Source organism: Spermophilus citellus (genome assembly GCF_964194105.1).
Source record: "Spermophilus citellus genome assembly, chromosome: 18".
Lineage (NCBI taxonomy): Eukaryota > Metazoa > Chordata > Mammalia > Rodentia > Sciuridae > Spermophilus > Spermophilus citellus.
Window position 1 is genome coordinate 57580551 of NC_138200.1, and position 126273 is coordinate 57706823.

The 126273-nt window shown below is 43.9% G+C and overlaps 4 protein-coding genes and 1 long non-coding RNA gene across 10 annotated transcripts; 2 read left to right on the forward strand and 3 right to left on the reverse strand.

The window, feature by feature from the left end:
- Positions 1–9739: 9739 nt before the first annotated feature.
- LOC308638317 (reactive oxygen species modulator 1-like) lies at positions 9740–10015 on the forward strand (the record flags this gene model as incomplete). Its single annotated transcript, XM_081275657.1, has 1 exon — positions 9740–10015. The coding sequence occupies one exon, from the start codon at positions 9740–9742 to the stop codon at positions 9971–9973; it is 234 nt and encodes a 77-aa protein (XP_081131783.1). The 3' UTR covers positions 9974–10015.
- Positions 10016–12045: 2030 nt separating this feature from the next.
- Positions 12046–63651, forward strand: ST3GAL2 (ST3 beta-galactoside alpha-2,3-sialyltransferase 2). 2 transcript variants are annotated; one of them, XM_081275041.1, is made up of 8 exons: positions 12046–12326; positions 45664–45783; positions 49848–51184; positions 54159–54352; positions 58576–58755; positions 60992–61037; positions 61274–61393; positions 62840–63651. In XM_081275041.1, the coding sequence occupies exons 3-8, from the start codon at positions 50846–50848 to the stop codon at positions 63011–63013; spliced, it is 1053 nt and encodes a 350-aa protein (XP_081131167.1). In that variant the 5' UTR covers positions 12046–12326; positions 45664–45783; positions 49848–50845; the 3' UTR covers positions 63014–63651. The 2 variants fall into 2 exon arrangements, with proteins under 2 accessions (XP_081131167.1, XP_081131166.1); XM_081275040.1 differs by lacking the exon at positions 45664–45783.
- On the reverse strand, positions 19858–21032 carry LOC308638058. The gene is made up of 3 exons (XR_014019735.1): positions 20601–21032; positions 20287–20369; positions 19858–19976 (listed from the first exon to the last, which is right to left on the reverse strand). It is a non-coding gene; the product is annotated as an uncharacterized lncRNA (long non-coding RNA).
- A 3605-nt stretch (positions 63652–67256) lies between the features above and the next one.
- On the reverse strand, positions 67257–92515 carry LOC308638054 (ATP-dependent RNA helicase DDX19A). Of its 3 annotated transcripts, XM_081275037.1 has the most exons (12): positions 92346–92515; positions 88950–88998; positions 87301–87351; positions 85818–85953; positions 81868–81960; positions 79559–79661; positions 79092–79206; positions 74867–75044; positions 74224–74461; positions 71755–71917; positions 71098–71289; positions 67257–70667 (listed from the first exon to the last, which is right to left on the reverse strand). In XM_081275037.1, exons 1-12 carry the CDS (start codon positions 92400–92402, stop codon positions 70606–70608), a joined length of 1437 nt encoding a protein of 478 aa, XP_081131163.1. In that variant the 5' UTR covers positions 92403–92515; the 3' UTR covers positions 67257–70605. The 3 variants fall into 3 exon arrangements, with proteins under 3 accessions (XP_081131163.1, XP_081131164.1, XP_081131165.1); XM_081275038.1 differs by lacking the exons at positions 87301–87351; positions 88950–88998; positions 92346–92515 and adding an exon at positions 85349–85409 and having other exon boundaries at positions 85818–85892; XM_081275039.1 differs by lacking the exons at positions 79092–79206; positions 79559–79661; positions 81868–81960; ... (2 more) ...; positions 88950–88998; positions 92346–92515 and adding an exon at positions 76880–76934.
- Positions 92516–99997: 7482 nt separating this feature from the next.
- Positions 99998–125476, reverse strand: LOC308638053 (ATP-dependent RNA helicase DDX19B). 3 transcript variants are annotated; one of them, XM_081275034.1, is made up of 12 exons: positions 125329–125476; positions 114544–114592; positions 113503–113556; positions 112176–112311; positions 111755–111847; positions 107672–107774; positions 106749–106863; positions 104406–104583; positions 103847–104084; positions 102951–103113; positions 102292–102483; positions 99998–101861 (listed from the first exon to the last, which is right to left on the reverse strand). In XM_081275034.1, the coding sequence occupies exons 1-12, from the start codon at positions 125383–125385 to the stop codon at positions 101800–101802; spliced, it is 1440 nt and encodes a 479-aa protein (XP_081131160.1). In that variant the 5' UTR covers positions 125386–125476; the 3' UTR covers positions 99998–101799. The 3 variants fall into 3 exon arrangements, with proteins under 3 accessions (XP_081131160.1, XP_081131161.1, XP_081131162.1); XM_081275035.1 differs by lacking the exon at positions 114544–114592 and having other exon boundaries at positions 125329–125460; XM_081275036.1 differs by lacking the exons at positions 113503–113556; positions 114544–114592 and having other exon boundaries at positions 125329–125475.
- Between the last annotated feature and the right edge of the window lie 797 nt (positions 125477–126273).

The following is a 126273-nucleotide window of genomic DNA, read 5'->3' on the forward strand; positions in this document are numbered from 1 at the left end:
CTGCTAAGTTGGGGATGGGCAAGGAGAACTTGAGCTTTATCTGTATTACTTTGCTTTCCAAATCTGGTGCCCTTAATAAATAGCCTGTGGGCTGGGGTTGTAGTTTCAGTAGTAGAGCACTGCCTAGCATGCCTGTGTCCCTGAATTCCAGCCGCCGCACCCCCGAATTAAAAAAAAAAAAAAAGTAGCCCAAGAGGCTCCTGAGGTCTATATTTTTTGTACTGGGGATTGAGTTTAGGGCACTCCCACTGAGCCACATTCCCAGTCCTATTTTGAATTTTATTTAGAGACAGGGCCTCAATTGTGGGGAGCCATCCTGACACGTGACTGGGCGGCTCCTGTTAAGGGTCTGAGGCGTTCTGGCTGTGTCAGAACTTTCCTGGCCCTTTCCTGATGAGAGAACCCGTCTGTGTGGGGGTGTGCCTGACCACTGACCCCGGGGGCCCAATCACTGACCCTGACCTTGGAGTGCAGTCCCCCCTCAACCTTCATTGGATGGAATTCTCCCCTGAATCTCTTGTTCCCCAATAAAAAGCTACTCCCAGGCATGTTCACTCTCTCTCTCCTGCTAGCCCTGAGTAATCCTTGCTGCCCTGCTGGGCAGTTAGAGGAGGGAACCAGAGAGGGGAGCCATCTGGGACCTGGCAATAGAAATAAGGTAACTGAGTCTGTGTGTTTTATTTCGATCTCTTCTAGCTAACTTTTATGCCAAGAACTTCATTAATGAAACCATTGCGCAGGCCGCATGGTGGACTCAATGAGTTGCTTAGCGCCTCAATTTTGCTGAGGCTGGCTTTGAACTCCATCCTCCTATCTCAGCCCCCTCCCCAACCACTGGGATTACAGGACGAGGTCAGTTTTGTTTTTTTGTTTTATTTTGTTTTTTGTATCAGGGATTGAATTCAGGGGGACTGGACCACTGAGCCATATTCCCAGATCCTTTTTGAATTTTATTTAGAGTCAGGATCTCACTGAGTTGCTAAGCGCCTTTCTGTTGCTGAGGCTGGCTTTGAATTGAAGGATCCTCCTGTCCCAGCCTCTCAGTCGCTGGGATTATAGGCATGGGCCACCATGCCGGGCCTGGCCTGAGGTCAGTCTTAATGGAAGTAGAGAACCCTGCTGTCACTCAATGTAACTTTGGCCAGTCACTTAGCTACTGTATCTCCCTGTCTCCATTTGTAAAATGAGTTAAACAGTATCAAATGACTGCAATTCTTGTGTTTGCTTTACTCCATACTAAATACTACCAAAATTTTTAAAATTATTTCTGCCATCATTATACCCATCCTGCTCCATTAACACAGAATTTTTGGTTTGTTCACTATTGTATCCTCAAGCCCTAAGATAGTGCCTAGGATGTTATAGTTAGAAACAATTTGTTTACTGAAGAGCAGACTTGAGTTTAGTTCCACCTTGAGTCATGTCCCCTTTTTTCTTGGCCCAGGCCTCATATCATTCCCTGACTTCAGTGCCTGCTCACTCTTCTGTGAATCCAAGAGGCCTCCAGGAAGCAAAGTGCTACCTCCCTAGTTACTGTTCTCAGCAATGCAGATCCCCAGCTCTGCAGCAGAGCGGCAGGCAGAGATGCCTGCTGCTGCAGCTTTGGCAGCACCTCAAGAACACAGATTGTGTCCCCAAGGAGCTCAGAAGCAAAGGGCTTCACTTCATCTCCAAGGGCAGACCTAGGTGTGGGGGAGGGACAGCTCCAGGGCTGTTCTAGCACTTCCTCACCTGAGAAACAAAGATATAAGGAAGGTTTATTTAAATGAAGTCCCCCTACTCTGGGTCTGGGTGGGTAGCTCAGTAGGTTTATCCCCAAACACTGCAGAAACAAAAAAAGAAGAAGCAAGATTCAATCCCCAGTGCCAAGAAAATAAAATGAAGCCCTCAGTGCAATCTGTAACCAGTAGACAGACTCAAAAACATGTAACTTTTTGTATGTGGTCTCACTGTCCGGGGTCTACAGAGTGCAAAAGTACACTCTTCTGGGCTGAGGATGTAGGTGGAATCTGTTCATTAAATCCGAGGGTGTGGGGCTGGGGATGTGGCTCAAGCGGTAGCGTGCTCGCCTGGAATGCGTGCGACCCGAGTTCGATCCTCAGCACCACATACCAACAAAGATGTTGTGTCTGCCGAGAACTAAAAAAATCTCTCTCTCTCTCTCTCTCTCTCTCTCTCTCTCTCTCTCTCTCTCCTCTCTCACTCTCTCTTTAAAAAAAAAAAATAAATAAATAAATAAATAAAAATAAATCCGAGGGTGTGAAGTTGAGAATCTTCAGAGTTTCCAATCCTTCCTTCCTCTTGAGTGCTCAAGTCACTCAACCTCTTCGAGCCTCAGTTTCTTTGTCTGTAAGATTCTGGCACACAGTAGGTATTATGGTTTAGATGTGAAGCTTAGGTGAGACCACGCAAGAAAGTTCAGAGGTGAAGTGATTAGATTAGGAGAGTTGTAACATAATCAGTGGATAGTCCTATGATATGCATGAATTTGTCAGTAACTGTAGGCAGGTAGGGTGTGGTTGGAAGAAGTAGGCCACTGGGGGCTTGCCTTTGGGTCTTCTCAGCCCCAGGGCAATGAAGGGGATTGGACTTAGACCTCTGAAACCCTGAGTGCCAAATAAACTTTCCCCTCCTCTAAAATAATTCTTGTAAAGTCTTTTGGTCTCAGCAGTGAAAAGGCTGACTAAAACAATAGGTATCCAACTCCTATTTATTTTTATTTCTTTATTTTCTTTTATTTATTTAGTTTTGACACAGTTCTCCCAGGGCAACTCTCCCACTGTGCCATACCCCAGATTTTTTTTTCTTTTGTGACAGGATCTCATTAAGTTGCTGAGGCTAGCCTCAAACTTGTGATTCTCCTGCCTCAGCCTCCTGAATTACTGGGATAACAAATATCTCAACCTCACCCACACTCCTTAATCTTTTTTTTTTTTGGGGGGGGTGGTGTACCAGGAATTGAATTCAGAGAAACTCAACTACTGAGCCACATCCCCAGCCCTATTTTATATTTTATTTAGAGAGAGGGTCGTCCTGAGTTGCTTAGCACCTCACTGTTACTGAGGCTGGCTTTGAACTCACAATCCTCCTGCCTCAGCCTCCCAAGACACTGGGATTACAGGCTCACACTCATTAATCTTAAGCAAACAAGCTTCCTGTGTGACAGAGTCCAGTAGCAGGAAATCTTTCTGAAAGCCACAAGTGCCAACAGAGGTATCTTAGGTTGAGGTCCTAGATGAGGGTCAGAGACAGAGATTCTTATGCAAGTGACTTATTGAGCCAGGGAGAATGCGGGACAGGGCAGAGGAAGAAACCAGCAAAGATACCAGTTCACCCAGGTCTAGCCCCAGTCTGATCTTCAAGGCTAATCTCTCTCAAAAGCAAGGAGATAGACTTTGTACCCCACATCAGCCATTCATGGACCTAGGGCCACTGGGGAGTAGGGGAAGAAAGCATACTTCCCAGGCATCTCTGGGCAAAGCAGCTCATGTAGGCTGAAAACAGTTCCCCAGAGGAGGGTGAAGCTGTGACAAGCACTGAGGATGGGAGGCCACTGGCGTGAAGGGTTGACCCTGGGAGAGACACCAGAAGCACTTACACCTGGGGGACCAGTGAAGAGATGGAAACAGAGAGAAGAAAATGAGAAGATACTCAACTCTTCTAGGTTTTTTTTTTAAAAGATCACTTTAATATATATATATTAGTTGTATTTGTACACAACATCTTTATTTTATTTTTATGTAGTACTGAGGATCGAACCCCAGGGTCTCGAATGTTCTAGGCGAATGCTCTACCACTGAGCCACAATCCCAGACCTCTTTTAGCTCTTTCAAGGAGAGAATGAAAAAAAAAATGGTATAGATTTTGTCTTTTTTTTTTTTTAAGAAAGAGTGAGAGAGGGGAGAGAGAGAGAGAGAATTTTTTTTTTTAATATTTATTTTTTAGTTCTCGGCGGACACAACATCTTTGTTGGTATGTGGTGCTGAGGATCGAACCCGGGTCACACGCACGCCAGGCGAGCGTGCTACCACTTGAGCCACATCCCCAGCCCTAGATTTTGTCTTTTTATTGTGGTTATAATAACACCTAACGTGAGATCTTCCCTTTTAGCAGGTTTTTAAGTGTATGCTATAGCACAATGTTGTACAGCCTGATGTGGTTTCAAGTAATTGAAACTCAGACTTGAAAGAATAACCAATCATCCAGCCTTTCCTGAGAGCTATTAAATGTACTTCATCATTAAGTGGTCCCTTTCCCCAAGGCCTGGGCATTGCCAATGCCAAACATCCTGTGCAGTATTTTCCAGAGGGATATTCTGTGGGATGTTAATAAGTGTTGCCACAGAAGTGCTGCCAATGAGCGGGGTGTAGTGACGCACAACTGTAATCCCAGCAGCTCCGGAGGCTGAAGCAGGAGGACCGCAAGTTCAAAGCCAGCCTCAGCAATAGCAAGGCATTAAGCAACTCAGTGAGACCCTGTCTCTAAATAAAATACAAAATAGATCTGGGGATGTGGCTCAGTAGTTGAGTACCCCTGAGTTCAATCCCTGGTTTAAAAAAAAAAAAGTTCTGCTGATCCACTCAAGCCAAGGTAGGCATGTTTAGTTTCTTCTTCTACCTTTTATAAATCAATATGTTAAATAAATAAAATGTGAGATATTCATACAATGGAATGTTATTCAGTCATTTAAAAAAATACCAGTGTATGCTACAACGTGAGTGAATCTGAGAAACTTGCTCAGGCTGGGCATGGTGGTACCCCCCCAAAAAATAATTTTTTAAAATATTTTATTTACATTTTAGTTTTCGGCAGACACAACATCTTTGTTTGTATGTGGTACTGAGGATCGAACCCGGACCGCAACTATGCCAGGGGAGCGCGCTACCGCTTGAGCCACATCCCTAGCTCCAATAATTTTAAATTTAAAAATGCAAATGCAAATGAACACATGTCATGTGACTCCATTTCTATGAAATATCTGGAACAGGTAAATCCATTAGAGACAGAAAGCAAATTTGTGGTTGCCCTGGGCTGAGGGTAGAGAGAAGGGAAATAATGCTTAATGAGTACAAGGTTTTCTTTTAGGGATAATAAAAATGTTTGGGAACTAGATAGAGGTATTGGTTGCAAAACAGTGTGCACTGTGAATATATTAAATTCACTGAACTGTATGCTTTTAAGTGGTTACTATTATGTTGTGTGAATTTCACCTCAATTAAAAAAAAAAAAGATCGAGGTACTAGTTGTGGTTATTACTAATGGGATGTCATTGTTTTCAGGCCTTCTCTGCGGACAGAATTAGGGGAAAAAATACCAATATGCATGGGGAGCCATCAGGCTAACATAAAACATTTCACAAATGTGTGAAGTTAGGAACCCTTCTCTTCCTTCTTTCTTTCTTTCCTTCCATCCTTCCTCTTTCTTTCTTTTAGAAAAGGCATAAAGGAGGGCTGGAGTGGTGGCTTAGTGGTAGAGTGCACACCTAGCATGCATGAGGCACTAGGTTCGATCCTTGGCACCACATAAAAACAAACTAATGTTAAAGACACATAAATAAATAAATATTAAAAAAAAAAAAGAAAAGGCATAAATGGGGCTGGGACTGTAGTTCAGTGGTAGAGCACTTGCCTCACATGTGTGAGGCACTGGGTTCGATTCTCAGCACTACATATAAATAAAAAAATAAAGGTCCATTGACAACTAAAGAAAAAAAATTTTTTAAGAAGAAAGGAAAGGCATAAAGGTTTATTTAGTGAAATCAAAGCACATTCAGGGTATGTGGAACACCTAGGCCATCCTAAGAGAGCAAGTGGCTTAGAATCCATTTTTTTTTTTTTTTTTAGAGAGAATTTATTTATTTATTTATTTTAGTTCTCCGCGGACACAACATCTTTGTTGGTATGCGGTGCTGAGGATCGAACCCGGGCCGCACGCATGCCAGGCAAGCGCGCTACCGCTTGAGCCACATCCCCAGCCCCTAGAATCCATTTTTAAGAATAGCAGAGAGGGGGGCTGGGGATGTGGCTCAAGCGGTAGCGCGCTCACCTCGCATGCGTGCGGCCCGGGTTCGATCCTCAGCACCACATACCAACAAAGATGTTGTGTCCGACGAGAACTAGAAAAAAAAAATAATAAATATTTAAAAAATTCTCACTCTCTCTTTAAAAAAAAAAAAAAAAAAAGAATGGCAGAGAGGGCTGGGGATGTGGCTCAAGTGGTAGCGCGCTCGCCTGGCATGCGTGTGGCCCGGGTTCGATTCTCAGCACCACATACCAACAAAGATGTTGTGTCTGCCGAAAACTAAAAAATAAAGATTAAAAAATTCTCTCTCTCAAAAAAAAAAAAAGAAAAAAAAAAAAAAAGAATGGCAGAGAGTCCATAATATAATGCACTTTGTCAAATGCTAATCCAGTGCAAGTAACATGAATGAGAAATGGGTCTCTTGAATTGAGGCCTCCAAGCTAGAGGCTATGGCTCATACATGCAATCCTAGCGAAGTGATGTAGGAGGCTAAAGCAGGAGGATCACAAATTTGAGGTCAGCCTCAGCGATTTGGCAAGACCCTATCTCAAAAAGGAGGCAGATCTGGGAATGTAGCTTAAAAGGTAAAGTGCCTCAGCCAAGTGCCTGAAACAGTCAGTTCCCTAATTTCTAATCCTTTAATGATTAACAAAAGACACCAGCAATTGAAGCTTTCCCAATCCAGTCATTTTCATTTTTATTCTTCCTTCCTTCCTTCTTTATTTTTATGGTGCTAGGCTACCACTGAGTGATAGACCCAAACCTCATTTCATTTTTCATTTGAATCTTCAATGTTTAGGGTTTTTGTTTGTTTGTTTGTTTTTGTACTGGCAATTGAACACAGAAAGTGCTTTACCACTGAGCTACATTCCCAGTCCTTATTTTTATTTTTAAGACAGGGTCTCACCAAATTGCCCAGGCTGGCCTTGAATTCGCAATTGTCCTGCCTTAGACTCCTGAGTCTCTTGGATGCCGGGTGTGTGCCATAACACCCAGCAACACTGAGATCATTTTAAATATTCTCTCACAGTTGCAACAAAATCATCCTTTATATGTAACTTTGAACACATGCACATAGGGTACTTTGTTAAAAGAGGAATCACTAAATCAAATGGTTTACACATTTGTAATTTTGAAGAGATTATCAAGTCATTCTTCCTAGAGTTTGCACAGATTCCCAGTTACACTGGCAGCATACTCCCCACATTGCTGCCAAGATAGTTATCAAGCTTTTTGCTCTTTGCCAATCTGATAGGTGAAAAATGATATTTGAGTGTGGTTTTAATTTCCATTTCTTTTATTAAGAGTGAAGCTGTCTGGGCTGGGGTTGTGGCTCAGTGGTAGAGCACATGCCTCGCACATGTGAGGCACTGGGTTCTATCCTCAGCACCATATAAAAATAAACAAAGTAAATATATTGTGTCCATGTATAACTAAAAAATATATATATATTAAAAAAAAAAGAGTGAAGCTCTAGGGGCTGGGGATATAGTCAGTGACAGAGCGCTTGCCTGGCTTGTGCAAGGCCCTGGGTTCAATCCCCAGCACTAAGGGGTGGGGGGAAGTGAAGCTCTGAGAAATTAATAAACGGATTTAGATAAATTAGAGCACTTGTGCATCATTAATGAGAATATAAAATGGTGCAGCAACTATGGAAAACACTAGGGCAGTTCCTCAATAATTAAAAATAGAATTACCACATGATCCAGCAATTCTACTTCTGAGTACACAATCAAATGAATCGAAAGCAGGAACTCAAAGAGATGTTTGTACACCCATGTTCATAGCAGTATTACTCACAATAGCCAAGAGGTGGAAGCAACCCATCATTGACAGATGAATGGATAAAGAAAATGTAGTATGCACTAGATACAATAGGGCATTATTCAGCCTTAAAAAGGAAGGAAATTCTGGCATATGCTGCAACATGGATGAAGCTTGAGGACATTATGCCAGTCATGAAAGAGCAAATACTGTATAATCCTACTTAAATGAGGCATTCAGAACAGTTAAATTCGTAGAAACAGAAAGTAGAATAGTGGTTGTCAGGGGCTGGGGAGAGGACAGAATGGGAGTTAATGTTTCACAGATACAATGGTGTACAATGGTTTGCAAGATGACAAGAGTTACAGAGATGCATGGTGCTACTCTTCCATTGAGCCTTATCCTCAGCCTTCTGGACCCAAGCAATACTCCTAGGCCTCCCTAGTAGCTCAGACTATGGTTGTGTACCACCATGCCTGCCTTTAGCTAGTCTTCCAAATGAGTGACTAAAATAGTAGTGCCACACAGGGGCAATGTTCACAGGGGGCGGAGGCAGCCAGGGAGAACCCTCTGAAAGGAAACTCAAAATGGACTTGGGACTGCCAGGCAGAATTAAGATGAGTGGATAAGACTGGGTGGAAAGCACAACTGGCAAGCGGAAGTTGGTGAACCAAGTCAATGTAATTGGGAGGTGGTGAGGGTGGTGATCGGGGGCTCTTTTTAAAAATATTTTAATATTTATTTTTTTTTTTTTAGTTTTTGGCGGACACAACATCTTTGTACGTGGTGCTGAGGATCGAACCCAGGCCGCACACATGCCAGGCGAGGGCGCTACCACTTGAGCCACATCCCCAGCCCCAGCTCTTGTGACTGAAGGATAGAGGGTCTCTGTCTTGCCTAGGAAAAAGCATTTACATTTATCCTGAATGGCAGGCACACTGTCCCATGCCTGTGGTCCCAGCCACATAGGAGGTGAGCTGGGAGACTCTTTTGAGCCTAGGAGTTTCAGGCCAGCCTGGGCAACATAATGAGACCCCCATCTCATCCATCAGTCAATCAATTCTCCCTGAATAATCTGCTAGCAGAAATTTGAGAGATGGATACAAACTTAACAAGATTCATTTATTTCTTTTTTCTTCAACAGTGCTTCAACCCAGTGGTCCCTTTACCATTGAGCTACATCCCCAGCCCTTTTTAATTTAATTAATTTATTTATTTATTTTGGTACCAGTGATGGAACCCAGGGGTGCTTAACCACTGAGCCACGTCCCCAGCCCTTTTTATTTATATTTTATTTTGAGACAAGGTCTTGTTAAGGTGCTTAGGACCTCACTAAGTTGCTGAGGCTGGCCTTGAACTTATGATCCTCTGAGATTACAGATGTGCACCACCATGCCTGGCTTTAATTTTATCTCAGACAGGCACTTGAAGGTTTAGAGTCCTTCCAGGGTTGTGCCCTTGGGCAGTTAGAAACTGTAAGTGTTTAAGGCTTTTAATGTGAAGGGAGGAGGAAGCCAAAATAATTTATATCAAGAGTCTGATCATTTTTATAGGACAAGGCTGAGATCTAGTTGAGAAGAGGGTTCAGTGGAAGCTCCCAAAAATATGGTGGAGGAGAGGATCTTGGTCGTTTTAGAGCTGGAAGAATCTAGAATTGGCTGGGGATGCAGTTACGTGATAGAGGGCTTGCCTAGCATGAGTGAGGCCCTGGATTCCACCCCCAGCACTACCTGGGGGGGCGGAAAAAAGAGTCTAAGATTATGCATGGGGGTGGTGTTCCAGAGGCTTCCCCTTCAGCAGCATGCAGCTCCAGGAACAGCAAGATAAAATAGGTGGTGAACTCTTGCCCAGTAGCACCATTGCATGCCTGTAATTCCAGCAACTTGGGAGGCTGAAGGAGGAGGATGGAAAGTTTGAGGACATGTAGAGCCGAGAGACAAAGGCCACAAATGAGATGCCGTTGGCCGTGGGTCCCTACGGGCAGTCCCAGCCAAGCTGCTTCGTGAAGATGGGCTTTGTCATGGGTTGTGCTGTGGGCATGGCGGCTGGAGCGCTCTTTGGCACCTTTTCCTGTCTCAGGATCAGAATGCGGAGTCGGGAGCTGATGGGCAGCATTGGGAAAACTATGATGCAGAGTGGCGGCACATTTAGCACATACATGGCCATCGGAATGGACATACGATGCTAACCAGGACAGTGGTTGCCCACTCCATCTACATCTTCCTATCCACCCAGGGGCCTTGTACCATAATAAAACAAAGTCTTTTCTCCAAAAAAAAAAAAAACAAAAAAAACAAAAAAAAAAAACAAAAAAAAAAAAACAAAGAAAAAAGAAAAGAAAAGAAAAAGAAAGAAAAGAAAAGGAAAAGGAAAAGAAAAAAAGAAAGTTTGAGGACAGCCTAGTCAATTTAGTCAAAAGGAGCACCTCTGCTGCCCCTTGTGCAACAGAAAAACCTTCTCAGCTTTAAGAGCAATATCAAGGGGCTGGGGATATGGCTCAAGCGGTAGCGCGCTCACCTGGCATGCGTGCGGCCCGGGTTCGATCCTCAGCACCGCATACCAACAAAGATGTTGTGTCCACCGACACAAAAATTCTCTCTCTCTCCTCTCTCACTCTCTCTTAAAAAAAAAAAAAAAAAAAGAGCAATATCAAAGACTGGAACACATTTCAGATGGATGGCTCACATGGTATCTTCTTTCTTTCTTTTTTATTTTAAGACAGGGTCTATTTGCCCAGGCTGGCCTAGAACTCATGATCTTTCCTGCTTCAGTCTCTCAAGTAGCTGGGGATTATAGGCCTGTGCCACTACACTGTCCTCCTTTTTTTGTAATTAAAAAGAATATTCCAGCAGGGTACCGAGATGCACACTTAGTGACTGTGGAAGCTGAGGCAGGAGGATCGCAAGTCCTAGGCAATTTAGTGAGACCCTGTCTCAAAATGAATGAGCCCTTTAAGAAAAAAGGGCTGGGGGTGTAACTCAGTGGTCCAGCGCCCCTGGGTTCAATGTCCAGTATAGGATGGAAGACACATTCCAGTCATGCTCACCGGCTGTAATCCTAGCCAGTAGGAGGCTAAGTCAGAAGGATTGCAAATTGGAAGCCAGTCTTGGCAATTTAGCAAGACCCTAAGATTAAAAAAAAAAAAAGTAAGTGAAAAAGGGCTGGGGATGTATGTAGCTCAGTGGTAGTATCCCTGGGGGTGGGAACAGGGAGCCTTCCTGTGGACCAGTACCCTGCCTTCCCTGGCCTGGCTTTCCAGATGTTATTACTATCTCTTAAAAAACAGTGCCAGAACTGTAGTCATCAAACACCAACAGCAAGGTTCTCAAAGTAGTTCCCCAGGCCGGCAGGATCAGCATCCCCTGAAACTTATCAGAACTGCATATTCTGGAAATTGCCCTAGAACTAATAAACCAGAAACTGCGAGTGGGGCCCAGTAATCTGTGTTTGAACAGGCTCTCCAGGGGGATCCCATACACATCAAAAATTGAAAATCACTGATCTAGCAGTTTTCCTTCGGAAAGAAGCTTTGGAGGGCGAAACTGGGGTCAATTAGGAGCTTCATAAAGGTTTGGAGCTAGGTTTGAAAGTTGCGGAAAGCTAAGAAAAGACAGGGGAAAAGGCGTGTACTTAACCCTAAACAGTAGGAAGCACAGGGCATCTAAGATAATGAGAAAGAAATGAGGAGGTGCCCCAGCGAGAGGGCTCTAGGGAACCCACACCCTGTTTGCAGGTGGGGAACACGAAGTCTGGAGATTTCGTCCTCATCATTGCCAGGGGCCTTCTCTCCCCTGGCCTGGGCGCAGCGGCCCTACTCAACTCCCACTCGCAGGGCCAGGGCATGAACCCAGGCGTCTCAGGTCGTGGCTCTTAGCCAGAGCAAGTGGGCACAGTTCCCTCCAGCCAGAGTCGGCCTCAGCTCAAGATAGCCGCGTCTGAGAGTATCCTCGGCTAGTTTGCACCCCTCTGAGCACCCAGGTATGCAACCCGAGCCCGGAGCACCGCAGACTCGACAGCCTCTGCTTTAGTCGCTGGGAGCCCGGCCTTTGGGGAACCGAGACACCCCGACTCCTGCGCTGTAGCCCCCTGAGCCCCGACCGAACTACAAAGCCCACAATCCCTGGGGCGGGCGCGCGCTGCCTTCTAGGAGCGGTAGTCCAGCATGCGGGGCGCCCCTGGCGGCTGGACGCCCGCAGGACTGCATATCCCAGAATGCTCGCGCGCATAAGGGAGGGGGCGGGAGGGGAGAGCCCCAGAGGATGTGAATGGGGAGGGGGCACCCGCCCCCTTCCCCCACCCTTCCCTTCTGCTGGGCAGGGGTGGGGGGAGGGGCCGGGCTGAGGCGGCGGCGGCGGCGCTCCGGGAGGGCAGGGCCGGGCAAGGGCGGGACTGGCCCGCGATCGGCGGACGGGAGAGCCGCGGAGGTAACGGGTCCGGACGCGGGCGGCGGCGGCGGCGGCGGCAGCAGCGGCTTTCTGCATGGGCGGAGGCGGCGGCAGGAGCGGCGAGCATGGCCCGCGCAGCGCCCAGCGCTGATTGAGGTGCGCGGGCGGGATGAGGGCGGGCGGGATGCGGGGCGCACGGGGCCCCTAGCTGCCCCAGGCCACCTCTTTGCAGGCAACGGGCTTGGCTCAGCGGCCCAGATCGGCCCGATCCACCCCGGCAACTTCCCCCCGGGTCGGGGCGCCGTGTGGGCGGGGGTCCCCTTGCCTTGGCCTCGATCCCTGTCCCCGCCTTCTGCTTCTGCACATCCAGCCGCTCCCAGCCTTCCAGTCACTCCTGTTCCACTCCTTGCCGGCTTCCCCCAGCCCCAGCCCTTGAAGAGCTGCCTGCCCCAGTCTCCACTTTCAGTCCACTTATACCCCCAGCCCCCCACGTGCTGGCCATTGCTCCATCTGGAGGTCCCTGCCTCATTCCTTTGGGCCACAGATTGTCTGCACCATCAGCCTTTCCCCTACCTGGCACAGACCCCCAGCCCTACGCTCTGTGGCCCAGTTCTCTTAGATAAGACTTGGCAGCTTGACCTCCTTCCTACTTTGGAGGAATTGAGGCATGGGTGCAAGCCAGAAAGTTGACCCACCTGCCAGACCTGTGGACTCTGGCCTGAACCCGTCTTTTGTCTCTTCTGACCATTCTATGACTTGAAATGGAAGATTAATTTCTTCTCTCCAGTCATTCCCCTGTGACTGGACCAAACTTCCTGACCCTGCTGCAGGTCTGGGCTGAGCTCACTTTAGTCTCCCCTGTAGCTCTTCTACCACTTCTGTTGCCCCCGCCCACCCCTTTCTTTGCATAGCCCACTCTGGCCCTCTCTGCCTGAAGGGAGGCATTACTGCTTCTTTTCGGTTTGTATCTCTTGCCAACTGCACCCATCTAGCTTTTTGCTTTCCAGTTGCCTTCAAAAGGACTGGAGAACAGAGTTTTAAGGTGGTGTTGGGAGAAAGGAGAGAGGTGCGGGTGGCTGAAAGAGATCTGCAGGCTCTTTTAGCCAGAGCTGCGGAGGGGAGTTCCGGGCGCCCTGGGGAACAGTCATTCCTAGCCAGCAACCCACACTTCTGATGTCTAGAATCTCGTTGGTCGTCCCTTTCTTTTCTTATGCCTGATGGACTTGGAAGTCCCTCTGAGATGGAAGGGACTGCTACTTTTACGGAGATGGTGGCATAAGATGACTCTGGGAGACCACACCTCACAGCCTTCTCTGGCTTCTGCTGCTAACTTTGGAGGGGGTTGCCCTTTCAGGAACGGATTCCTGCTAGGTGGAGGAAGGCATGGTGTCTGGATGTGGGGATCAGAAGTTTAGTCCTGGTGTTCAGAATTTGAAGGGAAGAGGGAACAAGGGTTCAGAGAGGCGCCACAGACTTGTTTGTACAATTCAGTTTTTTGTTTTTTTTTTCTGGCAAATTTTCCTCTGGGTCTTCCCTTTCTACTCCAATCCCCAGTTTCCCAGCAGGAAGAAGGGAAAGGAGGGTGGGAAACCTGTGAGCCATCAGGAAAGGTGGGGATGCTCTGGGTGTTTGGAGGGGTCCTGAGTGAGCAGTCTTGATCTGAACCAGATGGTTCCCTGCTTCAGCACCCCCTCCTCCTATGCTTCCCCACTTGGCTGTGAATAGGATGCTTTTAACCTTGTAACTTGAGAATGGAGGAAGAGAGGCCAGGGGGCCAACTGTCTGTGCAGTGTTTATGTCTGCATCTGTACACACCAACAGACTTGCCCCGGGCCTGTGGGAGTGACCCTGCCTGGGAGTATTTTGCTGTAAAGTGCTGTAATGTGCTGTGGCATGCTTTAGGCCCCTAGGCAAGTTCTGAGCCCAAGCCTCAGGTACAGCCAATTTTGAAGTCCCTAAGAACCACTAGGTGTGGCCTCATAGGAGCATTTTCCTCAAGCCGAGCCTCAGGTTGAAGACCCCTGTTCTTGAGAAGGCTGGCTGGGATTAGGGACATTGAAACAGCAGGATTGGCAGAGTCAGGAGGTCAGGCAGTCCTGGAACTGGTTTCTCTTCATGGCATGAGAAAACCTGGGGTATTAAGGTCTGGAGTGAGGGGAAGGAAACAAATTTCTTTGCATTGTTCTATTCCACATTTTGCTTTGTTTTGATGATATCTGCGTACTTGATTTTTGGTCCCCAGTAGACAGATGTTCTTCAAATGTGTCCTCATTCCTGAAATACCCTTACCTAGTCAGTCCTTGGCACATAATAGGTGCTCAGTAAATGTTTGAGTCAAAGTAGAGGGTCTCAGGAATCTGGACTACACTTCCAGAATTTTCTGACCCAGTTCGTTTGTGTGGGTCTAAAATTTGCATCTCTACCCAGTTTTGGGGGGGCTAATATTTTGAAAACAAATGTTTGGGGGCCTTAAAGTTGTGTGGCAAATTAATCTAGGCAAGTGTAAAGTCTTTTTTATGTAAATTTTATTTTTTAGTTGTACACAATACCTTCATTTTGTTTATTTGTTTTTATGTAGTGCTGAGGATTGAACCCAGGGCCTCACAGGGCCTCACACTTGCTAGGCTAGGCGAGCGCTCTCCAGCTGAGCCACAACCTCAGCCTTAAAAGAGACTTCCTTCCTCTTCCCCACCTCGCCTTGTTTTGGCAGCTGCATTCTTTCATTCTAATGACCTAGGGTTGGCTAGGTTAATGAGAGGGGTGACTTGTGGTGCCTGAACTGCCAGTCCTACTCTAACCATAGCCCTATTGTCATTTGAAAGCAAGTCCCATGACCAACCAGGACATTTAGGACTTGGGGCATTGTAAAAGGGTGGCTTTATGGTCACAGTGAAGTGACACAGAAGCTGAGCCAGGCCCTCATGTGCTTTATGCCCATCTCCCAGAACAAGTGCATCCATGTACCTGCCAGGTGAGGTACTGCCACAGCTGCACACTGGTCAGAATGCTGGGAATCTGAAATTTATTTATTTAATTTATTTTTTCATATTGGGGATTGAACCCAGGAGCACTTAACCACTGAGCCACATCCACAGTTCTCTATCTTTTTTATTTCGAGACAGAGTCTCGCTAAGTTGCTTAGGCCATACTAAATTGCTAAGGCTGGTCTTGAACTTGTGGTCTTCCTTTCTCAGCCTCCCAAATCGCTGGGATTACAGACATGTGCCACCATGCCCGGTGAAATCTGAAATTTACACAAGCAGGAAGAATCACATGGTGATTTGTAAAACATTTTATATCTGCTGTTCACAGGACAGTGAGAGGTAGACATAGATAGAAGGCAGCTATAGATCTAGATAGGATTACAGAGGAACAGAGAAATATACTGTGGATCACACAGCAGTCAAGACTCCTGGTTCTGACCCTCTGTCTGAATATTTGCTAGACCAGTTTCTACTAATAGCTCCAACAATGGGCTGCTGTTCATTGAGCACTTCCGCTAGCTAGGCATTGTGCTAGATGTGCTCATGTGTTAGTGAATCCTCCCAGTTAACATTGTGTGCAACTGGCATCATTGTCACTGTTCCATAGGTGAAGGACTGAGATTTACACATCGTTGTGAGACTTATTCAAATATAGACAGCTAGGAGCAGGATCTGGGATTCAAACTTACGACTTTCTGACAGCACATCCCATACTTTTAGTCACTTAGCTATCGTGGTCAGCAAACCTGTAATTGTCCTTTGAGGTTGTCTGTCCCAAAAAGTCTGATGCATTTTTGGGGACCTGGAACTGTGTTGGGCATGATGAGAGAGACAACAACGATCAAGTCACGGTGGGAGGAGGATAAGACAAGAATACAAGTATGTCTACAGTGGAAGGCAGATGGTAGAGCCAGTGGCTTGTGAGAGATAGAAGTGATTCATATAGAGGGCTCAGAAGAAGCACTGGGGACAGTCCTTGATGTGTAGAGTTCCTGCAGCGCCTATGGGCTGGAGAGGTATGTAGGCTACCAGGTGCAGAGAGGTCATCACAGGGCACATTTAGAGAGTTGTCCCTTCCTACTAGAGCATAGGGAAGGTTTTCTTTGTTATTTGCAGATGTAAGGGCAAGAAAGGGGATGATCTCCTTCCTGCCCATTAAAAAGGCTCTTGGCACCCTTTGCCAAAAAGTTCATAAACTATGCTAAAAAGTTAACAAGATAAAAACATAATTTATTTGACCATAATTTTATATGACATGGGAGCCTGCAGATTGAAGACCCAAAGACCCTGGGAACTATCTATCTATTCTTATGCTTAGGTTGAATGAAGCTTGGACAGGCATATAGAAGTATGTTTGCACAAGTTGAATGTGGTGGTGCACGCCTGTAATTCCAGCAACTCAGGAGGCTGAGGCAGGAGAATCACACAAGTTTGAGGTCAGTCTGGACAACTAGTAAGACCCTGTCTCAAGATTTTAAAAAGGAGTCAGATGCAGTGGTGCATGCCTGTAATCCCAGAGGTTGTAGTTTCCTCCTATAGGCTCAGGAGTTAAGCCGGGAGAAAAGAGTTCAAAACCAGCCTCAGCAATTTAGTGAGGACTTAAGCAACTCAGCAAGACCCTGTCTCTAATATATATATATATATATATATAGAGAGAGAGAGAGAGAGAGAGAGAGAGAGACAGAGAGAGAGAGAGAGAGAGAGAGAGAGCGCGCGCGCAAGAGCACTGAAAAGCTGGGCGTGGTGGGACATGCTTATAATTTTAGCAGCTCAGGAGGCTGAGGCAGGAGGATCTTGAGTTTAAAGCCAGCCTCTGCTTAAGCGCCCCTGGGTTCAATCCCCGGTACAAAAAAAGATTTAAAAAAGGGCTGGGGGGCTGGGGTTGTGGCTCAGCAGTAGAGCGCTTGCCTAGCATGGACCAGGCCCTGGGTTCAATCCTCAGCACCACATAAAAATAAATAAGTAAAATAAAGGTATTGTGTCCAACTACAGCTAAAAAATAATATTAAAACAATTTAAAAAGGGCTGGGGATGTAACTCAATGGTTAAAGAACTTGCCTGGCAGGTATGAGGCCCTGGGTTTGATCCCCAAAGCTGGAAAAAAGAAGAAGAAGAAATATGATTAAACAAAAGGATGTGACTAATGCTAATATACTGAGTGTAAAAACCTAGCAGGACTTGTCCATTCAGATGCTTCTTGGCCTCTCTGTGTAGGGTTCCTTCCTCCTGGGCATGGGGCAAGACCCCTTTGGAAATGGAGGTATTATGATCTACTATCAGACAAGATAGGTCAGAGAATTTCTTTATGGCCAACTCAGTTTCAGAAAAGCAGGCAGGGGAAGGTTAAAATAATATTTTTAGGCTTTATGACTTGCTTTGGAGAAAAGGGGATCTAGTTTCTATGACCTGCTTTGGGGATGAGAAATTCTGATTTTTATGGCTTGCCTTGGGGGTAGACAGGGAAACAGGAGAGATCAGAGAGAAACTTTTCTTCTGAGGCCTTTGGGGTATTTCTGAGCCCCAGCACAGCACAGGAAAAGTGTTAGGGCTCAGACTTTAGCAGGAAAGGGCTTCCCTGGAAGGCTGTGAGAACTACCAGAATTAGTAGGATGACTAATCAACCCTCATCCCCTTCAGGGTCTCAGAGTGGGTGTGGCAGGAAGCAATGACTAGTTTTGTGAGGGTACCACTGCTGCCAGGAAAAAAAAAAAAAATCTGTTGTATTGTTTTTACCAGGATAAATCTGTACCAGCTGTGCCCAGTAATTTTATCACCACAGCTTGAGTTTCACATTCCAGAGAGGAAATGTTTGGTTGGCCCAGCGCAGGCCTTGTGCCCTCCCTTAGTGAAAGAAGGACTCGGGGCATGATAGGCAATCCTTCCCCACTGTCTTCAAAAAGGGAAGTCCCAGGGCTGGGGATGTGGCTCAGGGGTAGAGTGTTTGCCTAGCATGCATGAGACTCTGGGTTCCATCCCCAGTACCCACCCCTCCCCTCAAAAAATGTCCCTAGAAGAAGAGAAAATGGACATTGTAGACACAGCAAGAGATCAGTCCAGAAGGATGCTAGACAAGAACTTGAGTTGGCAGGTGGTGGAGGGGTTACTTAATGTGACAAGTTTCTGAGCAGGCCCAGGGCAGATTGATGTGCAGCAAGGGACGGCTGGGTTATCAGGGAGAAGGGAGGGAGGATACAGAAAGCTCAGATAGGGTGCAGGTGAAATGTAATGAAGGCTGGAACTTGGCCGTAGAAATGGAAGAGAGGGGACTGGTTCAAGAGAGGCTGTGAAACTCGGTATCATCTCCTGGAACAGACACTTGATTGGCTGGAATTTGACGGTTCAGTGCCTAGGTGATGAAGGTTGACTTCTTTAGCTGAAATGGGCAGTCAGGAGGAGGAAGGGTTTGCAGTATGTGCCTGTGATTTCATGCGGATGCTAACTGCATACCCAGAATCCTAGAGCTCATTATTTCTGACCTGGAGCTTCCTGAGGTTTGGGGACTCACTCTGAGGAGGTGGGGCCACAGACCCTAGAGGCCCTCTACATCCTGAAAGCAGCTGGGGCCTTGTGGCCAGCTCAGCCCTGTCATGTCTCTTCCCTCCACACCTCAGCCCAGGATGAGCTTCTGCCTTCCCTGTCAAGCCTCTCAGCTCCCCCGCCCCCATGTTCCCTTGTACCTGACCCTTTACCAAGGAAAGGGCCTGGCCCAACTCTCTGGGGACTACTGTTTTGCTCTCTTTATATTTAGAAGCTTGTTAACAACAAGTGTTTGCTAACTATCAGGACAGACATCTCCAAGTGACATTTCACAAGGAGAGAATCTGAACTTTCCCTGCATCTGGGGAAAACAGGCTTTTTTTCCTCCAGTTATGCTGAACTCACCAGGGACAGCTGCCTGTGTCCCCGACCAGCCGTTGCCACTGCAGATCTCGCCTAGGACACAGACTGGGCTTTCCGCCACATTAGCCTTCCCTAGCTGAGCCCTGGGGGAGTTTCCTCCTACAGGACTGGTCAGGAAGGAGGGAACAGGGTCCACTCAGGAGGAGTGACGTGGAAGGACATGTTATCCCTGTGGTTCCCAGAGCAGAAGGTCATCTTCCTGGAGCGAGAAGGGCTGTTTCCCACAATTCTAATCTCTGTGATATCATCCCATCTACTAATGCAAGGTGCACTACCAAGAAAGACAAGAGATGAGGGAAATCTAGAGAAAAAAATATCATTTCTGTATGTTTTAATATGGATGCTAACTTTTTATTTGTCTAATACTAATATTATTACAACACGACACACATAGTTCTGGCATCTGATGTTGAAAAATTTAAGAGGGGCCTCAGCCCAGCCTCTTAGGGCAGGCAGATAAGACCCTCTTCACCAATGGACTTGGGTCTCTTGCCTTCAAGGCATTGTTAGCTACCCAGGAAATAGCTGCCTCTGTTCCTCAACTCTGCCTTGGTTAGGAGCTGTGTCCTTAGCATCTTTTTTTCTTTTCTACCTTCCTATTTAAGATAGGGTATGGATGTGCAGGAGGGACACAGAAGGCAGCCTCACCGCTGTGTGAGTTAGGGCTCAAGAATGAGGCCATCCTCAAATGAAGTCACCTCTCCTCTTTAGCCTTGCAGGGCTCCAGGGCCCTGGAGGTATGGACCGGCCCTGGGACCCCAGGAGGCAGCCCTTACACTGCTCTGTCTCTTCTCTCCTGAATCCTTCAGGAGTCACTGCTGATGCCGTGGTAGGCAGCATCCCCAGCCTGGCAGGTCAGCAGCCTTCAGAGGAAGAAGCCAGCAGCAACTGCAGGTAGCTAATTGGTCTAGAGGGAACTGCTCTGGTGAGGAAAAATCAACCAGTTATTTGTTTTCGTGGTTAAAGAGAATTTGGAGGGGAACGGGGTTGTGGAGAGGGGAAGGTGAGAGGAAGAGTGTGGGGAGAGGCATAGGGAAGGGAATTGCAGCAGTGAGGTGACCATCTTCTCGCCCCTGTCGCCACCCCCCATGCCTTTCCCACTCCAATCCCTCTTGCTGTCTTTGCCAGGTTCCTTTGAGTTTGAAAGGGACATTAGTAGAATGTTGAGTCTCTCCTGTCCTGTAAGTGGCCCCCATTCCCATCCAAGTCCAGTTAAAGACAAAGTAAAGTACCTGTTATTTGATGGAGAAGGTGACTTGGAACCAGTGTCAGGAGGAAATGAACGCTTCTGCGGGTCAGTGTTTGAATTCTTAGGCTGCACAGGAAAACAGACAGCAACCAAAGACTGTGAGGCGGGTGGAAAGACAAGAGGGAGCTCCTAAGAGCCTCGGGCCCTCCTTCCAGCCCTATTAGGTCCTCTAGGGAGCTGTGTGAGGTCCAGCCCGGGTTGGGTTGCCACCCACAAGAGAGTTTCTGGTGGTTGGCCTTCTCTGTTCCTTCCTGTCCCAGAAGGTTTGGTATTTCCTTGGATTCATGCTTATTTAACCTTTGGCTGATTCCTGGGGCCTCCAGCGTAGCTCAGGAGAAGTTCCCAGGTGCCATGGTAGGGGAGATGGTGCTGGAGACATGAAACCTAAAGAGGGTGAGGAGAGGAACGGGGACCCTGTTTGGACTTTTCCAGTGGAGAGGGCACTTCATTAGGAAGATGCTGTGAAATGTCAAGCAGATAAATAGTGTCGAAGGGTTCAGCCTAAGACCAAAATGGCACCTGTTTGAGGAAGGAATTTCCTTAGTGGCTGAAAAGCAATCCATACTTGACCTTAAAGCAACAGTGGCAAAACTCTAAGATGAAAGGGAGTTTTAATCTCTCAAGAGGCATTTCCTGTGCTTTGCACAGACGGTAACAGCTGTCTGTGTTCTTCACGCCCTTCCAACCTGGACAAGGGTCTTTGGAGGGCATTTTCTATGCACATTGTCAGTCCTAGTAATTCCTGACCATCCCAGATCTGCAGGCTGACCCTGCCATTCACCTTATATAGAATGGGGAGAGGAGCCAGCAGGCCCTTGGTGGACAGCCCCCAAAGCAGCCCTGGGAGCCTCAGGGCAGGGCTGTTAGATTCTTCCAAAGGGGCAACAGCCTGTTTGCCTGGGTGGTTCAAGGGGGCTCAGTTTTCATGGTTCGTGGCTTAGTCTGGTCAGGTACATGTAAACTATGGAGAGCCTTAGCTACCCACAGGGGATTCAGTGCTCTGCGACCCAAGACAAGTCACTGCCCTCTCTGGGTTTCAAGAGTCTTCATTTAAAAAAAAAAAATTAAGCGGACTGGGGATGTAAATCAGTGATAGCCTTATGAGGCCCTGGGTTCAACTTCCAGCAAGAAAAACCAGGCTCAGTGGCACACTCCTGTAATCTCAGCAACTTGAGAGGCTGAGGCACAAATTCAAGGCTAGCCTGGGCAATTTAGGAAGACCCTGTCTCAGAATAATTTTAAAAAACTTTTTTTGGTCCTGGAGATTTAACCCAGGGGTGCTCTACCGATGAGCTATGACCCCAGCCCTTTTTAATTTTTCATTTTGAGGCAGGGTCTCCCTAAGTTGCTTAGGGCCTCATTAAATTGATGAGACTGGCATCAAACTTGTAATCCTCCTGCCTCAGACTCCCAAGTCACTAGAATCACAGGTGTGAGCCATGGGATTATGGGTTTGTACCACAGTGCCCCACTCAAAATAAAATTTTATTTATTTATTTTTAAATATTTATTTTTCAGTTTTAGGTGGACACAATATCTTCATTTTTTAAAATTTTTATGTGGTGCTGAGAATCAAACCCAGTGCCTCATGCATGCTAGGCGAGCGTGCTACCACTTGAGCCACATCCCCAGCCCCTATTTATTTTTTTAATTAATTAATTAATTAGTTTTTAGTTGTGGTTGGAAACGATACCTTTTACTTATTTATTTTTATGTGGTGCTGAGGATCAAACCCAGGGTCTTGGATGTGCTAGGTGAGCGTTCTACCACTGAGCCACAACCCCAGTCCCTCAAAATAAAATTTTAAAAGAGGGCTGGGGATGTAGCTCAGTGGTAGTGCACTTGTCTAGCATATGTGAGGACAGGATTCAATCCCCAGTACTGCAAAAAAAAAAAAAAAGAATTTTACAGAATGGCTTAGGAATTTGCTCTCAAATTATCTGGTCTACCTGACAGAGGAGTGCCACATCCTGAGTGCAGAGGTAGAGCTGGGGGCCCAGGATGCCTCTGTGGTGTTCGACATCTGGAAATTGGCTTAACCTTTCTTCTTAGCCGCTTGGATGCATTAAGCAGCAGCCAGCTGGCCCTGGCACTTCTGAAGAACCTAGACTCCTGCAACTAGTAGCCATTCCCTTTGTTAGGATTTCCTCATCCCCCTCCCAGTCCTTGCTCCGGCTCTGTCCTAGGTTCAGGCAGAAAAACCTGTCTGGTTTCTTATCATTCTTCCCTTCTTACACTGGCCACAATTAGGCCCTGGGGAGATGGCTAATAGGGTTCCTGTTTTTTCTATCCCAAATTCCCCTCCTCCTTACACACTAAGCTCTGCTCTAGCCAGGTTTTCCCAAGGACAGGGTGGGAGGTGGCATCTCAGGCTGATCATACCAGGTGGTACATTTGCTAGGAGTTGAGGACCTACCTGGGAGGAGAGGGTAGGGTCTCACAGTAGACAGGGAAGGTGGTAAGGAAAGGGCCACACATACCACTGTGCAGAAAAGGCATGGGTATTTGGGGACCCTGAGGAGATAAGTTTGAGCAGAGCATAAGATTTCTTGGATCATTGCCCAGGACAGGGGGGTCTGACCAGAGATAAGCCCCAGGCCACACCCTGGCAGGGAAGAAGGGCAGGCTTTCTGGCAGAGATACCAGGCAGGGCCGGTCATATAGAATTGTGTCTGGAGAGGTGTGTGTGTGTGTGGGCTGGTGGGAGGTTGTTAATGATGGTTTGTTCTCCACAGACTGCCAGGTGGCCAGGGGTCAGTGTGATAAGAGGGAAGAGATAGACTTGGGTTTTCTACTTAGACAGCTGCCTGCTCTGGGAGGTCTCACAGCTCCTGCCAGCCTATTGTGAGGCTCTTGTTTGATCTGCTGTTCTTGAAATATGCAGCCCCTGGCCTCAGCCCAGCTGGGTTTCCCCTGCCTGGTACCACTCCCTTTTCCCTCTGGGGTCAGAGGAGATCTGCACTGGGGGAGGGAGACAATCCTGGTGAGACTGAGTCCATTCAGAGCCTGACCCAGGAATTTGAAGCCGTCCAAGCAGAGGGGTCAAGGCTCTGGGCTAAGCAGGGATTCTCAGACCTCTCTGAGTCATTTTGGTCTCAAGTTGTCCCTACTATTCAGCCAGGCAGACCTGGGCTCTGTGGGTATTTAGGGAGTCTCACCTTTGCCCCAGAGCATTGGGGGGGCTGTCTGCTTTGCTGGAAGGAGTTGGAGGTGGGAATCTGATGGGATTTGCATTGGTGAAGATTACTTGGGCTTCCCTGTGGAGAGAAACATGGTGGGCATCTCTTTTGTAGATTCTGGGGTTTAATAGCTGGGGGGCTACTGCAGATGAAGGATGACAATTTCTTGGATAGAATGGGTGGTTGTAGTTGTGGAGAGAAATTGGAAGATTAGAGATTCAGATGGTTAAAAAAAAAAACAACCAGGGTTTTGTAATAGATTGGCTGTGGGAAGTCACGGAAAGGGAGGGTCCCAGATGACTATTATGTTTCAGGGCTAAATGGATGGTGTGGTTCCTTTCCCAGAAATTGGGAATATAGAAGTAGGACTGGGTTTGAAATTCTTAATATGTGTGAGTTTGGTTGGGGCAGTTTTTTCAAGTTTGGGGATTCTAAGATACATCATCCAGGCAAGGAGCATGCCTGTAATCCCAGTGGCTCAAGAGACTGAGGCAGGAGGATCACAAGTTCAAAGCCTGCCTCAGTAACTTGGCAAGGTCCTGAGCAATTTAGCAAGACCCTGTCTCAAAATAAGACAAGCTGAAGATGTGGCTAAGTGCTCCTGAATTTAATCATTCAATCGCTGGTACCAAAAAAACAAAACAAAAAGAAACCTCATCAGGGAGTGTGACTGGCATCATTTGAAAAGTCAGAGATGATACTTAGAGGTTGAGCAGCAGTGTTGGAGAGACAGCCCTCCATGTCCAGGATTGTGTTCTGTTTTCAGCTGGTTTAGGGCATGGCTAGGCAACAAAAGGTACGAATGAGTCTTTCCTGTGGTTGGGGGACTCTGGCAGTGGGCAGTGCTGACCATAGGCCACCCTGGAAATCCATGCATATCAAAGGCTCCTTTATTGATTGTACATAGGGGTAGTGTCCCTGGCCAATGAAGGATTTTAGTCTTGCCCAGAATGAGCTACTGCTGGGAATTCCAGAGTATTGTTTCCCAGGCCCCTTCTGCTCTTGTGGCCCTCTGAGCTGGGTTGACCTATCAAGGATGGGAGTTTCAAGTACAAGTCTAGGTCAGCCCTTTTGTGTCAGATGGCAAAGTGATTCAATCAGGGACTTTTAAAAATTCTTTTAAGTGGAATGGAAAATGGTAGTATGTGTGTGCAAGATTCTGTCAGTTGAACTTCTTCAATTATAAAGGTCAAAAATCCAACTCAAAGTGCCCTTTGATAAAGGGGGATCTATGGCCTCATGTGTCTGTGGGTGTGGCTGGCTGGCTGCAGGGAAAATGCTACCACCCCCAGTTTTCACCTGGTAGGAGGCCCCTGCCCTCCATCCTCCCAGCCCTCTCCTGGGATTCTTGTAGGGAATCCTGAACTGGAGCCTTGGCCAGGCCAAGGGTACCTAGTACAGAGATGGCAGTCTGGGGAGAGACAGTTCCCTAAAGGAAAATAAGCTTGTTGTTTGCTTTGAAGACATGATATGTTGAAGTAGGGGTAAGTATTTAGGCCCATGGAGACCTTGCGGAGGCTCCATGACCTGCCTTACATGTCAGAAGCACCATTGTGAACAAACTAATAAGGGTTTACTGTAGTTTATTAATTTCACCTGTTAAAAACTAAATGCTAGAATGTAGGATGAACTTAGAATCATTGAGTCATTCCGTTTACATGTCTCGAAGTGGAGGTTGAGGAGTGTGCCTGAGATCCCCAAACTAGAAGGCACAAGAATTGAGACAAGTACCTAGATGGTCTGCCTCACCTGCCAGGGGTCTGGCTGCCCAGAACAGGAGTGATTTATTCTCTGGACTGCAGGATAAAGAGTGGACATAGGCAGGTTGTAGCAAATGGCTCCTTCTTCCTGTGGCCCGGGGCTATCTGTATGTAGCTGGTGTTATGAAGGGATCTGTCTGAGATGGGAGCCCCTTGCAGTGGCTTCGGTGAGGTCCCTGTAAACAATGACTTGGCCTAAGTCTGTGGCTTTCAGGGTGCTAACTCTGCTCCTGTGGTTTTTCCTTCCTTTGGGGCTATCTCTAGGGCTGCTGAGCTTTCTGGATTATACTGGGAATTTCCTGCTTGGGAAGCTCTGTGCTTCTCTGACTTCTTCAGAAGTGAACGCACAGGACAGTGGTTCTGGTTTCAGTTCCAGACAGACAAAACCAGCTCTCTTAGACCTCTGTTCCCCATAGCCTCTAATTTGGGAGGCTATAGATATTTCACCCAGGGTGGCCAAACCAAGGAATGGGTGTGGTAGTAAGATCTTCGCAGTGTGCTCTGGGCTTTGAGCCTCAGATTAGCAGGAGGAGACCTCAGATTCAATCATGCAGAGGCGTCTTGCCTTGTGTGGCTCACTTCACTGGGGCCTCTGGTTCAGAAAGGGAAGGATGCATATGAGGGGTTGGGGGCTGTTGAAGAGAGTGAAGTTTTATACCAATATAGTGCTGCTGGAGGTCCAGGGAGCTCTGGGCAATTCTCATGCACTCCTAAATTCTCAGGCATGAGGTGGCTCTTCTGAGTTTGGGAATAAAACCCCCTTTTATTCTGCTCATCCCCTTTCCTCCTTTAGATATTTGCTGACAGTCAGTTCTTCCCTCCTGAACTGTCTACCAGCCTGGACTGACAGGTGTGATCTGCCTGCCCCTCCTGCTTGGCATCCAGAGGCCCCTCATCTGCCTGTTTCTGCCTGAGCTAGCTTCTAAGTCGTCTCCCAGCCTGGCTCAGAGCCCCCTATCCTCCTTCAGCTTAGCTGTAGCATCTCCTGTCATCCCTGGCTCCTTCCTCTCTGTGAGACAAACTTGATGATAGCCAGCAAGCACTTCCCAGCCTACAGTCATAGCATATTTCATCTTTGCAGGGACTACATGAGGTCAGCAGGGCAGACATTATCATGTTTATTTTACAGATAGGGGACCTGAGGCCCAGAGAGGTATGATTTGCTCAAAGCCTCGTAACTGTTGACTAGCAGAGCCAGTTCTGGAATCAAGGTCCTCAGGCTTATTTCATCATCATCATTGAAAACTGTCAGCTTCTGGGTACATGATGGGGTGGGGACACCCCAGCCTCACAAAGGAATGCAAAGGATTTGAAAGCAGGCCCACTCCTTACGGCCCCCAGGTCACCCCTGCATAGTCTCTGAAAGCACCGTCATGTTGGGAATCTCTGGAAATCCCTGTGTAACTCTGAGGTAGATAACAAGCCAGAAAACTAAGCCCGCTCCCCGGGGGGCCATTGTAATAGACCAAGATCTGTGTACCCCTTCCAACATTGATGCATGTTGTGTTGGGTATCATGTTGGCAGGGGGCTTAGAACTCAGGCCAGACCCAGGAGGATGAGTCATCCTTGAAGACGGGCAGCAGGGGCAGGGAGGGCCCCTGGCTGTCCTGGCCGTTCCTCCTCTCCTAGAGGGAGGGCCAGAGGCAGTGCAAGGAGAGGGCCCCTTTGCACCTACTCATAGCAGCTCATGTTGCCACTTTCCAGAGGTGGTAAAGTGATCACCTAGCAACCAGGGCCCTTTCTGCGTAGGGCACAGCGTATCATCAGCTCCTCACTGAAGAGGAAGATTGCTCAAGTAGAGGCAGAGAGAAGGGAAAGCAGGTGTGTACTACTGGGCTCCCCACGTCACCATCCATCTCCCACCACTGTTTCCTGGGACTGAACTTTGTGATGGAAAAGTGGGGATGCAGGGCAGAGGTGTTTCCCCAAACCTACCAGCAGTGTTGAGGCCAGAGGTTACCAAATGATACCAGGCTGGCCGTGGGCTCATTACTACTCTCTTCCTAATTGGAACTTTCAAGGTCTCAGAAAGAAATTCAGAAAGATATAGTGACCAATGCAGGGATCCAGCTCTGGTTTCCTCCATACTTTTTTTCTACCTTTCTCTACCTCCTCTCCTGGAGGAGTGGGGGACCCTGATTGATGGATGGTACTGGGGATTGAAGCTGGGGCACTTTATCACTTGATTTTATTTGTTTATTTATTTATTTTTTTTATTTTGGGACAAGCTCTCATGAAGTTTGTTTGTTTGTTTTTGGTACCAAGGATTGAAATCAGGGGCACTTAACCAATGAGCCACAGTCCTATATTTGTCTTTTATTTAGAGACAGGGTATCACTGAGTTGCTTGTGGCCTTGCTAAGTTGCTGAGGCTGGCTTTGAATTCATGATCCTCCTGCCTCAGCCTCCCGAGTCACAAGGATTCCAGGCTTTGCCATCATGCCTGGTTCATTGCTTCCCTTTAATCTTCTGGTCCAGGCATAGATGAAAACATCTTTAGGTTTCTATTAGCATAGCTGCCACAGGCTGACCTTTCCAAAACACATTGCTAAATATAAAAGGAGCGCAAAATAAAGCTAAAGAGAGAGTGTGTGAAGAATAAAAACAGCCTGGCTCAAAAAGTACAGGCTACTGGTTTGTTTCCTGGGCTTTTGGACCCTGCTGTTCTCTGCCATTTCCTAGACATCATCAAATCTGGGATCAGCAAACCTTCACATGACCTTTTGCCATACTCTCTGACTTCCTATGCTGGCCTGTCTCCCTGTCCAGGAACCCTTTAGGACCCATGTCACTATGAGTCCTCACCTTTGCCCTATCTTTCTTTCCCCTCAGGGTTCATTGGCTGTGTGTGAGGAATGCCTCCTTTCTTTATCTCCCCCAGGGGGTTGACATCTGTATGCCTTTTAGGAGTGTGCTCTGATTCTAAGTACACCTTGTAATATACCTATCTCTCTCTCTCTCTCCCTCTCTCTCTGTTTTGTTATTGGAGATTGAACCCCAAGGATGCTTTTTACCACTGAGCTACATCCCCAGCCCTTTTTATTTTATTTTGAGACAAGGTCTCACTAAGTTGCCCAGTCTGGCCTTGAATTTGAAATCCTCCTGCCTCAGCTTCCTGAGTTGCTAAGATTATACGTGCATGCCATTGCAACCAGCTGTAATATATCTCTTCTAGACAAAGTGCTCAGGCCCGGTTTAGCCCACAAGGTGCTAAAGGACTGGTGGTTCTCCAACATCTGATCTTGGCAGGAACTATAGAAGTCTGCCCACCTGGTTCCTTCTTCCCACTGGGGCACAAGAATAGAAACTGATAAGACGTCGGCCTTTGGCTGATAGAAGTTTATTGGGTAAATTAGGGGAAAGATTGTTCTGGGTTTGGAACAAAAAGCACCACTGAAATTATGTGGTCTTAATGAAGGAAATAGATAAAATCCTGGCCACAAAGCTGAGTTTCCAGACTGCAGCAACAGCTCTGTGTCCTGCCTGGCACTGGGTGGGGCCCAGGAGCCAGACAGGTCTCTAGACTTTCAGGCTACTGCTTGCCAGTGCGCACAGTACTCCCACTGCATGCCAGATGTTCAGATGAAGTCACAGAAATCCAGAGAACCACCACCTTAGGGGAATGTGGGAGCAGGAATGATTAAAAAGGGAGGTTAACTTGTCAGTTATAGCTGGCTCTCCTCACCTTCTTGCCAACATTGTGGCCCTTTAGAGAAATTTGCCCTGTGCAATCTACCTCCATGCCTGCAGCCTAGACTTCATGATATTGCCTGGTCTTAGAGGCAGTACATTCCACCTGGCCAGCATTCCCCAGGGCAGCATGGCCTGGCCAAGGGAATTGAAAAGTAATAGCCAGAGGCCGTTATCAGCCCAGTGATGGAAGTGTGGCACATATCTGGGCCTGATAAAGGAGAACCTTTTTCTCACCTGCTCCTTCGAGTGTGACTTTAGCACTAGATGAGTAAGTGGTCCTGGATTTGAGGAGCATTGCACTTGGGCCCTTGTGTCCCAGAAGCGTTCCCAGCATTTTCAGGGGCTGTATCTTATTCTGTTAGAGCTTTTGGCCAAGTCTGCCCCAATGTGCCAGCCAGAATATTCTGCCACCGCACTCTGGCTTGCTGAGGACCTGAAATCCTGTTGCAGAGACTCCATGGACCCTGCCCAGAGCTTTCCTTTGTGACAAAGCAGTCTGGTCAGTCACAGTGGCGCATTCCTGTAATCCCAGCATCCGGAGGCTGAAATAGGCAGGAGGATCCTAAGTTTGAGGCCAACCTCAGTAAGTTAGCAAGCCCTTATATCAAAAAATAAAAAATAAAATAAAAAGGGCTGGAGATGTAGTAACTCAGTGGTAAAGTACCCCTGGGTTCAATACCCAGTACTAAAAAAACAAAAAACAAAAAATAAAAAAACTTCCAATGACGCAGTCTGTTGCCTGTCTTCCTGTGTCTGTCTTTTCAGGCTTAGCACTGGCTGTTGGGTTGATTCTCTTCCCTCTTCTCCCCATTCCACAGAGGATGTGGGGATCGGTATTTTAATTAATAAATTGATTGATTTTTGTATTGGGGATTGTACCCAGGGGCACTCTACCACTGAGCTTTTTTTATTTTTATGTTTTTATTTTGAGGTAGGGTCTCACTAAGTTGCCCAGGCTGGCCTTGAACTTGTGACCCTCCTGCCTCAGCCTCTTGAGTCACTGGGATTACAGACTTGTATCACCACATCTGGTTAGATGTTGGATTTTCAGTTGGGTCCGTCAACTCCAGGCCAAGTCTTTCTGTAAAGACTGTTCTAGAGGCTTCCAGAGGCATAGCTTTTCCTTCCTGTATGTATGTTTTAGGACTTGTATTACCCAAGCTCAGCCCTTTTCCATCAGCCTCTGCTGGGATCAAGCAGGCCTGAGTCTTCTCCAGGGTGGCCAGCCTTCCAGAGCTCCCAGGTGGAGGGAGGGGCAGAATCCAGGCTAGAGCCCCTGGCCATGTCCCTAGCTTGGGAAGAGCCAAGTGAGCAGAAAGCAAAGGCACCAACCCCACTCCTTTCTCCCAAGTTCAGAAACTTAGTGTTGACAGCCACGGGCTGGAAACTAGGGAAGGAACACCATGCCCCCTTTCTACTATGTTGTGTGAATCACCCTGGCTCAGTTCCTTTGGGAAAGTAATTTTTCTTTGTCCCCAGCCCCTGGAGCTTCCTTCCCAGGCTGGATGTTCTTGCCCAGGATTGTTCCAGGGAACCTATCTGGCGTCGTGGGCTCTGTTATACTTCACTGATTCCCAGCCCTGTGGGTGCCTGAGTTGGGGAAGAGAGGTTGAAATTTATTTATTTATTTTTTGTTTGTCTGTTCTAAATTTGTTATACATGACAGCAGAATGCGTTTAAATTCATGGTAAACATATAGAGCACAATTTTTCATTTCTCTGGTTGTACCCAAAGTAGAGTCACACCATTTGTGTCTTCATACATGTACCTAGGGTAATGATATCCGTCTCATTGAGAGGTTGAAATTTATCTGGAAAAAGCTCTTGCTCTACTTCCTTTTCACCCCTTTTCTGGAGTGGATCTTGATGGAACAGATGGGACTCTGAAATTTCTCTTAGTCCTCTGACACCAGGCCAAGAGAGTGTTATTTGTTTGGGGAAGTGGGAGGGAGTGGTTGGGGAGGATGGGACGGACCAGTATTTTTATTTGGTTGGTACTGGGAATTGAACCCAGGGGTGCTTTACCATTGAGCTACATCCCCACCCCTTTTTTTCACCACATTTTTAATTGATGCATTATTAGCTCCACCCTCACCTTTCTTTTCCTTTTTCCTTTCAACCTTCCAAATACAAAAGAAAATGTATGACCCTTGATCTTCTGAGCTTGACTTATTTCACTTAGCGTGATAGTCTCTAGTTCCATCTATTTTCCTGCAAATGGCCATAATTTCATTTTTCTTTTTGGTTGAATAAAACTCCATTCTATGTATACACCACTTTTTTTTTTTTAAGAGAGAGGAAAAGGGGGAGAGAGAGAGAGGAGAGAGAGAGAGAGAGAGAGAGAGAGAGAGAATTTATTTATTTATTTATTTTAGTTCTTGGCGGACACAACATCTTTGTTGGTATGTGGTGCTGAGGATCGAACCCGGGCTGCACGCATGCGAGGCGAGCGCGCTACCGCTTGAGCCACATCCCCAGCCCTACACCACTTTTTTTTTTTTTTAAGAGTGTGAGAGAGAGAGAATTTTTAATATTTATTTTTAGTTCTCGGCGGACACAACATCTTTGTTGGTATGTGGTGCTGAGGATCGAACCCGGGCCGCATGCATGCCAGGCAAGCTCGCTACTGCTTGAGCCACATCCCCAGCCCTACACCACTTTTTTTAATCCATTCATTCGTTGATGGACACCTAGGCTGGTTCCATAGTTTGGCTATTATGAATTGTCCCAGCCCTTTTTATTTTTTATTTTGAAACAGGGTCTTGCTAAGTTACTGACACTGGCCTTGCACTTGATTCTCCTGCCTCGGCCTCCCTAGCTGCTCTTTTTCTTTAAGGAGAGTGAGACCTGGGGTACCAGTCTTGGAGGTTGGTTCCTTCTTGGCATCCTTCATAGAAGGGCAGCTCTCCTGGAGGAAGGCTGTTCTCATAGCTAAGGAACACTGTGTGGTGGGGAAGTTGGAAGGGTTGCAAGGAGCCCTGAAAACAGAGCAGCCCCACTGCTCTGCTCCTGGACAACAGGAAGCTGTCCTGAATGTTACCAGAGAGGAGCCACATCCTTTGGTGATGTGGCCCAACAAGAAAGGAAGGGCCAGGGTTCTGCCCATGCTTGTTACCACTCCCCCCATGTGGATCATTAAATATTTGTTGAATGAAAACATCTGCTTTTCTCTTGCCATTCAAAGTATTCTCTAGACAGTAGACAAGCACAGAAGGAAAGAGAGATCTTGAAGTTTCTTGGTGGATCTTTATTAAACATTCGTGATATGACAAGTCAGTCATAAGCAGTGATGAGCAACCATAGCACCTGCCACTTTGAACCCTGTCTTCAAAGGAAATCAGACAATCAGCACCCAAGTCCCTTCACCCTGGGCATGGGTGCATTCAGATCCCATTGGAGATGTCAGAGGGCAGATATGGAGTCCAAACTCCTAGCTGTGCAGACTCGCCTCTGGCTTCCCCTAGGTCACTAATTATCCATCCCAGTCTGCTCCCTTCAGAAGTCTCCAAAGGACCTTAGATCAATATCTATCTATCTATCCCCCCTTCTTTAGGTTTTTCTGTCTCAGGCTTTCAGCCCTGTGGAGAAACCCCTTGTTTTCCCTAGAATCTTGGTGCTGACCTGGGACTCGAGAACCCCAGGCATGGCCACTGTGGATGGGCCTCACAGAGCTGTTTAGAACCAGCTCAGGTCAGGCCTCTGTTCTGTGTGGTTTGATGAAGTGGCAGCTGGGGAAGAGGTGACAGGCTCCATGACCCACAAATTCTGACACAGCACCCTTCTCTGCTCAGCCTGGAAGCAAGGGTCAACCAAGCAGAGCCATCTGTGAGACCTCATCCTTCCTGAAGGCTGGTGTCTGCCTCTGTGGGTGGGGCGGGCAGTGCCTGTGGTTAGCCAGAAAGGAAAGGCTGAAGCAAGACAAGGATGGGCCTGGGGAGGCTGGAGGTGTTGACAGATCAGAGCCAACTCTGTATAGAAGGAGGTATGCCTCCGGATGCCAATCCAGGGCTATGGGTCTCCAGCCCAGAAATTACCCAGGGTGGAGTGGGAATCACCAGAACTGGGGCCTCAACATGTCCAACTCAAGATGACATCCACTGAGCAAGGAGCTTTTGGCCTCTGATTCATTCAGAACCCCTTCGGGAGGGTGACTTTCCCATTTTGCAGAGAAGGACAAAGATCGGAGAGGGCAAATTGTTAATAGCTGACAGGGGCAAAGCCAGAATATGAATCCAAGTTTTTCTAGATACTTTCATTTGGGAGGCTTTGAGCTGAGTGTGAATAGGTGAGCAATCCAAAAGCCCTCACTAGGATGGTCTACAGCCAGTGGCCCGCAGTTCTTAGGGTAGTGAACAGAGTTGCATCATAGGAACCTGATGTGAGTCTGCAGATAGAACCTTAAGACGAGCACTGCCACTGGTCCCACTGTCCAAGCAGCTTCTTCAGCTTGGACACACCCACTGTTTCCCATCTCATTTGTACCTGAGGCTTCATGTTTCTCGGTGGTTCAAGAGAAGTCAGAGAAAATGCTCACTTCTAGATGTCAGCGATAGAAGAGTGGGGACAGAATATAATTAATACTTCATCTGCTTCCTTATATAATTATAAAAATGGTTTCAAGGCATTTTTTTCATAAATAGTATTTGTTTTGATCCTTATAACCCTGAGGTTATATGTAGGGATGATACTCAACTGAATAAACATTTATTGGTGTCAACTATATGTAGGATGGTGCTAGATTCTATAGTGGGACAGATAATGAATTAAATAACATGGTCTCGGTACTCCTAGAGTTTATGTTTTAAGTGAGGGAGGTAGACACATTCAAATCATCTTAGTTTCAGTGTAGGATCTTAATAAATATGGGCCAGATTTTGCTTTTGATCCAAATTAGTTTGTAAGCCCCAGAGGGTAGGGCATTATGAGAGAAGAGGCTTGGGCGGAGAGCCTAGTTTGTGGATCTCCAAATGCTATTTATGTTAAGGACTTTACCTTGACCTCATGAATGAGGGTACATCCATGAACACATTTAAAAAAAAAATTCTTGAGAAATGAGCTCATTAAGTTGCCAAGGTTGGCCTTGAATCCTCCTACCTCAGTAGTAGCTGGGATCACAGGCATGCACCACTGTGCCCAGCTCATGAGTGTTTTAATGCAGGAAGATGATCAGTCTGTGATACACTTGCGCAGAAGGCAGGTTTATTTTATTTAGATTTTTTTTGGAGGGATGGGAATGCTGGGTATTGAACCCAGAGGCATTTTGCCACTGAGCTACAACCCCATTTCTGTTTGTTTGATTGAAGGAAGGGTCTAGTTAATTGCTGAAAGTTTCCCCCAAGTTGCTGAGTGCTACTGTTGAACTTGTGATCCTCCTGCCTCAGCCTCCTGAGTCACTGGATTACAGGCATGTGCTACAATGACACACACACACACACACACACACACACACACACACACACAATCCTTAGTACTTAGATTGTTTACTAACTCTGCTGGCCAAAGTGGCACACATCCGTAATCTCAGCTACTTGGAAGGTAGAAGCAAGAGGATCAGTTAAATGCAGGAGTTTGACCCAAAACTGGGCAACATAGATCCCATCTCAAAATAAAGAATCCTGGCTACTGAGACGAGACAGGAGGATCACAAGTTCAAGGCCAGCCTCAGCAATTTAGCCAGGCAGTGTAGGAAGACACTGTCTCAAAATAGAAAGCGCTGAGGATGAAGCTGAGTGGTAAAGCATCCTGGGTTCAATCTCCAGTACTGAAAACAAACAAAAATAATAAATAAATAAAAGTGAATTATTGCTTGGTAGCAGCCTGGACTAGAATTTGGCTCCTGAATCTACTGCTCTTCTGATGAACAGCAAAATGTCAGGCTGGACCCGCTGCAGGTGGGATGGGAACTGAAAGAGCCAGATGGGCCTGAGCATTAAGGGTTTCCATATGGCCAATATGCATTTTTCATTAGCCAGAAGAAAGATTTAAATGGTCAGGTACGATGGAAGTTGCCCTCTTCAGTGAAGGCCTGCTCTGTCCACATCTCAAAGATCCAGTGGTCAGTAGAATACTTGGCTCCCATCCCTGTGTGAACTGGAATGAGGGTGGGGGTGGGAATGGGAGCGCATCAGGACTTTTGATCAGCTTACCCCAGAGTATCATATCAGTCTGAGTCCGTCAGTGTGCTGGCCAGAGTTCTATCAATCTTGTTAGAGATGGTTTGATATTCCTTCCCCAGAGACAAACATTGGCAGGGATCCCTACTTCCCTGGTACAAATAGTTTAGTTCAATCCATCCCATTGAGATGGCACTGTAAATTTATACTCTTAAACACAACAGTTACGCATAAAAAGATAAAATTCTAAAAACGTCATGCTCTTCCCCTCTTCCCAATCCCTGCCACAAACAACATTGGACAGACATCCCTGTGGACGAGAACTGGAACAGGAACACACAAGAAAGCAGGGCTGAAGCCACAGGCCTGCTGGTCTCTGAGTCTTGAAGCAGAAATTTGGGCTACAGCAATAAAGTGATTTCATATGGAGCATTGAATTGGAGCTGGCACACTGCTAGAATCCAAGGGCTAGGTAAATGAGTTGAAAAAAAAATTGCTGCTGACCCTTCCCTTGGGTTGTGATTTATTTTTTTATTTTCATACTGTTTCTTCAAATCTGGAATTCTTAGCCATTATTCCTTCAGCTATCATTATTTCTTTTGTCATTTCCTTTATTCATATTTGAAATTCTTATTAGATATATGCTAAAGGCTCACCATCTGTCTTCCATGTGTGTGCTCCATCCTAGATGAATTTCTTAGTATTGTCTCCCAATTCCATGATTTCTTCTTTTTTTTATTATTTATTTTTTTAGTTGTAGTTGGACACAATAAGTTTATTTTATTTATTTTTTTGTGGTGCTGAAGATCAAACCCAGGGCCTCACACATGCTAGGCAAGTGCTCTACCGCTGAGCCACAACCCCAGCCCCAGTTCCCATGATTTCTTCATGTCCAGTCTGAAGTAATCTACTGTTTGAAATTCTAACACCACTATTTTTTATTACTTTTTTTCTTCCTTTCTTTTTTTTTTCTTTTGAGATAGAATATTGCTATGGTGTCTATGTTGCTCAAACTGGCCTTGAATTTGGGATCCCCCTCTTCAGCCTTCTGAATAGCTTGGAGTAAAGAGCAGTAGAAACAGTATGGAAATCAAACAGAAAAAGTCATGTTACTAGACATAGTAAAACTGAAGAGTAAAGAGAGGATGGTAAAAACTTCCAGAGGACAGGCTCAGCTGTATGGTGCTTGCCCCCCCAAAAGAAGTCGGGCACAGTGGTACATGCCTGTAATGCCAGTGATTTGGGAAGCTGATGTAGGAGGATCACAAGTTCAAGGCCAGCCTTGACAATTTAGTGAAACCCCCATCTCAAAAAGCCTGGAAGGCTGGGGATCTAGCTCAGTTGGTAGAGTGCTTGCCTTGGGTTTAATCTCCAGCCCACCAAAAAAAAAAAAAAAAAAAAAAAAAAAAAAGAGCAAAAGATAAAGAAAGCTTGGGGATGTAGCTCAGTGGTAAAGCACTACTGGGTTCAATACCTAATACCAAAAAAAGAGAGAGAGAGAGAGCAAGAAAGAATTTCTAGATATCTTAAGACAATTTTGTTGCCAGAAAATCCTTGCTAAAAGAAAAGTAAATCCATATGGGAAGAAGCAGGTTGCTGGTGCCAGTGGTGAGCACAGAAGTTGTCACATTGAGCCAGGTACATGCCCTGTAGTCTTAGCTACTTTGGGAGGCTGAGACAGGAGGATCACTTGAGCCCATGAAAGACTGTTAAGCAAGAAAGGGATAGAAGCAGGCAGAGAGGGAGGGAGGGAGAAAAGAAAATAAATTGATACATTATGTTGTACATTTAATTACCTGTTGAAGCATAGCAGGATACTTTCTGCTACAAGGACAGAATAACCTGCTATAAAACTATAAAAAATGTTGCCAGGCACGGTGAGGCAGGAGGATCCCGAGTTCAAAGCCAGCCTCAGCAAAAAGTAAGGTGCTAAGCAACTCAGTGAGACCCTGACTCTAAATAAAATACAAAAAGTAGGGCTGTGGATGTGACTCAGTGGTCAAGTGCCCCTGAGTTAAATCCCTGGTACCCCGCCTCAAAAAAAATGTTGAGAATGGGGGTGTAACCCACTGATAAACTTCTCAGCATGCTTGAAGTCCAAGGTTCAATCCCAGAGCCAAAAATTAAAAAAAAAAAAAAAAAGATTAAATAGATTAACTGACCAGTGTAGAGGTAGCAAAGTTCCAGGCTTCCTTTCATGTGTCTCTTTTTCAGGAAGAATTTTTCCAAGATAGCTCTAGTTGATACCTTCTTAGGTCTGCTTACCCTAAGTTGGATCATCTTCAAACCAGTTCCTGGCAAAAGCAAACAAACAGGCTGGCTGTGGTTGGCTTTGACCAGTCTTGCCTCATCTCCTGGGACTGGGTCTTTAGCTGCCTGAACAAGTCAGGATTTTGTTGGCACAAAAAGAGAGTGACTGCTGGTGGGCAACCAACATTGTCTGCTACAGATGGCAAAACACAAGTGAAGAGCCAGCATCTAATTGGTTTTTTTTTTTTTTGTTTTTTTTTTTTTAAAGAGAGAGTGAAAGAGGAGAGAGAGTGAGAGAGAGAGAGAATTTTTTTAATATTTTATTTTTTTAGTTCTCGGCGGACACATCTTTGTTGGTATGTGGTGCTGAGGATCGAACCCGGGCCGCACGCATGCCAGGCGAGCGCGCTACCGCTTGAGCCACATCCCCAGCCCCTAATTGGGTTTTTAATTTAAAAAAGGAAAACTAAAATTGTTAACTACATTATCAAGGAAGAATAGGGTAAAATAAAGTAGGGAACTCCATTGTTAAATCATATCAGAATTCTGCCTTGTTCAAGGGAATGACACTATTGGAAAACTAGACTTCATTGGGAAAAATATATGTGTGCTAACAATTTAAGATAATCACTAAAAGAAGAGCAATATCATTTCTAAACCAGGGAGAAAAAAAAAATTGGTAGGATCGGGGATAATGTGTCAATCCACTGAAAGTCAGGAAAAGAGAAAAAGCTAAAGAAATAATAAAGTAAGATAGTAACATAAGTGCAAAGCCAGAAATATGTTGGATTAAAAAAAAAAAAAAAAAAAAAAAAGATGGTGCAGCGGTGCATTCCTGTAATCCTAACTACTCTGGTGGCTGAGGCAAGAGAATTGAAAGTTGGAGACCAGCCTCAGCAATTTAAGACTCTGTCTTAAAAAATGGCTGGGGATGTGGCTCAGTGTAGAGTGCTTACCTAGCCTGTGCAAGGCTTCAGTGCCACCAAAACAAAAACCAAACAAATAAAAAACCAGTAATAAGAAGTGATCTATCATGAAATGGGGAGGAGAGACCTGGTCAGCAGGAAATGAACCCTGTGGTACTGGGGATGAGAACCAGGAGCAGTCTATCACTGAACTACATCCCCAGCCCTTTTGGCTTTTTTTTTAAATTTTGAGACAGGGTCTTGCTAAATTGTCTGGGCTGGACTCAAATTTGTCATCCTCCTACCTCAGCCTCCTGAGTAGCTGGGATTACAGGGATGCACCACCATGCCTGGCTCTCCCTAATTCTTTATATCTGGCTTGCCTGCCCAGCTATTGAGATAACTTTGCTCTTTTAGATTTCACTTCTGACTTAATAGATATATATAGTAAATTACTGGACCTCCACCCTCCCCCCACAACCACATTGGGGCTCTCTCCTGAGGAAGCAGGCCTGGGACACAACAGGTAGCTGATCTAAAGGGACCCTGCATCCCAACTCTCCCCATCCCACCTCCCTCTGCCTCAGCACCTGGTGGTCCTCCCTTTAGAGGATACTTGTTTAGGGGCAACATTCGTCCTCTTACAGCGCAGACTGATGGTTTATTTCTCCAGGACTTAACTGATGGTTAGGCAAGGTCCAATCTTTGATTTGAAGAGATGTGTTAGCTCTTACCTTCAGAAAACCAGAAGGCAGTTTTCTGGCTGCTAATTCTAGATAGCATCTGAGGTACAAGAGCTGAGCATTCAGACTGGATATCAAGGTTAGGGGTCCTGCAAGAAGACAGGGCTGGGGAAGGCACAGGCTGTCTGAGGAGTTGTAACAAGGGACTAGAAAGTGCCTGAGTCACTAGGCTAGCTAGGAGGGAGGACTCTGTGCCAGAGGCTGGTGCCAGGATGTTGCAATGCAGTGACTTCAGTTAACCAAGCATTCGAAGTGAAGCAACCCGTACACCGAGGTCAAGGACGTGCCTTGCTGCGTGCGTTTGAGTGGCGGGTAAGGGATGGGCATTCTTCTCTTCCTCAAAATAATGGGTTACCTCCCAGGGCACCTTCTGCCAGAGTTGGTGATTGCCTTATCTAGGAGTCAGGGAGTTTGCTAGGTGGTCAGAGATGAGGGTATGGGGAACCTTTTGGTGTTTGAACCCTAGTTGGTGGGAAAATCCTGGATAGAAGGCAACAGGGAAGAAGCCCTTGTCTTGGAGTCTTCCCTTCTGCCTGGCTGACCTTGTCCAGCTGGTCCTGGGACTCCGGAGAATACTAAATGAGAGGCTATCCCCGAAAATGCCTGGAGACTCATAAAGCATCGTGGCACTTGAGTAATAATCTGTGGTTTGCTGACTTTGGAGTGAGGCTTTGGGACTTACCTCAGGCCGTGTGTGAGTGGATGGGAAGAAGTGCTTCATCAGCTTGGGCTCGGCTTTTTTCCTTCTCCCCATCCCTCCAAGAGGCAAGCAGCCCCACCCCCCACCCTCAGTGCCTTACTTTGATGCTTCTTTTCTCTGCCCGCCAGGAAGGTTGTGTTCAGCTGTGCTGCTCTGAGGCCCTGCTATCCAGGGCTTCATTAGGTTAATTCAAAAGCTGGTCTCCTGGGATCTGACAGAGACTGACTCTAAAGACACCACAGCTTCCGAAACAGCTCCTGCTGCTCTCCTTTTGGGCACCCTTTGTTCCTCAATCCAGTGCTTCTGTTTTTCCTTCCCATCACCTGCCAGCTTGTGAAGTCTCCTTAGAGCTTCCATTGTTTCCTTGAAGAGCAGGAGCCACCCAGACAGGCATCGCTGATTGGTGGAAGTCTGGGGGAGGAGGAGAGAGAGCCCCATCCACTCCTCAGGGCCCCAGCTGCCCCTGACCCTTACCCTGGCTGCCATTTCCTCCGATCAGCCTCAGCAGCTCAAGATTAACCAGCCCTTCCGGGAAATATTGATATGTGATCTCCCCAAATTTGCCAAATCCGTGAGCATAAACTTCTTATGAGGTCCTGGGTTCATCCCTAGCCACCACTGATAATAATAATAATAATAATAATAATAATAATAATAATAAAAATAGAAAGGGAAGAGAAACCTTTTTATGTTTGTTTTGAGACGGGGTCTTAACAATGTTCAGCCCAAAATTGGCTTTGAATCCCTGGGCTCAAGGGATCCTCCAGCCTCAGCCTCCCAGTAGCTGGGACTGAAGGTTTGTACCACCATACCCAGCTTGGAAGATCTCTCTCTCTCTCTCTCTCTCTCTCTCTCTCTCCTAAATTGCCACCTACTAAATTTCCCTGGTTTTCTCCTTTCTCTCTTAGGGGACTATTTCACATCTGATCTCTGTAAATCTTCAACTCCAACAATAAAAATAAATCTTCCTTGTTATCTAAGCTTCTCTGATCTACTTTGCTTCCCATTCCTAGGGTAGTCCCTCCACAGATAAGTCCATCCTAGTCCCCTCTTGCTTCGCAAAGACTTTACTCCTCAATTAGCCTTCTTCCTGCATCATGAACTTTTTTGCTAATTCATTCTCATACATTCGGTAATTCCTCCCATCTCAAACTCTGATTCTAAGTGCTTGTATCATATATATACATATATATACACACACACACACACACACACACACACATATATATATATATACACACATATATTTATTTATTTATTTATTTTATCTGTTGATGAACCTTTATTTAATGTATTTATATGTGGTGCTGAGAATCAGACCCAGTATCTCACACATACTAGACAAGTTCTTTACCACTGAGCTACAACCCCAGCCCTCCTTTTATTTTTATTTTTTAATTTGAAAAAAAAATTTAGTTGTAGTTGGACACAATATCTTTATTTTATTTATTTATTTTTATGTGGTGCTGAGGATTGAACCCAGCGCCTCATACGTGCTGGCAAGTGCTCTACTGTTGAGCCACAACCCCAGCCCCTCCTTTTATTTTTTTTATAACACCTTTATTGGTATATAATTCATAACCCATACAGTTTACTCATTTGAAGTGTGTACTAGTCAGCTGGGAATAGCTCAGTGGTAGGATGCTTGTGTAGCATGTGCAAGGCCCTGGGTTCAGTCAGTCCACAGTAACATACACACACACACGTGCACAAATGAAGTGTCCAAGTCTGTTCACTTGAGTGTATAACCATCATCACAAGTTTAGATATTTTATCACCTCAAAAGGAAACTCTAACTCACTAGCAGTCATTTCCTATCCTTCCTCCCAGTCCCAGCCCTTGGAAACCAATAATCTACTTCCTGACTCTATGGATAGTCTATTCTGGACATTTCATAGAAATCATTCAATATAGGGTCTTTTTTTTTTTTTAAAGAGAGAGTGAGAGAGGAGAGAGTGAGAGAGGAGAGAGAGAGAGAATTTTTAATATTTATTTTTTAGTTCTCGGCAGACACAACATCTTTGTTGGTATGTGGTGCTGAGGATCGAACCCGGGCCGCACGCATGCCAGGCGAGCGAGCTACCACTTGAGCCACATCCCCAGCCCCAATATAGGGTCTTTTCTGACTGACTTCTTTCACTTAGCACAATGTTTTCAAGGTTCATCTATGATGTGGAATGTAACAGAGGGCTGGGGCTGGGGCTCAGTGGTAGTGCACTTGCCTATCTCACACTTGGCATGTGTGAGGTAATGGGTTTGATTCTCAGCACCACATATAAATAAATAAAATAAAGGCCTATCAACAACTTAAAAAAAGAATACATTCCTTTTTTTGAGATAAATTCCACTGTAGGGACAGACCACATTTTGTTGCTTCATTTATCAGTTAATAGAACCTTTGATTGTTCCTGCTCTGGAGCTATTATGGATAAGGCTCTAAATCACTTGTCTAGGTTTTTATGTGGACACATGCTTTCATTTCATATGAGTGTATACCTCGGAGTGGAATCACTGAGTCATATGATAACTCTGCAGTTAACGTTTTGAGGAACTGCCAGGCTGTTTTTCAAAGCAACCACACCATTTCAGCATTCCCACCAGCAACATATAAGGGTTATGATTTCTCCACATCCTCACTAATATTTGTTATTATCTGTCTTTTTTTAGTACATCCTGGTAGGTGGGAAGTACTATCTGATTGTGGTTTTGATTTGATTTTTGAGGACTAATAAATGACCTAGAGCATCTTTTCATGTTCTTAAAGACATTTCATCCCCACTCTCCCCCAGCCACTCTCATGGGCCACCAGGTGCTATCCTGGGCTGCCTCCTCTCATCTACCTCAGGCTCTCCAGACATTATTTATTCCAGTTTGTAGCTTAGGCACACCCATAATCCCAGTGGTTTGAGAGGCAGAGGCAAGAGGATCATGAGTTCAAAGCCAGCTCAGCAATTCAGCGAGGGCACTAAGCAACTCAGTGACACTCTGTCTCTAATAAAATACAAAATAGGACTCAGTGGTCGAGTGCCCCTGAGTTCAATGCCCAGTATCTCCCCCTGAAAAAAATGAACTATTTTTTACAACTCTGGTTTGTAGCTCAGTGGTTGAGCACTTGCCTCGCATGCGTGAGGCACTGGATTCAATCTTCAGCACCACATGAAAAATAAATAAATAACATAAAAATATTGTGTCCATCTACAACTAAAAATATTATATACACACACACACACACACACACACACACACACACATAATGACCTCTCCCTGGGCATGGTGCAAACCTGTAGTCCCAGGGGACTCAGGAGGCTGTGGCAGGAGGATCACAAATTCAAGGCTAGCCTCAGCGACATCGTGAGACCTTCAGCAACTTTAGATCCTAAGAAACCTATCTCAAAAATTTTTTTTCTTTCTTTTTTTTTTGTTTTGTTTCTTCTTTTTTTTTTTTTGTTTATTTTTTTCTTTTTTTTTTTTCTTTCTCAAAATTTTAAAATAAATAAATGAAAAGGTCTGGGGATGTAGCTTAGTGCTGAAGTAGTCCTGGGTTCAATCCTTAGTAGCAAAAAAAGAAAAGAAAAGAAAACTTCTCAAATGTATTCCTCCAGCTCTGATCTCACTCAGGAGCTTCAGATGTATGTGTTCAACTGCTTGTTACACATGGGCATCTAAAAAGCATCTTAAATGTAACCTGTCACAGAATTCTTATTTTTTAACCACCCAAACCCATCAACTTCCTGTCTTCTTTGTGAATGGCACTCCATCCACCATGTTGCTCAGGCCACAGCCACCATACCTCCTTGGTTCCTTCCTTCTGTCCCACCGACGACCTTCCAAACCCCTTCCTCACCCATATCAGGTTAAGTCCTTCAGGAAATACTCAGCCTCTTCTCACCACCTCCACAGCCTGCAGTTTAGCACAGTTCTTGTCTGGTCTCCTTACTAGTCTCACACAGCAGCCGAGTTGTCCTTTAATAAAGCATGTTTTAACCACAACAACAAATTAGGGGCTGGGATGTAGCTCAGGGGTAGGGGCCCTGGGGCTGATCTCCAGCATCAGGGAAAAAAAAAGAAAAAGAAAACATACTGAATTTTGTGCTTCTTGGAGTTTTTTTTTTCTCTCTCTCTCTCTCTTATTTTATTTATTTATTTATTTTTGGTACCAGGGATTGAACCAAGGGACACTTAACCACTGAACCATATCCCCAGCCCTTTTTATATTTTATTTAGAGACAGGGTTTGCTGAGGTGCTTAAGTCCTCCCTAACTGCTGAGGCTGGCTTTGAACTCATACTCCTCTTGCCTCAGCTTCTGGAGCCACTGGGATTACAGGTATGTGCCACCACACCCTGCCCTAGCCTTTTTAAATTTTATTTGAGAGAGGGTCTGGCAGAATTGCTGAAGTTGGCTTCAAACTTCAGTCTTCCTGCCTCAGCCTCCCAAGTTGCTGATTATAGTAGGAATCCACTGTTGAGAAAGAGAGGTGTAAATGGTGTCTTGCTTGGCTTTGCATGTTTTGAACTTTTCGTGGACTCATGCTGTGGGCAGTCATCCATGATTTACTCTTTTTGCTCAGCATAGTAGTTATTCCTCCCTGTTGATGTTTGCAGCTGGATTTCAGTCATTTTTTTATGGTACAGCAGGAACATACCACAGTTTATCCCTTCTATTTTGATGGGTATTTGTGTTGTTTGTAGTTTTCTGATACACAGTACTGTTGAAAGCATTCTGATGCATGTCTCTTGGTGCACCTGTTCTTGTGTACCTAGTAGAAATACTAGAGAAAAACACCCACCAGAATGCCTAAAATTAAAGATTGAAACTATCGAGGCTATGGAACAAATGGAACTGTCATGCATAACTGGTGGGAATGTAAAATGCTACAACCACTTTGGAAAACTACTTGATAATTTCTAGTAAAGTTAAACATACACCCACCCTATGACTCAGCAATTCCACTCCCAGATATTTATCCAAGAGAAATGAGTATGTCCATAAAAAAAGAGAAAAACTTGTACAAGAAGTTCAGTTTTGTTAATGATAGCCAAAAACTAGAAATAACTCAATGTCCAAACATGGAAAAGAAGAAACTACTGGTACATACAACAGCGTGAATGAATCTCTGGAACATTACGCTGAGCAGAAGGACAAGTGCAAATGAATATATAATGAATGTGTGTTTATGTGAAGTTCAAGAGCAGGTACAGTTTACCTCTGGTGACAGAATTCAGAAAAGTGGTAGAGCATCAGCTATTGACTGGTAAAGGGACAAAGAGAACTTCTGGGATGCTGGAAATGTTCTATATTCTAACACTTTTTTTTTTTTTTTGGTCTCCATGCTGGGGATTGAACCCAGAGCCTCCAGCATGCTAAGCAAGTGCTCCTGTAACTGAGCTGCACCCCTAGCACAGTGCAGCTCACATAGGTAAAAGTTCATGAAGCTTAACATTGGACAGCTTCTGTGTTTTAGTATATACGAATTAGTCCTCAAAAAGACAATTAAAAAACCAGGCGCAGTGTCGAACATTGATAATCCCAGTGGTTTGGGAGGCTGAGGCAGGAGGATCGTGTGTTCAAAGCCAGGCTCAGCAACAGCGAGGTGCTAAGCAACTCGGTGAGATCCTGTCTCTAAATAAAATACAAAACAGGGCTGGGGATGTGGCTCAGTGGCTAGGTACCCCTGAGTTCAATCCCCAGTACTGAAAAAACAAAAATAGGAACATATGAGTGAGCCTTCCAACAACCAGGTGGCCCAGGAGTGGCCTCTCTCCACTGGCAGCAGAGATGGAGACCAGGGACTGATGCCAAAGTGTATACCCTCCCCGCAATTTCTTTATACTGGGGTGTTCATGGGCTTATGAATGATCAGAGAAGCTGAGAAGGGACAGATCCCAGTTAGGCCCTGGGCCACCTAAGGGATGTCAGAGTTCACAGGTGGAAATGAGACAGGTGAGGGCCAGCATGAGTGACTTCTGGGGTTGTTAGTGCCCATCCAGAGGCCTATGATGTTTTTTGTTCCTCCCAGTGCCTCCTTTTACCCTCAACACAAGTTGAGCAGTTTAAGCTCCCGGTAACCATCTGAATGTGAAGTTCCCAAAACCAGGGCTTTTGCCAGCGGCTCCATTCATTCCTTTGCTGTTCCCAGGTATGTCGTTGAACTAGGGATTTTCCTTTTCCCAGCAGAGCGGGTTACTTCAGGTGCCCCCTGGGTTGATTTAGAATCTCGGGAGTTGGGGCGTGGTCCTATCTGAGCTCTTTCCTTGGGAAGCCTCCTGTGCAGGTTCTTGCCCAGCCCCCACCTTTGGTGTCACAGTGGGGCTACTCATCCACAAATGGGTCTCCCTATCTGTCACTTGTCCAGTCTGCAAATTCACTGCCTTTCATGACCACCTGCTCCATGAATGACTCTTCTCAGGTCACAGGAAGCTAGGAGTGGGACCCGCTAAAGCCAAGTTCTTTTTCTTAGATATTGGGCACGGAAATGGGCAAAGGGAGAACTGAAAGAGACAAGTGACCCGGTTTCCTGTTTACAGGATGTCTAGCCACAGGCTAGAGCTATGCCATTAACATAGACCAAACATGTTCGTGTCTTCCCACAATGTCAGAATTTATTGAATAACAGTAAATTCACAAGCTACACCACTTGCAGCAGTGGTGATTCATGGAATACTTGTAGGTCATCTGATAGAGATAAGCCAGGCAATCACAAGTTCTTTTATTCCCTTCCAGTCTTAATTTCTAGTATCTATAACACATCATACTTTCTCTCTCTCTCTCTCTCTCTCTCTCTCTCTCACACACACACACACACACACACACACACACACACAGAATGAGAAAGGGTTAAGGTGGCCACAGGGTTACAGGATGCTATACCAAAAGCACAGGTGAGAGTGATAAGAATGCAGAACCGTTGTAGATGGTCAGATAAAGGTTTTCTGCAGTTATCAAGGCAGAGCTGGACAGATGGCAGTTTCAGTTTCAGAATGTCAGCTTGAAGTGTCAGCTCAAAGTGTTAGCTTGGAGTGGGCCCTGTGTAGTGACCATGGGCAGGAGAAACCATGCTGTGCCAAAACATAAAGACACAGGAAATCAGAGGTGCATCACTGTGGCCTTCTTTCCTGGCAAGGCTTGTGATGAGTGACCAGGTAAGAGGTCAGGGTGCTGCCATGTCCAAGTACTTAGGTTTTTTTTTTTTTTTTTTTTTTTTTTTGAGGGGTGGTTCCTGGGAGGGGCACTTGACCACTGAGCCACATCCCCAGCCCTATTTATTTATTTATTTAAATATTTTTTTTTTAAACGTTAGGTGGAGACAATATTTTATTTTTATGTGGTGCTGAGGATCGAACCCAGTGCCTCATGCATGCCAGGCAAGCACTCTACTACTTGAGCCATATCCCCAGCCTCCCCAGCCCTATTTTATATTTTATTAGAGACAGGGTCTCACTGGGTTGCTTAGCACCTTGCTGTTGCTGAGGCTGGCTTTGAACTCACGGTCCTCCTCCCTCAGCCTCCCAAACTGCTGGGATTACAGGCATGTGCCACTGTGCCCGGCAATTACTTAGTTTCGGTGCATACAAGTTATTAGTTTATGCTTTATAGTTGTGCCATTCAGGTAGTGGTTGTTTACCTCTACAAACAAGGTGTAGATTCAGTCTACCTTGGCACTTAGTCTCAAAATGGAGTAGCTCATGGCAAGCTACTGTTTTACAACATGGACTAACTCAGTGTTAGGCAGTTTGAAAACTCAGAGCAGGGCCCAACCTGTTCTCCACATGATCTGCTAAATGGGTTCAGTGGAGAAACTTTAGAAAAGGCACATTTGAACCAGTACTGCTGTTGCCAAAAGCTTGGTCCTTGTCCCTGATGCCAATCTAATAACAAGGACATGGTTTTGAGAAAAAAGGAAAAAGAAGGTTTATTGCTTTGCTAGCAAAGGAGAAACTGGGGCCTCTTGTCCCAGAGGCTGTGATTCTGCCCATCAGCAGGAGACTCAAAGGGTACATTCCTGTGTTCTCTGTTGGAGTTGTAATTTACTTGTTAATTTGGGAGATAGTCATTCCTGAGATCTTCTAGTAGCAACCCCAAAGTCTGGATTATTTCATCCTTGGTGGGTGTGTACTCAGGGACAGATAAATCTGCCTGAAGTGGGAAAGAAAGGTAATTCTGTTTTCCCTGATATTAAGGAAGGAGAGAGATTAGTGAGGAGCAGGGAGAGAGGAAGAGAAAAAAGATGTCCATTTAAAAAATAAGTTGCAAGCCGGGCGAGGTGGCACAGGCCTGTAATACCAACGGCTCAGGAGGCTAAGGCAGGAGGATATCGAGTTCAAAGCCAACCTCAGCAAAAGCAAGGCAAAAGTGAGACCCTGTCTCACAATTCAGTGAGACCCTGTCTCTAAATAAAATACAAATAAAATACAAAATAGAGCTGGGGATGTGACTCAGTGGTCGAGTGCCCCTGAGTTCAATCCCCAGTACCAAATAAATAAATAAACGAACAAACAAATAAATAAAAAGTTACAGTGGCAGTGCAGCAAGGACTACATTCAAAGTATAAACTGGACCACGGTTACACTGTTGAGTGTCTGTATGGATTCAAGCCAGGAGGCCTGGGTGAGGCATATGGGTAAAGCTTCACTCTTAACCCTGGGAAGCCAGTCTCTGTGTCTCTCCTTCCCTGTCGTCCCTGTGGAGCTCAAGGAACTCATGAGCTCCTTTCTTTCTTTCTTTCTTCTTTTTTTTTTAAATATATTTTTAGTTGTAGTTGGACACAATACCTTTATTTTATTCATTTTTATGTGGTGCTGAGGATCGAACCCAGCGTCTCGCATGTGCTCTACCGCTGAGCCACAACCCTGGCCCTCCATGAGCTCCTTTCTGTGCCCTGGTTTCAGCCTAGGCTTTGGAATCAGACAGGGGCTCAAAGCTCACTCCCATTCATGAGGTCACGACATTAAGCATGCTCTTTTACTTCTGTGAGCCTCATTTTCCCACCCAGAGTAATATCCTCCCTCTCTATTGCAATGGGCTGGTTCCATTCCCTGATGGCTTTGTGGTTTGGCTTGGACCCAGAAATTTGAGCTACCATGAGGGCAGTTGGATTTCTCTTAAACATGGAACCTCAGATAACTTTTCTACAGCGGCCAGGGCAGGCTGGAGCTTTCAACAAGGGTAGGGCTGTCAGAACTAGCACTGGCCAGATTTGGAGAGGAGATTTAAGAGATTCCCATGCCATGGACTCAAGCTCCTTTCCTGAGGGCCAGTATCCACACTACTCTACCCTTGGCCTCTGCCCATTTTCGTGTGCCAGGACAGCATGGGCCTCAGACTTTCAGCTCTACCAGAGACCCTGGCGCTCTTTTCACCTATAATATACAGCTAAAGCAGGTGTCCAGAGAGAGGCTGATCAGTGGGGGTCTTGCGCCCAGCAACTCCATTTCCTGATGCAGTCACATTCTCCCCTCATACCAGAGCAGGAAGGATTGTTCCATTACCCACACCAAGAGAGGAGAGGGGCAAGTTGAATGGTCTGGGCCCAGTCCTTCCTTCTTGCTGGAGGGCTTTCCCCGGGCATTGAGAGGGCCCTGGGTGATCTGTGTCCGAGAGTTAGCATTCGAAGACCCTGGGATCTTCTCTGGATTGTTTTCTCTAAGTTTTACCTGAAAGTAACTATACAAAGCTGGACTAGGGGCTGGGCACTATGGCGCACGCCTGTAATCCCAGTGACTGGGGAGGTTCTGGCAGGAGGATCACAAATTCAAGGCCAGTCTGGGCAATTTAGTGAGACCCTGTTTCAAAATAATATATATATATGGTATGGGCTAGGGATGTGGCAGAGTGCCTGAGTCTGAGCCCCAGTACAAGGGGAAAAAAACTAAATGAAGCTAGACTAAAGGCTTTCTAAACCTAACCTACTAATTCCAGTAACTTGCCATGTGACTCTAGGGAAATCAAGTTAACTGCTCCTTGTTTACCTTCTGGCTAATAAATGAAGTTTCTGGCTAATCTAGTCCCCTGAGGGGGAGATATGCAGAGCTATGCTGTCTGTGGATGGTTAGGGAGGAGAGCCCTTTCTTTTGTCCACCCTTTGGTTAAGTGGGTGTCTCCTCTGCTGCTAGCTTTGTCCCCTCTGGGACTTGGGGGTGGAGTTGGGGAAGAGCCTGTGTGTGTGCAATTTATCTGCACATTCTTTTTCCTCTGCAATTTCAGGGTCATGCTGCGGCAGCCTGGTGCCTGACAAGTGTGGGGGGGAACCTGCCCGGGGATTACTGCTACAGTGAACTAACAGCAGGCCAGCCTGGCCTCAGGAGAGCAGGGATGGACAGAGCAGCCACCGAGCCCAGGCCAGCAGCTCCAGGAAGGAGGCCTGGACCCTGGTGGGGAGCTCTGCGCACACTCTGCTGACCTGGACGGCTTGGATGCAGCACCCCAGTGAGCAGCAACTGTTACCAGCCCCAGAGGACTCCATGGCAAGAATAGGTGCTTGGTGACCCCTGTGCAACTGCAGTTGGAGCTGACTACTAAGAAAAGGGACTAGCACCTCGGATGGGAAGCAGTTGGGGACTAATTCGAGGAGAATCTTGGTCTTTGCAGCAATTTCCTGACACCACCCACGGAGCTTCCTGGTTTTCTTCTTTCAGGGCTGGGATCCGGTCCCTGCCCCTGGCAGAAGGGTTAAACGGGAGTGTCAGCCAAGGTGGGGAGGACTCTTGCATGGAATGCAGGCCCCCTGAAGCCTGTGTCCTCTCTGTTTTAATCAGAGTTCCAGGGCTTCCCCGCTGCAGGGGACGAGGGGCTGCCTCAGTGTCTGCTCATGAGCCACAAAGACCCCGACTGCTCCAAACTGGACCTTTTCAAGCCGCCAAAGAGGGGGGCCCCCAGAGCTGGCAGCCAGCAATCCCAAGGGACTAGAGGGCTGGGATGGACTGACCTCCTCCTCTCTGGGGCAGCAGGAGAGGCAGAGCCTTTGTGGCCCAGCTAGTGACAGAGATAACCAATGAAGCCCTAAGCTGGGACCCAAGTGGCTCAGGGACAGGGGAGCCACTCCTTACATTGAGGGAGGGTGTGGCGAGGATCCCCTGCCATATCACATGCCCCTATGCCCTTTGCACTTGCTGCCGGAATAGATAGGCTGCGCCGTGGCTGGCCCCTCAGTGGGCTGGGAAAGAAGAAGTGGCCACGGTGACAGCTGCCTGCCTGCCAGCACCATGAAGTGCTCTCTGCGGGTGTGGTTCCTCTCTGTGGCCTTCCTGCTGGTGTTCATCATGTCCCTGCTCTTCACCTACTCGCACCATAGCATGGCCACCTTGCCCTACCTGGATTCGGGGGCCCTGGGTGGGACACACCGGGTGAAGCTGGTGCCCGGCTATGCTGGCCTACAGCGCCTCAGCAAGGAGGGGCTCTCAGGCAAGAGCTGTGCCTGCCGCCGCTGCATGGGTGATGCAGGCGCCTCCGATTGGTTCGACAGCCACTTTGACAGCAACATCTCACCTGTCTGGACCAGAGAGAACATGGATCTTCCCCCGGATGTCCAAAGGTGGTGGATGGTGAGAGCTCTGGCCCCTTCTGCCTCCCCTTTGCTGCCCTCTCGCCCAGGGCTCGTCCTCCCTGTTTTGGAGTCACCCTTAGAATCCCCCTCTTGGTTTGGGGCTTCTTCTAGCCTCCCGTGCCTTGACAAAGTGGGAGGCCCATTTGACCGGAGCCATATACGAGGATTGCAGATAACTGAAGGGAAGATCAAGATTTCACCTGGAAGGAGAGAGAGCTAGTATTTTTGATGCCTGTTGAAGCCCAGCATAGACTAGAAATGGTTATTGGTCCAGGAAAGTTGCACAGACAGGAGGATCAGCCCATGTGAGATGGTGGGGACAAATGGAAGACGTGAAGATAGGGGAGCCTGTCCATTGTGCAAGAGGCAGCCACCCCTCAGCCCCAGTGAGTGTTGCCCAGCCAGGGTGTGGCTTGTGCTGCTACATCTTCCAGAACTCTTATGAGACCCACACATCCAGATTTTTTTTGTTTAAGCACTGGTCCTCAGGCATGCTAGAAAGTCACTCTACCATTGACCTACATCCCTAGCCCTTTAAAAATATTCTTTTATTTTGAGACAGGGTCTCACTCAGTTGACCAGGCTGGAACTTGGAATCCTCCTGTTTCAGCCTCCAGAGTAGCTGGGATTATAGGCCTGTGTCCCCCTTATCGGCTACTCTTGGTTCTTTACAATTGTTGGAAAAAGACGTTTCTCTGGGCTCACCTAGAAAGCATTGTAAATTACCCTCAGGGACTGAGGAAAGTCAAGAGGAGGGATGAGGGACCTGTGTAGCAGGACCCTCCTGCCCTTTTAGATCCTGCCCTCTTTCTGCTTCTCTCACCGCCTTCTGCCTTGCTCCCGTTATCTCTGGAGCAATGCCTCCCAGGCTTCGCAGGGCCATCTGGGTGCTGCCTGTGCCAAGGGTGGAATGGTATCTTTGGGCTCACAGGCTTCCTGCACACCCAACAGGAGGCCTCAAGAGCCCCCGGTTTCCCCAGTTGGCAAATGGTAGCAGATGCCCACCCTTTCTCTCACATTCAGGGAAGATGTGAGGATGAGCTTAGGTGACCAGCTTATCAGAGCAACTCCCCACACTTCTGGTCCAGACTCTCAGAGTGCCCCAGGATTGGGGTCTGAGAGCAAGGGTGCCTAGGAACCCCGTAGGCCCTTCCATGGCATCCTGGAGCCCTTCCTGTCTATTAGTCATACTCACAGCCTTCATTTAATGGAAAATAAAGATTCAGGGAATGCATGGTGCCCAAGACCATACTCTCTCAGCAGTGGTCATATAGAGCCAAATCAGTATTCTAGACAAGGGTGGATGCCCAGGGGACAGCACAGGCCTCCTGCCCACAGGGATAGAATTCAGTGACTGTTTAAGCAGCAAGTGTGTTCCTCAATCGAGAGGCTTCTCTGTTCCCCTCTTTTGCCACAGAGTTGGGAATTCTCGTCTGAGGACCAGGATACCTTTCCAGAAAGATCTCTGGTTTTCTGAGCAGCTCCTGCTTATTCACAAACCCCATAGGTTATGGTCCATTCCACGGTCTCCCCCACCCCCAACCCCTCCTGCAGTGCCAGGGATGGAACCCAGGGGCTCACAAATGCTAGGCAAGTGCTCTTTCATGACCTGAGTCTCAGGAGTACCCCATATGGGCTGATTGGGAAGGATTCCTGAAGGAATTTACTCTGCCTTGTACCCTCAGTCCACAGCATTTTAAAGCCCCAGTTTTAGCATTATCAGTTGGTGGCCATGCCATGGACCAGGTCTAGCCCACTAAGTATTATTCTAGTATTTACATTTACATAGTTACCAATATTTAGAAATCAGAGTATTTCACATGAAACCTATATTTTTTGCTTCTCTTTAAAAATTGGGGAATTTGGCCCCTTTGGGCTTATAATTCCATGTGTTAAGAATTGGTTTGGGGCTGGGGATGTGCTCAAGTGGTAACGTGCTCGCCTGGCATGCGCGGGGCACTGGGTTCGATCCTCAGCACCCCATAAAAATAAAATAAAGATGTTGTGTCCACCGAAAACTGAAAAATAAATATTAAAAAATATCTCTTCCTCTGTCCTCTCTCTCTTAAAAAAAAAAAAAAAAGAATTGAATTTTTTTTTTTTTTTTGAGGTACTGGGGTTGAACTCAGAGGCACTCTACCACTAAGCTACATCTTCAACCCTTTTAAAATTTTTTAATTTTTTATAAATCGTTGATGAACTTTTTAATTTTATTTATTTGTATATGGTGCTGAGAATCGAACCTAGTGCCTCACACATGCTAGGCAAGCGCTCTACCACTAAGTCACAATCCCAGCCCTTAAAATTTTTACTTTGAAACATGATCTTTCTAAGTTACAGAGGCTGGTCTTGAACTTGTGATCTTCCCAGTCACTGGGATTACAGACATGTACCACTGTGCTGGACTGAATTTGCTCTTTCTGATGGGGCATATGGTCTGTGGACCCCACCTGTTGCTTCACTCCTGTGTGACACCTTTCTGGCCCAGAAAGCAGTAGACTGCTGTCCTGCCGTATTTTACAATCTTTATCTATCAGTAGCTTGGTTTGCAGCTGATAGTTGGGGGCGACTGAGGGTGAGGTGAGGGAATGGCTTCAGGTATCCCATGAATGTGACCCTGGATGGGGCATCTGTAACCCCAGCCATCAGGCTGAGTCTCAGGGGTTCCCAAGGTGGGCCGATTGGGAAGGACTCCTGAAAGAAGTTGCTCTGACTTGTGACTGCAGGTCCCCCAGGAGCACGGTGAATAGCAGCTTGATCCTCCAGTCCTCTATGGCATGTCAGAGAAACCCAGTGATTGTCAGGGCACTGGTTTCTGAACAGGAGGCCCACTGGAACCAGGACTTTGCTGCTTTTGAGAAATGGAGGGGTCCTCCCGGGCAAGGAGGTCTATGTGGCTCCAACTCAAAGGGAGGGCCCAGAGGGGTGGCCAGAGGCCCTCCCTCCATTTAGACCTCCCTCCCCACCCACAGATGTTGCAGCCCCAGTTCAAGTCGCACAACACCAATGAAGTACTGGAGAAGCTGTTCCAGATTGTGCCAGGCGAGAACCCCTACCGCTTCCGGGACCCCCACCAGTGCAGGCGCTGTGCTGTGGTGGGGAACTCTGGCAACTTGAGGGGCTCTGGCTATGGGCAGGACGTGGATGGGCACAATTTCATCATGAGGTGAGCCCCCATGGAACTGAGGGTGGGTAAGGACAAGCCTCCAGGAAGGGGTCCCTGCCTCCTTGGCCTTATCTGGCAGGGGATGAGTTGCCTGGGTGCTAAGGGATGCTGACACCTATAGGCTTCCAGGACAGGCTTGTCTGTTTAGGGTGGGTGGGAGGTTGCATTCCAAATCTCTGCTAGAGGACCACATTCGCTTTCCAATTCCTCTGAAAAGGGCTGAAACTAGACCCCTGGCTGATGTTTGGTGGAAACTCATCAGAAGCCCTTGTTCTTGTTACTCACCTGGTCCCCTCAGCATAGGCCAGAAGTGAGCTCCCCAAGGCAAACTTGCATCTTGCTTTATAGCAACAGGTGATTCTTTCTAGCAGACTAACTGAAGACAGATGTCGGAGGCAGAAAAGCTGTCTCGAAGACTGCCTGTTCTCTTCATCCTCATAAGGCTTCCAGAGACATCTCTGCCTAGCCCTGAGGAAGGGAGAAGAGTAGAGAGAGTGTTCGGTGAAGACAGACACAGCGTGAGGAAGGGTGTGTCAGGGAACACAGGGTAGACTCAGGTTCCAGCATGGACTGCTCTCAGCTCTTAACCCATCTCTTCTGCCTTCCTCCCTTGGTTTGGCTAGGGATAGGATATGCCACACGGGGATCCTTCCACCCCTGTCCTTGGTATTGCCTGGTTTTTACCAAATATCTCAGGATGAGCATTACAAAAAAGGCCAGATTTCCCAGGAGGCAGAAGGAAGGGCTTTGTCTTCGACACTGTTGCTGTCTCCATAGCAACACCAGGCAGCAATATGTCTCTGAGACTTTCCACATTCTTTGCAAGACCTTCCTCCTATTGAGAAATGGTGATGGGTAGGGGAGAGAGAAGGGTGCTTTACCCCACCCAGCACCCCAGAACCACCTCAGTTTACCTCATCCCCTAATTACTGGCACCTCAAATAGGAGGGAGGTGAGATGGGAGCCAGGGAGGGACCTCTCTCTCTTCACCCAGAAACAATGGGTTGAAATTAGAAAATGAGGTGCTGTTGCAGTGCGGCCATCAAGCACTTGGGTAGCCCAGTGAAATGCTCTCAGATGCCTGAGCACCTGCCTTCCCAGCCACCTGCACCAAGTGGGAGCTTTGATGAGACACCTCAGGATAGTTTATGAGCTCCAGGGTTGAAATCCTGCAAAACCAAAAGTCTTGGCCACTTATGACATGTAGGTGACACCTAGTCAGGCCAGGCTGAGACAAATCCACCAGTACTCTTTCTCAGGAGGCATGCTCAAGATATGTTTTGGATCAAACCCCAGAATTTCCTTCTGGAAGGGATGATCAGATGGTAATTGACTATCTGCTGGTCTGTATGAGGAACCAGATAGCAGTGGAGGCCTATCTTGATTTAGAACCAACAGGGAGGCCCCTCATCCTAGAACCAGTGTGAGACTCTACTGGGAGAGCCAAACTGAGTTACACTGACATGATGGCTCTACTCTCCTGTCTCCCTACCAGCTGCCTCCTCCAGGAGGATAAGTCCTCCAAGCCCTGCTGACAACTCAAAATAGAATTGAGCTATTCCCATCTCGGATGGCCAGCAGCTACATCCACAACTCCTAGTGCAGCGCCCAGTAGACAGAAGGCATGCTGTGAATATATGAAGGAAAAGGAGTAGGCAACCAGACACCAGACCGTAAATAAGAGTGTCCATCCACCCTGCCTGTATTCCATCCCAAGGCATTTTTGGCTGCTGGAGATAGCCACGGACAGATAAAAGTTTCTGGAATGCTTTGCCCCCAAATCCCAGAGAGCCAGCTCATCCTATGGCCCCTTTCCAGGGGTTGGCTTCTCCAAAATGAATCAGAACCTCAAAACAACATCTTGACTCCAGAAGACTGCCACGTTCTTTCCTTTTCCCTCAGAGGCTAGAAATATCTTTGGGGCTTCCTGCTTCATTTGTTCCCAGCTTTGTGGGCTGGTGCCTGGACAGAGCATAGAGGAGAGTAGGGCGAGAGCAGGCTCTATAGCAGGCCTGCCTGCAGGGGTGGGAGGTGGGTGGCCTCACTGCCAGGTCTAAGGAGGGACTTCACAAAAGCTCTAGCTGCCAGCGCATGGAGAAGGCAAAAGCAGGTCTTCAGAAGCCAGGCCTGAGGCAACCTCAGCCCCTTGATCAGCAGGATCTGCTTGGCCTCTTGGTCTCTTATGAAATGAAGTTTGCTTCTTAGGTTCTCACAAGTGTGAGACCCCTTGCTCCTGCTCAGCCAGTGTCCCCAACCCACATTTTTCCACTTCCTGCTTGTCCCTTTGCATCCTTCAGGCAACCAAGTGATGGTTCCTTACCTACTTTGATACCATCCCCTGTTAAGGCTTCTCTCCAACCTACTTTGTTCTCCACAGGGTCCAGGATGACTTGGCAGAAGGCAGACAGCAGACACAGACTAGCTATGGTGACCGCAGGACATCAGTGCCTGTGTGTATAACTGTAGCAGCCCCAAACCTGTTAAGCATTACTCATGAGAGGGAAAAGATAATTCTGTGCTTCTCTAGGAGACAGTAGCTCTGAACCCTAAAGACTAGGAGACCAGAGGGAGACAGCCAGGAGGCAGAGGGAGTTTCTCTGAAGACATGGGTCTGGGGCATGGGGGCAGGATCTAGATCTCTGTTCTAGGCATGGGGCACTATAGGTTCTGTAGGGAAGATTCCAGAAGTCTGCTTGAACCCAGACTAGAACTAAGGTGGTTCAGAACAAAGACTGCTAGAGGTGGTAGTGCACTCCTGTAATCTCAGGCTGAGGTAGGAGGATTCAAATTCAAGGTCAGTCTTGCAATTTAGCAAGACCCTGACTCAAAAAAAAAAAAAAAAAAAAAAAAAAAAAACAAGGGCTGAGGATGTAGCTCAATGGTAGAGCACTTTGGGGTACAATGACCAGTAATGGAAGAAAAACAAAAAGAGAGACTCATTATCCAGACTTTATGGCCTCCCATTCCAAGGCACCTTCTAGTCCCTGAAGGGAAGGAAAAGAGAAACAGAAGGTAGAGATGATTGGCAGGGGTGGAGCATTCTGGACAGCACAACCCTTGTCTCCTCAGCTCTACCAGGTGAGGGGCAGGAGGAAGACAGTGTGGACACTCCTACAGCCCAGAAATCTGCACCCAGCTTGGCTAATGGTGTCAGCCACTGTGAGGGCAGGGAATATTTGTACTGATTTTACAGAACTGGTATAAAAAGCTAGAGGCACGTGACGACTCTGCTCCATCCTTGTTGGATCCCTGTGGCCAATAGAAGACCAGGTTATGGTCATCTGACCTTGGTAGTCATGATTCTGCAAGGTGGTCCTCAGGAGACAGTAGTGTCCTCAGCAAAAGACAAGACCAACAGATTTGTGTTTAGAGCTGGTTCACATGGGATGTAAGTTGATCACGAGAAAAGGGAGCATTGATTGTAATTATCCTGTATTTTGCAGAAATTGAAAGGATAGGATGCCTTCTTGGTTTATTACACTCAGGGCCATGGGAAGTCTACTTCATGGCCTTCATTTTCTTTTCTTTTTTTTTTCCTTTCAGTACTGAGGATTAAACCCAAGGGCACTCTATCACTGAGCTATACATCCTCAGCTCTTCTTTAAACTTTGAGACTGAGTCTTGCTAAATTGTCCGGGCTGACCTCAAATTTGCAATCCTGCCTTAGCCTCTCAAATTGCTAGAATTAAAGATGTGCACCACCTGTCTAGCATTTGGATTTGTTTATTTATGTATTCATTTACTTATTTTTTTAATGCATTCTCAGCAAGTGCTATACCACTGAGCTACATCTCAGCTCCAGAAGGAAGGCTTTTTTCCTCTTTCTGAGTTGTAATTTCCTCCTGCTGCACATAGTAGATACTAAAATACATATATTAGAAAAAGTGGGATACTTCTTACCACTTGATTCCTTCAGTGATTAGCTGTCTTGGATTTATTTCTTACCAGTACATATAAATTTCTTTCATTTCCTCTGATGGCTGTATTTCGTTATCTGAAGGTGAAAAATGCATATACCGGTTTATTGTTTGACTGATTAAATAGTCATGTGCATATCTTTGCACACATATGCAACCATTTTTATTGATTTATGGAAATAGAATTGCTGGGTCAAAGTGTACATCCATTTATGTTTTTGATGGTTAGCACCAAATCGTCCTCTAAAAATCGCCTACCAGTTTCCATGGCAGTTTTTTTCTCATGTCACCCTCTTTTCCCTGCAGGATGAATCAAGCACCAACTGTGGGTTTTGAGCAGGATGTTGGCAGCCGAACCACTCACCATTTCATGTACCCTGAGAGTGCCAAGAACCTGCCTGCCAACGTCAGCTTTGTGTTGGTGCCCTTCAAGGCCCTGGACCTGCTATGGATTGCCAGCGCCCTGTCCACAGGGCAGATCCGATTGTGAGCTTCTTTGCTGGCTGGGAATGAAATATGGGTGACAGGACCACCATGGGAAGAGTCTTCCCCAGGAGTGGATGATAGAATCCCTTGAAGTTAACATTTTGGTCAAGAAGGACTAGTGAGCTGGGTGCTTTGGCGCATGCCTATAATCCTAGCAGCTCGGGAAGCTGAGGCAGGAGGATCACGAGTTCAAAGGTCCTGAGCAACTCAGTGAGACTATTTCTAAATAAATATAAAAAGGGCTGTGGATATGGCTCAGTGGTTAAGCACCCCTGGGTTTAATTCCTGGCACCAAAACCAAAGAGGGGCTACTAAGGATGGAAGGCCCAAAACTGTGGGTTAGCTGAGAGTACCACATGTTCTATGTCACTTCTTTCATGCTGCTGACTAGCATTCTAGTTGGTAAAGAGGTGAGGAAAAGCAGTCTGGCTTTGGTCTCCTTCCCAGGTAGTGGCTCCTGACTCTGGGAGCTCTGCCTTCTGAGAACTTTCTTCGGGGCAATTGTCCCATCACAGCTGGGAACCATGGGAGATTCAATCCACCAGTATTTTTTTAAAAGAGCATCATCACGATTTGCCCATTTAAAGTATACAATCCAGTGATTTTTGGTATATTAAAAGGGCAACGTAACCATTTCCACAATTTTAGAATATTTTCATATTTTAAAGATCTAACGAATACTCCTTAGCCATCACCCCCACTCCACCCACCCCCACCTTAGGCAACCACCAATCTATTCTCTTATCTTGTATTTTGTTGTGACTAAATATACATAGTATGAAATTACCATTTTAACTATTTGTAAGTTCAGTAACATTTTCACATTGTTATGCACCGGTCACTACTGTCCACCTTCAGAACTCTTCCATCATCCTGAATGGAAATCATGTACCCATTAAACAATAACCCTGATCCCTGGTAACCTCTGTTTTACTCTCCATCTCTATGGCTTGATTATTCTAGTGCATCAAGTAACTGGAATCATATCCTATTTGTCCTTTCGTGTCTGACTTATTTCATTCAGCATGATATTCTTCAGGTTCATCCATGTTGTAGCATTTGTCAGAATTTCATTCTCTTAAGGCTGTATGCATATGCCACATTCTGTTTATCCATTTATCCCTCAATGGACATTTGAATTGTTTCTACCTTTTGACTGTGGTTATCATGTATTTTTTATGCATCTTTTTTTTTTTTTTTTTTTGCAATTCTTTGGATTGAACCCAGGGGTGCTCTACCACTGAGCTACATTCCTATCTCCTTTATTTTTTTTTATTTTTAGACACAGTCATGTATTTTTTTTTTTAATATTTGTTAGTTTTTTTCCAGCGGACACAACATCTTACACAACATCTTTGTTTGTATGTGGTGCTGAGGATTGAACCCGGGCCGCACGCATGCCAGGCGAGCGCGCTACTGCTTGAGCCACATCCCCAGCCCCTCAGTCATGTATTTTTTAAACAAAAAAAATTAGTTGAGTTGGTCACAGTGGCACATGCCTGTAATACCAGTGACTAGGGAGGCTGAGGCAGGATTGCAAATTCAAAGATGGCCAGCCTGAGCAACTTAATGAGGCCCTAAGCAACTTAGTAAGATCCTGTTTTGAGAAATAAAAAAGGGGGTTGGGGGAGGCTAAGAAATAAAAAAAAGGGGGGTTAGGATGTAGCTCAGTGGCAAGGTGCCCGAGTCCAAATCCCCATATATATATATATATATAAATTGGTATAAATTATACTTTCCTGACTTAAGATGTTCAACATGTAATGTTTTGGAAACCTGAGGGCAGAAATCAGTGCTGTAGAGTTGAGGAGCTATAGGAACTCAGAGAAGGAAGTGTGGATTACAGGAGCCATACTGGCTAAGAGGTGTTTGTGCCAAGCCTGAGGGAAGCAGAGAGAAGGTCATTCTGGGCCAAAGGAAGTACACAAACACGGTAGGTGTGAAATGATCAGCTAAACCGAAGTGGAGGGTTCCCAGAAGACAGCTAAGGGAGAAGGGTTGTGGCTGGGTTATCGAAGGCATCAGGGCTTCTCTAAAACATCTCTACTCTGTCTCGAATGGTATGGGAGCCCCTGAAGGTTTCTGATCAAGTTACTGTCACAGATGAACATGCCACAGAAGAGCAATTTGGAAGCAGCCTGGAGGTTGTGAGGCTGTCATCACTCCTGAGGGGGGAAAAGAGGGATCTCTGGGTCCCACAAGCCATCTGAAATGTTACCTTTCTGTCCTCATGCAGCACTTATGCCCCAGTGAAATCTTTCCTTCGAGTGGACAAAGAAAAGGTAATTTATCCCTCTCCCCCCTTTTTTTGTGGAAACAGTGCTGACCTTACTGTGGGTTCAGGTGTGCCCCAGTGCTCTTACAGAACCGTCAGAATTCCCATCTGCTGACCTCTTAAGAGGCCACAGGGACCAAGGAGCACTCAGGCTCAGGTCTCCTGACAAGCACAGTAGAACTGGTAGTAGCTACTCAGAGGCTGGTCCCTACAACCTCTCATATGCCTGTTACTTTTTCCCAGGTCCAGATCTACAACCCAGCCTTCTTCAAGTACATCCATGACAGGTGGACAGAGCATCATGGGCGGTACCCTTCCACAGGGATGCTGGTGCTCTTCTTTGCCCTGCATGTGTGTGATGAGGTGGGTAGGTCCCAGTCTAGGGGGGTAGAAGGGACAGCAGGACTCACAAACAGGGAATCAGATCTTCTCAGGTCTTAACAGTGCCTCCACAGGAAATCACTTTTTTTAAAAATTTTTTTTTTAGTTGAGATGGACACAATACCTTTATTTTATTTTATTTATTTTTATGTGTTGCTAAGGATCTAACCCAGTGCTTCATGTGCAAGGCAAGTGCTCTGCCGCTGAGCCACAATCCCAGCCCAAGGAAAGAATTTTTGTAGCAGAAACCATGTGAGTTAGCCAAGAACATACTTATAATCCCAGATATTCAGGAGACTGAGGCAGGAGAATCACAAAGTTTCAGGGCAGCCTGGGCAACTTTTAATAAGACTCTGTCTCTAAATTGAAAGGGCTGAGGATATAGCTCAGTGGTAGTGTTGCCCACAGGCCCTAGGTTCAACTCTCAGTACAGTGTATGTGCACACACACATGCACACACACATACACACACAATCATAGAGCTGAGCATGGTGGCCTCTAATCCCAGCTACTGGTGAGGTTGGGAGAGGAGGATCCCTTGAGTCCAAGGGTTTGAGGCCAGCCTGGATAATTTTTAAGACTTGTCTCTTAAAAAGCAAAAAGTTCCCAGTGACTTGCAGTCTGACTTGGGAAAAGCCCAAGTTTAAACCTGGGATGGCTGTGTCTCACAACCCTGAGCCTAGGCCTATTCTGTTAAAAATGCAGGTTAGGCTGGATGTGGTAATCTAAAATGGAGGTAGAGGCAGAAAAACTTCGAGTTTAGGGCCAGCCTGGGCAATGTAGCAAAACCCTGTCCCAAAATAAAAACATTTTTTAAAAGGGCTGGGGATGTAATTCAATTGTAGAGCTCTTGCCTGGCATGCTTGAGGCACTGGATTGGATTTCAAGTAACACACACACATACACACACACACACACAAATTACTCAAAAGAACCACATTTCACTATGCCATCAAGGGCAGTGCTCATGCCTGGCACACCCACTTTTGCCAGTAAGTTCAATGTATGGTATTGAGTGTCTGACGAGCTTTCAAAGAAAAGTAGTGTTTCAAAAAATGTAAGGCTGGGGCTGTAGCTCAGGTTTAAACTGCAGCACACAACCACTACCACCACACACATACACACACACACACACACACAATAATAATAATAATCACCATCATCATCATCATCTTAAAAAAGAGGAAGGTAAAAAAGAGGAAGTTAGCAAGGGTTGGAGGGGAGGCAGAACTGAAAAGGGAAGAGCCATCCCCTGCAACCCCAAGTCTGTCCATAATGTCCGTCCTGGGTGTTTCCTACGTCTCGGTGCCTCCTCACTGGGAAGAGATAAGCTGTCAGCCTCAAGGAGCTGTCTTGTCGCGGTGCCCCCTTCTCCTTCCTTACCATGGTCCCTGACATACTGTGACCCTGCGCCGCCCTTCCCCGCAGGTGAACGTGTACGGGTTCGGGGCCGACAGCCGGGGCAACTGGCACCACTACTGGGAGAATAACCGGTACGCGGGCGAATTCCGGAAGACGGGCGTACACGACGCGGACTTCGAAGCCCACATCATCGACATGCTGGCCAAAGCCAGCAAGATCGAGGTCTACCGAGGCAATTGAGCCGGGCCTTGCCGCAACCCTGCCTGCCCAGCCGCTGGGTGCCGAGGCGCGCTCCCTCTTTGGGCGTCAACCAGGCAATCAGGAACAACGCCAGGCCAAGTGTGGACCAATCATACTGCGCCCAGCGAGTGCCTGCTGTCCTCCGCCAATCATGAGACTGGAGGGCCGGCCAAGGCCTGGCACCAATCAGCTCTGCAACTGGGCGGAATTTCTGTTTCTCCCAGCCAATCATGCGACTCAAGGAGAATTTCCGTCGCTGGGACCCGTCTCCTCCAATCAATGGCCTTCGGAGGCGGGCGGGCGGCTGCCTAATCTCCCATCCCTTCTGCTTTTGGATAAGGTTTTATTTTCCGCTTTTTAAGTAGAGGCTCCTTGGAGCCTCGACGGAGTACTGTTCTCAGGCGCGACCAGAGAAAGGCCTGTCGCTGACGGGCCTGGCTACCCCTGGGGCGCCGAGGAGGAAATGGCGGGAAGGGGCCGCAGGTCTGGGCATGTCCGGGTCCCTGGGGACTTGGGGCGTCAGCCGAGGCTGGCTGGTGGTCAGGAAAGAGTGTGCCTCACCCCGGGAAAAAAGCTATGTCCCCAAATCCGAGAGCATTTTAGACTGCACATGTCCTTTCTCCATCAGGCCCAGATGGGTGAGTGCAAACCCACCAAAGAAAATTCGGTCATGGTGAAAACCCAGCGGGCGCGCGGGGCCCTCCTCCACCTCCTCCCTCCCTGCCTCTGGCCGCCCTTTGCTATGTCCTCTGACCAGGGCATTTTGTGTCTCACCAGAAACTAGGAAATTGAATACGCCCCTTGTCGGGGTGGACCTTGCCTAGGGCTTAACTCCGTAACAGAGATGTCAGGGACTGGATAGGGAACCAGGAAGCCCTGTCAGGTCACATGTAAGGTGCTTCTTTCTCACGCGTGCCCTCGCTTCTACTGTTCACCAACAACCTTTTTAGTGGCTTTCCTTAAGCCCCGGGCCTCCTCACCAGCCAACCTGTTGCTCTGGAAAAATATCAGAAAACTTGCCCTAGTATTGGGGCCCTGCTTCTCTCTGGGTCCACTTCCTCTCTCCCTTTCCCTCCCCGCACCCCCAACATGCCCAGGTCTTTGGCCTTGGGAGAGAGAACAGCCCATGGAGAAGGAGGCTGGAGAGCCCAGCTGCCTGTGCATGCGCCTTCTTCTTTCACCTATCACCCCAAAGAGGAGCAGGAAGCAAGCCTCTTGCTTGGGGGTGGAATTTGCTTTGGGCTCATACTTTAGTTAACCTAAAGCTGCCGGATATGGCCACCCAACCAAGATTCCTTCACAATTCTAAGCAGACCTTGCAGACATCCCAGAGCGTCCCTGGGGAGGAGCGGACCTGCTGCTGTCCTCATGCCTCCCCACTGCCCGCACTCCTGGCCTGCTGCCTCCGGCCTCCTCTCTCTAACCCACTTTCCTTTCCAGCTCTAGAAGGGCTAGGAAGCCAACAACCAGGGGTTACGACTAGAAATCTACTTACATGACTGGCCCCATCTCAAGTCCCTAGTAGTTGAAGCTATTGATGGTTTTCTCACCTTCAGGGTTGGGGATGTTTAGCAGGGAGAAAGGGCTTCTGTGAAGCCCTCACAGCATAGAAAGGATCCCTCTTCCCAAAAGTAACGTCAGGAATACCACCCTTTTCTTAATGAGTGGACACAAACTAGCAACCTCTGGCCATTGGTACAGTTGCTTTAGTTGACTGGGGGACAGTCATCCATTGGAAAGAATGGAGGTTGGGACAGGGTAATTGGCATTGAACCTAAAAGTTAATATATTAAGAACTTACATTTGAGTCAGTTCCTTTGCAGTTCCAAAAGCAGGAGGCATAGAGAGTGGGTGTGGTGGGGTGAACTGGGGCGAGGGCTGTGGTAGAATGCCTGTCAGGGTGCCCTCACCATTTGGGAGAGTCAAGGTACCAGCTGTTCTTGCAAGTCTCATTTCAGTGCTTCCTCAAGAGGCTGTTTCGAGTGTTGAGAAGAGGAAAAACAATGCAATTATGCCAAACAGTATTGAGCAGAATAATTTATTTTTGTTGTTGTTTTTCTTTTGTTTAAATCATTAATCCTCATTTGGAAGAGGTAGGTCCCAGCACCCAGCCCAGATCTCCTTTTCTGCAATAGTTATTTAAACTTTTTAAAAAAATTTCCTTCCCTTTCTCTTTCTGAATTAAAAAGAACCAAAAAAAAAAAAAAACCCAAAAAACCTGTAGTCATCTGTTTTGTGTATGATCATAGGTATATCTGGGAGTGAGGAGCTGTGACCAAATAATGACTAAGGATGTTGAAGATATGAAGGGAAAGCAAAATGGCTCCCAGATATCCACCTCTTTTACATGTGAGCCTGGTTTCATGAACCACACTCCTTCAAGTCCCCAAGACACTTAAATCTGAGTATTTTGGTTAAAAATGAACCCATTGCCACCTCTTCAGTTTTCTCCAAAAGAGAAATCTGTTAGAATTCCTGGCAGGAACTTTCATAAATGCAGAGTATCCATGAGAGGCTCAGTGCATTTGGACATACCAAAACTGGGCCATCTCCATCTCTCTGGGATGAATTCATCTCTTGGGGGCTTTCCTCCTTGCTCTGGCATGGCTCATCAATCTGTAGCCTGCTCTTCCCACCATACCACAGGGGCCTGCATTTCACTGCAGGTTCTACATAGAAGGGCACACACAGCCTACCTGCCATTGGGAGAGCATCAGGAGGCAGAGTACCTCCCCCAGCCTAGAAGGTTGCTAAGGAAAAGATAAATGCTTAGATAAATTGCCATGTAATAACTGGGTAACCACTGGGAAAAGACAAAATTAGATCTATACTTTAAACCATTCACCAAAATAAATGTTAAGTGGATCATAGAACTAAATGTAAAAATTCCTAATAGTAGTAGCTTTTTGATGTATTCAAACAGATTTTATATTTTCTATAACTTTGTAGTTTGTTTTTAGATGAGGATTTTTTTTCATAATTTCTAGCTCCCCTTATTGTTAAAGATATTTTTTTCACCTATTTGTATATGTGTATGTTCCCAACATTTTTGTTAAATACCTCATCTAAGGCTGTAATTATTCCTATTTTGAGTTTTTTCTTCTTACTTTAGGTTGTGAGAAGTGTGATATTTCATCATCTACATAGCAGATGCCATTTTCTTCCTCAATTCCCTGGTCTCTAAAAGTTTTGGTTTTGTATTTCTCCATCTAGTTTATTTAACCCCCCTCTGTCATGATGAAGACTTTTAGAATTTGGAAATGAAAGACTGTCACTGTTCACTCTTCTGAAATAGTGGATCAATGGGAGGAGCTCCTTGGGAATTTTGCATACAATGGGGCCTATCAATTGTGAGGACTAAATAGTATTAGGGTGGCCAGAGGATCAGGCATTTCCTGGGGTTGAGGGTTATGGGTGTGCTGTGGCACCATCTAGAATAGATCTCAAGAGCAAGAAAAAGGGAACCTCCAGAACCACACTTGCCTCTTTACAGCTTCTGCCAAGTTCACATTTCCTTGGTGCCAAATAAGTCCCATGGCTGTACCTCAGTTTCTCAGGGGTATGTGCTGTTCATCTGGAAGAGGTGCCATATTTGGGTAAGCAATATACAATCTAAAACAGTAGGTAGGTCTTTGGAGAGAAAGTGTTAGCTTTATGGCCTGGGGTGGAGTGGGTAATACACACCTGCAGGTATGCTGGCTATATTCCAAAGGGAAGCAATTAAGTATTTTACCTGCCGCAGGAACAGTAGCAGACTACCATTCAGCAGGCAAGGAGCTATCTCCTGTGATTTGTTCAGTGAAATAAGAAAGCATCATTCTATTAACTGAGGGGAAGGATAAAGTCCTAAAACTGTATTTTCAAAAATCAAATTATTCTTTTTTGAATGTGAATTAAAAAGCAATGTTCCTTCTCATTCTTTCAGGAAAAAAAAAAAAACAAAAAACCCCAGCTTCTGAGTGAGTCTATGCCTGGGTAACAACCACCACACAAAAATACAAGAGGATCCCTCTCTGCCCCTGAAGCTTGCTGAACCATTGGTATCAAGACCAGCATGGCCCTCAGGATACAGAATGAATACCTTTCCTGTTTCTGCTCCTGAGAATAATGCAGGAAGTTTCTGGCAGGATGGTTTCTCTACAGGAAAGAGCTTGTGAAGTAGAAAAAACATTTGGTAACTGCACTTGAAAGGGTATGAGTGTCATCCTTTGCTGATTTTGCTTTTTTTTTTTTTTAAATATATATTTATTTTTTTACTTGTAAGTGGACACAATGCCTTTATTTTATTTTTATGTGGTGCTGAGGATTGAACCCAGTGAGTGCCTAATGTGAACTGGGTGAACACTCTACTACTGAGCCACAACCCCAGCCCTACCTTTTCTTTTTATACATTAAAATTGTAATGCATCTTCATTACAAAAATGACTCAAATACATAAAGTAAGTAAGGCATGGGTGGACTCCTGAACAGGGGCAGGGGAAGTACTGGGTACTGAGTTGACTCCAAGCAGGGGGGCTGCTCGGATTTGGCCTTCAGAGCAGTTATCTGACAGCCTAGTCCACTTCTGTACTGGGCCCAGCAAGTGTTCAGCTTCAGACCTGCCCACCACTTGGCATTTCTGCTCCATTGCTCATCCACAGAAACACTCAACTTGTTTTTGAGTCAGATGGTAGTTTTGTTTTTGCACTCTGTATACCACTGCTCTGTGGCTCAGAGCAGATCTGTTGCTCCACTGTCTGGCTTCCTGTCTTCTTCCCACCCCACCCCCCACTTCTTCCCATGCAGGCCCGGCCCCCATCACCACACCACTTCCCCTTGCCTCTTGCTGTAACCTTGCTCCTCCCTCACCCCTTCTTGAAGTTCTCCTGGACGCCTAGGTGTGCTATGCACTTGCATCCTCTCTCCTGCACTACATTCCCACAAGGCCCTCAGTCTTTCACAACCTCACACACATCCATTCCCACGGAGACCTTTTCTGTTCTTGTCCATTCATGCAGGGGCCATGACTCTGGCCATGAACCAACAGCAATAGCTTTGCCACACACTCACCCTCTATGGAACAAAAATCTCCCATAGCCAAACAGTGGACAAAACAATGACTTTTTTTTGGTACCAGGGATTGAGCACAGGAGCACTGAGTCACATTCCCAGTCCTACAATGACTTGTTTCTAAGATGAGTTCTCACTATGTTGCTCAGGCTGATCCCTAGAAGGGGATCAATCCTCCTGCCTTAGCCTTCAGAATAGCTGGGACTGCAACTCACACCACATGTCTGCCTAAATTTATTTTTTGCATCCTGGGGATGGAATTGTGGGCTTTGCATATGCTAAGCAAGCACTCTACCACTAAGCTACTTTTTAAACTTTTTTGAGACAGGGTCTTGCTAAATTGCCCAGCTTGGCCTTAATTTATAATCCTCCTGCCTCAGCTTCCTGAATAGCTGGGATTACAAGCTTGTGGCCACTGTGCCTGGTCCAGCTAATGACATTTTAAGGTCAACAAGAACTAAAAAAAATGTATTGCTTAACAATTGTCTCTACAGGAAATATGAGTAAATTTTTTATAGTATGAAGAAAACTTTTCTAGTCATGACATAAAATCCAAATTTCTTAAAAAATGGAATCTTAACATTGAAATTTTACTTTTGGACTGGGGATAGCTCAGTGGTAGAGCACTTGCCTAGCATGTACAGTGGGTTCCATCCCTACCCACTTAAAAATAAACTTTTGTGTGGCATGTTTTAAAAAATGAACTTGTAAAGAAACACTAAGAAGGGATGGGATTGTAACTCAGTGGTAGAGCACTTGCTTATAATGTGTGAGGCACTGGGTTCGATTCTCAGCAACACATAAACAAAACAACACTAAGAAAACATCTATCACTTAAGACAAAGTCTAATTTCCCCAGCATGAACAGGGAGCTAAAACCCACTAAGGACTTATACCCCAATAGTAAAACAAGAATGGGCAGCTTACAAAAAGAGAAAATAAAATTATCCAATAAACTATAAATTTGCCAAGGCTCAGTAAATTAAAAAAAAAAAAAAAAAGCAATGACATTTTGCTACTCAGACTGGCATTTTAAAAATAAAGTTGGCAAGCAGGTAAGAGTAAATAAGTATTTTTGTATTACTGTAATAACAAATAGGAAAAAGCTTTTTGGCAGGAATAAGTGGCAATGTATTAGGAATTTAAATATTTCCATTCTTTGACCCAGCAGTTCTTTTCCAGGAATATATCCTAGAGCAATTCTTACCAGTGCTTCAAGACAAGGACAAAGTATTCACTGTGGCACTGTGGGTAACCTTGCATGCTGGAAACTTCCAGTGCCTATCATTGGAGCCACCAGGATATAAATGCCAGGACTGCTTACACGCTGGAGTGATGCCATTTTCCAGAGTGAAGTACATGTATGCTGGATGGGTCAACATGTCTAAGACATGGTGACCAGTAAAAAAGCAGACTGCATAATTGCACAAAGAGCACAATCATACTTCTGCAAAAGAAAGTTGGGTTGCTTTTGCATAGAAGGCAATATGACCCCCTACTGAAGGGCAGGGAGCACTTTCACATTATATATAGATGCACATATTTTTAATGAGCATATATTAGTCTAATAAGCAGAAAAATACAAATAACAAATCATGATTAGTAAAGCCTTTCTCATAATTACTTTAAAATTTCTTATAATGAATGATGCATATAATTTATCTGTCCTTATTCATACATATAATGTATGAATTAAGTACCCAAAAAAGTCCACTATTATGGATAACAGCATAATTAGAGTTTCACTTGGTCACAACTTCCTTTCCAAACTCTGCTCAGCTCCAGGCACCGCATGACACCCCATGGATAAGAACTGGCTAACTGGGCCAAGTCTCCTGGTGGCCACAACCAGGACCCACAGTATTTGGAGAAATGGAAAGGGGAAAGCAGGCCCAGATATCCTCAAAGAATTTGACCACTCGTGCCAAAACAATCTCTCTCACTGACTTCCATGCTTCTTCCCAAATCTCAAGTTCATAAAAGGAGCCATGGTGTTCATCAGGGAGGAAGAGGGGAGCTTCCAATGCAGACAGACAGCAAAGGTAAAGCAACCAGCAGGATGATACTTGAGGGTAGGAGAAACATTCACAACAAGCACAGGAGAGGGGCAGTGCAGAAGCCTCTGGCTTCACTCTACCCATGGTGTGGGACAATACTCATGTCTTGCCCTGCCTCTCCTGAGGACATCTACCTGTCATTTCTTCAGGGCTGTAGGCTGGTCCTAAGCCCCCCTGCCAGAAAGACAGTAGGTAGGGAGGCTCTGGATAAGTGATTACCATCAGCAACCAGATTACTATAAAGATAGGGAAAATCATATTTTAAAAGGGGGGAATTTAGGACTATTTCCAAAATGCAAAATTTCAATTGTCTCCCATTATTTGCACACATTTTTGTCAAGTCCAAACATAATTTAAAATGAGGTAGGTAGCTTCTCTCCTCATGCCTTTGTCTTTGTGGTGACAGTTGAGGCCTGTGCCATGAAAGCACTCATCTCCGGGGCAGGGGCAGCCCCGAGGGCGGGCACCAGTGGCTGGTAGAGCTTCTCAGTTGGCTATTTTCTCAATCTCGTCCAAATCATCTGTGTCCAATCTTTCTATCTTCTTATCTGGGGGGAAAAGAAAGATGTGACGAGAGACCAAAATGGGGTTGCCATGGAGACACAGCTGAAGTCACCCACAAGGACAGTGTGGTAGGAAAAGGGAAGATACAAGACCCTGCTCAAGAATGGGCCGCTCTTTGGGCCACTACAATGCTCCTTCCTCTTAACCCCAAAGGCTTCCAGAGCCTGAGCAGGGAGCTCTGACCAACATCCAAAAGCCCAGGCCCTTCAGCCTGGCCACAGGGGAATCATCATTAGAGCCCCTAAGCCCCCATCATATGTATGCTCCTTGAGAACACCCATCCAGCCAATGGTAGAAGGGAAGGGAGGGAGCATGTGTAGGGACAAAGGCCTCTCTCAGGGCCATAGGAAAACTTCCCCTTTCTCCACATCCACCACAAAGAGGGTGCCTGCAGGAGACCCTCTGGGGACTCACTAAAATGTTCCTGGATTCTGTTCAGGATGTTCATGCTGTGCTTGCTGTCAACCATGTTCACGGCCAGGCCCCTCTTGCCAAAGCGGCCAGTGCGCCCAATCCGGTGCAGGTAGGTCTCGTTATCTGGGTTCCCGTCCTTGTCCACAGGAAGATCGAAGTTGATAACCACAGACACTTGTTCAACATCGATGCCTGCACAAAGGAGGGACACAGAGGAGTCAGGGCCAAAGACATGGTCAACCATGCACCCACTCTGGTGGAGGGAGAATCTGCAGCAGGTCACCTCTGTGGTGCAGGCACAAGAGAGGATACATATTGGCCTATGTACCAGAACCTTGCAGGTACTAAAACCATGAAACCACAAAGCAAGTCTTTGCTACACACGCAAGAGAGTCTGAAGACACAGCCACAGCCAAACACCTAGAGATGCCCTGGAAAGAGCTGGCTCTGTTTTGAGTGTCTCCTTGTACCTGGGCATGACTCTTGGCTTCTATAAATTCCCATCACCCGAGGGAAATCCCATTTCTCCTGAAAAGGATTATCCCCGCCAACCCCAGAGGGCTCCTAGAGACCATCCACGTCTCCTGGATATAAGGACTTCTCTCGCTAACAGGGCTGGGTGCCTGAGCCTAGGATTCCAGGACAGTCTCTGCTTACCACGAGCACACACATTGGTGGTCACCAGAACCTTCTCTTTGCCCTCTCGGAAGCGCTCAATCACAGCAGCCCTCTGCTCCACCATCATTTCTCCACTCAGCAGAGCCACCTGGTGGCCTTCTTTTGAGAGCTCTGCTGCCAACCAACTAGCTGTTTTGCGGGTCTGGAAGGAAAATTATTTGAGAAATAAAGGTACCTAAAGAGACTGTTTTTGATCTGGAAGACTCTATCTGAAGGGTTAAATTTCCTAAAACTGCCAACCTGATGTGGTACAATAGGAAGTAACTATGTCACCTGAGTAGTAATTTTACAAAAACGTTCATACTACAAAAAATATTTTTATATAGATTTTCAGATTGACACAATCTTTATTTATTTATTTATTTTTTTGGTGGGCTGAGGATCGAACCCAGTGCCTCACACATGCAAGACAAGCACTCTACCACTGAGCTACAATCTCAGCTCCATACTACTATAAAAATATTTAACTTGTATAGATCACAAGGGAGAAAGTCAGGCACAGAAGCCCATGTCTATAATCCCAGCTATTTAGGAGGCTGAGGCAGGAGGATCATAAGTTCAAGGCCAGCCTCAGCAATGTAGCAAGAGGCTATCGCAAAAAGTAAAAGGGCTGGGGATACAGCTCAATGGCAGAGTAGCTGGCTAGACCTTGGATTCAATCCCCGGCACTGCAAATAAACCCCCCCCCAACAGAAAACAAAAGCCACCCCACCAAAACAACAAAAAACAAGAGGGAAAATCAAACAAATTATGATTATGAGCCTAGATTCTTAAGATGTCCATGTGATGAAAGGCATTCAGAAAGGTCAGGGGATGGTTCTGGATTAAGGGAGTCTCAAGAGATATGACAATTAAATGTAAGCAATCCTGGGTTGACTTATAGGTTTAATACAACAAAAAGCAATGAAGAACATTTCTGAAGAAGGTAGAATATGAAACTGTGTTTGAGAAAATGTTATTGTATCATTGTTAAAGGAATGAAGGTGGCACCTTGGTTAAGTGGGAGAATATCTCATTCTTAGTAAACATTTTGAGTATATGATGTCTACAACTAACTTTAAAATGATTCAGCAAAAAGAAAAAACACACCCAGGTTCAGTGGCTAACATCTATAATCCCAGCAATTTTGGGAGGCTGAGGCAGAAAGATACCAAGCTGAAGGCCAGTGACTTAGAAGAGCCTGTCTCAAAATTAAAATAAAAATAAACAGGGGGCTGAGTATATAGCTCAGTTGGTGGAGTGCTTGCCTCACGTGCACAAGACCCTGGGTTCAATCCCCAGCACCACCAAAAAAAAAAAAAAAAAAGAAAAAAAAAAAAGAGAGATATAAAGACAGAGAAAAGTAGATGCTGACCAGTGTGGGGTATGAAAGTACTTCTTAAATTTTTTCCACTTTTTTTTTTTCAAAATGTTTTAATCTGAAGTGGAGACGGGGAGAGGTTTTACTGCTTAAAAAAAAAAAAGCAAAGCTAATCAGAGTTACAGATCTTCTTTTTTTAAGGTAACAGGGATTAAACCCAGTGGTGCTTAACCACTGAGTCATATTTCCAGCTCTTTATTTTTTGAGATAGGGTCCCGCTGCAATGTTCAGGGCCTCACTAAATTGCTAAGGCTGGTCTCGAACTTGCAATCCTCCTGTCTTTACCTCCCAAGTCACTGGGATTACAGGTGTATGCCACTGCACCCAGCCTTTAGTATCATCTTGAAGTGTTCTTCAGAGATCTTAAATATTTTTTTAAAATATTTATTTTTAGTTATAGGTGGATATAATATCTTCATTTTATTTTTATGTGGTGCTGAGGATCGAACCCGTGCCTCTCGCATGGTAGACGAGCGCTCTATCTCTGAGCCACAGCCCCAGCCCCAGCCCCCGGAGATCTTAAATATTTACTCCTAATTTATTCATTTTGCTTAATGTGTATGATTTATTCTTCCATTTTTCAAATGTTTCTTGTTTGCAGTTGGGAAACTGTGTGTATTAATTTTATTTATTTATTTATTTATTTATTTTTAAACATCTATTTATTTAGTTAGTTAGTTAGTTAGTTTTCGGCGGACACAACATCTTTCTTTGTATGTGGTGCTGAGGATCGAACCCGGCCCGCACGCATGCCAGGTGAGCGCGCTACCGCTTGAGCCATATCCGCAGCCCCTGTATTAATTTTATAACCACCCATCTTGTTAAATTTCTTATTTTTCCACAATATCAGCTTATTCTCACGTTTTCCAATAACATATCACGTACAAATAAGATATATAGTACAGGGAGCTCTGTTTACCCTATGTATCTCAGAAACTGTCTCCTTATTTCTTCAAAAAGTACTTCCTTTCTTGGCACACACTGGAACCTGCTCCTCCTTAGCACAGAGGTGCAGCTGTGCATTCTATTTGTATAGCTTATTTTCCTAAAGGGGAAGGGGGAGGGGCAGCCCTGCAAGTGCTACTCACATGGCAGAAGATCATGGCTTGTGCGATGGTAATGGCCCCATACAGGTTGCACAAGGCCTGGAACTTCTCATCTCTGTTATTGCACAGGACATAATACTGCTTAATGGTGTCCAATGTCTCCTCCTCACGCTTCAGTTTGATAATGTTGGGGTCTGGGACCACTTTCTGGGCAAACTTCCACACAGAGTCTTCAAAGGTGGCAGAGAAAAGCAACATCTGGCAGTTCCTGGGCAGCATCCTGCAAGGTGAGACCCAGGCACTTTATACATCATCCCTGGGATAGAGAGAAGCAGCAGGTCCAGGGTTGCATAGGGGTGGGTTAGGGTCCCAGATCTCCTTTCCCAACCCAGGCTGGGAGGATGGTCAGTGCTGATATGAAAATGGCCCATCAAAAAATTGCTTTTTCAAATATTAGAGTAAAAAATGCAACAGCGGGCTGGAGTTATGGCTCAGTAGTAGAGCACCTGCCTAACGTGTGTGAGGCCCTGGGTTCAATCCTCAGCACCACATAAAAATAAATAAATAAAATTGTACACAATACAACTTAAAAAATATTTAAAAAAAAAAAGAAAAAGAAAAAGAAAGAAAGAATGCAACAGAAGCAAGAGGGGCATCTGAATTTCCTCCTCACTCTAGTTCTTACCTCTGGATGCGGATGCTCTGATCTTGGTGGCCTTGAGTGGCTATCATCACGTCGGCCTCATCTAGAACAAATACCTTGATCCTCTTAGGGTCAATGAACCTGAGCTTGGAGCACCAGTCCAGGACAGTCCCAGGGGTACCAATGACAATCTGCTCACTGATCTTCTGACCCCTTTCCACTGTGGAGATGAAATGTTTTCTGTGGGTATTTCTTTCTTTTTTTTTTTAATATTTATTTTTTAGCTTTAGGTGGACACAATATCTTTATTTTATTTTTATGTGGTGCTGAGTATAGAACCCAGCGCCCCATGCATGCGAGGTGAGCGCGCTACCACTTGAGCCATATCCCCAGTCCTTTCTGTGGGTATTTCATAGGCAAAGCCAGCTCTGGAAATCAAAGTCTTGCCTATCCTTCCAGGACTAGTAGAAAAAATTAATTTCAGATTTCAAAACACCTGAGTGTTGTCTCAAATCTTAGTTTCTTCTACTGTGAAATGAGTAGAATGGCATTGTGATCATGATTAAATTCCATGCCATGAACCCTCAATAAATATTCTACATTCTCCTATAACTTAACATCATACAATTCTCTTTATGATTACTCTTCTTCCTTTTCTATCATCCATTCACCCATAATTCACTTAGTTCCTCCTTTATTGGTAGTTGTGACAAAATTTATTTATCAACTGGCAAAATTTATTGCTCTATTCTCTGGTCTCTAGACATTCTATTTGTGTAGCTTATTTTCCTAAAATATGGAGCTCTTAAATTAACAAAATACTACATTATCCTGAACTATAGCTGGTTGGAATTGAAACTGTTACAATCATTTATCATATTTTCTAATTTATGTGCCCACTGACCAACACTTCCACTATTAGAAATTAATCCTGCAAGTACAGTTTATGTGTGAAGTAACATGTGCAAGAATATACACAGGGGCTGGGATTGTGGCTCAGCAGTAGAGCACTCGTCTAGCACATGCAAGGCCATGGGTTTGATCCTCAGAACTACATAAAAATAAATAAAGGTATTGTGTCCAACTAAAACTAAAAAATAAATAAATAAACAGAATACACACAAAACATGATGAGTAAGATAAGATACACCCAATGTATGACACCAATGATACTTAGGAACTGAGATGAAATAATCTCCAAAACATATTATTAAAAGTGAAAAAAGCCAGATGTGAAGCACTTGCCTTTGGTCCCAGCTACTTGGAAGGCTGAGGCAGTAAGATCAAAGCCAGCCTTAGCAAGTTAGCAAGACCCTGTCCCAAAATAAAATAAAAGGGAAGGGGGATGTAGTTCAGTAGTAGAACACCCATGGATTCAATCCCCATTACCACAAAAAAAATTTTTTTTTTTTTTTTTAAATTAGCTGGGTATGGTGGCACATGCCTGTAATCCCAGCTACCCAGGTCTCTGAGAAGGAGAATCATATGTTTGAAGCCAGCCTGGGCAACAGACTGAGATTGTCTCAAAAAGAAAAACAAGAGCCAGGATAGCAAGTTCAAAGCCAGCCTCAACAATAGTGAGGTGCTTATTAGCAACTCAGTGAGAGCCAATCTCTAAATAAAATACAAACTAGGGCTGGGTGGCTCAGGGGTTGGGTACCCCTGAGTTCAAGCCCCAGTACCAAAAAAAAGAAAAGAAAAGAAAAAAAGGGCTGGGCACGTAGCTCAGTGGTAGAGCAGCCCTGGGCTTAATTTCCTAGCACTGCAAAAGTAAATAGATAGATAAATAAATTTAAAAACAAATACATGAGGGGCTGGGGATGTGGCTCAAGCGGTAGAGCGCTCGCCTGGCATGCGTGCGGCCCAGGTTCGATCCTCAGCACCACATACCAACAAAGAAGTTGTGTCCGCCAAAATCTAAAAATAAACATTAAAATTCTTTCTTAAAAAAAAAAAAAACAAAACAAATACATGAGCAAATATAAGAAGATTTGCTAAAAAATGTAAAATAAGAATGTCAGGGCTGGGGTTGTGGCTCAGCGGTAGAGCACTCACCTAGCACGTTCAAGGCCCCGGGTTCGATCCTCAGCACCATATAAAAATAAATAAAATAAAGAAAGATATTGTGTCCAATCAACTACAACTAAAAATAAATATTAAAAAAAAGAATGTCATTCTTATTAATTTTGTATTGGAAATATACCTCTTATAGTGCTGGGGTTCTGGCTCAGTGGTAGAGCACTTGCCTAGCATGTGTGGGGCACTGGGTTTAATGCTCAGTACTACATATAAATAAATAAAATAAAGGTCCACTGACAACTAAAAAGCATTTAAGAAAAAATTATTTACATTATATGTAGTGAGTTTGTTGCTGTTATTTTTAAATTAATAAGTACTTCTAAAGTTTCTCAGTTTTAGCTTCTACTATGGTTAATAGCAATAAATATAACCTACAAAAAATAAAAAATGCTTTCCTCAATAATATTGAATGTAAGAGAATACTAAACCAAAAAACTTGAGAACTGCTGCTCTATATAAGCAATTATAAACTGCTGGGGACAAGGGAATGTCTCTCTTTTCAATTTTTGTTTTCTGTTTTTTAAATTTTTATTTTTTAATATATATATATTTTTAGTTGTTGATGGGCCTTTATTTATTAATTTATATGTGGTGCTGAGAATCGAACCTAGTGCCTCACACATGCTAGACAAGCGCTCTACCACTAAGCCACAACCTCAGCCCCATGGTTTTTTTATTTTTGGTACTGAGGATTGATCTGGAGGTACTAAACCATGAGCCACATCCTCAGCCCCTTTTTATTTTATATTTTGAGGCTGACTTTGAACTTGTGATCCTCCTGCCTCAGCCTCCCCAATTGCTGGGGATTTTGTAATGCCAAACTATTTCCTAAAACGACTATACCAATGTATACTCCCTTCCAGGAGTGTGCGTGCACTTCAGTTCTGTCTTCACGAATATTTAGTATTATCAGATACTTTAATTTTTTCTCAGCTTAGAGGGGCATAAGGTTTCCATTTCTTTGTTTCCCAGAAGCCCAATTAGGCTCATCATCTTTTCATGTCTATTAGACATCTGAATTCCATTTTGTGCAGTGGCTGTTCAATTGGGCCTCTTCTGTCCATTTTCCTAGTAGATTGATTGTTTTCTTATTGATTTGTAGAAGTTCTACATATTCTGATACTTTCTTTTCTTATTCTATTTATTTATTTATTTATTTATTTGGTCGACACAATATCTTTATTTTACATGTATGTGGTGCTGAGGATCGAACCCAGTGCCTCGTGCATGCTAGGCAAGCGCACTACCACTGAGCCACAGCCCCATCCCCTATTCTGATACTTTCTAATGACCCATTTCCTAAGGAATCTTTCAGATCCTCCCATGCTCCCCTCTTCACTTTAACCCATACTTTCTACAGCACACATAGAAGAATTGAAGGAGGGATTTCTGATTTGAGTATGAATGTATTAACTATACATGCTCTCAGTTTCCTCTTATTAGGGCTGATTCATACAGTTAATGGAAGGGATCTGACCCCAACCTACCATCCCCAGTCCTGCAAATTCAATACCTCTTTATTAGGTAGATCCAGAACTATGGATGCCAAACTCAAAATTCCATCTTCTCAATGAAGAACTGAAGACTCTAGGAACTTCATGAGCTTCTGTTTAACAACTTAAAATTTTTTTAAAACTAGAGAGGAGGAACAGGGATGTAGCTCAATGGTACAGCACTTGCCTAGCATGTGCAAGGCCCTAGGTTTGATCCCCAGGACTGAGGCAGGGGACTGGAAAGTACAGCTTACACATCAGCAAGTATTTAAACAGACACAGTAAAAGCACTAGGGTGAGACTGATCTAAAAAGCTGAATATGAGCTGGAGATGTGGCTCAGGGGTAGAACACATGCCTGGCATGAGCAAGGCCCTGTTTTTTTTTTCTTTTGTTGTTGTTTTAATATTTATTTTTAGTTATAGTTGGAAACAATACTTTTGTTTACTTATTTTTATGTGGTGCTGAGAATCGAACCCAGGGCCTCACACGTGCTAGGCGAGTGTGCTACTGCTGCTGCTGAGCCACAACCCCAGCCCAAAGCCCTGGTTTTGATCTCTGGTGCAAAAAGAAAAGAAAGAAAAAGAAAAAATTATTTGTACCCTCAAAAGCTGAATATGTTCTCAGCTTCAAAATCCAAATATGCAGCTACCTTCCCCCACTGCTCACTGTTTGGATCTCATTCCCGATACTCACATTTATTGCCTCGAACAGCATAAGCAAGCTTTAGTTCTGGATGAAATTTGCCCATCTGCTCAATCACTTTTCCTGTTTGAAGTGCCAATTCATATGTAGGGGAGAGGCAAAGACACTGACAGAAAAATCATACAGGATGAGTTTAGTAACAGAAAATAGGTTCTAACACAAGTATGTAGTTATTATGACTTGAACAATGCAGGGAGTCACAACCTCCCACTTTCCAATAGTGGACTGAAGTCTTCAGTAGGGAGCCCTAGCTTGATGGGATCCCTGGCATGGTGGAGGCCTTTGTAAGACGCTGCTTTCAAATGAATTCTACTAGGTTGAGGCCTGGTGTGTTAATCTGTTCTGCCTGAGCCATGGCCTAGGCTGTCAGTAAAGGTCAGGGTTCTCATTAATCCTCCCACCAAATGGCTCCTTCCCAGGGCAGGCAAGCCCCCACCCCCAGGCTTCCAAGCTCTCACCTGAGGGTATCTGTCTGCTGGTTCTACTCTGCTAAGCATGGCCAGGACAAAGGCAGCTGTTTTTCCAGTGCCAGACTGAGACTGGGCAATCAGGTTCTGTGGACTGAATTGACAAAGAGCAAAAAAGAAATAAATATTGGTTGAACATAATAAAATATCAAAATGTTCTTTCTGGGTAGAAGGAATATTTCCCTCTTTATTCTTCTCTGTATTATCTAGATCTTCTGCATTGAATGCAAATTACTTTAATATATTTTTATATGTTATTTAAAAATTTAAATAGTCAAGGAAATAATGATTGTTTTAGATGGGTTGACACATATACACACACACACAAACACACGCAAATCCTCATTCTTGACTCTAGCATAACTAAAGTGCCCTAGTTTTATATCAAAAGTACAGAGCAGATCTGTGCCAGCCAGACAAGTCCCCATTTTCTGCTGAGCCATAATGTGTCTTGGATCTTGGCTCCTTCTGCACTTTACCTTTTCACATCTTGTTATTTTTTTTTTTTTTTTTGGCGGGGGGGTGGTTGGGTGGGTAGTGCAGCACTGAGGATAAACCAGGGCCTTCCACATACTAGGTAAGCACTTTAAAAAAAAAAAAAAATTTCATTTTTTAGTAATAGGTGGACACAATATCTTTATTTTATTTTTACGTGGTGCTGAGGATCTGACCCAGTGCCTCTGCATGGTAGGTGAGCCCTCTACAGCTGAGCCACAACCCTAGCCCTAGGCAAGCACTCTTAACATTGAGCTCATTCACAGTCCTTTCATTTAAATTTTACTGAGACAGAACCTCACTAAATTGTCCTAGCTGGCCTCAAACTTTCAATCCTCCTGCCTCAGCCTTTCAAGTCATTGGGATTATAAATATGCCTGTCTATTCTTTCTTAATGGGGGTGGGGGAAACAACTTAATGAAGTCTTAAACAACATAGCATAACCTTGTTTCAAAATAAAAAATAAGGGGCTGGGGTTATAGCTCAGTGGTAGAGCACTTTCCTAGCACGTGATGAGGCACTGGGTTCAATCCTCAGCACCACATAAAAGTAAATAAATGAAATAGCTGGGCGCAGTGGTACACGCCTGTAATCCCAGCAGCTCGGGAGGCTGAGACAGGAGAATTTTGAGTTCAAAGCCAGCTTCAGCAACGGCAAGGCGCTAAGCAACTCAGTGAGACCCTGTCTCTAAATAAAATACAAAACAGGGCTGGGGATGTGGCTCAGTGGTCCAGTGCCCCGGAGTTGAATCCCTGATACCTCCCCGCACCCCAAAAAGTAAATAAATAAAATAAAGGTATTGTGTTCATCTATAACTAAAATATTATTTTTAAATAAATAAAAGAGCTGGAGATGTGGCTCAGTGTAAAATACCCCTGGGTTCAATCCCCAGTACCCACCCACCCCAAGAACAACGAAAGAAAGAAAAAAAGAAAACTAAAATGTTCAGCTATAATGTTGCTGCATAAAGTATGACACCATTTAAACTTTAATAATGTGCAAACTATTCCTCAGAGTTTAGTGACATATACATATCTAGTGAAAGTATAAAGAAACCTGAGGGATAATGATGCACTTCAGGATGGAGCTCACTTTGGAGGGGGCGGGAGAGGACATGAAGGGACAGTTAAGACAGGAGCACTGACTATCAACTGGAGTCTTGTTTTTTTGTTTTTTTTTAAAAAACATCTTTATTTTTATTTATTATTTTCTTATGTGTTGCTGAGGATCAAACCCAGAGCCTCCCGTGTGCAAGGCAAGCGCTCTGCCACTGAGCTTCAACCCCAGCCCTGGAGCCTTGTTTTATATTACTTGGCAAGGAAAGCCTATTTAGAAGGATAAGGCTCTTCGTACTCTAGCTAATTCAATTTTTAAAAACCCAAGTTTAGCTGGGCATGGTGGCACATATCTGTAATCCCAGCAACTCAGGAGGAGGCTGAGGCAAAAGGATCACAAGTTCAAGGTCAGCCTCAGCAAATTAGAAAGATCCTGTCTCAAAATCAAAAATTTTAAAAAAGAGCTGGGGGTATAGCTTAGAGGTAGAGCACCTCTGGGTTCAATTCCCTGTAACAACAACCACTACTCCCCCAAATTTTAAAACTGTGTAAAATAATGCACTCTTAGTTTTTAGTGCTAAACGGGAAAGACAGGAACTATGCCTAAATCCATGTTCTCAGTACTTGCCCAAGCTCTTTTCCAGAAGAAACATGTTGCCCCAAACTACCCATTTTGTACTCAGATAATAAAAGCTAAATTTAATTTCAGTTAAATCAGATTGGGAAGAGGGGTCTTGGGTCTGCACTCACGGTTCAGCAAGCATCATGGGTAATGCATTCTCTTGTATCTTGGATGGTCGATTGAAGCCCATGGCATAGACTCCCTGGAGAAGCTGTGGCTTCCTAGGAGGAAAAGCAAAGACAAGATGGGTTTCAAATAGTTGAAACTAGTTTAAAGGCCTCTAATCTTACCTTTTCCTACATCTAGCAAGGAATGATGAATGATGCCTTAAAAAATACTATTTAAAGTCAACTCAAACCACCATCTTTACCTACTAAGATTAAGATATATATATGTGTATGTGTGTGTGTATTTTTTTAAAATATTTTTTAGTTGCCAATGGATTTTTTACTTTGTTTATTTATATGTGGTGCTGAGGATCGAACCCAGGGCCTTCACACATGCTAGGCAAGCACTCTACTACTGAGCCACAACCCCAGTCCAATACATTTTTTTTTATTTGTTCTAACCCTACTAAATTTTAATTTGCAACTATTATATAATTCATAAAATAAAGACTGGTTTCCTTTTTTGGAGAAATTCATGCTTTTAGCAGACCCACAAATTGGCTGGTCTTGGATGACAAGTGTTCCCTGCGTACAGCAGAGCAATATTTACTAATTCATAGCATAATAAATTATAAAAGAAATATCTAAAAATAAATAGTTCTTGCAATACTGCTAAGATGTAGAAATCTTCTTAGAGAATGGATTTCAGTTTTTATTTCTTGGTGCACATGTTAAAACTTGAGCCTCAAGGCTGGGGATATAGCTCACTGGTAGGGTGCTTGCTCAGCAAGTGTGAGGACCTGGGTTCAATCCCCAACACTACACAAAAATTTAAAGTTGAATCACAGTCCTTTTGTGTTCCACACTCCTTCTAAAGCCAGCTCTGCAAATACACTATACAATCAAGAGGTAAGAATATTGATTACGCCAGTTTCTAATAGCTAATGTAGAATAGATGACTTTAATTATGTTTAATCAAAGTAAAAAATAAAAAAGCACCAAATTCTTATATAAGTAGCTGCACAAAAGAATATCAATTAAACTACCCTTACATTCCATTTACAATGAGCTCTCTGTTATCTCTAAACTGACAGGACATTTGACAAAAACCACAACAGATTGTTTCTGAAGAAAAGCCAAACTGCATCAAGACTTCTGTTTTCGAAGCCTTCCCTGGAGGCTAACAGGCTCTCTAAAAGGCAAATGCTGCCACATGTTTCTCAGATATGCAGAACTTTAAAAAAAAAAAAATGCTTGGTATTTTTTGTTGGGAAAATAAAGCAGCTTCTTATTTAGTTATCAAGGAACAAAGTCATACCTAATTGGGATTCATATAATCTGATAGCTTTCACTGATTATTATTTTTCTTTTATTTTGCAGATTATTTCAAATCTTTTAAATAAACAGCCCAAATGCTGGGAATGGTGCCACACATCTGTAATCCCAGGAACTCAGGAGGCTGAGGCAGGAGGATCACAAGTTGGAGGTGAGTCTCAGCAATTTATCAGGGACCTACGTAAATCATCAGTGATACCCTGTCTCAAAAAATTAAAAAGGCTAGGGATGTAGCTCAGTGGTAAAGCCCCCATGCGTTCAATCCCAAGTACCAAGACAAAACAACGGCTCCAAGTACATTAGGTGACCTACTTCCTGTTCTTTGCTTCTTCTGACTTCCAACAATTGAATTAGAAAGAACTTGCCTTTTTTGGTACTGGGGATTGAATTCAGGAGTGCTTTACTACTGAGCTACATCTCCAGCTGTGGGAAGCCATTCTCCCACGTGATTTGAGTTACCTCCCTGGCCGGGTGAGAGGCTCTTAGACACCGCCTTGTCAGAGCCTTCCCCACCCTGTCTCAGGTGCGAGGGCTTGTCCGAGTGGGGGTGTGCCTGACCACTGACCTGAAGACCAATCACTGACCCTGACCTTGGAATGCTGCCCCCCTCGACCTTCTATGGATGGAATTTTCCCTTGAATTTTTTGTTCCCCAATAAAAGCTCACTCCCTGGCGTGTTCCCTCTCTCTTGTGGCCTCTTGTGTTAACCTCGCTACGACATTAGGTGGCTGGAGGCAGGAGCTAGGAGGAGCCGTCTCTGAGCTGGGCAAATAAGGTAACGAAAGTTATGTCTCTTTAATTTTAAAACTCACTAGTTAATTTTTATGCTTTCGAACCTCTATTATGAAGCTAGCGTGCTGGTGGCATGGCTGATCCAGCCCTTTTTTAAATTTTGAGACAAGGTCTCACGAACTTGCTGAGGCTAGGAAAAGTTTATTTCTTGAAAACCTTAAAAGTTACACTTTAAAAAAAACATGTTCTTCACAATTACTTTGTATTATGATCTAGATCTGAAATGTCCCGAGTCTTGTATTTTGAAAACTTGGTCTCAAATGCAGCAAAGTCCAGGGATAGGGCTATTTTAAGAAACTGTTGAATCAAGAGGGCTCTAACCTCATGGGGGATTAGTACATTTGATGGATTTAGGGTCTTGCTAAATTGCTAATGAACTATTGGGAGGTGATGGAAACTATTGGAGGTGGGACATGGGGGGAAGGAGTAACTCACTGAGGGGCATGTCCTTGGGAAATATATTTTATCAGTGATTCCTTCCATTCTCCCCTTCTCTCTGCTTCCTGGCTGCCCTGAGCTGAGCAGGTTTCCTCCTCCACACCCTTTTACCATGAGGCTCTGTCTTACCTCAGGCCCAAAGCAATGAAGCCAGCCAAACATGGACTAAAATCTCTGAAAATGTAAGCCAAAATAAAATTTTTTTCCTCTAGGTTATTTTTCTCAGATATTTGTCACAGTGACAAAAAACAGACTAACACATTTTACTAACAACTAGTTAGCTCTTATTTTCAATGTGTCTTACTCAGTGGTATTAGACAGCAGGAATTTAGCCTCTATTTGCCCAGAGGGACACTAGATTTTTCTAAACAAAGGCAAATAATCCATTTATTCCACCACATTCTTATTCACCAGCTATTTTCTGTCTATGATTTGGATCCTGGCAGACAGAAAGAATGGTAGGTATGTGATGTACTCCTCGAAAAAACCTGCACAGCGGCATATACATGAAGCAATCATCCATAAATACCATTCTACTAATTTACTGAAGAAAATAAAGCATGTGGAATGACCCTCATAATTCTCTACCTTTTTTATTTTTTATTTTTTTTTTAGTTTTCGGCGGACACAACATCTTTGTATGTGGTGCTGAGGATCGAACTTGGGCCGCACGCATGCCAGGCGAGCGTGCTACCACTTGAGCCACATCCCCAGCCCTAATTCTCTACCTTTTAAAATAATGATATTAAAAGACTTTCTTAGCACACCAGGAAGAGACTACCTTAAGGCTTGATTCTGGGTTTTTCTTAAAATTTAGAAACAATAAAATTTGCTTTCCACTCTAATACTGAGAATCCAGGCTCTTTTCACAGACTTTCTATACACAGATAAACTGTTCTTAAGACTGTATACCCTACAATCTAACAAAAGGGCTTACCTAATAAGAAATGTTCCTGATATCCAGAAATCACCTGTCAGCCAATATTTTATTGAAAGTTCTAAGAGCATAAAAGAAAAGAGACTTTCAGCTATGATGAATAAATCTGTGGCATTTAAAATCTCTACCAAGAAAGTCAGGCCCAGAGGTGCACACCTTTAATACCAGTTTCCCAGGAGGCTGAGATGGGAAGCTCCCTTGAGCCCAGGAGTTGGAGGCCAGCCTGGGCCACAAAGAGAGAAAGAGTCTCAAAAAAACCTCAACCAAGAGAACTGGATAGCCAAGAAAGGGGTGGGAGACCATCACTGTAAACTTGTTCATTCGTTTTCACTTCTGAATTGTGCATTATTACCTACTCAGAGAAGTAAATACATTTAAAAATTTAAAGCAAATTAAAAAGTAAAATCCTCACTAGTTTTACAGGGGCATAGTTGGGAAGAAAAAGTTGTTCAAAGCCATGGATACTCACAGTCGAAGCTCTTCAAAAGACTTCACTGAGTAGAGCGGGGAGTTCGGATCCCGCTGCAGGACTTCCACTTGGTTAGTGTTATCCACAAGGTTGCTTCGGATCAGCTTGTTGAGTAAAGACTGGGCAGCTCTGTCCTCTGTCAGGAAGAAACTAGCAGATTTTCTCTATACTCACCAGGCAAACTCCACCCTTGTAAGAGCCCACTCTTCCCCTCTGCACCTCTGCACCAGCACCTGGGCAACCAAGCATGGCTGGAGAAAAACATGATCACACTGACAAGCCTCCTTTTTTTTGTTTTTAGTACTAGGGATTGAACACAAAGGCACTTAATCACTGAGCCACATTCCCAGTCCTTTTTTATTCTGAGACAAGGTCTCACTAAGTTGTTTAGGGTCTTGCTAAATTGCTAAGCCTGGCTTTGAGCTTGTGATCTTCCTGCCTCAGCCTCTTGAGTTGCTGGATCACAGGTGTGCAACACCATGCCCCGCTCTCCCTTTAAATTCTTCACCACTAGATTCAAATGGGCTGAGTTGCCCAGCAAGTCTTTGTTTTCATAGTCCACTTGTTCATCCTTCTTCTCAAACCTCCAGCTATAACTCCTCTTTTCTCAACTTTTTAACTTCTCCACATTCCCATTCATGACCACAACTACACATCTACCCATATCTGCATAACTATCCTCCACCTCCCATCTAGTACCTAGATAAACAGCTTGTGCTCTTAAGGCTAAGCCTCTGCTTATCTGAAAGTTCTCTTTCTTTCCTGCCCACAAGGGTATGTCTCCTCATTTTCTCATGCATTTCACTTTCCCCCTTTACTGGACCATTCCTAGGAGCATGTGAGCCTGTTTTAACATCTGTGTTCATAAATGTGTTTCTTCCTTTACCTCACAATCCCCATTCCGCTACTGTTAGAGTTCACTACTCCAGTTTCTGGAACATTCCATAAAAGAGCTGTCTATATTCATTTTGCTTTCTTTCCCTCCTTTCTATTGTACACTGAATGAGCTTTTTTTCTTTTTTTTTTTTTTAAACCTCGCCATTTGACCTCAATACTCCTTGGAAAGCTCAACAATGATTTCCACACCACAAAATCAGTTTAATGGTTAATTTCTAGTTTCTCTTTTTTGAGACAGGATCTCACCATATGGCCCAGGCCGTCCTCAAACTCCCAGGCTCAAGTGATCATTCTGTCTCAGCCTCCCTAGTAGCTGGGACTATAGAAAAGTACTACCACAGCCAGCTCCAGTTCTTCTCTTAATCAACTTTTTACCCATAGCTGACATACTACTTTTGTAATACTTCCTCTGGCTTCTAGGACATCATGCTCCTGATTTTCACTCTATCTCACTGACTGCTCCTTCTCAATCTCCTTTGCTGAGTCTTCCTCTTCAACTTGATCTCATAACTCAGCCTCTGGGTCCAGGAAGGCAAGCGCCAGGTCATATTCCATCTCTTGCCATGGGGCTTCAAAAAGTAGTTACCTTTCTCTTCTTCATCTGTCTTCTCTGCAGTGGTACTGGTTTTGATAACACCTACACAAGAAAACACATGTCACTAAACAGGCAAATATTAAACTTAAAAGATGGGACAATAGCTGGGCAAAGTGGCACACACCTATAATCCCCAGTGGCTAGGGAGGCTAAGACAGGAAGATCACAAGTTCAAAGCCACCCTCAGCAACAGCTGGGCGCAAAACAACTCAGTGAGACCTGTTTCTAAATTAAATAAAATACAAAATAGGGCTGGGGATGTGGCTCAGTGGTTGAGAGCCCAAGTTTAATCCCCGGTACCCCATCCCCTGCCAGGAAAAAAAAAAAAAAAAAGTAGGACAACAGAAACACTAAAACTTATTTAAGTGACCCAAATATAAATAGTTGGCATTTCTTTATGTTTAATGGATTTTATATCTAGCAATTCTTTAAGTGTATAGAAATTCAAGCTAACTTAATATATCACTTCTGAATTATCCTAAGTTAAAATACAGCATTATGTTAGCAAACACAATCCAACAATTTTTACCTTTTAGACTGGCAAAATTATAAAAGTTTGGGGCTGGGGATGTGGCTCAGGTGGTAGCATGCGCATCTGGCATGTGTGAGGCACTGGGTTTGATCCTCAGTACCATATAAAAATAAAGATATTGTGTCCACCTAAAACTAAAAAATAAATTTTAAAAAAATTCTAAGTTTGATTAAACACCATGATGGTGACAGGAGAAAAAAGGGAGAATTTATATTTGTATTTGCTTTGCTCAAAAAACCGATGAAGACTACTGAAAATCCAGGAACAGTGGTTACTTATGGGATGGTATATGTTATGGGTACAATTGTGTCCTCTCAAAATTCATATGTTCCGGTCCTAACGCCTAGTGCCTCATAATGTGACCTTATTTGGAGATGGGGGTCACTGAGAATAAAAAAATTTAAGCTAAGATCAGAGTGTGCCCTGCTCCAATAAGAATGAGTCCTTATAAAAGAGAAACTTAGGGATACAGCTCAGTGACAGAGCACTTGCTGAGCCTGATTGTGGCCCTGGATTCAATCTTCAGCACTGCCAAAAGGGGAAAAAAAGGAGGGGGGATGGCACTTGGACATCAGACACAAAGAGAATGCCAGGTAAAAATAAAAGGAGAGATGGGGGTGATGCTGGAACATCAAAGACTACAAACACACCACAAGAATGCTGGGGAGAGGCAACAGAATAGTCTTCCTCATAATCCTCAGAAGAGACCAACCCTGCTGATACCTTGATATTAGAATTCCAGCTTCCCAAACTGTGAGACAATAAACTGCTGTGGTTTAAGCCACCCAGCTCTGTGATACCTTGTTAGAGCAGACCCAGCAAATAAACACACGTGGCAGTAGGAACAGGGTAAACATTGGAGCAGCATGGGAAGGAAGCCTTGTATATTTTTATATATTTTGAGTTTTAAACTTAGACATACTTTCAGAAAGTTAAAAACTGATATATTCCCCTTTAGTAATGAATTCTAATTTAGGACTCTCAATTCCAGCTCCGGCATTTGCCAAATATTACACTGAAGAAAAGAGTCATGGCTTGCTGCAGCTGTGAGTGCAAAGCAGACACACACATGTCACTTGTACCTAGCCTGTGGTTTCTAGTGACTCACCATTGGTATCTGGTTTGACCTTCTCTTCCTTGATCTGCAAACTGCTCATCTGAATAGGAATAAAAAGAAACAGAGTAAGCAAATGACCTAAGCAAAGGAAGGCCTCTGAGCAAAACAGAAGCTCCCTAGTGAAAGTCTGACAAGAACTACTGCAGAACTATATTCAGAGAGCTGGTCTGTTCTGCTCAAAGCAGAAGTGCTAAAAGCATGAGCAAAAATGTTTCCTGTATCTTCAACAACCTAAGAAAAGGAATGATAGCTGGGCATGGTGGTGCATGCAAATATTCCTAGAAACTTGAGAGGCTGAGGCAGGAGGATCATTAGTTCAAGGCCAACCTGGGTAACTTAGTGAGACCCTGGCTCAAAATAAAAAATAAAAGGGCTGGTAATGTAGGTCAGTGGTAGAACACTTGCCTAGCATGCGTGAGTGTCTGGGTCCATTCCCCAGGACCGCCATAAAGAATAAAAATAGAAAGGAAAGAAAAAAATTAAAAAGAAAACCTTAAGCCCTGAGTCTACATCGGGCATGCATGACAACACTTCATCAGTGTTGTTACTATTTGTTGCTGGAGGAATTAAGCACATCCTACAGATTTCACTGGCAGAGCACTCTTAAAAGGTTGTACCTGATTTCCTCTCAACTTTGCCTCTGGAACCTTTTCCTTTTGCTAATTTTGCTTTCTATCTTTTCACTGTAATAAATCATAGCCGTGAGCACAAGTATATACTGAGTCTTTATGAGTCATCCTAACAAATCATCAAACCTGTAAACTTCAAGAAAGTCTTAAGAGATGTTTACCAAGATGTTGCCTTTTCTCAAATTCAGAACATCCAAATATGAATTCACCACTCTCCATATCAAAATCATGCTTCTCCTACTTCCCCATTCCTGTTACTAGCACTTTATTAACGATGCCTATCAGACCCAGCTTGAACATAGTAAGCTTTGGTATTATTTCCCTTCTCTCTCTCTCTTTGTTTTTTTCCTATTATGTTAGCATATCCTGCTTAGCTCACCTCCACGGTATTTCTTTTTTTTTTTTTTTTTTAAGAGAGAGTGAGAGAGGAGAGAGAGGGAGGGAGGGAGAGAGAGAGAGAGAGAGAGAGAGAGAGAGAGAATTTTTAATATTTATTTTTTAGTTCTCGGCGGACACAACATCTTTGTTGGTATGTGGTGCTGAGGATCGAACCCGGGCCGCACGCATGCCAGGCGAGCACGCTACCGCTTGAGCCACATCCCCAGCCCTCCACGGTATTTCTTGATCCCATCACCTCATCTTCATTTCCATTGCTCAACATATGCCCTCTACTTTTAAGATATCAGAATAACTTCCCCACTGATCTCCTTTCCTCTACACATCATTCCTTCTACCACATTCTGTTCCCTGCAATCCAATATATCTCGCCGACCCTCAGATATAATTTGTCAATATCCCTTTTGTAAAACATCCCCAAATTTACCAAATAAAGCTTTTTTTCCTCTTCAAATTCTTCATTAAGGTCCAAGTAAGACCCTCTGCAATATCTTCTATACTGCCCCTACCCCAATCTAATAACCTAAGCTACAGCAAAAATGAGTTCTGATTCTTGTTCTGTAGGGGAGTCCAACACTTTGGTGCATTTTCTCCTCCTAAAATGCCCCCCCCCCTTTTTGGTACCAGGGATTGAAACCAGGGGCACTTAACCACCAAGCCACATCTCCAGTCCTTTTTTATGTTTTATTAGAGACAGGGTTTTCACTGAGTTGCTTGGGGCCTCGCTAAGTTGCTGAGGCTAGCTTTGAACTCACGATCCTCCTGCCTCAGCCTCCTGAGTCACTGGGATCATAGGTGTGTGATACTGTGCCCAGCCTAAAATGCCTTTTACCTCCACCTTTGTCAAATCTGATTTATTTTCTAATATCTAGCTCACCAAATCATACCTGATTTTCCTACTCATAATGCCCTCTTACTGCTCCGAGCTCATTTATCATATTATCCTTGGCACTTTCACATCATTTCCCATCATTTCTAGACGATGAAGATGCTTCCTATACTCCACTGGGCTTACTCCATTTCAAATACCTTCTGATAAACTGATAATCCTCCCACAACAATAAAAGTGGCTGGAGAAAAAACATGCAATTTAAACATTAAAAAGTTATATATGGCTTTTCAGGTGTGCCTACAATCCCAGCAACTCAGGGGACTCAGGCAGAAGGACAGCAAGTTCAAAGCCAGCCTCAGTACCTTAGCAATGCCCTAAGCAACTCAGCCTGACCCTATCTCAAACAAATAAATAAATAAAAACAAAAAAGGATGGTAGATGTGGCACAGTGGTTAAGCACCCCTGGTACTACTACTACTACTAATAGTAAATAAAACTTTTAAAAGGCTGAGCATGGGCCAGGTGTGGTGGGGCATGTCTGTAATCCCAAGAACTCAGGCGGCTGAGGCAAAGGATCCTGAATTCAAAGTAAGCCTCAGAAATTTAGCAAGGCCCTAAACAACTCAGCAAGACCCTGTCTCTAAATAAAATTTGAAAAAGGGTTGTGGATGTGACTCAGTGGTTAAGCACCCCTGGGTTCAATCCCTGGTAAAACACACACACACACACACACACACACAAAAGGCTGAGGATATAGCTCTGTGGTAGAGCACCCATGGGTTCTATCCTCAGTACCAAAAAAAAAAAAAAAAAAAAAAAAAGTTATACAAGGCTTAAGACTACCAAAAAACCTACATTCTCAAAATCAGCAGTCCATTATTAATGAACAAATCTAAACTTCAGGTGTCAGGTATGTAAGAACTGAAAACCACAATTTACAGAACTTACACTCCAGTTCAATGAATCTTCATTAATTAGAAAAAAATGACTAATATATGAAACTAAATGTCACTTTAGACATCAGAGAAACAATTTGTAAGTCCCTCTCTCCGACATTTGCAGTTGACTGAAACATTAAATCTAAACTTGAATCTGTTATTCTGCTACAAACTGCCAACCATGTTAAACATGGATCCAAAAATTGTTAAATATAAAGTAGCCCGAGAACACTTAAAAAAATGAGAGGTGGGGAGGGAGGGGGAGAGAGAGAGAGAGACCTGTCACTTAATAAGGAAAAAAAAAATCAGCATTTGTATCTGCCTTTCCTTACAATCGTCAAGACAAAGAGGTGCCATAAAGGAAACCAGACCATACAGCAAGGATAGATTTACCAAAAGATAAAGTCTTTAGCCAAATAAAGATAAAAACTCCACACCGGTTTCCTTCTAGGAGCAAACAGGACTAAGGGACTGCCCAAGGAAAACTCGAGGAGCGTGCTGGGGAGAGGCCTGCCCAACTCCGACGCTCCCTGCGCCCGAAACAGAGTCTACAGGGGGCCGAGGTGCTGTCCCCCAGCCTGAAGCCACTGACCGACTTGACAGCCGCCTCCTGTTCGTCCACCGCCAGGGCCCACGAGTCGGTGGCCATGGTCCTGTTAATGGTAGGGTAACTAGCGAACACCTGCACAACACAGCGCGCCAATGTCAGTCCTCGGCCCTCAACTGGCGCAAGATGCCACTCACGCGGGCCGGAAGTGGCGGAGCGCGAACTCACTGACGTCAGTTCCTTCGCGGCCGCAGACGTCACCCTTCAGCGCCAGGCTTTCGTCTGTAAGCCGACCCAGGTGTTGTTTCCATTTTCTCAGGTGCGTCTTCGCTTGCGTTAAAATTCTTGAGCGCGACAAAGTGAAAAACAGCCCTCCCTTCATTATTGCCTTACTTCACACGGAAATAGCTCAAAATTTATTTTAAAGAGAATTTTTTAATAGTTTTTTTTATTTTTTAGTTCTCGGCGGACACAACATCCTTGTTGGTATGTGGTGCTGAGGATCGAACCCGGGCCGCACGCCTGCCAGGCAAGCGCGCTACCGCTTGAGCCACATCCCCGGCCCAAAAAATTTATTTTAAAAACTGCCGCAATTCAAAGTTTCTGAACTGTAAAGCTTTATATAAAGTCTCATGAAAAATGTATTGACTGTGGGGTGGCTCAGTGGAGCACATGTCTGTCATGCATGAGGCCCTGGGTTCCATCCCCAGCTCTGCGAAAAGAAAAATAAAACTATAAGATACCAGATGTGGTTGTGCACGCCTGTAATCCCAGTGATTCGGGAAGGTGAGGCTAGAGGATTGCAAGTTCAAAGCCAGCCTCAGCAACTTAGCGAGACCCTGCCTCAAAATAAAAAATAAAAAGGGCTGGGGATGTGGCTCAGTGGTTATGCACCCTTGGGTTCAATCTCCAGTACCCACGCCCTCTTCCCCCGAAAAGAGCGACTTGCTTAGTAGCAGCCTGGACCAAAATCTGGCTCCTGAATCCACTGTTCTGATGAACTGCGCAACGTCACGCTGGGCCTGCTGCAAGTGGGTTTGGGACGCAGCCATATGGGCCTTTGCACCAAGGGTTTCCATATGGCTAATATGCATTTTTCATTAGCCAGGAAAAAGACTGAAATGGTCAGGTACTCAGTTACTCTCTTCAGTGAAGGCCTGCTCAACCCACATCAGAAATTAGGTATGTTTTTTTGTGAGCTGGATATCAGATTTGACAGAGGTGAAGGAAAAAGGTATTTAAGGAGGAGAAAATGCACCGAACTTTTGGACTCCCTTACAGAACAAGAATCAGAACCTATTTTTGCTGCATCTTAGGTTAGCAGATTGGGGTAGGGGCAGTATAGAAAATATTGCAGAGGATCTTATTTGGATCTTTTTTTTTTAATATTTATTTTTTAGTTATTGGCGGACACAACATCTTCGTTTGTATGTGGTGCTGAGAATCGAACCTGGGCCTCACGCATGCCAGGCGAGCGCGCTACCGCTTGAGCCACATCCCCAGCCCCTTACTTGGATCTTAATGAAGAACTTGAAGGGGAAAAAAAGGTTTTATTTTGGTAGATTTGGGGATGTTTTACAAGGGATACTGACAAATTATATCTGAGGGTTGGAAAGATATATTGGATTACAAGGAACAGAATGTGGTAGAAGGAATGATGTGTAGAGGAAAGGAGATCAGTGAGGAAGTTATTCTGATATCTTAGAAGTAAAGGGCATATGTTGAGCAACGGAAGTGAAGATGAGGTGATGAAATCAAGAAATACAGGGGAGGTAAGCTAAGTAAGACTTGCTAACGTAATAGGAAAAGATTACACCTGTAATTCCAGTGACTCAAAAGGGTGAGGCAGGAAGATCACAAGTTCAAAGCCAGCCTCAGCAATTTAATAAGGCCCTAAGCAACTTAGTGTGACCCTGTCTCAAAATAAAAATAAAAAGGGCTGGGGATGTGGCTCAGTGGTAAAGCAACCCCAGCTTAAATCCCCAGTACCAAAAAGAAAAAAAAAATTTGAGCAACAGCAATAAAGTACTTTCATATGGAGCACGGAATTAGAGCTGGCGTACTGCTATAATCCTAGGGCTAGGAAAATGATCTGAAAAAATAGCTTCTGACCTTTCACTTGGCCTGTGACTTATTTTAATAATGCTTACCTAGGGAGATATAGCCTTACAGCCTGGACCAAAACTGAGCTGCTACTGCAAGATTTGATTAAACTGGGGGATCCAGGTCCTAGAGAGGCAAATGTGAAAAACCTAGACTGAGAAGGACACGTAAAATATGATAGCCAGGTATGGTGTTGCACCTGCAGTCCCAGAGGCTTGGGAGCCTGAGGCAGGAGGCTTCAAAGTTCAAAGCCAGCCTCAGCAATTTAGTGAGATGCTGTCTCAAAATTAAAAATGAAAAGGCTGGGGATGTGATTCAGTGGTATAAAGGAGTCTGCCAAGGAGCCTGACAAATGCTTAAGAGAAGATAGGCCAGCAAATGGGGTGTGTCACATTAGTTACCATAAGAGTGGTTCAAGGAATTGTCCAGTGTTAAACAGTGCTGAGAAGTCAACTATGGACTAGAAGATTATAGTTGGCCAGTGTTCTTGGTGCAGCTATTTCAGGGGAGACATGGGGCAGAAGTCAAACTGCAGAAGGATGAAGAGAGTGACTCAGCACATAGAAACAACTTTTAGACTTATTCAAGGAGAAATGTAAGGCTTAGGATAGAGAATTGAGGGACAATACAATATTAGTCATCAAGTATCAGCACATTAAATAGCACCAAGGAGGAGCTAATGGGGAGGAAGAGGTTGAAAATATGGACAATCAATGGAGCCTTAAACAGCCAAAAGAGGATTGGATGCGAGGGTGTATGTCTGTAATCCTAGTGAAGCTGAAGGCTGAAGCAGGAGGATCACAAGTTCAAGACCAGCGTGGGCAATTTAGCAAAACCTTGTCTCAAAATCAAAAGGGCTGGGGATGTTAACTCGGTGGAAAAAGTGCCCCTGGGTTCAATCCCTGGTACAGGAGGAAAAGAAAAAAAAAAAAAAAAAGTCCAGAAGGAATCTGTTGGGATGGTAAAGAAATTAAGTTAAGAATGGGGGGCTGGGGCTCAGTGGTAGAAGCTTGCCTAGCACATGTGAAGCACTGGGTTCGATCCTCAGCACCACATAAAAATAAAAAGATATTGGGTCCAACTACAACTAAAAAATATTAAAAAAAAAAAGAATAGGGATAATGGAGCCTGGGGTTGTGGCTCAGTGGTAGCATGCTTGCCGAGCATACGTGAAGCACTGGGTTCGATTCTCAGCACCACAAATAAAGGTCCATTAACAACTATATACACACACACACACACACACAATGGGATAATTATCCCATTAGAACAGGAGTGAGGTTGCTGTGTGGAAAAAGGTCTGGTAGGAGGTTGAGGGAATTTCCTCATATTGGCCAATTTCTTGGAATAGGGGATTTGCTCACAGCTGAGAGGGTTGATTGGGCTGGAAATTACAGGTGCGTGAAAATCTTGAAATAGTCATTGTGGTGTGTGTGTGTTGGCGGGGGCTAATCAGAAAGATCTATTGCATAGAGGAATTAGAGCTCTTTTAGAAGTTGTTCCCTCAAGCCTATAATCCCACTGATTTGGGAAGATGAGGTAAAAGGATCCCAAACTCAAGGCCTGTTCCAGCAACTTAGTGAGGCCCTATGCAACTTAATGTGACCCTGTCTCAAAAATAAAAAGGGCTGGGAATGTGGCTCAGTAGTTCAACCCCCAGGACCTAAAAAAAAAAAAAAAAAAAAAAAAAGTATAAAATCAATTGAATAGATTAATATTTAATTTCTCCTGCTCAAAATTTTGGAATTTAACAGGGCTTGGATGTAGTGGAGCAATTGTCTAGCATGTGCAGGGCCTGGGTTCCAGCCACATTACCTCCCACCCCACCCCATCCCCAAATTAACAAAGCAATGCCTAAACATTGAGACATTGCTGTTAAACCTGGATTCAAATAGCATTGGTTTGTTTATCTGTATAATTTCAATGCAAATTTGGCAGCTACTAGTGTCTGAGAGGAAAATAAATAGACCAGAGCAACAATAAACCTGGAGGTTACCGGGTGCAGTGACACACACCTGTAATCTCAGTGACTAGGGAAGCTGAGGCAGGAGGATCACAAGTTCAAAGCCAATCTCAACAAATGAGTGAGGCCCTAAGTAATTCAGTGAAACCCTGTTTCTAAATAAAATATTTTTTAAAGAACTGAGGATGTAGTTTGATGGTTAAGCACCCCTAGGTTCTATCCCTGGTACCGAAATAAACAAACAAATAAATAAACCTAGAGGATGACCACACAACCAACCAAGGCTGAGTCATCCTTTCAGGTTGTTTAAGCAAGGGGAGGTATGCGCTCAGAAATAATAAGCTAAAGCACCTAAAACCATTTGACTATTATCCAATTGGGGAATTCCAAGGATGCTGGAAACTTTTTTTTTGGTACCAGGGATTGAACCCAGGGGTGCTTAACCACTGAGCTACATCCCCACCAACCACCTTTTTATATTTTACTTAGGGCCTCACTAAGTTTCTGAGGCTGGCTTTGAACTCATGATCCTCCTGCCTCAGCTTTCTAAGCCACTGGGATTACAGGTGTGCACCACTGTGCCCAGATATTGGAAACTTACGTATGAACAGAACAGTTGTAAAGACTCCAAAATGAGCCAGGCATAGTGGCACAAGCCTGTGATTCCAGCAACTTTAGAGGCTGAGATACGAGGATCACAAGTTTGATGCCAGCCTCAGCAACTTAGCAAGACCCTATCTCAAAATAAAAAATATACAAAAACTGGAGTTATAGACACTCCCCCTCCCCCCCCCAAAAAAAAAAGATTACAAAATCAGAGTAGTCCTATAGGAGATTTCCACCCTGGCAAGTTATACTCCTGGGCAATAGGGCCATAAGGAATGAGTGTATCAACTGAGCAAATGACCTCCCAGCCAGCCACTGTCAGGCTTCATTTAACATTCTTTTCCCCATAGACTACTCCTATCCCCCATTTCACAACTAGAACAACTATGAAATAGGCCCTTGCCCTGCTAAATACTAATGCCAGAATAGTTTAACAAGAAACACCAACATCTTCACTGGTCTCCAACCTCACAGTAGGTGTTTGAAGCTATTCTGGGAAGCTCTGCCTCAAATTTGGGATAAGGAAAGCAGGGTCTTAGCATCAGCACCTCAGAATGCCCTCACCTCCTGTGTTACTTTTGGAGGCTATTGCAATAGGATAGGAGTCAGACAATAGAATAAGGAATATTTATTCTCAAGCAAAAAAACATTCATGTAAAAAACTACAAGGGGCTCCCAAGCACCTGGTGTCTGTGTCCAAGACCAAGAGAAACGTAAAGAGGGCCCCTGAAATCTACCACACATTGAGTGGTGTGGTGAAGGAGGGATCAGCCCTCTTATAAAGGTGGCAGGCCTGGCATCATACATGACAGGGATTCAATTCTAATGCAGTCTGTTCTTTCCACACCCTCATTGTGGGTTTCTTCAGATTATTTTTTGCAGTGAATTTTTTACAAACCACAGATCCTTCTTGGAATAACAAGGTGTTAAGGCCTACCATTCTTCTTCCATTTCCCCAGTGCATTCCTTCTTTTATGTTTTCCACACAGCCAAATGACATCTCAGCACTGGGGGTATGATGGGACAGATGCAATAAAATCTGGCTTAGCTGTCAGCATTTTCTACCTCCAATATATTCAATATCCTATGTATTTCTGCTAGACAAATTCTTCTCAAAAAAATTTCATCATTTCCCTTTTATAATTTAACAATCTATGGAAATTTACCACTAAGTTCAAACACCATTTACTATGGTTTAAATGATGGTGCCCTCTCCAAAATTCAGATTGAAACTTAATTTCCAAATACAACAGTATTAAGAAGTTGTGACCTTGAGAGGGACAGTGGTGCACATCTGTAATCCTAGTCACTCTGGAGACAGAGGCCAGAAGATTGCAAATTTAAGGTCAGCCTCTGCAATTTAGCAAGACTCTGTCTCAAAAAATAAAAAGGGCTGGAGATGTAGCTGAGTGGTAATGGTTCAATCCCATTAGAGGAGGGGGGTGTGTGTGACCTTTGGGAGAGTCGAAGCATCCTTACAGAAGAGCTCAAGGCTAAAGTGAACACTTGCTTGCCCTTCCATACTTTCTACCATGTGAGGACACAGTGTCCTTCCCTCAAGAGTAGCAACAAGGTACCATCTTGGAGGAAGAGAGCAGTCCTCATCAGACGTCAGTCAGCCTTGCTGGCTCCTTGATCTTGGATTTTTCCAGCCTCCAGAACTGTGAGAAATACATTTCTGTTCTTTATAAATTACAGTCAGGTATTTTGGTGTAGCAGCACAAATGGACTAAGACTCTGTTTAAAGAATCAAATCTTCATTTTCTATCTGAAGAGACTTTTCTCTACGCACATAGCTAGGCTGCTCATCTCCTTGCCTCTCCAGTGTACTTCTATCATCATCCTGGTGAATTTGCTTTAGTCTTTTTTTATTTTTTATTTTTTTTAGTTGTAGATGGACATAATACCTTTGTTTATTTTTATGTGGTCCTGAGGATTGAACCCAGGGCCTCACACCTGCAAGGCAAGTGCTCTATCACTGAACTATAGCCCTAGTCCTGTGTTAGTCTTAATATTCCCTTCCCCTACCTAGGGCACTCTTCTTGTCACTTGGAATCTTGCTTTTCTCTCATATGCAAGCTCCATTTCTTCACAAAACTTTCTCTATCCTCAGAAATCCTTACCTTCTGGTCACCATTGATATTTATATGGAATATTCTACATCTTAAATAAGAAACAAGATGGGAATGACAAAGAGAAGACCTATCTCCAAGCCCATAATACCAGGCTATAACTAGCCTAAGAAATAACATGTGAGTCTTCGCTTATTACTAATAACAGTAACCAAAATCATGCTGTTTCCTTTACACACTCATGAATGAGAACACAGATCTTAGTTAACACCAATAAAGAATATATCAACAAGTGATTTGTTCTTATGCACACAGCCAATAAATGACACAAAAAAAATCCTAATAAAATCCATTGTTTATGGATAATGAACATCCAGTATTTTCTACTGGAACAAAATTTTCTTTCCTGAGTTTCTCTCTTTTAGGGCACACTTATCATTCCATAAATAAAATCAGTAAAAGAATCCCTGGGGACCAAAATTAATTAAATTCAATACATTTTTTACATCACTGAGGTCTCCAGGCTGCACTAGGTCACAGAAGCAGCTGTGGACCACTGAGCCCTGGAGACAGGCACTGGCAGGAATGAATATGGACTGTGAAGGGATATGATCCACAGTGACACTGGGATGACGTTCCAGAACCATCTACAATAGGGGGTGTCTAGGCTTTTTAAAAGATGCATAATCCTTTGGGAGTCTCCCCAAGAAAATGCATTTAAACTCAAACTAATGCATATATTTCATAGACTCCACGAAACCCATCCAGTGAATTCTCAGAGGTCTAAGATCCCAAGTTAAGAACTATTGATCTACACTTCCACCAGAAACTCATTTACTCCTACTATTGAAGAATCAGCTGTACACCATTTCCCATTTTCCTTCTCAGACTTGGGACTGCAATAGTAGATGAGTCATACCTATTGTGAGGAGTGGAGTCGGCCTGCAGCCTAGTGAGCAGTTTATATATTTCTTTATTGTCCTTGTTTTTAAGTTATTTCAAAGTTGGTCCACAGAACTTCAGGGGACTATAACATTTCTTTTCTTCTTACGAGACTCCTATGATGGTCAACGTTGACCAGGAGTACACAGAAAACTACACCATCAAGTACCCACAGGAGAATGTGTCAGAATTGACAGTCTGTCAGTCTTTCCACAATGTTAGATTAAGGAAAGCACCGGGAGGCTGATATTGGGCCCATTCCCTTTCCAGGTGACACCCTGGCCTTAAAACAGAGATGCCTCAAAGATGATCTGGGATTACAATGGTTCTAATCATATAAAAGTCTTCTACCACAGCCAGGGGTATAGCTCAGTGCTTGAGCGCTTGCCTAGCAAATATAGGCCTTGGGTTTGATCCCCAGAACCACACACAAAATAATAATAATTGTAAAATTCCTCTTCCAAGTCCTAGATAAAGTACATTCCATATCAAGGCCAAAGAGCTGAAGAGGACTCCTTTTGGTTGGGGGTCTGAGACTGCTCTTGCACCTGAGTTTCATCTCATCTTTGCTCTGTCACTCTGGGTACCAAGAACCTTGGCCAGATGTGAGAAAGTTTCCATTTCTATTCTTTGTTCTAACTGTCCTATGCATAGATGCCAAGTAAGGATGGAGCACAGGCCTTGGCAGTTACTCGTGCCTTGGATAGATGAATGGCTGTAGTCCATCTAGTCCCTCAGTTGCACCTGTTTGTATATTCCAGGCCCTGGGAACACAGATGTTCAGAACCTCTTTACAATCAAGATGCCAAATATCTGTAATCATTCCCCAGATCTGACAAAACTTCTGGGATCTGGAGGCAAAGAAAGATTTGTGACTATTGCTGAAGCTGCCTTGAGGCTGGCCATTAGAAACCTGAACCACAATTTTCACTGAGAATCCAAATCCCAGACCACCTTTTATTTGCTAGGGCTAGGATCAAGGCAACACAAAAAAGATGCTGCAAATGCCAGTGAAACCAAATTTTGTGGCAAGCTACGTCTACCACCATTTCTCCACGGTGACTTCTCCACAGGACTTGCCCAAGCACAAGCAATGGACCCACCAGTAATCCAATGTACACCATACACAGATCAAACCTGCTGAAAAGGGCTGGTGATGGTCCTGAGACACAAGCCTGCATACAAAGGCCCAGAGGTTGGCATTTTTGTCCATCACAGCAAATACCTTCCTAGTGTGGGCATTAGGACAGAGGGGCTGGCAATATGCAGATGAGCTATTTGACACCAAGTCAGTCCAAAGTAGCAGCTCACAGGCTGCCTCTGCTGCCTCATGGTAGCCTCCAGATACCATGTCGAGGCATAACTCCTATCTACTGTGGGCATCCTCTCCTTCTGTAATCCCTCTTCACTTCTATTGTGTCATTTCCACAGATGCTGGAGGCTGGCCCCCACACTCCAAGCCAGAGAACAGGCAGGTATTTCTCTGCAGGGGATCCTGGATAAGTATTCAGCCACAATATCTAGATTAGGTAATGATGAGAAAAATGCTGGCCAAAACACTGACGAAATTTCCAAAAGGTAAATTTCTGTATATTCATGCCTAATCTTCCACAGTGGTGTAAATAATTTTTCTACCATCCCTCATCATTTGCAAAATTTTTTGTCAAGTCCAAACGTAATTTAAAATGAGGTAAGTAGCTTCTCTCCTCATGCCTTTGTCTTTGTGGTGACAGTTGAGGCCTGTGCCATGAAAGCACTCGTCTCCGGGGCAGGGGCAGCCCCGAGGGCGGGCACCAGTGGCTGGTAGAGCTTCTCAGTTGGCTATTTTCTCAATCTCGTCCAAATCATCTGTGTCCAATCTTTCTATCTTCTTATCTGGGGGGAAAAGAAAGATGTGACGAGAGACCAAAATGGGGTTGCCATGGAGACACAGCTGAAGTCACCCACAAGGACAGTGTGGTAGGAAAAGGGAAGATACAAGACCCTGCTCAAGAATGGGCCGCTCTTTGGGCCACTACAATGCTCCTTCCTCTTAACCCCAAAGGCTTCCAGAGCCTGAGCAGGGAGCTCTGACCAACATCCAAAAGCCCAGGCCCTTCAGCCTGGCCACAGGGGAATCATCATTAGAGCCCCTAAGCCCCCATCATATGTATGCTCCTTGAGAACACCCATCCAGCCAATGATAGAAGGGAAGGGAGGGAGCATGTGTAGGGACAAAGGCCTCTCTCAGGGCCATAGGAAAACTTCCCCTTTCTCCACATCCACCACAAAGAGGGTGCCTGCAGGAGACCCTCTGGGGACTCACTAAAATGTTCCTGGATTCTGTTCAGGATGTTCATGCTGTGCTTGCTGTCAACCATGTTCACGGCCAGGCCCCTCTTGCCAAAGCGGCCAGTGCGCCCAATCCGGTGCAGGTAGGTATCATTATCTGGGTTCCCATCCTTGTCCACAGGAAGATCGAAGTTGATGACCACAGACACTTGTTCAACATCGATGCCTACACAAAGGAGGGACACAGAGGAGTCAGGGCCAAAGATATGGTCAACCATGTACCCACTCTGGTGGAGGGAGAGTCTGCAGCAGGTCACCTCTGAGCTATCTGACACCAAGTCAGTCCAAAGTCCTGGGATGCAGGCACAAGAGAGGACACATATTGGCCTATGTACCAGAACCTTGCAGGTACTAAAACCATGAAACCACAAAGCAAGTTTTGCTACACACGCAAGAGTGGAGATGCTCTGGGAAGAGCTGGCTCTGTTTTGAGTGTCTCCTTGTACCTGGGCATGACTCTTGGCTTCTATAAATTCCCATCACCCGAGGGAAATCCCATTTCTCCTGAAAAGGATTATCCCCGCCAACCCCAGAGGGCTCCTAGAGACCATCCACATCTCCTGGATATAAGGACTTCTCTCGCTAACAGGGCTGGGTGCCTGAGCCTAGGATTCCAGGACAGTCTCTGCTTACCACGAGCACACACATTGGTGGTCACCAGAACCTTCTCTTTGCCCTCTCGGAAGCGCTCAATCACAGCAGCCCTCTGCTCCACCATCATTTCTCCACTCAGCAGAGCCACCTGGTGGCCTTCTTTTGAGAGCTCTGCTGCCAACCAACTAGCTGTTTTGCGGGTCTGGAAGGAAAAATAATTGTTTAAACTGAAATGGCTTACTGCCATTAAAAACACAGAAGCCCTGATGAGAGTGAGCAGAAACAGCATGATTCTGTTTTCCATACTTTTATTGATGCAGTCTAATTATACATAATAGTGGGATTCATTGTTATATATTCCTACATGCCCGTGATATAACAATTTGGTCAATTGTATAATTTTGGGGGGATGATTTTTTTTTGTGTACTGGGAATTGAACCCAGGGGCTCACAACTGGCTAGAAAAGTGCTCTATCACTGAGCTATGTCCCCAGCCCTTTATAATTTAAATAAACAAATAAATAAATTTCCCAGACTGGTCTGTGATTTGTGATCCTCTCCTGCCTCAGGTTCTAAATTAGCTGGGATTACAGGTGTGCACCATGGCACTTTTATTTTTTCATCCAGGGAGAGTGTGGATTGAGCCAAAGATCTTCATTTCTAAATAGTCGATATCCTTAATGTTTAAAGTTATTTCATCAGATTTTATTTGGGTTTTTTTTCAAACAATTTCTAAGAAGTAGGATCAAAGAAGATTCAGCCGTTCACAAAGTCTTCCCCTTAGAATTCAAGAACCTGAGGAGACTATGTCTGGGGGATGGTACAGGTGTTTGTTATATCCTTCCTTTTCAATTTCAGTGTGAACCAGGTCCTCCTCAGCACAAAGATGCAGCTGGCTGGGAAGGAGACGGGGCAGCCCTGCAGGTGCTACTCACATGGCAGAAGATCATGGCTTGTGCAATGGTGATGGCCCCATACAAGTTGCACAAGGCCTGGAACTTCTCATCTCTGTTATTGCACAGGACATAGTACTGCTTGATGGTGTCCAACGTCTCCTCCTCACGCTTCAGTTTGATAATGTTGGGGTCTGGGACCACTTTCTGGGCAAACTTCCACACAGAGTCTTCAAAGGTGGCAGAGAAAAGCAACATCTGGCAGTTCCTGGGCAGCATCCTGCAAGGTGAGACCCATGCACTTTACATGACCCCAAGGTTTTCATTGGAAGGTATAGAAGAAACAGCCTCCCCGGCTTGGATGAGCTATAGCCCCAGGCTGCAAGGTGTACAGAGCATCCCAGGGCCAGGGTAGAGGAAGAGCAGACCCAGGGTGGCACAGGAGTAGGTTAGGGTCCCATGTCTCCTTTCTCAACCCTGGCTGAGAGATGGTCAGTGCTGACATGAAAATGGCCCACCAAAGAAATGGTGCTCCAAGTACCAAAGAACGGTTAGAAGCAAGAAGAGGCATCTGAACTTCCTTCCTGACTCCAGTTCTTACCTCTGGATACGGATGCTCTGATCTTGGTGGCCCTGAGTGGCTATCATCACGTCAGCCTCATCCAGAACAAACACCTTGATCCTTCTGGGGTCAATGAACCTGAGCTTGGAGCACCAGTCCAGGACGGTCCCTGGGGTACCAATGACAATCTGCTCACTGATCTTCTGACCTCTTTCCACTGTGGAGACGAGATGTTTTCTGTGGGTATTTCAAAGGCAAAGCCAGCTCTCCTCTCTGATATACCCTCAAACTCTTTGAATTTAATTCTAACGTCTTTTGCAGCACTGAGGACTGAACTCAATAACGTATACAGTTTAGGCAAGCACTCTACCATTGAGCTACATTTCCACAGTCATGTTGAAAATTTTTAAATTTGAGATAGGATCTTGCTGAGTTGCCCAGGGTGGACTTGCACTTGTGATCCTCCAGCTCAGCTCCTGGATAGGTGGGATTATAGGCATGTGCCACTGTGCCCTTCTGCATTAATATTTCAAGGGAAAATTAGAATATCACAACATTATTTAATGGACACATAGAGAAATATGACAAAAAAAAACACTAATGAGGATATAATAATAACATAAAAATATCTTCAGTGGCATTTTTTTTCTTTTTTCTTTTTTTTTTTTAGTGTTGGAGATTGAATCCAGGGCCTCACATATATTAGGCAAGTGCTCTACCCTGAACTTCATCCCCAGACCTTCAATGACATTCTATTCATTTTCTTTTTTAATTGTTTAATATTTATTTTTTAGTTTTTGGCGGACACAACATCTTTGTTTGTATGTGGTGCTGAGGATCGAACCCCGGGCCGCACACATGCCAGGCGAGCGCGCTACCGCTTGAGCCACATCCCCAGCCCCCATTCAATTCATTTTCTAGAATCATCCAAGTCTCTTTCAAGTATTTGATCTCTTTGTTTTTTAACTCTGTCAACATCTTTTTCCTTGCGGCTGGGGTTGTAGCTCAACGGTAGAGTGCTGACCTAGCACATGTGAGGCCCTGGGTTCGATCCTCAGCACCACATAAAAATAAATAAATAAAATAAAGGCATTGTGTCCAACTACACCTAAAAAACAAATAAATAAATAAATATGGCGGGGCAACAAAAAAACACATCTTTTTCCTAGACCAGAGTTTCCTCATTAGACTGAACTTTCAAAGAAAGTTCTTATCTTTCCTATGCACTCTGCCTTGTCAGCTATCTGGACATCTACTTCAAATAAGTCAGTTGCTTTTATGTTTCTCCTGCCTAAGTCAGTAAATAGGGTTTATTATACAAAGTTTTATCTTCTGAAAGACACACAAACACTCTTTCTGAGAAAGTATACTTCCCTAACTTGGCATGACAGATTATAGTGTACTTCTCATCCCTGTGGTTGAGAAGAATTTGGTTCTTCATTTTGAATTAGAAGGGACTTCGAGATTCACCTTTTAGTTCTTTTAAGAATTATAACCTTGCTAGGTACAATGGTATACACCTATAATCCTGAGTATTTGTGGGGGCTAAAGCAGGAGGATCAAAACTTTGAGGCCAGCTTTAGCAACTTAGTGAGACCCTCAGTAACTTGGCAAGACCTTGTCTCAAAATAAACAAAAAAGACTGGGGATATATCTCAGGGATAAAGCTCTATTGGGTTAAATCCCCAGTACACTCATGGATTCAATCCCAGTACAAAAAAATATCATTAGTTGTAAATAAGTGAATTAAAAAGGATGAATATAGAGAAAAGAATAACAAAAGCCCCCATAGTCAATTGCCATGAATATTTTAGATTTTTGTGCTTCTAATAACTTGAGAAAAAAATCAGGAAATTTAAAAAATCCAGAATGTGAAACATTTCATAAGCAAGTGCACTGATCAACCTAACAGGTCAAATGTAATTGAAGGGGAAGGTATAGGGACAATTACACATTGAAAGAATCAAAGACATACAACAACCAAACTGCAACACATAAACACTGACTTAATTTTGTTAAAAAAAAAAAAAAATAAAGAAAGAAACAGTTTTAGGATAAATGGGAAAGAGTGAAAAATGGATATTAATTATCCCAGGGAATTTATTAGTTTTCTTGGTTGTGATAAGGACATCATGGATATGCAAAAATGTCCATATGAAAAGTACAATATCTCAATATCTGCAACTTACTTTCAAATGGTTCAACAAATGCAGGCACACATATACAAATAAAGGAAATATGGCAGAATGTTAAATTTTTTAATCTAGACAGATAGCATACATGTGTTTATTACATTATTTTAACTACTGGGTATGTTTCAAAACTTTTCAAAATGAAAATAATTTATTAGGTTAACAACTCAGATCACATACTCATACTCACATTTATTGCCTCGAACAGCATAAGCTAGCTTCAATTCAGGGTAAAATTTGCCCATCTGTTCAATCACTTTTCCTGTTTGAAGGGCGAGCTCATATGTGGGGGAGAGGCACAGACACTGAAAGAGTAGGAAAGAGTGTAGAATGGAAGATCAAGAGAAAATCTCTTTTATCAAGGGAATTCCCATTAGAAACTGGTCATTCCCCCAGGTGAGGCTGAAGGAAATAATATGTAAGTTAAACTGCATATCCTTTGATTCTTTAAGGTACAGTCATAAGCTAAAATTCTTTGGAATCAGAATTCTGGCTGAGTAATGACACTTCAAAACAGCTATTGGCCACTAGAATCCATTTATGAGTAAGGATCTGAAATTGCAATCAAACATTAGCCTCTTTTTAACTTACTCAATAAGTTCTCAGAAATCCCAGCAACTTGGGAAGATGAGACAAGATTGCAAGTTCAAGGCCAGCCTCAGCAACTTAGCAAGGCCCTAAGCAACTTAGTGAGACACTGTCTTAAAATAATAAAAAAGATGGGGGATGTAGCTCAGTGGTAAAACACTCTTAGGTTAAATCCCCAGGACCCTCTCCCCACAAAATTTGTTAGAACTTTCTAGCAGATGAGATTTTTTTTTTTCTGCAAGAATGAAGCCTAACAGAATATCCCAGAACTTTCAAACCATGGATTTTTGTTACCACTGAAAGATCAACCATAATGTTTGTGCTTGAGTTCTAGTTTATGCAAATAATGGTAATATCAGCAGGTGATATAGTTCAGTGGTAGAGTACTTGCCTAGCACAGATGAGTCCCTGGGTTCAATCCCAACCCTCCCAAAAAAAGTAGCATAGTTTGGCTTTTAATCCATCAAATATAATTCCCCTTTTAGCTATGCATTAGAAGAACATCCAAATTCACCAAGTCCTTACCTGGGGATATTTGTTTGCAGGTTCTATGTGGCTGAGCATAGCCAACACAAAGGCAGCTGTTTTACCAGTACCGGACTGAGACTGGGCAATTAAGTTCTGTGGGCTGCACAAGAAAACAAACCATTTAGGAGCTTATATGTCAAGATACATTTTTAGTTAATAAAAACAAAGAATAAAGCTTAAAAAAATGATATTTAAATTTCAGGGGCTGGGGATGTGGCTCAAGCGGTAGCGCGCTCGCCTGGCATGCGTGCAGCCCGGGTTCGATCCTCAGCACCACATACAAAACAAAGATGTTGTGTCCACCGATAACTAAAAAATAAATATTAAAATTCTCTCTCTCTCTCTCTCTCTCTCTCTCTCTCCCTCCCTCCCTCCCTCCCTCTCTCACTCTCTCTTTAAAAAAAAATTAAAATAAAATAAATTTCATTTATTGGAGACCTTGGATTCTGTTAGAGTTATATATGCCAGTTTCACAACTACAAAGCACTCTAGAGAAAAAACTTAATGACTGAATTTGAAACACTCTACATCTTTTATCTATTCTCAATTCAGCAGCCAATGATTCTTTACTTCATTCCTTCCCCCGCCCCCCAGTATTGGGGATTGAACCCAGGGACACTCTACCACTGCACTGCATCCCCAGCCCTTTTTATTTTTTTATTTTGTGATGGGGTCTTGATAAGTTGCCTGGGGTCAAGTTTCTTCTGCTCCTCTTTTTGTTTCTACTTGAAAGCTCATCTTCCTCATGTAGCTCTTTGACCCACCTTCTTGGGTTGCTTCAGGGGGTTCTTTTTGCCACCTTCAAGGTGCTATATATGGCTCACGCCACCTCATTTCCAGATCCTGCCACTGGAAGCATATATCTGTTTTTTTAAAAAGCATTTCAAAGTAGATTCAACTTTTATCAAGTGGTTAGGGTAGGACCTCAAGTAGATGATATCTGAGCAAAGACATGAAAGAGAGGAGAGAATTGGCATGTTGTTGTCTGGAACAACTGTCCCAGGTAGAATATAGCCAGTGCCAGAAGCCCTAAGATGGGAGTGTAGCTGGCATCTTGTCAGAGCAGTATTGGGACACTGATGGATTAGAATAAGGGACAGAGTAGGAGATGTCAGCTGAGAGGTAACAGGGAACCAGAGCAGGTCTCACACTCTGAATGGATTTTGAGCACAGAAGGGATATATGCTGACTCATACTTTTAAAAAAATCACTAGTGGGGCTAGTGGTACAGTGCCTGCCTTGCACATGTGAGGCACTGGGTTCGATCCTCAGCACCACATAAAAATAAAGATATTTTTAAAAAATTAAAAAAATCACTGGCTATCAAAACCAAAAATTGACTCCCTCCGAAACAAAAATGAGCAAAAAATAATGACAAAAAAGATGTACTCCATGGGTGGATATGTGAAAAAGCATAGTAAAATGTTTATGGTAGGATCTAGATAGATGGTATACAGGTATTCACAATAAAATCCTTTCAATGTTGCTGTGTGACTGAAAACTGTCATAACAAATTCTGAGGGTAAAAACCACAAACAGGTCCTTATGTCTCAATTTCCTTGAGTTATTTTCCTCCAGAGCACTTGTCACCTTTTAAAACAGCTTTACTGAGATGATCCATATACCATACAATTTTCCCATTTAAAATGTACAATTCAATAGTTCTGGTATATTATTGTTTTTGTTTGTTTGTTTATACCAAGGATTAAACCCAGGGGCACTTAACCACTGAGCCACTTTTTTATTTTTTTATATTTAATTTAATTTTTTTGAGACAGGGTCTCACTGAGGTGTGCTTAGGGACTTGCTAAGATGCTGAGGCTGGCTTTGAACTTATTATCCTCCTTATTCAGTCTCCCAAATTGCTGAGATTACAAGCATGTGCCACTGTGCCCAGCTATATTATTGTTTTTGTTTTTGTTTTTTTTATTTTTTGAGAGAGAGAGAGAGAGAATTTTTTAATATTTATTTTTTAGTTTTCGGCGGACACAACATCTTTGTTTGTATGTGGTGCTGAGGATTGAACCCGGGCCACAGGCATATATTATTGTTTTTTAACTTTAGTTAAAATATATACTAGATAAATTGTCATTTTAACCACTTTTAAATTCGGTAGCATTAATTTATATTTATAATTTACCACCTCTTAATATATGTTTACTTATTTCTTGGGGGGTACTGGGGATGACTTAACTCAAGGCCTTATGCATGCCAGGCAAGAGCTCTAACTGAGCTGCAACCTCAGTCCTTTTTAAAAATTTTATTATGAGACAGGTCTCACTAAGTTGCTGAGGCTGGCTTTGAACTTGCAATCCTCCCTCCTCAGCCTTCTGAGTCACTGCAATTACAGATGCATGCCACCACTCCTGGCCATAGAAATCAATTTCTTTATAAAAGGGTCTTCATGCCCTAGAGCCTTGTTAAAAACGTGATCTGGGCCGGGTACAGTGGTACTCGCCTGTACTCCCAGTGGCTTGGGAGGTTGAGATAGAATCTTGAGTTCAAAGCCATCCTCAGCAATAGCGAGGTGCTTAGCAGCTCAGTGAGACCTTGTCTCTAAATAAAATACAAAATAGGGCTGGGGATGTGGCTCAGTGGGCCAAGTGCTCCTGAGTTCAATCCCCAGTATCAAAAAAAAAAAGTGATCTGAAGGTTGGAAATGTAGCTCAGTGGTAGAGCGCTTGGCCTAGCATAAGCAAGACTTTGGATTTGATCCTCAGGTACCACCACAAAAATAAAATATAAAAAGGGATCTAATATATCCTGAATTAGCATTACCTGAAAGTTTATTAGAAATATTGAATCCTTGTCCCAACCTCAAGACCTACTAAAATCAAAATGTGCTTTTTAATAAATTGCCATGAGATTCAAATGCCTATGAAAGTGGAAAAACACTGCAACAGAAAACAACCTTAGTGTATAACTAATTAGAATAAAAATAAAAAAAGAAAGAAAGAAAATAACCTTAGTAATTATACTATTCAGGTGTAGAAACCTGGTTTCTTTTCCTGATTCTATAGATGGAATCCAGGAATACTACATCTCCATCCATTTTTTTTTTTTGAGATAGGGTCTTGCTAAATTGCTGAGGCTGGTCTGGAACTTTAGATCCTCTTGCTTCAATCTCTCTAATAGCTGGGATTACAGTGTGTTCCATCACGCCTGGCTCTCTGTTTGTTTTTTGCCTAGTATACTTGATACAATAAATTTTATATATATATCTCCATATAATGAAACTATGATATCTATGACTGATATAAATATATTTACTAACATAGAAAGATGATCATTTGGGCGCTGGGGTTGTGGCTCAGCAGTAGAGCTCTCGCTTCTCACATGTGGGACCCTGGTTCAATCCTCAGCACCACATAAAAATAAATAAACAAAATAAAGATATTGTGCCCATGTGTAACTAAAAAAAATATTAAAATATATACATATATATTAAAAAAGAAAGAAAGAAAGAGGGCTGGGGTTGTGGTTGAAGCGGTAGCGTGCTTGCCTGGCATGTATGAGGCCCAGGTTCGATCCTCAGCACCACAAACAATCAAAGATGTTGTGTCCGCCAAAAACTAAAAAATAAATATTAAAAAAAAAAATGCTCTCTCTCTCTCTCTCTCTTTAAAAAAAGAAAGAAAGAAAGATGATCTTTTGGGGCTGGGGTTGTGGCTAAGGGGCAGACTGCTTGACTAGCATGCTTGAGGCACTGGGTCTGCTCTTCAGCACCACTTAAAAATAAATTTAAAAAAATAAAGGTATTGTGTCCATTTAAAACTTTAAAAAATATTTTTTAAAAAAGATAATCATTCAATTAAGTTAAGAAACATAGCATATAAAATGTTATATATGGTTCCATTTTTTAAAAAAACTACATTTAACAATTTACACAGAAAAAAAGTCTAAAAGTCTCTACTTCATAATATCAATAATGCAAGGGGAGAGAGATTACAGATAATTTCTTTTTTCCTCATTGTTTTCTAGCTTTTCTACAAGGAGTATATATTATTAGTATAAGTTTTTAAAATAAGTCTTTGAAACTAGAAAGTTAAAAGTGGAATAGAATTGTATTAGTATACATACGGTTCAGCAAGCATCAAAGGCAATGCATTCTCTTGGATTTTGGATGGACGGTTGAAACCCATGGCATAGACTCCTTGGAGAAGTTGTGGTTTCCTAGAAAAACCATTGAAGGTAACAGTCATATAGTCTCTGACTGAGGAACACAGCAAAATACCTGGTAGATTTTTCTTCTCTTTTTCACTGTAAACACATAGTTTTCAAACAACAATAATTGAGTTGAACACAATGTGAGAGTGCAACTAAAGCTTTTACAGATTAACTGGAAATATTCCTTAATAACCAAAGCAGATAAATCTGATTATTGACTTGTGTTAGCTAAAAATATTCTTCTGTATGAAAAAATATGTACAACAGGTCTAGGATCTCTACCTAAGTGCAAAAGAAGTAAACAAAATACAGTCGAAAGTAAACAAGTACTCACAGTCGAAGCTCTTCAAAAGACTTCACTGAGTAGAGCGGGGAGTTCGGATCTCGCTGCAGGACTTCCACTTGGTTAGTGTTATCCACAAGGTTGCTTCGGATCAGCTTGTTGAGTAAAGACTGGGCAGCTCTGTCCTCTGTCAGGGAAAAAAGATCAAAGACTTTTAAAAGTCCATGAAATCCAGAATGAGTCCATTTAAATTCAATAATATGATTGTACTGGGCTTTCTAATTTAGGGTACATCATAGTTTTGATTTATAAATATAATTAAAATAGTTCTATTTATTTATTTAGGAAGTGCTAGGGATTGAACAAAGGGCCTTCTGCATGCTAGGCAAGTGTTCTACCACTGAGCCACATCCTAGCCCATCTTACTTTATCAAAAAGAAAGGCTATAATACCTACATTGCCTCTTGGGGCCTCATATTCTTCAGTGATACTGGGGATTTAATTCAGGGGCACTTTACCACTAAGCCATATCCCACCCACCCCCACTTTTTTTTAGTACTAAGGACTAAACTCAGGTGCACTTAACCACTGAGCCACATCCCAAGCCCTTTTTTATATTTTATTTAGAGACAAGGTCTTGCTGAGTTGCTTAGGACCTCAAAAAATTGCTGAGGCTGACTTTGAATCACAATCCTCCTAGCTCAGCCCTCCCCAGCTGCTAGGATTACAGACATGTACCACCATGACCGGCTCCAAGCCCTTTTAATGTTTTAATTTGAGACAGGGTTTTTAAGTAGCTGAAGCTGGCTTTGAACTCACAATCCTCCTGCCTCAGCCTTCCAACTTGCTGGGATTACAGGCAAGTGTCATGGCACCCAGTTTTAGAACTCTATTCTAACAATCCTTTTTGGGGGTTATCTGTTCTTCCTATCTGGACCCAAATATTTACTTCTCATTTGCACTCAATATAAACTTAAAAATTAGCTTAACAGATCCATCACAACAACAACAAAAGGAACTAACAAAGTCTCCATTTTTATGTGGCATAAGTTGTTCACATCATGTCATCTGTACAAAAATATAATTAAGTTAAACACTGGGGATACAACTTAAAATTCCTTTTTATAATACCCTGTATAAGATAATCATTAAGGGAATATTTCCAGCTGCTGCTTAAGTTTATTAGTTGTTCAATGTAAACTTTCTCTAAAAAGTGATCATTAGAATTCCTTCACCTATTAACTATTTAAGTTGAACTTAAACTAGCACTGGGACCCCTTTTAAAGTCAAGCCAAGTTGGGTGTAAAAATGAAGCCTCATAACTACACATTTTCTTGGAATATAGAATTTCACTTATAGAGCTTTAAGGCTACATCACCTTTCTCTTCTTCATCTGCCTTCTCTGCATTAGCATTGGTCTTGACAACAGCACCTTTATCAAACACAAAGTGGCTGTCATTTAAAGTCACATCCCAAACCCAACAGCCAAGACAATTCAAATTCTAGGATACTAGAAAAGTAAAGGCCTGAGAGCAAAAAGATAAATGAGAACAAAGCCACTACTAAAAACATTTTATTATCCCCAAATAAAGTATTAAGAGACTGCTGCTTATATTCAATTCTCCTTCCAGGTTCCCTTACCCCATATCTCAAAAAATAATGCTTATTTCCCTCATAGCATCAATAATGCTGAAATAGTATAGAAAGATACTATTACAATAGCTATGATCAGACAACACCCAATGTTCAACAAAAGAATATCTGTGTACATAATATTCTGTCAGCTTGTGAAAAAAAAGTTACTACAGATCTATGTATACAAATTTATTAATAGAACAGAAATAGTCAAACAATTTGTAGCTATGTAAAAATATACAGAAAAAGATTCACAGTGAGGTAAATGTTACATTGCACCCTCCCTACTTTTCTGTTTGTTTGTTTGTTTATTTATTTATTTATTTATTTATTTATTTATTTATTTATTTATGTGACAGTGCTGGGAATTCAAACCCAGGCAATACAAGCCATACCAGGCAAGCACTCTACCACTGAGCTAAGCCCCCTACCCCTCTCCACTTAGATTACTGATAGATCTAAGTCCAGAATAATTACAATAGATGAACTTTCAGATTGCTCATACTTTATCCACCTCATCCCAAATTGAGGAACAGTTAAAAAATAATAATAATAATCTGGCAGTACAGTCCTATGGTGAGTAAAACCATTAGGCACACTCATTCTTATATTAAACATACTTTGATTCTATGATCTAATTCATTGATTCTCAAATCAAAAGAATGACAATATCTGCTAGCCCCCTGTCCAGAACAAATATAATTTTTTCCAAGTAATTATTATGCCAAAATAAAAATACTAAAGGAAATGACATTTGTTTTCAAACTAGCTTTTAATTACTCACCATTGACATCTGGTTTGATTTTCTCTTCCTTAAGATGCAAGTTGCTCAACTAAATGAAGAATATGGGGGAGGGGAAAGTGTCAGGAAAATCACTTAAAAAGATTTTGAATCAACAGAGCCTCCCTCATGAAGGTGGGGAGAAAAAGCCACTCCCAAGACCTTCTCACTAGGTGTACTCATTGGGAAGGATTCAGCAGGCTGTTCTGCTGGGTTCCTTTTACTTAATGTTTGAATAAGAATAAACAAAATTTCCCATAAATACAGTAATAGAAAAAAAAAATAAGTTACACAGGAGTAAAAATCAATAGTTTCTAATTACAATTTTTAAAGAATTTAATTTGTGGGAGGGGGGATAGTGGAGAATGGGATAGACAGCAGAATACATCAGTCACTAGAAAGGCAATTTGTATATCAATGGAAATGTAACTGATGTGACACAGCAATCTGTATACGGGGTAAAAATGGGAGTTCATAACCCACTTGAATCAATCTGTGAAATATGGTATATTAAGAACTATGTAATGTTTTGAACAACCAACAATAAAATTAAAAAAAAAAAGAATTTAATTTGTGAGTTTGCTTAATGCCCCGATTACAAAGATTTTTTCAGAGGAATATCATTAGAGTTGTCATTCTCTCACATTCTTTTCTTCATCTTCTTCTTTTTTGCGGGGAGAGTACTGGGGATTGATCCCAAGGGTGCTTTACTACTGAGCTACATCCCCAGCCTTTTTTTTTTTTTTTTTGATCTTTTTAATTTTGATACAGAGTCTCAGTAAGTTGCTGAGGCTAGCCTCAAACTTGCAATCCTTCTGCCTCAGTTTCCTGAGTTGTGGGATTATAGGCATACATACACTCTCATGTTCTACCCAACAAATCTAAAGAGAAATTAGAAGAGAACAGGAAGGACTACAAGGCAAAGCATCTGTGGATAAGACTATGCATGCTGCAGGATATGTTCTAGCCACAGCACTACAGCCACTGATAGGCAGCCTCATATCAAAGCCTCATTGTACTGGGTGTCTGATATTTTAACTGGAACAGACTGAAGCATGGCGGCATACTGTGTAATTGGAATACCCACTAGGCTGAAGTGGAATACAAAGACACCAGGCATAACACAGAAACATTTCAATGAAAGAATTACTAAGACTTTTATTAAAAAAACTGCAAATTTAGCAAGATATGGCGGTATACACCTATAATCCCAGTTATTCAGGAGGCTGAGGCAGGAAGAGTACAAATTTAAAGCCAGCATAGGCCATTTAGTGAGATCCTAGTCTCAAAAATAAAGGGTTAAGGATGTAACTCAATGTTAGCACATGTGCCCTGGGTCCCCAACACTGTAAAAAAAAAAAAATTAAAAAAAAAATTAAGGATACCCTGGTAGGATTACCATCCCTAGTAGAATGTAAATACCTTAATGACAAAATATTTCAAAATTTGGATCTAGTACATAACAGGTACACTAATAAAATATTAAGTGGCGTCTAAGATATCATTTAGTAAAAGATAAGAATATAAAAATCACTACAATGATATGGTTATTTCTTAAATCACCATCAAGTTCTTTATGTCCTGAGGTTCATTTCTGTCTTTTCCAAGGGACCAAGGGGAAAAGGAAGGAAGGTGGGGAGACAGAAATGAAAACAAAAACTTTATTGAATAGGTATTTAGATGACAATGGAAGAGGCTCACTTCTACTCCTTAACTATGAAGGAAAACAAACTAACAGACAATAACAATGGAATCACCAGCACAGTGCATGATATGTAGTAGGTGCCCAATATTTTTCAGTCTGCTAAAGCACTACCTACATTCTACCAGCTTAAGTCTGGTACTCAACTTTTCAGAGAGACAGACAGATACAGAGATTGGCAGCATTTACGAGAGAAAGGCTAGTAGTAGTCATTTCTAGGGTGATAACTATTACCTAACTAAATGACAGGGCTGAGGTATAAACAAGTTGACGAAGTATAAGTGAGTCAGAAATATCCATTACTATAAAGCATTTTAATTCAATCATAAAAGGACATTCAATGATAGAAGAATCATTCTTTGTTGATATATTGTTCAAATTGAAGTTAACAGGGTAAAATGTGTAGAAAAAGTTGCCACTTCTAGAGTAAAGGACACCAACAGATGTCTTTTATTACAATGTATTAGAATTCTGATACACACTGCAGATTCCTACAGAATGGAGAAAACCTACTCAGCCCTGGGTAGGCTCTAAGGGTCTTGAAGCATAAATAGACCTGCTATAATGGCAGCAAACTGAATGCTAGCACTTAGGTAGAAAGCACAGTTAATTCAGATACCCTTCTTTGCTCTATTTATTTGGACCAAAATAATTTTGAAACCCAGGAACTAGTCAAAACAAACCACCCACCTTTTCTTTTCTTTTCTTTTTTTTAAGAGAGAGTGATAGAGGGAGAGGGAGAGGGAGAGGGGGAGAGAGAGAGAGAGAGAGAGAGAGAGAGAGAGAGAGAGAGAATTTTTTTTTAATATTTATTTTTTAGTTCTCGGCGGACACAACATCTTTGTTGGTATGTGGTGCTGAGGATCGAACCCGGGCCGCACGCATGCCAGGCGAGCGCGCTACCGCTTGAGCCACATCCCCAGCCCCACCCACCTTTTCCAAATCGCCCAAAGCCCTACTTTTATAATAGCCACTTTTTTTTCACTGCCTTTAATATTTTAGTTTTTAAGATATCTGAATGATTGGACATTATCTAGTTACACTCATTTTATTCAAAGTACTTTAGAAACAATTCTTGAGGCATAAGAAGGGACATTTAAGTAGTACATGACCTGTATTGAACAGGGGTTACCTTGGGCAAAATTGTGAAGTAGATGACTTAGAAAGCCTTAGCAGGTTTTGAAATCCTTCACCCTCTAAATTGACAAAGAGATCTCCAATGGAACAAAGAGGAGAAATTGTAAATAGAATCTAATATTCTCTTATCTACAGTGAGTATGAAATGAAGCTTGATGGACATTTAAAATACAGGTGTTCTCTTACTCTTACTCTCCCCCTCTCTCTTACTTTACCTCTCTTCCTCTCCCCCTCTCTCCCTCCCTCCCTCTCCCTCTCTCTCTCCCTCTCCCCCTCCCTCCCTCTCTCTCTCTCTCTCTCCCCCCCTCCCTCCCTCCCTCCCTCCCCCCCCCTTCTCTTCTGCAACTGGCTACTATGGTCCTGCTAGTGAAATCTCAGACAGGTAAACGGTTGTTTTGGCTTGTTGAGTTTACTGAGCTTTTCCACCGTTCCTTACATTGGTGCTGAAACCCAGGATGGGGATCCCCGTCACTCAAGGTGGAATCCCGTTCCCAAACTCCAAGTGCAACAGTTCATGTCGTAGTCCACTCCTCTGATCACCTGCCTGACATCCACCACGGGCCTGCAGATTGTTGCAGGGCATGTTCATGGACTTCTCCTCGGAGGAAATCCATGCCTTTAGTGCATGGATATGGGGCCTCCTGGCCCTTCTCCAAACAACTGACCACCCTCCCTCCCTCCCTCTAAATGACACCCCTACTCAGCAGGAAGTAGCCAGATCGAGGACGACGCCCCCAAACCAAAACAAAAAAGGGAGGAATGTTGGTAAAGATGGCACCCGGAGCGCTTCTCTTCTGGGAGCTGAGATCCATGACACACTGAATGGCGTGTGAACCATCACCTCCAATCCCCGTGAATGGCTCAAACTTTGAATGGCGCCACCTCCAATCCCTAAAGTGGCATGAACTCTCGGCCAATGAAGAAGTAACAGCCCACTCACCTTCCTCCTCCTCATCCTGTGTTAAGCTCATAAATATCAACACCCTGTTCTGCTCACTCTCTTGCTCTTACTCTCTTACTCTCCCTCTCTCTCTTACTTTACCTCTCTTCCTCTCCCCCTCTCTTCCTCTCTCTCTCCCTCTCTTCTCTCTCTCTCTCTCAACCCCCTTCTCTTCTGCGATTGGCCACTACGGTCCTGCTAATAAAATCCCGAACAGGTAAAAAAAATTAAATAAAAATTAAAAAATAAAATACAGGTGGAATAATTAATGTTGCTCTGTATGCGTTGCAGTCACATGCATGCAACTCCAGGGAGGAGCCTCAGTGGGAGTTCCAAAAGACAGAGGAGGATAACAGGCATCTTATTTGTTCAGCTTTTGAATACTGTGACTTATTATAATTGACCTGTTTTTTTGCATGGTTAAATATCAAATCTTACCCATGATTCAACTAACTGATCTATACAATATGGACAAAAAAAACAGATTCCTTCAAAAAAAATTCTGTGAGCCAGGCACAGTGGAACACACCTGTAATCCCAGCAGCTCGGGAGACTAAGACAGGAGGATCACAAGTTCAGCAATTGCCAGGCGCTAAGCAAATCGATGAGACCCTCTCTCTAAATAAAATACAAAATAGGCCTGGGGATGTGGCTCAGTGGCCAAGTACCCCTGAATTCAATTCCCAGTACCAAAAAACAAAATAACAACAAAAAAGCCCACCTATGTGAATTATAGATAACAACAATAATAGCCATCACTCATATCAGGCATGTCCATAACTCAATGAGGTAGATACTATGATTATTCTCAATTTACAGATGAAGAAACTAAGGCACAGAGAGGTTAAGCAACTTACCCAGGGTCATATAACTAGTTAGTTATGGAACCAGAATACAAATAAAAGTCCACCAAAGGTATTAATCTCTATATAAAAGTGCTTCTCAGAGCTGAGGTTATGGTTCAGTGGTAGAGCACTTGCCTAGCATGTGCTGAGGCACTGTGTTTGATCCTCAGCACCACATAAATAAATAAACAATATAAAGGTCCATTGACAACTAAAAAATATTTTAAGAAATAGTGCTTCTCATAGATAATCTGATAATCTAAAAAATACTAATTTTAAACAGGGTACAAAGGTGCATACTTGTAATCCCAGCTACCTGAGAAGCTGAGGCAGAAGGAACTCAAATTCAAAGCCAAACTGAGTAACTTAACAACACCCTGTCTCAAAATAAAAAGGGCTGGGGATATATCTCAGTGGTACAGCACTCCTGGGTTCAATCGCCAGAACCAAAAAAGAAAAAAAAAATCTTAAATTTAACATAATGGTGCAGCTGCTTTGGAAAACATTCTGGCAGTTCTTTAAAAGCTAAACACAGAGTTACCATATCATCTTGAAATTCTACTTCTAGATTTATTTTTTTATTTACATATGTTAGTGGAATGCATTACAATTCTGATTACACATATAGAGCACAATTTTTCATATCTCTGGTTGTATAGAAAGTATATTCACACCAATTTGTGTCTTCATACATGTACTCTGGATAATAATAATCATCACATTCCACCATCATTTCTAACCTCATTCCCCCTCCCTTCCCCTCCAATCCCTCTGCCCTATCCAGAGTTCGTCTATCTCTCCCATGTTCCCTCTCCCTACCCCACTATGAATCAGCCTCTTTATATCAAAGAAAACACTCAGCATTTGGTTTTTTGGGATTGGCTAACTTCACTTAACTCCATCCATTTACCTGCAAATGCCATGATTTTATTCTCTTTTATTGCTGAGTAATATTCCATTGTGTATGTATGCCACATTTTTTTAATCCATTCATCTACTGTAGGGCATCTAGGTTGGTTCCACAGTTTAGCTATTGTGAATTGTGCTGCTATAAATATTGGTGTGGCTGTTTCCCTGTAATATGCTGTTCTTAGGTCCTTTGGGTTTAGACCGAGGAGAGGGATAGCTGGGTCAAATGGTGGTTCCATTTCCAATTTTCCAAGAAATCTCCATACTGCTTTCCATATTGGCTGCACCAATTTGCAGTCCCACCAGCAGTATATGTACTTCTAGATTTACACCAGAGATTTAAAACTATGAGTCCACACAAAAACTTGTACATTAATACCACAGGAATATTATTTATAATAACCAAAAAATAGAAACAATCCATTGTTCATCAATTTATGAATGAATATATAAAATTTTTTGGTATATCCATACAATGGACTATTTATTATTTGGCAATAAAAAAGGAATAAAGGGCTGGGGCTGGGGCTCAGTGGTAGAGCATTCACCTAGCACATGTGAGGCACTGGGTTCCATCCTCAGCACCACATAAAAATAATAAAATAAAAGTATTGTGTCCAACTACAACTAAAAAATATATACATATCAAAAAAAAAGGAATAAAGTACTGATACATGTCACAACTGATGAACCTTGAAGAGATTATGCTAAGAAAAAGAAGCCAGTCGCAAAGGACCATATTATGAGTTCACTTATGTGAAATGTCCAGAAGAGACAAATCTAAAGAGTCAGAAAGTAGATTAGCGATGATTGTCAGGAGCTGGGCAGTTTAAGGGAAACGGAGAGTGACTGACAAGCAACAAAATGTTCTAAAATTGGTTGTAATGATGACTACACAACTCTGTAGATATACTAAAAATCAGCAAACTTGTACATGTTAAGCAGATAAAGTATACGGTATGCAAATGAGATCTCAAATGTATTTATTTAAAAAAAAATACAAAAAAACATGCCAGGCACAGTGGCCTATAATCCCAGTTACTCTAGAGGCTGAGATAGGGACTGAAATCTTACTTTGAAGTATTTATGTAAGAGAAATGCAAACATGGCTCAGTTGGTAGAGTGCTTGCCTAGCATGCACAAAGTCCTGGGTTCAATCCCCCACACTACCAAAAAAAAAAAAAAGGAGAGAGAGAGTGAGAGAGAGAGAGAGAGAGAGAGAGAGAGAGAGAAATGCAAACACAATAACTGCCCCAAACTGGAAAATATCTAAATGTCCATTAACTGGAGAATAAGCAAACTGTGGCATATCCACAATGGATTACTACTCAGCAATAAAAAGGAATCAACTGCTGATACCTGCAACAGCATGGCTGAATCCCGAAAGTATTATGTTAAAGTGAAAGATACTAGACTTGTCAAAAGGTTACATATTAGCTGGGCACAGTGGTGCACATCTACAATCCCAGTGACTGGGCAGGTTGAGGCACAAGGATCACAAGTTCAAGCAATTTTGTGAGATCCTAAGCAACTTGGCAAGACCCTGTCTCAAAATAAAAACTAAAACGGGCTGGCAATGTAGCTCAGTAGTAGAGCACCCCTGGGTTCAATCCCTAGTAGAAAAAAGAAAAGAAAAAGAAACTAAAAAGGATTGATATAGCACAGTGATACAGCACCTGCCTAGCATACAGGAGGTTCTGAGTTCAATCCCTAAACAACAACAACAAAAAAAGTTACATATTGTATGATTCTATTTCATGGCATTTTGGAAAAAATAAAACTATAATAATGACAGAAAACAAATCAGCAGTTGCAAGAGAAGGGTAGAGAGGAGGGCATGATAGCAAAGTTCATGGGAATTTTGTCGGGACAGTATAGATGCTCTGGATGTTGACCTTGGTGGTGTTACGGAACTGCTTTTGTTGAAATTCACAGAACTGTACCACAAACACGGTTAATTTTACTATAAGAAATTATACCTTCATAAATCCAACCTAAAAAAAAATTAAATGGTCAGTCCAAGAGGTCCAATATTCAACTAAAAGAAGTTCTCGGGGCTGGGTTTGTAGCTGAGTGGTAGAGTCCTTGTCTAACATGTGAAGCCCTGGGTTAGAGTCACAGCACTGAAGAATCAATCAATCTCACAATTTATAAGGGTTCTGGAAAAGAGGGAATGAAGAAAAAACAAAGGTCTGACTGAGGGATGGGAGGATAAAGGAGGATGATCACAAGTTCCAGCTCAGCCTCCTTATTTTGAGAGAGTGTCTCAAAATAAATAAATAAATAAAAAGCACCGAGGATGTAGCTCAGTGGTAAAGCACCCCTAAGTTCAATCCCCAGTACAAAAAAATAAAAATACTAAAATTTTTAAAAGGAGAAGTAAGTCACATCAGGAATTGGAATGGTCTCAAAAATCTTAACAATACAAAAGTCTAAAAGGCAACAGAACAATTCCTTTAAAATTTGTGAGGAAAACAATTTGCAACTTACAATTCTACAATCAGCCAAACTAATATCGAAATTATAGTGCAAAGTAAGATATTTTTAGACATGCAAGATTTCATTTGCTTTTTTTATTTTTTAGGTACTGGGGATTGAACCCAGGGGAGATTTACCACTAAGGCAAATACTCAGCTCTTTTTAATTTATTTTGAGTCAGGGTTTCACTTAATTGCTGAGGCTGGTCTTGAACTAGCAATCCTCCTGCCTAAGCCTCCCAAGTCACTGGGATGACAGGAGTATACCACATCTGGTTACACATGCATATTTTTTAAAAAATTTACTTCCCATACACCTCTAGAACAGAAAATTGATGGCTTCACCAAAATAAAGGAATATAGATGTTGTGGCTCAGTGGTAGAACACTTGCCTAGCAGGTGTGAGCACTGGGTTCAGTTCTCAGCACCACATAAAAATAAATAAAATAAAAGTCAATTAACAAGTTAAAAAAAAAAAAAAGATGAGGAGCTGGGTACAATGGTGCATGCCTGAAATCCCAGTGGCTAGGGAGACTGAGGCAGAAGGATCACAAGTTGAAAGCCAGCCTCAGCATTGAGGTACTAAGCAACTCAGTGAGATCTTGTCTGTAAATAGGGCTGGGGATATGGCTCAGTGGTTGGGTGCCCCTGAATTCAATCCCCAGTATAAAAATAAATAAATAAATAAAGTTGAAGAAAGGGAATATGGAAAGAAAGGGATCCAACACAAGAGAAGGAGGAAGGAATCCCTAGAATGAGGTTGAAAGCAAATCTCTTCCTTTCTCCTCCATCTCCTAAAATGAACTGTGTTCCAAACATAGGGGTGTCTAATCCAACTGAATCAGATTAAAGGCCTGGAAGAGATCAAATTGACAGAACGCTTGATGTATCTATCTGAACAACCTGGGATCAACTTAAGTGGCAGAGAGTTTGGGTTTGACATGGTAATAATACAAAAAACATGAAGCCAAAAATACAGCAATTAAAAATTCCAAGAAAAATAAGTTTTACAGAAATGTGAAAGTATAGCCAAGCAGAGGTGGAGCATGCCTGTAATCCAAGCTACTTGCTTGGAGGTGGAAGCAATCAGGATGATCAATATTTGAGGCCTGCCTTGGCAACTGGGCAAGACCTATTTAAAAATAAAAATAGCTGAGTGAGGTGGCACACATATGTAATCCCAGTGGTTTGGAGGCTGATGCAGGAAGATCCCAAGTTCAAAGCCAGCCTCAGCAATGGCGAGGCACTAAGCAATTCAGTGAGACCCTGTCTCTAAATTTTAAAAAGTACAAAATAGGGCTGGGGATATGGCTCAGTGATTGAATGCCCCTGAGTTCAATCTCCAGTATCAAAAAAAAAAAAGTAATTTATTTTTAAAAAATGTGTGTGTATATATATAGAGAGAGAGGGGGGGGCGGGGCTAGGGATGCAGCTTAGTGATAGAGAGCCCCTGGATTCAATCCCTAGTTAAAAAAAAAAAAAAAGGAAGGGCTGGGGTTGTGGCTCAGCGGTAGAACTCTCCTCTAGCACATGCAAGGCCCTGGGTTAGATCCTCAGCACCACATAAAAATAAATAAAATAAAGGTATTGTGTCCAACTACTTCTAAATACGTATTTTATATAAAAAAGGAAAAGTATTCATTAGTTAATAATATAAACATAGACTACTGAACTAAAGTTACAATATTAAAATGAAAAATGGGGTGTGGGGGACCAGGGTTGTGGCTCAGTGGTAGAGCGCTTGTCTAGCATGCTGAGGCACTGGGTTCAATCCCGGCATCACATTAACATAAACAAAATTAAGATACTGTGTCAATCTACAACTAAAAAAAGAAAAATGGGGTGTGGAAAGGCATGCATATGTGATGGGGGAAGAAGATGGAGGGGAAAAGAGTCTAAATATCTAAAACTGATAACTCAATAAGTAGCAAAATAATCATATTGTTTAGGAAACACAGTGGTAAAACTATCAATCAGTTTCAAGGAAAATGTATTTGCCTCTGGGGAAGAAAATATTGGTAGAAACCACTGTTTTTGAAACTATTTCTGTGCATGCATTCATAACTTTATCAGTTATAAAAACAAAAAAATTTAAAAGTCAAAACAAGCCGTGGGCCAAAATAAACCTTTTCTCTTTATAAGTTAAAAAGACAAACAAATAAGCAAACAAATAAAACACAAAGAAACAAGGTCCTTGCTCTGGAGGAATTCTCAGAAACAAACATTAACAGAAGTAGGTGCAAAGCACTGCCAGAACTTAGAATGTTCAGGAGGGAGAAATTAATCAGACACAGTAATGTTTAACTTTCATTTTGTTTACTATGTATCAGGTTCAGAAAAAAGAACAAAGTTAAGCAGATTAGGAGATTGACTGCCCAAACCACAGTGTCATCATTTATCACCTAGCAAGCTGGAGGAGGTACACAAACAGGAGTAGGACATGGCTCCAGAACCCGAGCAGCTCAGAACCTGAAGGTGGAGATTGACACCTAAAACGGTGATTACAACCCAGGATCAGGAGTGCAATCTGTGACAAACCCTGATCCCAAGAAGACAGGCAGGTGGCTGGGCGCCTGGGACCCGGAACACCCACCTGCGACTACGTGCCGCTGAAGGAGAGCGGGTAGACAAAGCCAGCTCAGGGTCAGGCTCCACTCATCTTCTCCCCGCACCCCCGCACCCCAACCTACCGAGTGTCCTTTCCCAGCGACCAAGATCCGGGCCAGAACTCATTCCCACCACACCCGACCCTTTCTTTCACGGCTGAAGCCAACTCACCGACTCGGCCGCCGCTTCCTGCTCATCCACCGCCAGGGCCCACGAGTCGGTGGCCATGGTCCCCAGTGCAGGCGGGACGCAGCCGCTGGAAGGCGCGCCGGCGGGCGCGGCGCAATCGCGAGCTCCGGGGGCGTCTCAGCAGCCCGGGCCCAGCCCCTCCGAGGGGGAAGTCATTCGCTGCCGCACTGGGCACCGGAAGCGACGCGCCGCAGTGACGTCGAGCCGGCGCCTGCCGGCCGCCTTCGCCCCTTCGGGCAGTGGCTTCAATTGCCCCCAGATGCCCACCCAGAACTTCAGTGCTGTGCACCGTCCCCGGTCCAATAGAGGTAGCCCCGCTCGGGTCAGCTGCCCCTCCAGCCAAAGAACAAGATCACATTCCCGCCCAGCACAGCGGCAGGGAAAGGTTGATGCAGACTGAGTATATCGAAAGGAAACCAGGCCGACAGTCCAGATGCATAAACAGCAGTTTCACTTTTCAGGCTGCTCATTTTAAATGTCCAGGTGCTGTCAATAGGCTCTGTGAGATTTACCGGTATCCTAGCGAGCTCGCCAGATTTGAAACACATTGCATTTGTCCCCACCCCTCCACGGAATCACGAGAGTGGGCACTGAAGGCCTACAACCAGCACCCTGACAAGCGCCGCGGACGCTAAGAGCAGAGATGCACCCGACACCAGCCGTCCGTTATAGAAACTATCTGCATACATACATTTCCTGCCGCTTCTTAAAAGTTCTGCTCGCCTTTAGCGATTTAGAAGATGGGAACTTTCAAACTAAGTTTTTTCTGTCTTCTTTCAAAGTTGGCTTTGAATAGAATCTATTTTCCTATCAATTTGACTCCAAATATTTCCAAAGTAGCGAGTGATGTAACCTGCCCCCACAGGTATTAGAGCCACTGTATAACAAAATATTCCCGTAGGTTAAAACTTTGCCCCACAGACAATG

What these genes read in the sequence shown, in the direction of transcription:
- ST3GAL2 (XM_081275041.1), top strand. Translation starts at nt 50,846, where the DNA reads ATGAAGTGCTCTCTGCGGGTGTGGTTCCTCTCTGTGGCCTTCCTGCTG. An exon ending in GGGCACAATTTCATCATGAG is followed by an intron (nt 54,353 to 58,575) that starts GTGAGCCCCCAT and finishes TTTTCCCTGCAG; the next exon opens with GATGAATCAAGCACCAACTG. An exon ending in CCCTGCATGTGTGTGATGAG is followed by an intron (nt 61,394 to 62,839) that starts GTGGGTAGGTCC and finishes CCTTCCCCGCAG; the next exon opens with GTGAACGTGTACGGGTTCGG.
- LOC308638053 (XM_081275034.1), bottom strand. Translation starts at nt 125,385, where the DNA reads ATGGCCACCGACTCGTGGGCCCTGGCGGTGGATGAGCAGGAAGCGGCG. An exon ending in CAGAGCATCCGTATCCAGAG is followed by an intron (nt 104,085 to 104,405) that starts GTAAGAACTGGA and finishes CTCACCTTGCAG; the next exon opens with GATGCTGCCCAGGAACTGCC. An exon ending in CACCAATGTGTGTGCTCGTG is followed by an intron (nt 102,484 to 102,950) that starts GTAAGCAGAGAC and finishes TCCTTTGTGTAG; the next exon opens with GCATCGATGTTGAACAAGTG.
- LOC308638054 (XM_081275037.1), bottom strand. Translation starts at nt 92,402, where the DNA reads ATGGCCACCGACTCGTGGGCCCTGGCGGTGGACGAACAGGAGGCGGCT. An exon ending in GACAGATGAAGAAGAGAAAG is followed by an intron (nt 85,954 to 87,300) that starts GTAACTACTTTT and finishes TCTTCCTGACAG; the next exon opens with AGGACAGAGCTGCCCAGTCT. An exon ending in CACCAATGTGTGTGCTCGTG is followed by an intron (nt 71,290 to 71,754) that starts GTAAGCAGAGAC and finishes TCCTTTGTGCAG; the next exon opens with GCATCGATGTTGAACAAGTG.